Here is a 105,357-nt window from a genome sequence, read left to right as displayed (position 1 = left end):
GGGCGCCAACCAAGTCTATTCCCCAAACGGCAAACGGCCACGGGGCCGAGATCATCTTCAGCTCGAATGGAGGAGCTCGGGCAACTGCAGCGAATCGCTGGCACTTGTCGCACTTCTTCACGTACGAGATCGAGTCTTTGGACAGAGTCAGCCAGTAATACTCTTGCCTGAGAACCTTTAAGGCCAAGCTCTGCCCCCCGGTGTGGTCTCCGCAGAATCCTTCGTGAATTTCCTGCAGAATGGCCTTCGCTTCACTTGGACGAATGCACCGGAGGAGGGGTAGGGAGTGCCCACGTCGGTACAACACCCCATCGACTATCGTATATCTAGGAGCTTGATAAAGGACTCGCCGTGCGTCGTTACGTCCTTCATGCAGCTTGCCCTCGACGAGATATTCAAGAATGGGGGTCATCCAGGTCGGCCTGGCGTCGATCATCTCGACCCCCGCCCGATCTCCTTCTATACTTGGTTTTTCCAAGAATTCTATTAGCACCAACCCCAAGGTCTCCGTCTCTCCCGAGGTGGCGAGCTTGGCAAGAGCATCTGCATTAGCGTTCTGTTCCTGAGGTATCTGCTCGATCGATCCTCGCTCAAATGCGGATAGCTCGGCTTTTACCTTTGCCAAATAGGTGGCCATCTTGGGTCCCCGCGCCTGATATTCGCCCAGAACCTGGTTTACCACGAGCTGGGAGTCACTGAAGCACTGGACGAAGCTCGCCTCTAACTCCTTGGCTATCCTCAACCAGGCCAACAAAGCTTCGTACTCTGCCTCGTTATTAGACGCCTTGAACCCGAACCTTAGTGCCGAGTGGAATCTATGTCCCTCGGGGGATATCAGAATGATTCTGGCCCCGGAGCCGTTCTCGTTGGATGAACCATCCACAAAGATCCTCCACAACGAATGGGGCGAGACGACCTGGGGTGAGCCCTCTGCTGGATCCTCCTGGAATCCCGTGCACTCTGCCATGAAGTTGGCCAAGGCCTGACTTTTTATAGCAGTTCGGGGAGTGTAGAAAATCTCGAACTGACTGAGTTCGACCGCCCACTTTAACAAACATCCCGATGCCTCAGGTTTTTGCAAAACCTGCCTTAGAGGCTGATCGGTCATGACGTGTACTGAGTGAGACTGGAAGTATGGCCTGAGCTTTCGCGAGGCCGTGATTAGGCAGAACGCCAATTTTTCCATCAGTGGGTATCGTGATTCTGCCCCGAGAAGTCTCTTGCTGATGTAGTAGACTGGCTTCTGAACTTGGTCCTCTTCTCGTACCAGTACGGCGCTAGCCGCGTCCTCAGTGACAGCCAGGTAGAGGAAAAGAGACTCTCCTGCCCTGGGCTTGGATAGCACAAGCGGTTCAGCCAGATGTGCCTTCAGGTCGAGGAATGCGCTTTCGCATTCTACTGTCCATTCAAACTTCTTGTTTCCTCGGAGCAGGTTGTAAAAGGGAAAACACTTATCGGTTGACTTGGAAATGAATCGGTTGAGGGCTGCCACTCTCCCTGTTAGGCCTTGGACATCTTTTCGCGACCTGGGCGAAGGAAGCTCGAGCAGTGACCCGATCTTGTTGGGGTTTGCCTCGATCCCTCGGGTATTGACTATAAAACCTAGGAATTTCCCTGAAGCGACTCCAAAGGTGCATTTCTGGGGATTGAGCCTCATGCCATATTCTCGTAGTATCTTAAAACATTCTTCCAGGTTGGAAACATGGTCATCGGCAGTCTTTGACTTGACTAGCATGTCATCAACGTACACTTCCATGTTCTTTCCGATCTGGTCCGCGAACATTCTATTTACTAGCCTTTGGTAGGTAGCTCCGGCGTTCTTCAGACCGAACGGCATGACCTTGTAGCAATAGACATTAGTCGGGGTCATGAAGCTGGTGTGTTCCTGGTCCGCCGGATTCATCGCGATCTGATTGTAGCCTGAGTATGCGTCCATAAAGGACATGAGCTTGTGCCCCGCCGTGGCATCCACCAGCTGGTCAATCCTTGGCAAAGGAAAACAGTCCTTGGGGCAGGCTTTATTCAGATCGGAGAAATCGATGCAGGTCTGCCATTTCCCCTTGGGCTTTGGAACTAGCACGGGGTTGGCGACCCAGATTGGGAACTTGGCTTCACGGATAAAGCCACATTTTTTGAGCCGGGCTACTTCTTCTTCAAGGGCTTCAGCCCGGGTCGTTCCTAAACGTCTTTGCTTCTGAGACTTGGCAGGAATGCTTTTATCCAGATGAAGTGTGTGCATGATGACATTCGGGCTAATCCCTACCATGTCCTCGTGTGACCATGCGAATACGTCCAAGTTATTCTGCAGAAACGTAGTCAGCTCTGCCTTTCTCTTGCTACATAGGTTTTTTCCGAGCTTGACCATCTGTGATGGATTCTGTTTATCAATGTTTACTTCTTCGAGCTCCTCAATGGCCTGGAGCTCGGATCTGTCTTCGCCTATTCGGGGGTCGATATCCTCACTTAAGACGACTTTTTCCCCCTCGGCGCTCTGAGGTTTTTCAATCTCAGGATCCGCCAAGGGTTCCTGAGATTCCTCTTCGCCCTGAATGGCCATTGCCAGCTGCCCGGGTTTAGATTTTCCCTTCATGGAAATGCTGTAGCATTCCCTGGCAGCGAGCTGATCGCCCTGGATAGTGCAGATTCCTATTGAAGTAGGGAACTTCAAGGCGAGGTGGCGAATGGAAGTGACAGCTTCGAAAGCTATGAGTGTAGGTCGCCCCAAAATGGCGTTGTAGGCAGCGGAGCAGTCAATGACCACGAACTCGAGTAGATTGGAGATTGTCTGAGACTCTTCTCCAAGAGTGATCACCAGCTCGATCGTTCCTATCGCTGCTGATCCTTCTCCCGAAAAGCCATATAGCATCATGGAGGTTGCCTTTAGCTCGGCGACGGTCAAACCCATCTTCTCTAGGGTGGATCGGAATAGGAGGTTCACCGAGCTCCCGTTGTCTATTAGTACCCTCCTCACTCTCCGGTTGGCGAGCTGGACTGCTACAACCAGGGGATCATTGTGAGGGAACTGGACATGGCCTGCATCTTCCTCCGTAAAAATGATTGGTTGCCTCTCCAATCGCTGTTGCTTCGACTGACGCTGTTCTGGAACGAACTCCACTCCATTGTGAGCCTTTAGTTCATTCACGTATCTCTTCTGGGCGCCTCTGCTCGTGCCAGCCATGTGCAGACCTCCGGAGATGGTGGAGATTTCTCCTCCGACCACGGGAGGAGGGACATCCTGATCTACCCGAGACCCGGGCTGACTGGTTGGGACTTTTGGAGCAGGCCGACTCGCTGGAACCCAGTTCCATGAGTACTGAGCCAAGGGGCCGGCTCGGATGAGAGTCTCGATCTCGTCTTTTAGGTGCCTGCAATCGTCGGTATTGTGGCCGACGTCGTTATGAAAATGGCAAAATTTGGAAGTGTCTCTCTTTCCCTTGTGGTGCTTCAATGGCTCCGGCCTCTTCCAGGGGACCCGAGTAGAGTTGGCCAGGAAGATACTTTCCCTGGACTGGGTGAGCTCGGTATACGTCGTGAAAATGGGCTTAAACTTGTCTACAGATTTATTCTTCTTTTGGCCGTGCTGACTGCTTTTGCCATTCCCCTTTCTTTTGCCTCCATCGGGCTGGTTGTTCTGTGTGACGTCTGGGATCGCTGCCACGACCTCCGTCCCCACTCCAGCAGGTTGCTCGGGAACCTGGATGGTTCCCGCGGCTGAGGCTTCGGCTTCTTCCAAGTTTATCCATTCTTGGGCCCTATTAAGGAATTCGTTAACCGAGCTGACTCCCTACCTTTGTATATCCTTCCAAAAATTTCCTCCGACAAGGATTCCGGTTCTCATGGCCATGAGCTTGGAGCTATCATCTGTGTCCCTAGCTCGAGCAGCAACGTTCGCGAATCTGCTAAGGTAGGCCTTTAGCGTTTCACCGGGCTGCTGTCTCACGTTAGCTAGGGAGTCAGCCTGGACACGGGCAGCCTGGGAGGCTCGGAATGCCCTTTTGAAGTCAGCGGAGAAAGTCTTCCAGGAGCTGATAGACTGTCTTTTACTTTGCTTGAACCACTGCCTGGCAGGTCCAGTCAGTGTGGAAGGGAAGATTAAGCATCGCAGCTCCGGGCTAATGTTATGGGCCATCATCAGGGTGTTGAACATCCCTAAATGGTCCGATGGGTCCCCGTCCCCATTGAATTTTGACAAGTGAGGCATACGAAAACCAGATGGGTATGCCGTTGCTGCTATATTGGGCGCGAAGAGTTCCATCTCGTCTCCCGAATCATATTCGTTTTTTTCTTTTTCTGATAGGAGCTTCCTCATCTGCTCCTCCATCTGAGTCAGGCGTTCGAGGGTTTGGTCCTGATGTCCTTGGTTATTCTGGGGCTGTTCAACAGCTCCGGATCCATTGTACATATTAGGTGGGTTATTGCCCCTCCTATCTTGAGATAGGTTATTTGGGACATTCCCTCCGTTACGTACTTCGGACAGAACCCCCCCTGAACGAGCCTGGCCGCCACCTCCTGCTCGGTCCCCTCTATGAGAGTTAAGGTGATCCCGAAGGTCGCCTCCCTGGGTTGTTTGGTGACTTTGCGCCGAACTTAACCGCTAACGCAGGTCTCCCCCGGAGAGATCACTCCGGCGACTGCCGGTCCAGTGGCTTCTGCTGGATAGGCTTGGGGTCCGTCTTTGGTGGTGAGGACCTGAGCTTTCTCCCGGCGCCCTGCTACACTGGGAAGGTCCTGCTGATGGCGGGTTTCTCCTACTACTCCCATAGGCTGGGATGTCCCGGACAGGCCGAGGAGGAGATGGATATCTGATTGGAGAAGGAGGATGCCGGACTGGGGAGGCGATCCTAGTTCCGTCTGGACGGATCAAGTTTGGTGGGGGCCTTTCGGCCCTGCCAACCTGCTGGTCCCGTGACGGGCGATCTGGATGAGGTGCAGGACGGTCTTCGGGGATGGGTTGACGTCGCGGGCCCTCCCCGAATCTCCTTCGGGAATTTCCTCGAACTCCCCTGGGCGTCCTCGAGGATGGCTGGGAGCTAGGAGTTAACGTCCTGACCGAACGGTTGTATTGCTGTTGTCCGGTCCTAGGCATTTCCCCGAAGTTTGCCTCTCGATGGTGTGATGAAGGGGTGGAGTTGGCTGCTGGAAGTCTATCCGAACGGCTATGCTTGGACCGGCTACTCCGGTGAGACTTAGGAGCCTCACCTTGCCTTTCTCCAACTTTAACGTCGGTTGTGAGAGGGGGTAGTCGGGCTAGGATATCCTGGATTTGCTGGCTAGTTGTTGCTAACTGGCTCCTCAGCTGAGCGTTCTCCATCTCCACCGCAATATAATAACATGGGTTCGGATTAGGCGGCCGAGGCGCCGAACTACCAGTATCATCTTGGCCCGCCGGCTGCTTTCCTGGCCGCTGTTGGACTTCAGGAATTTGCTCATCGGGGATGGCAGTATGATGAGCCTCCTGCCCATCATGTTGTTCTGTCTCGGTACCATGCCTGGACCGAGTAGTCACCATAGTTGGATGTTTGCAGCAGCACTAATCGAACTTGCGCTCAATGAAAGCACCAAACTGTTGACGCGGTTCTTCGCCAACAGGTAATTAAGAGAGGAAGAGAAAGGGATTAGTGCTGGATGTAGAACCGTAACAGATATATGATCTTAGAGGATGAAAGAGGTGACTCAAGACACGTTTTTTAAGTGGTTCAAAGGTTAAAATCCTTCTACTCCACTAGTCAATATTATTGATATATTGAGTATTTAGTTACAAAGTATTCCTTACAAGAGGTTATTTTTTCCAACCCTTATCAACTCCCAGGATCTCCATATTTATAGGAGAAGGCACCTGGAAGTTGGTAAGAAGGTCATCCCGTGACCTTCTTACTTGTCATATCAATTCTGTGACATTCATGATTAATTCCTAAACCTGACACATAAGTGTGGTCAAATCGATAGGTAAGGAGATAATGGGCCGCACAGCCCAACCCAGCCGTGGGTGCCTGAACACGCACGTTCCTACTGCGTGTCCGAGAAGTCAGGGAGATATCGGACACGTGATGTCAGATATATGCACGTTTACCTTGCGTGTGTTGACTTTATAGAGGGTCATAGCCTCCATATTCAGCACGCACCACGAGCTGCATACTTGACTCGACCTTCGTCCTTCAGAGTCCTAGCTCCGGTCTTAGGCAACGGGGGCGAGCCCTTGGGGATTCCTCGAGCTAAGGATGCACGACCTCAAGACAGGAGCTCCGGTCTTGGGGAGGTCCATGGACTAATCATGATTAGTCCAAAGCTCGGTTTGCTAATCAGCCCGTGGGAAAATTAGGGCGTACACCTTGTTTTTCCCCTTCGAACTCATTTCAAAACCTCATTAAAACTCTCCCAAGAACACAAAACAAGGCCACCAACTATTACCACAACTTCTCCATCACACAAGCATCAAAACCTAAGCCTTACACCAATCAATACTTCATTAAATTCACCATTTACTGGTCAAAACTACAAACCTTAAAACCAGCACAAAACAGAGCAAGGCACTATAAAATGGAACTAGAACCTTACCTTAAGCTTGAATTAAAACCTCTTCAATGGTTGAACACTAGTCTAAGACCACAAGCTTCAATCTCCAAGCTTGAATCCCCAAACTTGCTTCAAAATTCAAAGGAAGGAGAAGAGAAATGGTGAGGATCGTAAGGAAGGAAACAAAGATCTTTTTCTACAGCCTTCAACTTATATATAGCCTAGGTCAAAAGACTAAAATACCCTCCATGCTTAAATCCTCACTTAACAATCCCCAAGGGCAAAACCGTCACTTTCCACCTATCTCGTTAATCATAATTAACGCTATCCAATTTCCGCTATTCTCAAATACCAATAAAAGTATATCCCATTACCATTTTATTCCCGGTAATGCTCTAATCATTAAACCACCCAAGACTCACCCCTAGCCCCGAGCTTATACTTGTTATGACCAAACCGATAGTTTGAATTCAAAGATCGTCTCATCCCAAATGGCTCGAACAAATCCACATTATAATGTGGCCTCAACAATAGGTCACCAACAGGCATACAAATATACAATTACGCCCTCAACGGGCCAAATTACCAAAATACCCCTGTGATGAAATGTGGACCCACATGTATGCATTTAACATCATATTATAATATAATTCACATAAACATGCATATAATAGTTTAATGGCATAATAAATAGTTATGGCCCTCCCGGCCTACTAATCCAACCATTAAACTGCATTAGGGATTTTGGGGCATTACATGATGTATACGGAGTTGTGTACTTGTTTTAGAGTCAATATTGTGCTTAAAACTGGCTGGGATTGAGTTTGGGATCGAATTGAGTAAGGTTGGCAAAACTGAAAATCGCAGAATTTATCCTCTATGAAGAGTCGGTAGACCGACCTATACACTTCGGTCAACCGACATAGCCTATTTCTGGGGCATGAAAAACTTCATGCAATAGTCGACCGACCCAGAGCAAACGATCAACCAACCCTTGTTGACTTTGTGGTTTTGGGTCCGATTTCAAGGGGTTTTGATGGATAACCTTAGGAGATCTAAAGCTAAGGTTCCTAGGACATAATTGAACATGTTTAAAGTGTTTTAAGATCCTAAGAAGCTCATGGTTATTGATCATGGGTCTTATCTTATTCGAAAGAACTAAACCTACATTGTAATGATTGTGACTTAGGGCTATCTAAGGACGCTTGAAGGAGGTCTCACTCAAGCTGGTATTTATATTATCTCTGGAATCCAGGTAAGAAAAAGGTTGCATCTGCACATAGAGTGGGCATTAGCCCATTATTTGAGATACGGTTATTACCGTAGCATTGAAATTGAACTTGGGCTATGTTCCCTTGTTACATACTTATTACTGTGTATATTTGTTGTGTAAAATTGATACGCAAGTGCACGTAATCGTAACAAGTAATAAAGAGTAAGTTAGATCGTTCTCACGAGAACTGTATATTAAGTACCAAAACTTAATTCCTATTTCTATTTGGCTAACGATAATTGAGTCTCAAGAATTAACTAAAATTATAAAACAAAAATCTGAAATTAATTTCAAAAACTGAAAATAAACAACGTTAAGAAAATTCAATGGATTAAAAACTAGGGCAATCAATTTCATCAACCATCCTCTTTAAGTCTTATTAACACAAATCTTACTATTCAATTCTTCTCTTGTGATAGCAGGTCAACAATAATAACTTATATTCGTACTACACTACTACAAAAAAGACATTTTAGGACTAGCATTGCGAGTCCTAAAAAAGATTTTAGGACTCGCGAGGCACGAGTCATCAATTTGAGAGCCTTAAAAACTGAGCGAGTCCTAAAAAAATGTTTTCAGGACTCGCATTGAGAGTCCTAAAAGAATGTTTTTAGGACTCGCAACGCAAGTCCTAAAAATTCCCGTTGAGTGCCTTTAAGTAAATTTTTAGGACTCGCAACACGAGTCCTAAAAAAAATCGCGTTGAGTGCCTTTAAGTAAATTTTTAGGACTCGCAATGCGAGTCCTAAAAGATCCCGTTGAGTGTCTTTAAATTAAGATTTTAGGACTCGCTTTGCATGCCCTTAAAAGTAAATTTTTTTTAAAAAAAATGCAGCTACAATTTTCATTTTGATTTAAAAAAATATATATCCATTTGAGAGTCCAAAATGTATTATATATGTTAGATTTCTAAAATTTTCATAAGAAAATACAACAAAAATAATTTTTTATTAATTACTAAAAAATATAATTTCAATATTTAGTCTACTCGGCTTACAAAATCATATTACATGATAGTTTATACTACAGTCAAATTCTATCATCACCAAATATTAAACAAGAAATGTATACAAAGTTAGTGAAATATATTTTTTATTCTAAAAACTTCAACTACCAATGTTGTCTAGTATTGCGCCAAAGAAATGCATCTCAATATAGACCTGCACATTATAAAAAAGTTCTTTAATTATTAGGTTCATCAAACTTTTCAAAATTTTGCTTGGAAACAATCAATCAATCCATTGCAAGCTGATAATTAATATTCGAATATTGTATTTATAAAAAAATATATCTTTAGAAAATAAGCACGTCCAAAAAATCAAGGAAATTTGGGATAAGAAATATGTTTCAAGATAGCTAGACACGCTTGTATTTGTTTACAAATTTCAACATTTTCTAATGATTAAATTTTAATCCTCATGCAACTAGATATAAGTTATTAAGAGAATACAAATTCATTTGAATTAAGACTGAAAAATGATTGTTTTAAACTTAAGATATAATGTACTAATCAAAATATCAATTACTTATATCCAATATAAAAGAAATTTAAGTGCAAAACGTTAAAAATAGATGTCTATCTGCATAATGTCTAGATTTAGTATTGGAGTTTGGAGAGATATTTAGTTACTCGCACATACTAATTAACCTATAGACAGTCCACATGCTATGAAGAAATAATTTCAAACCAACATTTAAATCCCAAAGAACTTTGAGTGTCACATCTCTAGAAAAAAAAATACTACAATTTCATAAAAACTAGTGTTGAAAGTCTTTACCAAAGACAAATTCTAGCTTTTGCCACACTAAGCTTTTTTTTATATCAAGCGACAAAACAAGACAGATTTCAGAGAAAGAATCCTAAACAAAAGCGGGGAGACGATTATACTAAACATTTATAGGGGAGCCATGAATAATAAGATGCAGATAGCCAGTCACCGAGTTCTTTCAACATAGAAACAAAAAGCAACTAATCACACTGAGACATTACTACATCGTAAGCCATATTCATCCGAAGCCTTTCATCAAGTATAACTCCAGCATCCGACCTCCTTAAAAGTTTATCCAAGCAACCACTGCAATTGAAATAAATAACGCTGTTCAGTGCATTAAAAAAATGAGAAAAGGGAGAGGCAACCAATTAATATGGACATCATGAAAGACAACATCAGACAATCTTATTACTTTTTTACGTACTCTGTAACTATGGAGAAGTTTGGTGGCTGAGTAATTGCACCAATAAAGCTAACAATATTTGGATGCTACAAACGTTTCATGATAGCAACCTACAGCCAAAGTACAATTTAGGAAAGTATCAACTAACAATAAAATACCAGAAAAATCTATTTCACTGGTCTTTGAAAAAGGATGAAGAAAGAATTCACCGTTGTTCATACTTTAATGACTTAATAGTTTTTGAAAGCCAAAAAAAGTGTAAAAATAATAATAAATAAATAACAAACCTCCTCTAGAAATTCTTTGAAGTGTTTTGCATGAAAATCTTGTTCCTTGAGAACTTTGCCAGCAACATCCTAAAGGTTATTAAAATATTTGGTTTCAGAAGCAAACAGAGACATTCCACTGAGATGATAGTGTTGGAAATGTGCCCTGAAAGCATATGTAGTAGACATTATTTTTTGAAATAAATAAATAAATTGAATTTGTTATGCATATATTTTATGGACTATATTATTCTATGATAATATTATGTAAATATCAGGAAAATTCCTAAGTTCATGTATGTAATCTCAAACACGTATTGGTACGAGAGGATTGTGTTTGAGATAAATGAACTTGAATATTTCGCAGTAAGATAAAGTTATGGAATCTTTAGATTAATTACTGCAAGTACGGTCCACTAGTATTATGAATACATGTGATCTAGATCCGGATCACTAGTGTGGTAGGACACTTTAGTGGAGGTGCTTTATATATTAGAGAATATATAGAACTGGACCAGATATGTTTATTAATACTTAGTTAAATACCGTTTCGAAGTATTAATTAAATATATCAACTGATGATCATATACAAATAGATCTTAATCCTGAGGTTACTATGAACTCCTGTTTATGTTATATGAGTTCTTTGATTCACTTGTTAGGGTCTGTCAGAATGATCAGGCTAAAAACTTTTGTTTTGGGAACTCATTAATATAGATGGCTGGGGACATAGTATACAGATATGGAATCTATACCTTCTCGCAAGAGATTGAATGATGGTTCTCTTAAGGGTTGACTTTTGGAACTGAAAGGTTATTGAGCTCAAATTCATAATTTAGTTATGAATTAACCTTCACTAGTAGAGTCAATGGTACTTAAGGAAACAAGACATAATTAAAAGGGTAAAATGGTAATTTTATTCCCGATTAATTATGAACCATTATTAGAGGGTCAAGTTGTATGCAATGATTAAATCAATGGACGCTTTATGATTATAAAGTACTCAGTAAATGAAATGTCTATAATTACAAGAGTGCAGTCTCATATTTATAGTGGAATAATCATGAGATTAATAAATTAAGATTATTTAATTAAAGAGTTTAATTAATAATCTCAAATTTATTGGAGCTTGGAATTATAGGTCCATAGGTCCCCATAGCGGCTCTATCAACACTGTTCAATGTAAGAGTTGATATGAAGGGAAAATAGTTTAAAGACATATTTAGGAAGAAATTTGTTCTTCAGGCCAAATATGCAATTATATGATAATAGTGATTAATTAATTAATTACAAATTAGTTGTAGTTAACAAAATTAATTAATATTTAATTATTATATATAATTTTCGAAATTATATTAAATAATTAAATTAATTTTTGAAATTTAATTAAATAATTAATTAATTGTAATTTTCAAAATTATGATTAATTAAATATTTATTTTCGAAAATTTTGGATTTAATTAATTGGTAGAATTAATTAAATATCTTTATTTGAGTGGGAGAAAATAATCTGATAAGTTCAAATTGGATTTGAATTTAAAAGATTAATATTTATTCAAATAATTAATTATATTTGATAATTAATTAAATAGATAATTAATTTGAATTCAAATTTGAATTAGTTATCAAGTTGTTAGAATTTATCTGACAAAGAAATTTGAATAAATAATTAAATAAAATTTGAAAAACCAATATCCCTAGAAATTAGGAAGCTACACGTTCACACACAGAACTGTGTGTGGCGTGTAAGGGCTGGCATTTTCAGGGATGAGATTTTCAATTTTATTTGTTTAATTAATTAATTAATGGATAATTCAAAATTTGGTTTTTGGATTTTTTCATTAATGGAATAATTAATTAATTAAAAATTAAATTGTAAAATGGTTATAGATTTAATTTTTAAATTTTGAATTTTTTCTGTTAAGTATGACTGATCAGAAAATTATTCAGATAAGTTAAGATAAGAAAAGAGAGTGAGACTACTCTGAAAAATTCGCTCTGTGAAAATAGAACGATAGTTTTCTCTCCCTGAAAATAAAGAACCCATTCTCAGGCCTATTCTCTTGATCTCATGTGTTGAGTACATCAAATAGAATCACAAATAAACTATCCTTCATTCTCTAAGTGCCCACACATTTCTTGAGGTGTAGAAAACGCTTTGGAAGATCTTGGTGTGAGTACGTGGAGCGGCTTGGATAGGAAGATCGTTCTAAATACGAGAAGATAGCAAGGACACTTGATAGGCTTCAAGAGGTATGATTTCTAACACTATCTTGCTTATGATTAATGTATGTATATTAATGGATCCGCATATTTAAAGGTAGTTTAAATATGTTACAAAATTTTTTGTTGTACACTGGGCCAACCCCACCACCTTTCCGCTGCGTATTAGGAAATTCGTTCCTAACAGATAGGCAAACAATGCATTTCAAAATGGTAGACACATTAAACATTTTCAGCTTTAAACCTGAATAGAAGTTTCCAGTTCTCATAACTATGGCAACTATATACTACAAGTAAAAGCTTAGCCAATGGCTGACCTGCTTGTTCACCTCTAGGATTGATTGCAAGTCTTGTAAAGTTTCTCTCTTTAACTACTTGTCTTATTGTTCATATCAAAAAACAACTTATTTGTATTTGTTTTACTAAAAGATGAATGGTCTACCCAATATTCAAGTTTAATAGAAAAGTAATAGAGCAACAATAGTAGAAATCATGACCAGACAACTACAAAAATCTCTTGCTTTTAAAAAGGCACCACTGTGCGTACTTTCGCAAAAATTGTTATATATGAGCTTGCGTTAACAAGGATTGTTTGACTAAGTCTGTAATTAAGCAACTTCCTACTTGCCTAACCAAAGGGTTTCATTTCAGAACGAAAATTTAGATTTGGAAAATTAAAAATAAGATCAAAATTGAAATATTCAAAGAAATCTAGGTTGCAGACATCAAATGTCGAATACAAATACAATGTAATCATTAATTCTAAACCCTACAACAATGAGCATATGACTTATTTTATATACATATATATATATATACTAAAGAAACCTATTTGTGTCACCAGCATCCCGGACCTATTAACTAAGAAATTAAATAAGAATTCAAAGGTTTGTAAAAGATGGACCCTATGACTATAATGACATTCAGAGCTAGAAGAGCTAGAGCTACAAATTTTCTTGAATTAGTACATATTGATGACATATGTGGTCTAACAAACATTCATGTGAGATGAAGATGCTAGAATTTTATCTCCTTCACGAACGATTGCTCAAGATGATTATGCATATCTAATAAACATAGGTATGAAGCTTTTAAAAGTTCAAGAGGTATCAAGCAAAAACCAAAAACTACTTAAGTAATTACATAAAGATGACTCTTTGATCATATCAAAGCAACAAATACCACTCGGATGAGTTTTAGCAACATTTAATAGAAATTAGGATTTTCTCCTATTATCTGCACATAACAAAGTAAAATTGTATAGCAGAAATGAGGAACATAGCTCTTTTAGACATGGTGAGGTCTATGATTTGACATTGATCATTTCATTTTGGGAATACGTGCTACAAACACAAGCACACTTTGTTCAATATCATACTCATCCTATCAAAATTGAAACTTGAAGACACCATATGAATTATGAAAAGTTTGTGTCATATAAGAATTGGGTGTTTGGCACTTATACTAAAAAGGAAAGTGAATAAGAGAGAAACTTGTTCAGAGGAATGCTTTAAATGACTTAAATTTTATGTTTTAGAAGGAATAAGAATACCAAAAAGAAAACAAGTTAGACATCAATTGACTAAACTAAAGTTAAAATCACAAATTTACAGTGGAATAAAACGACTACCTTTTATGGTTAAGAAAGAATAAGAACTTCCTAACCAACTAGACATAACAAAAAATACAAAGGTAAATGTATATCATGGATGAAAGGCAATGAAATAAAGATTAGTTACTGAGCCACGCCATTTAGCATGATAGACAGTTCCAAAAGAGCCTGAAAGAATTTGCAAGAGATTTACTTTTATATCATCTCATTAATATATATATATATATTTCAGAATAAAATGTACAACATTATAGGAATTGAAGTGGACAATTGCTAAACTCTGTTTCAAAGAAAAGTAATTACTTGACAGATTTAAATTTAGGATGGCAAAGTCCTAATATGTTTTGGAAACTTTTTATGCTTCAGAGAGAAATTAAACATAACTAATAAATGTTTGTTTAAAGAAGAAAAAAATAAAAATAGCTGCCGCCTCAATGCATGGTTTACAGGTGGTAAGATAAGCAGAAATAATTAGAAATTAAAAATTCTCATCTGTTATCTAAGAACGACAAGAACACTGATAACCCCACAGCTCAAACTACATGACTCCAGAAATTTTATCCAGTCCAATGTTGCCCAAGCAGCCACTGCCTTGAGACTTTCATGTTACTCTTCTCTAGTTCAGCCCAACTTTTCAAGTACATTTCTATAATTAAACTTTCTTCTCATGCACATAGTTCAAAGCATCTCCCCCTAGTGTTCTATACGCATAAGAAAGGAATTTCTTTATTTCTACATCGTGTCCTCACTCTAAACCTTATAATCTTTAGGAGGGTAGAAACTCTAGCAGATCCCACGAGGAATTGATCCTCAGATATGAACCTTCCAACGTAATCCATTTCCCAACAATAGGTGAATAATACTGAAATCAATAGAAACTCTTCATGCCCACCTCAAATTTTTCCCAAATGGCTAAAACATAATAATGATCACTGTCATATATATTTTTTTCTTCTTTCTCAGTGTTTTAACACGTTTAGTTACAGTTAAAGTTGAATATTTGCAAGGCAGGTTAGGACTTAGGACATAAATCAAAATATCTAAAACTCAACCATTATCAAATAAAACATAGAATATAAAATCATTTGTTTAAACGACGATTTAAGAGTTAAAACAATATTATATACCAACAATTTGCATAGCGACGGATATGAATAAAATGTGAAAAAAAGCATCATCTTTGGAAGTAGCAAACAGCAAAATAAAACAAACCAGTGGAGGAAAATAGAATAATATCCAGCTCTTTCCCTTCATTAATCATCTGAATAATATCCAAAACAAAACATTCATACCATTGTCAATAATCATCCTCACTACTAACGAAAGATGATAACATTTGACTAAAATTTTAGAATAAAGTAATATTCTAACACCAAATTCAAAATCCAAAACAGTAAGAACCAAAGGAGGACAAATAGAATATAATACCATAGCATTCCTCCTATCTACCCCAACAGAGAGAAAAAAATTTACCCAACACTTATGGACGCCCCACGCCTTACAGTCGATTGAGCCAATGATGTCGAGTCCCTCGCTTGCGCCTGCATCCACAATGCCGAGCCCAGCCACATTGTCGCGCCGCTACCTACACCGCCACCCACGACCCCTCCACGAGACCGAACCACCCAAGACCCCCGAGCCCCTATCGTATGCGCCGTTAGCCCATGACCGGTCCCCAAGCCCCCCACTGTTTGCCCAATACCCACGATCATTGGCCGTTCATCGTTCATCGTTCGTGTTTTTTCGCCGAGCGTGAGGGAGAGGGAGTTGAGAGAGTGAGTGTTGCGGCTGAGAAGTGAGAAAGAGAGAGAGATAGGGTTTAGGGGAAAAGGAAAAAACGTGGGTGGGTAGAATTTTTAGTTTTTATTTTAATTTTAAATACAAATTTTAATGATATTAAGAAAAAAATACAATAAAATATTAATGATATATTATTAATTTTTATTTTCTAATTATATTTAAAAACTATTAATTTATAATTTTTTTAAATAAAATTTAATTATATTATTCTTTATATGATAATTAATTTAATTTTGATATAAAAATTATTATAAATAAAAAGTTAATAATATTAAATGTTTAGAAAAAAAATCTAGAATTTAGGACACGCATCAGTTTTTAGGACTCGCAATGTGAGTCCTAAAAACATTCTTTTAGGACTCGCGTTGCGAGTCCTAAAAAGTCGAGGAGGTGTTTGTTTAAAAAAAACTCAAACTTTTAGGATACACATAATTTTTAGGACTAAAACAAATTTTTTAAGGACTCGCGTTGAAAAGTCCAGGAGCTGTTTTTAGGACTCGCATTTAGGTGAGTGTCCTAAAAATGTATCCTAAAAGAGTATTTTTGTAGTAGTGCTAGGATATATAAGTCTCAATCCTATGCAAATTTTCTACATCTCTATGATAAATAAACATAAGATAGGCATTAAGATTAACAACCTTAAAACTACACAGACCACACAGGTACTCTCGTCCTAATATGAAATCTATGTTTATTCAATTACAGCATATTCAATTCTCACTTCTCAGATTTCGAATCAAAATCATAAATTTCATGTCAATGGTGATCAATCATTCGCAAGCATTAGATTCAAATTGAATAAATCACAAGATAAAATTGAAATCATAAAACTTGTATTAATTTAAAATAAAAGTTCAGGAGAATCCATTAACACCCTAGAAAAATAGTTTAGTTCATGATCAAATTCATAATAACCATAGAAGAAATAAAAAGCATCCAAAAGAAGAAAACTGTGATGAATTCTTTGTTTCCACTTGCAATCCTCCACAATGTGCCTTCAGCCGTCTCCTAGGGTTAATCTCCTCCTTAAAATGTCATTAAGAAAGCTTTTATAATCCCTAATTAATTATGTGCGATAGGACAAAATTGCCCTTGAAAAATACCCTAAATTCGGCTTCCGTACGGACTGGCGCCGCGGCTCCATATGATAGAGCCGCAGCTCTAGTCCACTTTGCCATCCGGATTCCGTCTGTGGCTCTAATTCCAACTTTTCACCAAATCATCAATTTGACCCCCGGTTTCGCCTAGTTTCCATTCCTTAGCCCGTTTAACACCGTTTCTTCAAGAATTAAGCGTTTTTCCTCCAATTTCAAGCTATATCCTTCATAACCACACTTAATCCCGAAAACACAATAACCACCGGCATAATATCGCACAAAACCAAATAAAAGACTAAAATTGCATCTTAAAACACGCCATAAAAACATACCAAAACTAGTCCTAACAATATTGGTCATTAGAAGAGAGTTAACATTGTTTGAATGACATTGATTTATATTTATGCATTCTTCTTGCATTATGTTGTTTTTATTAATTTATCTGTATGATATGTGTTGTGATAATTGTTATGCCATGTTGAACTTTTCTTGCTTTGGCTCATGGTGCTCTATGTTGCAAGTAAGGGCAAAGGAAATCTAGATTAACCATGGGTGTGTACATGTTCGACCTGCTTGACCTACGAGGTCGAGTTATCTGAGGAACTTGAGTCAAACAGTCTAATTTTGTCGCTTAGGCCGAATACTTTTGGAATCAACTGTTATAACTTTATTTTGTTTTAAACTAAACGAGATCCATGTGTAACTTTTATACCTTTGATAAATGTGGTTTGATTCCTTTTATAAATTTTTCAGCATTTATTTACGATTTTATTTCTAAATGACACTTTGGGTCAAAACATTTTGCATAACAAGATGAGCAATATTTTAAGCACACTAGGTAATGGTCATGGATTATGAAGGTGTTACATTAATAATTATTGAGCTCAAATCTACAATTTGATTATAGATTAATTATTCGCTAGTGAATTAATGGTACTTAAGGATCAAGAGGTAATTAAAAGGGTAAAACAGTAATCTTGACCAGCTCTAATTAACGAAACAATAAATGGAGGACATAACTACATTTATGGATTATATCAATGGACTACAAGAGAAAACTCTATAAATACTTAGAGTGCAATTCCATATTTATAGTGGAGTAATCATGAAATTAATAAATAAGATTATTATATTAAAGAGTTTAATTAATAATCTGGTTTATTGGAGTTTCGTATTATAAGTCCATGGTCCCCATGTCACCTCTGTCCTACACTAGTACTGTCAAGCGTAAGGATGTCAAAAGAAAGATTTGTAGAGAGAATGACTTAATTGCAAAGGAATTAATTTTTTGGGGCAAGGAAATAATTATGTGATAGTTATGGGAAATTAATTAATTATTTAAATATATAGTTTTTATTTTGAAAAAAATTATGTTAAAATAAATATTAATCATGTTTCGATTAATATAGAGATATTAATAATTATCTTATTTATAATAGGATATTTATTTATTTATCTAAAACTAATATTTTAAGATAAAGTTAATTTTGAATTAACTGATATTTATTTTGGGATAAATATATTATCATAATATTAATTAAACAAACAAATGAGAAAATTAGGAAAATCCCTAATGTGGCTCACGACACACACACTGTACAGTCAGTGTGTGGGGCCACACAGGAACAAAAAATATCAATGGGATTTGAATTTTGAATTTCAAACTTATATGTTTATTTAATTATATATTTAATTTCTTTCAAATATGATTTAAATTAAATAGGTTATAACTGATCAGTTTTATTTTAAATGAAATAAAGATTAATTAAATTGGTTAATTATCTTTTCAAACTTGAAAGAAGCAATACTTTCAGATTAAGCGTTCATAAGTTGTTTTGATTGTCAAACTCTTTCTCAAGAAAGAAATGATAGAATTTCCTAAACATGAAATTCTAATCATAACATCCACTATCTTCTCAAACCTTTCTAGATCTCATGCGTTGAGTACATCTAGAGAGATCTAAATCAACATTTGAATTCTACATGCCCACACACGCCCTTGTGTGTTTGAGGATTGATCTAGAAGATCTAGGTGTGAGAGTTTTTAAAAAATGATAGGAAGATCGTTGATTTATACAAAAAGATTCAAGGATTCTTGATAGGCTTCAAGAGGTAATCTTTTATCTATTTGTATGTGATTGAATATATCTATATACGTATGATCCTGGATAGTATTAATAAATTTTTAAAAGATCCATTCTGCGACATATCCTGATTTATCATATTTAATACCAACATGAATATCTTTCACAACCTTCGTTGTTTGAGTCATTGTCCTTAAATCTCTCCATATTGTGCACCATTAAATTTCCACCGTCAAATGTTAAAGTGTTCTCTAATTGGGTCATTGCTTCTTCAAGTTCTAATTTATGTTATTCATGCTCATATAGTTGGTGTATTGTAGGGTCTTGGAATAATGGAGGATATTGGTGAGTCCAACCTTGCAGTGACTAATCCCAATGCCAATGGTAATCAAAATTTGTCATATCATTCAACAACTCCATTATAGTTTCATGGCCCCTTCTTAATAACGGTTCTCCAGTTACCTCTGCTCCATAATCTACCTAACTTCTTGTTCCATAATCCAACCAATTATAAAATAAGAATGTAAGACACCCCCTGAGAAATTGTGGTGACAACTCTCCACCAATTCATTAAATCTCCCCCAAGCGGAGTAAAATGGCTCCTTGTGTTGTTAGGAAAAACCCACGTGTAATCTTAATAAAGCATTTTTTTTTATTTACCTCGCAAGTCAAATGCAGATAAGAAACATATGTTAAATACAAAAAAAAACAACTTAAAATTGAACTAATTTTATTGATATTAATAAAAACAATCACCGACAACGGGGCCAAAAACTTGAGAAAGTTATATACTACGCAAGTGCACGTAATCGTAAATAAATAATAAAGTGATAAATAGAATGTCGAATCCACTGAGACTGATTATCAATTACCTAAAAATTCAATTCTAATTCTATTTGGTAGACGGATTTTTAACTTTTGAAAACTTAAGAAATAAATTAAAGAAACATAACAAGGAAATAAATAGTTATCTAATTCAACGGATGAAAACTAGGGGATTTAATTTCATCAACTTTCCAATCTGTTATTTCATATTCATATTTTATAACTTTTCTTCCTAAACTGATAGCAAATGTACTAAAGTGATTCCTATTATTTCTCAAGATAAAAGATCTCAACCTATATGTGAACTTTTCACATCTTTGTGATAAATTCTAACATATATCAGACATCAAGAACAAAAGCCCTAAATGCTACATAATCCATACAGGTACTCTCGTCCAATATGTAAATTATGATTATTTAACTATAGCATATTCATTTCTCACTTTTGAAATCTCAAATCAAAATCATAAATCATGTAAATGGTGATCAGGCACTTACAATCATCAAACACAAATTAAATAATTCAGAATAAAGATAAAGACTAAATCATAAAATCCTAATAGAAAATAATAGAAATTCAAGTGACTACATTAAAAACTCTAGAAAAGAAAATTAGTTCATAATCATTAAAGAAACCATAAACAATATATTAGAACTCGTAGAAAAGAATAGAAAAAGTAGTAGTCTCTAAAATAATGTAAAACATTCATTACAAAAAAATATCTTTCAATAGCGTTTCTAAAACGCTATCATTTAAAATAGATCATGTTAAATCTAACGCTATGTCATCCCATGTTATTAAAAGTCTCACCATAATAATAGCATTTTCAACATGTCACGAGGCCCTCTTATAGAAACGAATATTATAGCATTTTAAAAATATAATAGCTTGTTTACTAAGAAATTAAAATTTCAGGTGTTTAATTATTTTAAAAAAAATTGAAACTTTGAAGAGAAAATTATAATAAGTTGTCTAGTTCTTGAACCACTACTGTAAAATACATAAAAGTTGCAATTGAAACTTATTTTCTTAATTTTAATCAACCTTTTATATTCTCTTGGAGAAATTATTACTTTAGCCCCTACAATTTAAGCTCATTATTACCATGTTTAATTATGTATTTCTTAAAAAGATTAAAAATAATCCTCTATTATTTAAATAGTTCAACAATAATCCTCTATTTTTTAGTAAAAGTTTTCATTAAAAATGCATTAATATATATTTAAATAATTTATAAAATTAATTAAAAAAAATCATAAAAGTGAAAATAAATTAAATCCAAAATTAAAACAAATAAAAACTATACATTTTTTATTTTGTTTTGTGCATTAATATATTTACAACATTTTGTAAACACTTTATGAAATTGATTAATAAAATCTAAAATTTGAAATAAATAAAATCCAATTAAATTTTTTACAATTACTTATAATTATAACAAATTATAATATTTTGTAAACTATATTTATTTTAACTTTGGATTTTATTTATTTAATTTTAAGTTTTATTAATCAATTTTGTAGATTTTTATTGTATTTTGTTTTTTACTATATTATGTATGCATGTTAAGTGATTTTATATATAGGGAGTCGTTGTGTATGCTCTTTTTTTTTATGCACGGGTACGTTCTTTTTCTATTTTTGGTACATAAATTAGTTGCAACTCAAATATTTTCATATGGTGGTGTATATTGTAGTAGTTTAGGATAGCCTGGAAATTTTCAGAAAATTCAGAATAATTTAGAGTGCCGAAAATTCAGATTCAAATAGTCTTTTGCATGCGTGCGTGTATTTTTTATACACGTGGAAAATAAGCTGTTTGAAACTATATTTTCAGCATTCTAATTTATCTAGAATTTTCTGAAAATTTGCAGGATCTCCTAAATAACTTTATCTATATATACTTAAAAAGAAAAATTTGACTAAAAACAAGCTAAGACCATTTTTTACTATTAAAAATAACATTTTAACTTTTTTGGAACTTTCATACTTAAACTTCGAATTATCAAAACTTAGAGGCGAAAGTAGTAATTTTCCAATTTTTTTTCCATTCTCTCGAAAGTGGATGCATACTTGACTTTGTTTTAATTTTTATTTATTTATTTATTTATTGCTTGACTTGAATCAATAATTGTAGTTGGTCTTTTTTTTTTCTTTTTTTTTTTTAATGAATTTATATTTTTTTGGACCCTGTATTTTTTTCCATTATTTGTTTGGACTCTGTGTTTTGACAAATTACTTTTTGGACCCTATGTTTTATAAAATGGTTAAAATAGAACCCTAAACTCAATTTTGATGAAGAAAAAATTGAATATAACAACACAGTTTTTAAACAGAATGATTTTATTTTTGTTCTGAATTGTTAGTTTGGTAAATTATTTGTGATTTTAGTTGAGAAAATACTGACCAAAATCGGGTTTAAGGTTCTATTTTAACTATTTTACAAAACATAGGGTCCAAAAAGTAATTTATCAAAACACAGGATCCAAACAGAAAAAAAAATACATGGTCCAAAAAAGTATAAACTCTTTTTTAATTATCTTAGACTGGTTCAACTTTACACTTTCGTGATCATATTTTCATGGGGAAATTTCATAATTGAATTATGATAACATTTTCAATTTTCAATCGGTAGAAAATATTCAAGGTGTTTTTTCGTTACCAATCATCTTGGATAGTATATTATTTTGTTGATGATAATGACTTGGCGTGTATGTCATGTTATGTTGAACTTAATAGCCATTGTTATCGTTATTTCTTGTCCTTTAGCTTTTTAATTCGTTGTATTGGATTTTCAAAGCACATGTATTGACTTAGTCTATTTTTCTCATTTGAATTAAATTTTTGAGTTTACTTAAAAAAAAAAAAAAAGGTACGTTCAACTTCAATCTAAGGGATGAATGGTATGGGACGAAAATAAACCAAGATATGATACCTTAAATAAACCCCTATTCTAAACATGCTCATTATCCTAGATTCATCACATTTACACTAAACCAAGATGGGTAATTTTGTCCAATAATGTGTTTGGAGCATATATTTTTCCAACTTTAAGTGATGTTAGAATACTTTTTTAAATAAGGCATACTAAAAAGCATATAACCTCTAATTTACCCGTACTGCTTTTATTATCATTTAGTATTTTTGTAAAAGTGAACCATTAGATATAAGATAAAATCAATCCAATGGCTGAAACACTCAAACGATCGACATAGAAACTGTCTCTTGGCAAGTGGATAAAATCCTTTTACTATAATTCATGAAATAATAATTACTTTGTGCGAGCATGCCTTTTACTTCTTATGGTAGGAGCATTTCTATATGTTTGATGCGTGGAAAAATTATAATTTAAATTTTTTTATATGATAGTGTATATTATATTTATTTGAAATATTTTATCTATTTTTAAAACATTTTGAATAATTTACGATATTGAAAATAAATTTCAAAATAACTTGTTTTACGCGCGTAAAAAAACAAGATTCAAAACAACTTATTTCTTATTTTCATTAGTGTAAATTCTTTTCTAAAAAATTTGTGGGGATTCTAAATAACTATATTGTATACCGTCATATAAAAAAAATTAATTTTAATCTTTTTATATACCAAAAACACGAAAATAAGTTGTTTTTAAGCCTGTTTTATACGCGCGTGAAAAAAATTATTTTGAAGTTTATTTTGATACTATAAATTATTCAAAATTTCTTAAAAATTAGTAAGATATCTACAATAACTACAATATATGTACCATCATCTAAAAAAAATTGAGATGATAAGTCACAAGACTTTTCTCTCCCATTGACTTTAGAAGGAAGTATATATAAAAGATCGACCAACACATATTTTGGAATTTGAAAGCAACACACTTGACTGGTGAGCACTTGCAATAAAATCAATCCTTTTTTTCGAAGACATTAAAAAATTTCAAATATTATTAAAATGTTCTCTTTACATCTATAAATTATAATTCATTCTTTAAGTAAAAAAGTTTCCCATTGAGATGAACGAAAATGATTAAAAAATAATAATAGTAAAATAATATATATATTTACATATACTAATACAAATAACGTGTCATTTACATTTTCTTAGTTTTATTTATATAATTTATTAATTATTTTTATTAAATATATATTAATGTCATATAAATTTTAAACAAATATGTTATTTTAATTAAATAATTTATTTATTTTTGTTTAAGTTTAAGTTTGTTCTAATTTTTGAATTTGTGAGTGATAATATTATATGTGAATTTGAAATTTAAGTTTGTTGCTAGTTTTTTTTTTAAAAAGAAGTTTGTTGCTAATTGAAAATAAATTATATTATATATTTAATATGATATTATTATAATACTGAGTTTAAGTTTAATTAAATTTTATTTCAGTTATAAAACATATGATTTTATTATCTTTAAATAATTATCATTATAAAATATCTCAAAAATATCACATTTTAATTTGTTTAATTATTTATTTATTATTTTTAAATAATTATTATTGTAAAATATCTCAAAAATATCATTTTTTATTTTTTATTTATTTTATTTAAGTTTAGCAGTGTTTATAATTTACCGTTAAATATAAGAATATTCTGTTAAATATAAGAATATTCCGTTAAAGTTAACATTAAAAAAAACTGTTAAAACCAAGAATTTCTGTTATCTTTACACATTTTATATAGAAGATATATAAAAACAAAGTATGGTCTTTTTTGAAAGCTAGGTGTAAAATATTAAAGTGATATTTGGTGATATAATTTTAAAGATAACATAATTAATTAGCAAACCATTAAGATTGTTAGTAGAAAAAAAAACAATTAAAGCAGTTTGATGGCTCATGATATGAAATGAATGAGTTATGGATTAGTCAGACCATGTATTTTTGTATCATGTAATTACAATTTGTGAAGGCAGTTGGCTTGACTTATATATAATATTGACTTGATATGCAAATTCAAAACAAGATTAATCAAGAAAGTTTATAAGTACTAAGAATATTTTATAGCAAAAGTATTGAAAAAACTTATAAAATTTTAAACAAAATAAGGATATAAATATTGTCGATTGAAGAACACAACCCACTAATAACCTTAAAGTTTCACACTCAAACTAATATATCACTGGCAATTCCACTTGATTTTCATATATGCATGAACATTGGCCAAGAATGCTACCTTAATAATATGATAATCTACATTCATGATATATTATTCAAATTACACTTCAATGATTAGAAAATAAACTTGTTTATTCTTAATAGAAGATAAATGTTATTTTAGTTTTTTATATAGTTACATAACCATACTATTTATATACACATGACACCTATATATAAAATATTTGTAATATTTATTGTTATTCAATATGAATATATATTTGTATAAGTTAGATCAAATAAAAATATACATGTTTTCTTGTTAAATATAAATGATAATTTTTTTTAATAAAAATTAAGATTATATATTATTGTTATAATGATATTTTATAATATTTAAATTCATATTAATATAATTAATAAATATTTATTTTTAATTACTTTTAGAAGTATATTCAGTTAAATATTTAGAGTATTCTATTAAATTTAACAAAACAAACTGTTAAAATTAAGAATTTTCGTTGTTTACACCAGAGATATATATTTATTGAAACACATATTATATGTATATTAGATACAAGCAATGTGCATATTGCACGTTTGCTTAGTTTTATTTATAAAATTTATTAATTATTTTTATTAAAGTTATATTAATGTCATATAAATTTCAAATAAATATCATATTTTAATTAAATAATTTATTTATTTTTATTTAAGTTTATATTTGTTCTAGTTTTTGAATTTAGGAATGACAACAAGAGATTATGTTAAATGTAATATTAAATATTATACGTATATTTTAAATTTAAGTTTCTTGCTAGTTTAAAAAAAAAATTTGTTACATAAAATATCTAAAAAATATCATATTTTAATTTGTTTAATTATTTATTATTTTTAAATAATTATTATTGTAAAATATCTTAAAAATATCATATTTTAATTAATTTAATTATTTATTATTTAAAAATAATTATCATTATAAAATATCTAAAAATTATCCTTTTTTTTTTTTTATTTAAATTTTAAGTCTTTACAACCTATTACTAAATATAAGAATATTATGTTAAATATAAGAATATTCCATTAAAGTTAACATTAAAAAAAATAAAAAATCGTTAAAATCAAAAAAATTTGTTATCTACACATTTATTATATAGAATAGATATATAAATAAATATATTTTTAATGGGATATTGTAAGTGTTTAAAGTATTTATATGGATAGAAATTGTGCATTAATTATCGTATTAGAATGGGGTTCAACTTTGAACTTATTTCTTGATCATATTCCAATTTGAACATGTCAAGAATTGACGGGACATCGTAGATGTTGAGTGACTAATATTAATAGTTTTGGTACTTTCTGTGTGTTTGGCTAAGACCGCCATTGAGTTGTATGGTCAGTCAGCCTGGTTTATCTTGACTCAGAAGAAAGGATCCTTTTTTTCCATAAAATATGTAATAATCAAAATGAAATAATTAGTGTTTTCATTGTATTTTGACACAAGATATTAGTTGCACAACCATCATCTCATGTGTATATTTTTAAAAGAAGACCTATATTTTCTTTAAAAAAAAGTTTATACATTTTTGGACACGGTGTTTTTTCCCATTATCTGTTTGGACCCTGTATTTTGACAAATTACTTTTTGGACCCTATATTTTGTAAAATGGTTAAAATAGAACTCTAAATCCGATTTTGGTCAATGTTTTCTCAACTAAAATCACAAATAATTTACCAAACTAACAATTCAGAATAAAAATAAAATTATTCTGCTTAAAAATTGTGTTGTTATATTCAATTTTTCTTCATCAAAATTGAGTTTAGGGCTCTATTTTAACCATTTTACAAAACATAGGGTCCAAAAAATAATTTGTTAAAATACAGGATCCAAACAGATAATGGGAAAAAATATAGGGTCTAAAAAAGTATAAACCCTATGTTGAATTATAATTTATTATGTTATTTATTTGTAATAAAGTTTAGTGACTGATGAAAAAAGAAAAGAAAAAGAAAATAAAGTGGAGTGGAGTGGACATATATGACATTACATTGGAAATTTATTTACCACCTTATTTTAGAAAAAAAAATTAAAAAATAAAATAAAATGGAGTCTAGGCAATGTAGCCGAATTGAGACTATAATGGTTTTTTGTCTATATAAATAGAAGACCACAAAGTATCACTTCTTCATTCATCTGAAACAATAAAACATAAAGCCACTACTGTTTCTTATTATATGATGGGATTTTCAACGCTTTGCTTTGTTTGTAACATATTTATGTCTCTCTTTCTGAATTTATTATGTTTCTCTTTCTCCCAACCATTTTGTCACGAGAACGAAAGATCTTCGTTGTTGCAGTTTAAGGAAAGCTTTATTATTACAAAGTCAGCTTCTCAATATTCTGATCAGTTTTATTCACAGGTTACCTCATGGACACACAAAGGAGAAACAAGAAATTGTTGCATGTGGAGTGGTGTTGAGTGTGATGAGATGACTGGCCATGTGATAGGCCTTGACCTCGGCAGCAGCTTTCTCTATGGTTCAATTGACTCAAACAGCACCCTCTTCGACCTGCTTCACCTCCAGAGACTTGATCTTTGGGACAACCATTTCAACTACTCTCAAATACCTACTGCCATCAACCGACTTTCTATGCTCACCTATCTTGACCTATCATTTTCTTCGTTTATCGGCCAAATTCCCTCGGAACTTTCACAACTGTCCAAATTGTCCAATCTTGATTTGTCCACCAATCCATTGCAACTCAAGAAGCCTAATTTGGAAAGCTTGATTTCAAACTTCACACGCCTTGAGCGGCTTTGTCTCAACCATGTCGACATATCTTCAACAGTTCCTAAATCGTTGGCAAATTTTTCTTTCTTGACATGCCTACAATTGAGGGAATGCAAACTTAAAGGTGAATTCCCGGTCGATATTTTTCAGCTGCCCGACTTACAAATACTCAGCGTGCGGTTTAACAAAGATCTTAGTGGAAGATTGCCTCCAGTACTTAATCAGAACAATTCTCTCAAGTCATTGTGGTTGGCAGGCACTGGCTTCTCTGGGGAAATTCCTTTTGAAAAACTAGCTTCTTTGAGTGCGTTGGATGCTAGTAACTGCAACTTTTCGGGAGTGATTCCATCTAATCTCATACGTAAGTTGAACCAACTCATTTATCTAGACCTTTCTGAAAATAACTTTGTTGGAGAAATCCCTTCTTCCTTGGGAAATCTAACTCAACTCACCATGTTAAGTCTGTCATCAAATTACTTTAGTGGTCCAATTCCTTTGTCATTGTCGAAACTCATAAATTTGGAAACCCTTTACCTATACAATAATGATTTGAGAGACATTGTCGATTTTGACATGTTTGTTGGCCTAAAAAACCTTACTTTCCTAGATCTGCTACACAACTACAACCTCTCAGTGATAGTGGTTAATCCTGGTATAAATGAAACTTTTCCACAATTCAAGGAATTAGGATTGTCAAACTGTAATTTAAGAAACTTTCCTGTCTTTCTTAGGCATCAAAAAAGAATGGAGACACTATTTCTTGATGACAACCATATTGGTGGTCCCATACCAGAGTGGTTGTTCAACATTAGCAAAGAAACATTATCCCTCTTATCCTTAACTGAAAACTCTTTAATAGGGGAGCTTTCGCATAGAGTATGCAATTTTAGTTCTCTTAATTTTCTTGACATTTCTGATAATAAGTTGGTTGGTAAGCTTCCCCATTGTCTAGGTAACCTCAGTAAGTCAATATTGGTGTTAAAACTCCGCAGTAACTATTTCTCCGGCAACATTCCCAATTTTACAGAGGGAAACCAACTGAAGATAATTGATTTAGGTTATAATCTATTCAAAGGGAAGCTATCAAAATCACTTTCAAATTGTAAGATGCTTGTACACCTCAATGTGGAAAGCAATAAGCTCAGTGATGTTTTTCCCTATTGGTTGGGCATTCTTCCAGAGTTGGAAATTCTTGTGCTGCGAGCTAATGAACTCCATGGAGTAATTGGGGAGTCCATAAAAATCTTTTATTTTCCAAAGTTACGAATAATTGATATGTCTTACAACAACTTTAGTGGCAAACTACCATTGAAATATATCCAGAATTGGAAGGCCATGACAACTACAAACATTGAAGACTTTGGTTATATGAGTTCAACATTCAAAAACACAACCAACGATGGCTCTTCATGGAGTTTTTATTCCCAAGCTACAATAGCAATCAAAGGCATAAATATGTTCTATGAAAGAATCCAAAATATTATTGTTGTCATAAACCTCTCAAACAATAAATTTGATGGAGAAATTTCTCAAGTTGTTGGAAACTTGAAGAGGCTCTATTCTCTTGATTTATCTTGCAATCGTCTCAGTGGTGACATACCATCATCACTGGGAAATCTGGCAGAGCTCGAGTCCTTAGATCTTTCCCGAAATGAGCTTTCAGGGGAGATCCCTAGTGAATTGGCCCAACTATATTTCCTTCAATACTTTAATGTTTCATACAACCATCTCTCTGGGCCCATACCACAACAAAACCAATTGGCTAAATTTGAGAGAAGTTCCTACGAGGGGAACTTGGGATTATGTGGTATTCCACTGCCAGACTTGTGTGAAAACTCCAAGCCATTGGAACCACCACTTCTGTCATCTGAAGAAAATTCAAGCTCTCCTCTTCAATTTGGTTGGAAAGTTGTGGCCATAGGATATGGATGTGGATTCTTGATAGGATTGTTTATCGGGAAAGTTGTAATGGAGAAAAATCCTAACTGGTTTGTGATAATGTTTAATATAAGAAGTTGAAGCAAGAAACCAAAGGATTATGTGACTGCTCTGGGGTTGATATTCTTAGCTCCATTTTTATGTAAACCTACTTGTGTTGTTCTCTAGTTTATAATAAGCAAAGAAACATGTTGTGTTTGTGTCGGGTACTTGCTTGAGTGAAACAGTACTTTATGTATTGAATGATTATCTATCACAAAGTCAATTGTTCCACTAGCCTATGATCTATTCTTTAATTCGCAATAATTTTACATATTATTAAAATTATAAATTTGTTGTTAAGAAAATTAATATTAAATCTAAAAATTTCATTATATAAAATATCGGGAAAGGTTGCAGTAGGGTGCACACCCCTTAAATGGGTACGTAGAGGTGTTTTTATCCAAAAATAAATTCATGATGACGTTCATTATAGTTATAACGTACCTCTCTTGTAAATTTTCAAGAAATTCCGAATAATTTACAACTCCGAAAACAGAGTTCGAACAGCTTGTTACACGCGTGCTTGTTTTTTTAGACGAGTGGAAAAGTAATTGTTTGAAAAATATAAATTATTCAGAATTTCTTGAAAACTTGCAAGAATTGTGTTATAACTATAATGAACACCTTCATGAAAAAAAATTTGAATAAAAACACTCCTACATACCCATTTAAGGGGTGTGTTGTACCGGTAGGGAAAAAAGTAGCGAAATTTATATATATCACTAAAAGTTTAGAAAATTTTTATTTTTATTTTTACACGGAGTTTTTTTCTTTTTACTGTTCAAACTTTTTTTTTTCAATTATACTTCTTCCCTCTGCAAGATAAGAAGCCATTTTTCGGGAGAGGCGAGGGGTCTGGGCTTGTGAAGAGGGCTGGTCGGCTCGAGTGCTGGTGGAGTCGTGCCTGCGAGGGGTCAAATGCTGACTGAATCGTGCCTGGGAGTTGCATAAACAACGGCTTCGCTATCACTGGATTACCAGGAGAAAGGGTTTAGTCAACAAAAGTTTGGAGAAAGCAAAAATGGTTGTTGGTGTGTTTCAAGTACGCGAGCACCGATGAAGTGAAGACCAAGACTTGGAAAATGGCTTAGCTCATGTCAATTACATGAAGCCACGTCGTAATGAGACCAAACATATCACTTCATCTCTATTGTGGGTTCACCGTTTCATAACAATGACACCTAGAGTAATGATATGTCCAGCATGTGGTTGAGTATCATATTTCTAATATATGTTGGTTTTATTTGGTCAAAAATAGGTACATTTATTTATAATGGTTTATGTTTATTTATTTATATTTATATATAGGTCATGTGTTGATGTGATTTTAGTTTCTAGTATATTTTAGTTTTTAGTATATTTATAATGGTCTCAGCTTATATATACATATTATCTAAGTCTTTTTTTTTAGTTTTTAGTATATTTGTTATTAATTTAGGGAATTTAAGTTTTTTAAGAATACTTATAATTTTAGTTTATATTTAATAATGTTGGGTTGTTTTTTAGTAGTTTAGATTTATGTATAGTTGTTTTCAGATTGATTTTTAGTTGTTTTAAATTTATATATAGTTGTTATGTTGTTGTGTTGATGTCTAATTGTTGTTTAGTTGTTTCAAATATATTTTGATTTTTTTTAAAAAACATGTTAGTATTCAATGTTTGACTTTTAACTGTTGTTCAATTGTTGTTTTTTAGTTGTTTCATTGACACCATATTTTTGTAAATATAAAACTTAAAAAAAATGTATTTTTTAAAACTTAAGGTAATATTTTTGAAGAAAAAAAAAATCAGTAAAAAAGTAAAAGAACATAAAAAAAATATATTTTTTTTTATAAAAAAACCCCAAAAAGTACTACCCTTAGTAGACTTTCGCTAAAATATTAAACAAAAATACATATCTTAAAATTGTGATATTCTTTTCAATTAATATGAAATTAATTTAAATATGAAAATGAATTTTAAAAAATTGAAATTAACTTCCCCACATTAAGGAGTAGTTTCCTCTATTGTTTCATTTTTGTCGCTCTTTGATTATTATTTGATGTTAGTTTTAAATCATTACCACCCAATATCATGGTCTCATACAAAATGGTAACCAATACAAGTAACTAACTGTAACTAAGATAACAGACTTATAACCAAGAACACAACTAACTTCTAACTCATATATAAGAGTTCTCTGGCTAATAACTAGCAAAGCTGTACATGATTTATTTCTAACCATTTTTTTTATAGAAAAAACGTATGGATATGATAAATAAAATCATATAAGAATAGCTTTCTTTTCTTGTTTGCTAATAAATTCTAGAATACACTTTAACTCACCTAAATATATAGACATAGCTATAATGAAAACAAGAGAAAAGAATCAGAGATCACTAATGTAACTCTCACTAAAGATAAAAAAAAAAGTTTATTTAGAGGAAGAATCAATCCATGATATTGTTTCACTTGAGCTCTGTTGTGAACTCTGATCAAGCTTGTCTCGCAACCCGGTGAACCTGAATGGATCATCAAGAATACTTGAATCCATTACCAGTTCAGGGATGGTAGTTCGGCCTTCAAGCATGGTCACTACAGTTGACATGGTGGGGCGAAGTGAAGGTGATGGATTTGTGCACAATAGAGCTACCTTGATCATTCTTTTCGCCTCTTCTTTTTGGAATTTCGACCCCAACTTTGGATCCACCAGCTCCATTATATCTCCCTTTTGTTGTAAGAAAATAGCCTTCAACAAGCATATAAATAAGATTGCATCATTACCAAAATGCAGTAGAAAAAAAACAACAAAGTTAAGAAATTGATGATATCAAGTTGTGTGTTACCCAATCTAGAAGGCAAACAAAGTTTTCATTTGGACGATATCTCATGTTGTTTTTTCCAGCCACAATTTCCATAGCCATAACTCCAAAACTATACACATCTGCTTTATCAGTTAAGTAACCCCATAATGCATACTCTGGAGCAATATATCCTCTGCAATAAGAACAATTTATTAGTATCATTGCCATGATAGTTAATTAATCATTATGTTCTAGCTTAAAGAAAGTTGTAACTCACATAGTTCCAGCAACTCTGGTGCTGATGTGGGTGTTTTCCTCTTCATCATTTAGTTTGGCCAAACCGAAATCTGATATTTTTGGACTAAGGTCCTTGTCTAGTAGTATATTTGTGGCTTTGATGTCTCTGTGTACAATTTTAATTGCTGATTCCTCATGTAGGAAAGCCAGACCTCTTGCAATGCCTATGCATATTCTTTGCCTTGTATTCCAATCTACTTTCACTTGACCTTCTTCAGGACTAAATAAAATATGTGCAAGGCTATTGTTCTCCATGTACTCATAAACCAGCAATAGTTGCTTTCCTTCAATACAACATCCATGCAATTTGACAAGATTTGGATGTTGTAAAGCAGAAATCATGCCTATCTCGTTTATAAACTCACGATTTCCTTGCTTCGATTTGGATGAGAGTTGCTTAACTGCGATAATAGTTCCATCTAATAGCACACCCTGCAATAAAATTAAACATGACATGCATTCAATTGTGTACTTCATTCTATCTTGACATCAAGTTCATGATCATGAAAATTAATAAGTTTTAGATACCTTGTAGACTGATCCAAATCCTCCTTCTCCGATTTTGTTTGCAGCATCGAAGTTGTTAGTGGCAGCTTTAATTTGTTTAAACGTGAAGAAACCGGTTTTTAGATCTAATCCTCTTAGAACTGTACAAGCAATAACAATTTCATACATGTTACAGATAAAGTAACTAGGAAAGCAATGTGAGAAGAATAAGAAAGAATAAAATTAGAAACTAGAATGTGTTCAGATCAGTGATTATGTCAATATAACTAAGCCTGAGCTTGACAGAAGACTATTGGATTTTCTTTTCACTAAGTGGCATCTTCATAAATTCATATTTAAAATTCAGTTTTCTACCCTTAGAAAGTTGATGAAAGTATGATCTTTAATTACCTTCATCCCTTGATTCCTTCTTCCTAAAATAGCCTTTCCACCAAAGAATTCCTAAAACTATGAGAAGAAGGCAAAAAGCTGAAACAACTCCAATGATGATGAACTTTGTTGCTTTGCTCTTTTCTGGAGGTTTGGAATCTACCATAGAAAACATCAGTGGGATGATATTACTTTTAAAGCAGAAAAAATATTAAGAAAATCAATTTACTTTTGATTATGAACATGTTAGTTTCTTCCTGATATAAAATACTTACCAGACTCCACTGAGATAGCTGAAATTAGAGAACCATACATTCCTCTCTTTGGAACATTCCTCGTCCCTTTCCCCACCCATTGAAGGCGAATCTCCAGTGTCTTATGACTCACAACTGTCTTAACTACTTTGATAAATTCCTTATCAACTCCATTAGCTTCCTTCTCAATGTCAAAATCCTTCAACTCCAATTTTCCCTACAATAACTTAACTCAATCAAACACAAGTTCACAAGCTGCATTGATTCTTTTAGCAAAGTCAACAAAAATCATGACTACCTGAACATAAACATCAAATATTCGCCTTCCAACACCATAATAAGATCTGTTGTCTCTTAGTACTATCTCTGCAAAATGCAATTTCACAGTGTAATTTCCATTTACCAAGCATCGACCATAATAAGTTATTGAAAGAGGCGAGAGGCGCGCAGTTGTGTAGAGATCAGAATTGTTCATTCTCAGCACAGAGACATTTTCTGCTATGTAGTCCTTTGTGGTGCTCCAAATATCCCAGAAATCACCAGTGCTGCTAAATCCCCAAATAGCTCGGTTATGGACAAATTTTGCAGCGCCTCCCGAGTCCTGATCCCCTTCGTACGTGATGTCTCCAATGGTAGTTTGTTTTCCTCCACAATTAATATGAAATGAATAATGATCTACACATCAAATGACATTAGTTAATACCATACAAAACAATTGGTTTAGAGTTAATATAATGATTAGTTTTGAAGGACTTAATTACCTTCTGAACATTGAGTCAGGCACTTGCTCAGTATTCTATATTAATCATATTCAAAGAAAGCATTAGTATATCAGTATAATCATCATGTAACATAATGAACTTTTTGTTGCATTAGTTTTTTTGAAACTTACGAGTTGTTTTTCTGTCCAGATGAGCTCCTGGAGAGATTGCTGATGAAAAAACACAAGTGTATTTAGTTTGACATGATTGTGATCATGCAATGAATATAGTAATAAAAGAAAGAAAGAAAAAGAGAGATTCTTACAAAGTTTCTCGACAAGTAGATGGTTCAGATGTCTCAGAAAAGTTATTGTAAGAAAGATCTATTTGGCTGCATATATAGTAAGAAAAATCATCATTAAATAATTATTGTAAAGCCAAGGAAAGAAATACTTGAGGACATTATGTCTGAATCTGATCCAAAGAACTGTTAACCATAGAACATTATGTTTGTCCTTAAATCTCTAAATTCTATAAGCATGAATCTAAACATGTTTTCACATTGTTATGCCAGACAATTTCAGAGATTACTTACTAGCGACTATCTCTGAGTTTGATCCATTCTGGAATAGGTCCACTGAGTAAGTTACTTGTTAAATACCTATGCATAAGAACATGTCAGAAAGCAAGTAAAAAATCTAAAAATAAATCAGAATAAAAAGTCATGAAATTTTTTGAGGACTTGTAATAAGGTCTTGCATTACTTACATTGTGTCCAATGTCATTATATTTTCAAAATTCGGAAGTGGCCCTTCTAGTTTGTTGAAGCTAAGATCTCTGCAAAATATAAAGCTTGGATAGTCAGTTATGTCATGGCATGGAGCAAAGTTCAGTTGGTGTCTAAAGCATACTGAATTTGCTAAAGATAACTACAGAGAATAGAAGAATTACAAGACAGTTAGACTCGTCAAAGTGCGAATATATTCAGGAATGTTTCCTCTTAGATTACAGCTCCTCAGCATCCTGAAATTTCAAACAAGGTCCTATATGTTAAAATTTAAAATAATGGGTTGGTCTCAATCACTATAAAGCTTATAAGGTTTTCGGGTTTCAGGTTCATCGGGACGGGGTTTTGCGGGTTTCGGATGGAGAAAAATGGTACTGAAATCAATCCAAAAATTTTGGGTTTCGAGTTTTCGGGTTGGGTTCGGGTTGATCTGGGCCTGTTGGGTTTTGGGCCGAAAAGCCCAATTTTACAAAAATACAATTTTTTTTCAAAAATACCATTTTTTCAAAAAAATTCGGTTAGGTTCGGGTGTAACCCGAACCCGAAATTATTGATTTTTAAACCCGAACCTGACTTGACATATGTCGGGTTCGGATCGGATTAGGCCTGAAATGAACGGGTTTTCCGAAAATTCAGGTTCTCGGGGTTCGAGTCGGGCGGGTTTTCGGGTTATGCAGGTCAAATGTTCACCCCTACTATAACTCACAATTTATTCACAATTTATCAAGGCCTGTCATGTTTCTCAAGTCTGGAAAATCTGAGCTCTCCCCATTTAAGTCACTAATCCTTCTGCAAAGAGCAACAGCATGATAATTTTAAGGAAGCCTTGTCATCACAAATGAATTTAGTAATAACATGTCAAGATTTTAAGAAAGTAAATGCCAATGAAAGAGAGATCTTACAACTATGTTAAGTTGTTCAAATTAGATAGACTAGAAGGAATTGAGCCATTGAAACCACTTGCTTCCATCTCTCTGTTGACAGCAGAATGTAAAATCAATATATATTGCTCATAAATTTTGATAACCAAAGAGATCAGTAGCTCTTACAATTTCTGAAGTTGTTTCCAATTGCCAAACTCAGGCATCTTTCCAGTGAAGTTATTACTGCTAATCCTACTGCAATGAGAAAACATGAGTCAAGATTAAAGTGAAATAATCCCAACAAATCTTAGTTCATTTCAAATATGGAGTTATAGTACACTTTGACACTTACAGTTCAGTTAACATTGTGAGATTAGTGAGAGCTTGAGGGAACTGTCCAGTGAGATTGTTTGCATTAAGAGTCCTGCAGCCACACCATTTCAAGAATAAATTAATTAATATCATTTTACTAATCAAATGGTCACTTTGAAAAGACTAAGGATACTCACAACTTTTCCAAGTTCACCAATTTCCCAAGCTCAGAGGGAATAGTTCCAGAAAACAAGTTGCTCTCCAAGGCCCTGAATGCATAAGCAAATTGAACTTGAGATTTATCATAAACAAATCATAGCTAGGAAATTGAAAGAGAGAAAGTGTTCAGAACATACAATGATCTGAGAGTGGTTATGTTTCCTAAATAGGCAGGGATAGCTCCTGATACATTGTTCACACTAATGACCCTGCATCACATCAGTTCATGCCATCAATTACTACAAGCCTTTACACACCTTAATCTCGATTCTTATGTTTAAATGGAAACTTACAGCCGTTCCAACTTTGTTGAAGCCCATTCTCGCGGTATCGAACCACTGAGGAAGTTCCTGCCTAAGTTTCTACAAGGTAGAACAAAGACTGCTATTATTAGCATGTTGAAAGGTATAACTAGAATGGGAAATCAAAAGCTTTGACTTACACTTCCTTAAGATGAGGTAGTTTCCACAGTGATGATGGAAGCTCACCATCAAGATCCTGACCTGTAAAAGTACTGCATAACATAACATAGCACCAATAGAAAAATCCCATGTCAGAAATCTAATTTGCTGTTATGATTCAAGTATATATGTATATGTTGCCATGAACAAGGGAAAAGGGAGAAGATTACATGCTTTGGATATGGCAAGTATTATTAGCAGAGATGGAGCAATTGCAGATGATAACATTGCTGTACTGATCTGTGCGTGGGATATCAATAGTGGATTTGTTGCTACAAGGGTCACTGAAATTCCAATCTGTCTTGTTCAGTTGTCCAGCAATTTCTCTAATGGCTTCCACTGCATAATAACAACATACAATAATCAAGATTCTAACTTTCTTTCTCAGAGTTGTACAAAATAACAAAGAAAAGAAGCTGAGCTGAACCCTTTATTCATTCACCTTCATCCTGTGGAACAGCAGAAGTAGCCAAGAAGAACATGAACAGTAAGATAAGTACAGTGACTGTACGGACAGTATTTTCTGAAGCCATATTGTCAACTTGGAAAAGGGTGCATGAGAATATGGGAATGTGATATATATGTTAGGATGTTTTGATGATCAGTGGGCGCCGCGCCCGCCAAGATCTACTTCTCCGCAAAACCATGAAAAAAACTGTACAAAAGTATTCAAAGTTGAAACTCAATTTCTTCACTACTAGCTCATAATCATATACAAGTCTACGACTTTGTGAGCATCTTCAAAACTATGTTATCATAAACTGTATACATACATTTTGGTTTGTCCATGAGAATTATCTCACTGCAACTCGTCAAGATATTATGTTTGCAGCAAGTTTGCTTTCAAGGTTCATGAATAGTCCAAGTCAAAAGCATTTTGGTGTTGGAAAAAGAGTGTTTGAGATACATACAAGGAGCTATGAGGCAGGGAATCAGATTTGAGAGAAATACTGAAGTGAAATTAGAAGGCTATTGCGACAGTGATTGGGGAGGCTGTGTTGATGATATGAAAAGCACTTCAGGCTATGTTTTTTGACTTGGCTCAGGTGTATTTTCTTTGCTATCGAAGAAGCAACAATCAGTTGCTCAATCCTCAGCTGAAGCAGAGCATATATCAGCCTCAGCTGCAACCTCTCAAGTTATTTGGCTTAGAATAATTTTAAAAGATATTGGAGAAAAGCAAGAGGAAGCTACTGAGTTGTTCTATGACAACATATTTTGACTGAAAGCATTTCCATCAGCAAAGTTTCAACAACTAAGATCACCCCTTGGAGTTCAAGTCAAGAACAACACATTAAGGGGGAGAACATTAGTTAATGTGCTGCTGCCATTTATTTATTTGTTTTATTTATATTTTGAGTTTTGCAAAAACTTTTGGATGGCTAATATTTAAACAAATGTAGGGCTGAGATTAAAAGTTGAGATGAAGTGTATTGGGGAAGCTTTGTTGATATCTTTGTATAAAAAAATCAGTTGTGATCAAGAGAATAGAAGTTGAACGTTGCCCCTTTCTTTCCTCTGTTTTTCCTCTGCATTTCTCTTCCATTTTGCAGCTGAAAGTAGTGTGTTTAATAGCATAAAAAATCAGATTTCTTCTCTTATTTATTTGCTGAAACTACAGCCAACAGGCTCAACATAAGGTGAAGCATGTATGCGAAAAAAGAAAAAAAAAAAGACTTTAATTTAGACCATCAAGGAATGAGAAGTTAGCTGCAAGATATATAAACCAGTTGGACCAATTAAATGACACATTTACTTATTAGCACTCCAATCAGCCAAGAAAATCAAGAACCGACATGACAGTTTTAGTACTTCTTGCCACTTGTATATATGTTAGTACAGCTACAACTTCAACTGATTTTCCACAGTACAGCTAGAGACCGAACAAATCTGACTTTAAAAATCTAGTAACATAATGTGCTTGAGTTGAGTATTGTTGTAACTGTACAAATCTGACTCTACAAAAAGAACATTTGCTTTTGTTACAATCATTAGAGTAATTTCCTTTCAAGTTTTAACAAAATGGAGTTCAATAAATTTAAAAGAAAATATTGAATAGCGTAGGTGTAGCCCAATATACATTTAACATAATTTACAGTTGAAGTTTTTCTTTTTTTATCGTGGTTCAACCATTGATACAGTGACATTATTAACAGAGCATCTATTACCACTTTGTGTGGAAGGATCATAACTACCACTGCTGGCTTGAAAAGTAAAAATAGGTTGTTTGGGTTGAGGTTGATGAAATATTTGGTTACTTAACATGGAAGCTACTTGAGCCATGGAAGGTCTATCTGTGGCAAAGTCTTGAACGCATAGAAGCCCAATGTGTATGCATTTCAATGCCTCTGATTCATTATATGACTCGCCTAATGCTTCATCCACCAACTCTATTCCTCTGCCTTCACTCCATATCTGCCATGACTATGGAGACAACTGCCTTAATTACTTTGATAAACTCCTTTAGCTTCCTCTTTAATGTTGAAATCTGACAACTCCCATTTTCCCTATAATAACTTACTTAACTCAGTAAAACATAAGTTCACAAGCTGCATTAAGTAGCATAATGATTAAGCTACCTGAACATAAACATCAAATACTCGTCTTCCAACACTCTCATAAGATCTGTCGTTTCTAAATACTATCTCTGCAAAATGTAGTTTCACAGTGTAATTTCCATTTCTTAAGCAACGAGCAAAATAAGTTAGCGAAAGAGGCGAGATGCGTGCAGTTGTGTAGAGCTCAAAGTTGTTCATTCTTAATCTAGATACATTATTTACTATATATTCTCGCACTTCTTGATTAGTATTTCTGAAATGACCGATGTTGCTAAATCCCCAAGTGTTGGCTGAGTTATGGAACAAATTTGCAGGACCTCCAAATTCCTCATCCCCTTCATACTTTATGCCTCCAATGGTAGTTTCTTTTCCACCACAATTTATATGCAATGAATAATAATCTACACATCAAAGATCAAACAATGTTGGTTAAAAATATACAAAAAAAATGGTTTATAGTCAACACAATGAATGGTTTTTTTTACCTTTTGAACATGGAGCCAAGCACTTGCTAAGCCTTCTACATTAATCATATTCAAAGCAAGAATTAGTATAAAGTATAATCATGATCAAAACTTTTGTTATTCTTGTTTCAATTGTTTGTTAAAGCTTACGAGCTGTTTTCATGACCAGATGTGCTCTGAAAGTCATTGCTGATAAAAAAAAAAAAAGTTAAGACACAAATATATTCAATTGTGAAATGCTTATGGTTCAATTGAAAGAAATAAATGAAAGAATGAAAGAAAGAAAGAAAGGAACTCTTACAAATGATCTTGACAAGTTGATGGTTCAGATATTTCCGAAAAGTTATTGTAAGATATATCTATGTTCCTGAACACAGTAAGAAACTTCATTATTAGCTAAATATTTTTAAGTGACTTTTGTTTTTGTATTGGCAAAATTATCTTCTTTGTTACATCTTCTGTTAAAGAGTTGAAGAGTGAGCTTAGAGTTGGGGTTTGTAGGTCATCATTCTTCTTGGTAATTTTGGTCTGGTTTACACATTTTTGTAAAACATAGCATTGGTAACTTACATGGATGCATCTCCGGATATGTTCAACCACGCTGGAATAGGCCCACCGAGTAAGTTACTTGTTAAATATCTATTCAATGTGCAACACCATAGCATAAGAGAAGTTTAATTATAAAGAAAAGAGTAATAAAAAAAAAGGGACCAATGAAGTTTGAGTTACTTACATATAACTCAAAGGTAATATTTGAAAATTTGGAAGTAGCCCTTGTAGTTTATTAAAGCTAAGATCCCTGCAAAATAAAGATCTTAGATGTCTGTTAAATTCGCTAAAGATTAAGTGTTTAAATTCCAAGGAAATGCTATACAGGAATGGAAAATTTGACAAGAGAATAATCGAACAATTACAAGCCATTTAGCATTCTCAAATTAAGAATATATTAAGGGATATTTCCTCTTAAATTACAGCTCCTCATTGTCCTGCAATTTCAAACATGGTCAAATAATTTAAAAAATAATCAAATATTAGGTTGAGTTCCATCACAAAAGTTTATGTATGGAGCTTACAACTTAGAAAGGTCTGTCATTTTACTCAAGTCGGGAAAATCTGACGAGTTCTCCCCATTTAAGTCAGTTATTCTTCTGCAAAGACTGCCTCATCACAAAGATTGCATAGATCTAAAGGAGACAGAGAAAAGTAGACAATGAAAAAGAACTTACAATTCAAATAAGTTTGCCAAGGTAGAAATACTAGGAGGAATTGGCCCACTGAAACCACTTCCTAGCATATCTCTGTGGAGAGTAGCATGTAAAATCAATATAAATTGCTCATAAATATTTTGAAAACCAACAAAGAGATCAACAGTTCTTACAATATCTGAAGTTGTTTCCAATTGCCAAACTCAGGCTGTGAAGTAGTTACTACCGATCCCACTGCAATGGAAAACATGAGTCACCAAGATTAACGTGACGATTGTTGAACCAAAATATGTTGGTTCATTTGAGCTATGAAGTAAGTTATAGTACACACTGTCACTTACAGCGCCCATAACTTGGAGAGATTGGTGAGAGACAGAGGGAACTGTCCAGTGAGATTGTTTGCATTTAAACTCCTGCAGCCACACCATGTCAGTTATATAAGACTAAATTAGTTAATGTCATTTCTACTACTTTTTTACAAATATTCATGAAAACGTTAATTTCTTTGAAAAGATTAGGGAAGGGATTCTCACAGATATTCCAAGTTTACCAATTTCCCAATCTCATAGGGAATAGTTTCAGAAAACAAGTTGCTCTCCATGTTCCTGAATTTGCGAGTTTATTATAATTAGCTAATCACAGGAGTTTAAAAGAGAGAGATTAAATCGGTTAAGAAGGAGCATACAAAAATGTGAGTGGTTATGTTTCCTAATTCGGCAGGGATTGGCCCTGATAAATTGTTCACACTAATAGCCCTGCACGCCCACATTTGTTCAAACAATCAATTACTACAGCTTAATCTTGAATAATGGTATAGGGATAAATGGAAACTTACAGCGATTCCAACTTTGTTGAAGCCCATTCTGTAGGTATCGAACCACTGAGGAAGTTCCGATTTAGATTTCTGCAAGGGAGAAGAAAGACTGGTATTATAGTAAATAGAGTGTTGAAAAGTATTTGAATAAAAGGCTTTGTTTTGACATACACTGACTTAAGGTAAGGTAGCTTCCATAGTGATGATGGAAGGTTGCCATCCAGATTCTGTCCTGAAAAAGAACTGCACATTTAACAGATGTCAACAGAAAACTCCAATCCTGTCATGGTGATTATATATATGTAGCCGTGAGCTAGGAGGAGTTTACAGTCTTTGGATATGGCATTCATTATTAGCAGAGATGGAGCAATTGCACAAGACTTCATTTGTGTAATATTCATTAGAAGAGTATGTTGGTAGATTACAAGGATCATCGAAGTGCCCGTCGTCATGCTTGTTCAGTTGCTTAGCTATTTCTTTAAAAGCTTCCTGCAAATTTATTCCATAACTCAACCAACACTTGGGGATTTAGCAACACCGGTCATTTCAGAAATACTAATCAAGAAGTGCGAGAATATATAGTAAATAATGTATCTAGATTAAGAATGAACAACTTTGAGCTCTACACAACTGCACACATCTCGCCTCTTTCGCTAAATTATTTTGCTCGTTGCTTAAGAAATGGAATTACACTGTGAAACTACATTTTGCAGAGATAGTATTTAGAGACGACAGATCTTATGAGTGTTGGAAGACGAGTATTTGATGTTTATGTTCAGGTAGCTTAATCATTATGCTACTTAATGCAGCTTGTGAACTTGTGTTTTACTGAGTTAAGTACGTTATTATAGGGAAAACGGGAGTTGTCAGATTTCAACATTAAAGAGGAAGCTAAAGGAGTTTATCAAAGATTCCTCTCAATGCGTATTCTGGAGACATATAGCCGCTGCAATTGATTAAACACACCTCTAAATTAGATGCCAGATGCTATAACAACAATGTACATCAAATCAAATTAAAAGAAGGATGCTTACATTGTTCCTACCACCCTATAAGTATTTGCTAGATCTAAAGTGCCTTCAAAATTCCTTGCTAATCCAAAATCAGAAATTTTTGGAGTCATCTTCTCATCCAATAGAATATTACTGGCCTTCAAATCTCGATGTATCACCCTCAAACTGGAATCGCGATAGAGATACACAAGACCTCTCGCAATGCCATCAATAATGTTGAACCGTATGGCCCAATCAAGCTCTACCCTTCTTCTATAATCTATATAAGAAACCAAATCACACCACTAAAAGTTAATTAGTGACATTGTCCAACAAATATACTTCTAACTGAAAGATAAAAATGTGGATAAAGATGAGAGACTAACCGAAAATAAAAGTATCTAAGCTCTTGTTGAGCATGAACTCGTATATTAATAACTTCTCTTCATTTTCAATGCAGCAACCAATGAGCTTAACAAGATTTCTATGTTGCAGTTTGGAGATCAATATCATTTCATTCCTAAATTCTTCATCACCTTGTGATGAGCTGCTAGACAGTCTTTTCACTGCAACTTCCTTCCCATGTAGTTGTCCCTATAAATTTCCAAACATAGCTAACTAATTAGTTCATTCACTCACCCATTCACCTGCATTTCTCCATTATTAGTGTAGTGTATTAGATTCTATGTAAACTATTGAAAACCAAATGACCTTATAAACAGGACCAAATCCTCCTTGACCAAGTTTGTTTGTAATACTAAACTTGTTTGTGGCCATTAGTATGCTATCCAACTCAAAAAAATGAAGCTCGGGTTGATCGTCTCCTCTCTTCAAGTTAGTAGTTGTCCAAATCAAATCATTATTTGTTGCAGTTCCTGATGTCAAGTCAATAATACACATAATATTCAGCAATAAATACGACCAAAATATACAAAGTTTTAGGTCCCAGCATAACGAAGAACATCAACATCATGTACCATGAGATATGAAATGCTCAAAGCAGTAACAATCACAAATTGAAGCTTAGATAGATATTATTCTTACTTTTTCTCTTAGCTTTTCGTCTATGCAAACCAAAGGCTACAACAGCTAATAATGCTGCACCAGCAGAAACAGCTACAACAAGGCCGATAATGATTTTGGTCTTACTCAAATGTCCTTCCCCTGAATGAGAAGATACACAATAAACTATCATTACATATATGAGTCCATCAATCATTTTACATCATGACTTGATCATATATAAAATTATATTATTCACCTTGTAGTTCTGAATGTGCAAGGCGAAAAAACAGATCATCTCCACTAGATTCAAACTCTGTAATGTCAATAAGGGTGTCTGACCAAACCAAACAACCTATCCCACTGATAAACGAATAAGCTACACAAGAACAATTATTCAAACACAATTAACGACATGAATCAATGCTAAGAGCAGCTTCCATATACTCATATAAAGCAGGGACACAAACCTTTCCAATCTTGGCAAACTCATCCCTTGGCCCATTCTCACTAACATTATTACTACTTTTCTTTTGGCAAAGCAACTCAGTTTGCCTAACACACCCTCCACTCCAATTCCCTTTATTCCACTCTTCCACTGAATTTGGCTTAAACCCTTTTAAGCACTTACACATTGGAGACTCTGTGACTTTGCAAACCCCAAAAGGACCACAGATTCCGTAGTGGTCGCATTCGTTCTGACCCTGATAGTTAGCGTACCAGTAACCAGCCTTGTCTTTGAGCATGATCGAAACCATTCCGTCCGGCGAGAGCAACACCTTCGACAGAACCGAGTTGTTGAAGCCGTTGTTGAAAAACAGATACGTCGTTTCTTTTTCTACGTCTTCCACCAGATTGTACGGACTCTTATACGAAGACGCCATGTCCGGTATGCCTGTGAACTTGAGCTTATCCCAGGGTCCGCTTCTCGTGTAAATTGCGGATCCAAACCAAATGGCGGCTTCCGGTGGCGTCTTCTTTGCGATCCCGAAGGTGAAGTTTCCAGGCGACGGATCGTTTTCGGCTTTCCAAGAATTCTGTTTGTAGTTCTCCCCGGTTTTGAGATTGAAACCGAGGACGGAGTTGGGTAAGAAAGTGTCGCATGGGTGCTGGAAGCTCTGCCATAAATCTGCTCCTGAAGTGGAGTCTCTGAGGACGAAGTTTCCGTTGTCTAAGAGTATAGCCAGCGTAGTGTTGGAAGAGAAATCAACTTTGGTTGACCAAAGTACAGAGGAGTTTTGTGGGTTTCCATTAAGAAGCTCGAGATTTCCGTTGTTGCTGATTTGAAGAAGAGCCCAAGTGTCAGTGAGCGAGAGTGGTTCTTCTCGGTTGGCAACCCAGACAACCGAGTGAGGAGAAGAGTCTCCCTTGTACCAAATACCCAGGTATTGATTTGAAGAGTTGGTGGGATTGAAGAAGCCCCATTCGAAAACTTGGTTGGAGGAGACCAGAGTTTGTTTCAGAGAGAGTGGTTTTGAAGAAGTTAGATTAGAAACTGCAGAGGAACAGTATGTGGATGAAGATAAGAAAAGAAGAAAGAGACTAGTTAATAAAGATGCCATTTTTAACTATATTAGTTGTAGCACAAAGTAATCATCTATATATTATATATGATATTATTTTATTTGTATGATTAATGAATTCCAAACCAAACCACGTGTGAGACCATATTCTATTTTCTAATTATAAGAAAATACAAATATACATATTAATGATACCACCACTCAAAATATGCACTCAAATATTATAAATGGTGATGTAGTAATTTAATCTAGCTGAGACCTATTATTTTTAAAAACAATGACATATCATTGTGTATAATATTTAGATGCATACACGAAACAAATATTTCAGTCGTATATTCCCGACCAAAAAAATGAATATGGATAATTTTTGTTTTAATTTTTTGCTCTAAATAACACATATTACAGTAAATTTTAAAAAAAATTATGACAGTAAATATGAAGAGTTTACAGTTTTAGTTATTCTAGTTCACTATTGGTGTTAAAAAAATACAAACCTATTTTTAATATTATAAACTATTTAATTTTTTAAAAAAATTGTTGGTTGAATATCGTAACTACAATACCATGGAAATATATATATACTCAAGTATGTATTTTTAAAGACAACATTTGACTAAAAAGTTGAAATTAAAAATTAACAGCAGAATAAGTGACTTGTAGGGTTGAAATGAGAAAATTATTAGGGAATTTTTCAAAAATATGACTTTTATACTATTAATGTGCAAAAATATGGGAGTTGTATTTTTTTTAATTTGTATAAGAAATTTATTAAAGAAAAAATTAAAGTATGGAAAACACAATTAGTAGCTAACTAAAATATGGAAATGTCACATTTTTTTATCATAATTATGTTTTATTTGATTTTGAAGGTAATTTTTTTTTATTTTTTTCCATCATTTTTTTATTATTTTTTCTTTATTTTCCTTACTTGTTTTTTCTTCCATTTTTTCCTTTTTCTTTTTTTTTCTACCAATTTTTTCCTTCATCTTTTTTTCCTTCCATTTTTTTCATTTTTCACACATATGAGCTTTTTTTTCTTCTTCCATTTTTTTTCTAACAATTTTTTCATTCATATTTTTTTTTCTTTTCATTTTTCCATTATTTTTCTTCTTTTCATTCTTATTTATTCATCTTTTTTTTTTCATTTTTGTTCTTATTCTTTTCTCATTCTCATTCTCATTATTATTTATTTTTTCATTTTTTTCACACATATATTTTAACATTACATTATTATTCTATTATTTTTTTTTATTTATTAACTTTTATTATTGTAATTTTTTTTATAGTTTTTTCCACTATATGTAAAAAAAAAAAATCAAATCAATTTTTTCAGCATTTTCTTTTTATTGTAACACTCATAGGAATACCAAAATTTGGAAAGAAAACTAATAAAAATATGAAAACGTGAATGGGTAACTGGTTACCTTCACATTCTTTGTATGTATATTTTTTAGGGTAACTGGTTACTTTCACGTTCTGGTGTGTGTGTATTTATAGTTTCTTTATGGTAACTAGTTACTTATGTTACTAAAATCATAGTTACTTCTTCATCCTTTTTTAATTAAGTGTTCTTCCATTTTTTCCTTCAAATTTGATGTTTATTTTCATATTTAATATGAGTAACTCGTCACCCCTCTTAGGTAACTGGTTACCCCTCTTATGGCAGAAAGTTACTCATCTCAGGATAACTGGTTACCCCTCCTGGTGCATGTTATTTAACCTAGCTCTAGGATTTTTTTTAAGATCAATCAAGTAACTGGTTACCTTACCCAGGATTTGAAAAAAAAATGTACAATCTTAAAAAAAAACATGTTTATAATAAATAAATAATAATTTTAAAAACAATTCATATTACAAAAAAAAAAATTGCAAAACAACCAAAGAAAAATTTACTATAAAATTAGTCATATAAAAACAATATAAAAAAACAAATAACCTAAAAAAATAATAATCAAATTACAAACATACCCTTCCAAATTTGATTAAGAGTAAAACTATGGCATAAACCAACTTTTATACAAAAATATGGGAAAATAAACCCATAAAAGTGAAAAATCTTAAAAAAAGCCATAGATTAACTTTTTTTGAAAAAAAGCCGTATTTTTTCACACTCTATTAAAAATCTCATATAAAATGTAATTTCCTCTAATTATTATAGAGGATTGTGTTATACGTGTTGCATACGAGGATAATAGAGGTACCCTTATTACCCATTAAGTCACGTGATCAGTACCTATTGATCACGTGACTTAGCTAGCTAAATATTTTTTTTAGTAGTTGTAAATGTATATATTTCGATAAATTTTTAGAATATTTTGTTAAAATTAACAAAACAAACCGTTAAAATCAATAATTTTTGCTATCTACATACTTTTTATATAAAAGAGATATATAAAGAAACTCATGCATCATGTTAAGATTAATATTTGTTTTAAAAGCTTTTATTCAAGGTGTTGTATGGAAAAATTCTAATTTTCCAATCTTTGATCGGTAATGATGATTATTTAGTTTTTATAATATATAAATATATACTTACTTGAATAATTTACTTACTAAATGAGTTCTTTGTTTTTTATTTCTTTCCTTTAACAGTATTTATGGGGTGCGATTAACAAAGACACAAACGACTCCATGGATATTGGGTCAGTCAGTCCACTCAATCAAGGAAGAAACCCTGAAACTTTAGTCCTTCCACAGCCACAGAGGTGCAACCTAATAAAAGACTTATTATTAAAAAGCATTTTTTGTAGTAGCACTTCACTTTGATAAGGACTTATTAATAAGCATTTTATGTAGTAGCACTTCACTTTGATGTTGATGTCCACCACTCACTGACGCAAAACTATTGGAAAAATGTGGTCAAATACAAACAATAAAAAAGTTGAAAATAACATCATCGACACCTTCTCAACTCGGATTCCAGTCGAGAAGAACAAAAGATCTATAGTAGGACACATTCGAGAGATAAATAAGATACGATGGAAAAGTTCGGTATATCTTTCATTCATTGCCATCTTTTTTTCATGACTTGTAACCCTATTGTGATTTGACTCCAAACGCTAATTTTCATGACAAAAATAATACGCTAAAATAATTATCAAAAGTTGAGAAAATATAAAATATGTACTAAAAATATTATCCTAAACAATTTCAAAGAATTTATATTGTACTCATGATAATTTCTAGATGAAGTTGTTATATAGAAAAAAATTGGAGCCAAAGTTTAGTCTCTAAACAATGTGGAACTTACTATTTCACTTTTTCTTTTCTGAAAAATTGTATTCAAATCTCCTTAATAACAGACTGATCATTGGCTTTGATGGTGAACATGTCTTTAATGTGAGTTCTAATCCTTACAAAAGCAAAAATTGTGTGTGTGTGTGTTTTTTTTTAAATAATTGAATTACATTTATATAATGACTTTTTTCCAGCATGGAATATGTCGAAGAATATGGTGCAAGTAGGACATGTCATTGACAAGTACAAACAAAAAGGATTGCTAAGTAACCCGGATCTCTAGGGGTCAATGCACAAGATGATTGGGAATAAGGATTGTTATCCCCGTTTTTCCCCAAGTATAGAATTCACATTCTGAGTCCATGGGCCGCCCTGAAGGGACTTAGGGCCTAGATCAGGCCCAGTAGACGAAGACGGGACAAGATCTGGCGGCCCAAATCTTGGTAAAGCCCAAAGGGCATCCCGGAATAGAAGCCTGGACCATCGCGTTGGCATGTAGCATATTCCCAAACCCTTCCTACGGTGCTTCCTAGGATGCAATGAAGAGGTCGTGGTTCCCAAGTGTTATGAAAATTGTATACGCAAGTGCACGCAATCGTCAAACAAATAATAAAGTGATAAGTAAGATCGTCTCCACAGGGATTACAAGTCAAATTTGATGTAAAACCAATTATTTAATAATTTGGAATTTTAAGAAAATAAATAGATTGGATGTTGTGAACTAAAATAAAATGATTAAACTGGAATCAAGATTAAAATATTGCTACAAACGCTGGAAAATTAACTACAATAAAAAATATCTATGGAATGATAGACTTGAATAGCTAAATCCCCCCCTATGTTTTATCTGCCCAGTTGTTACAGCATTACTTCAGCAAAACGCACAGAGTTAACTAGAATTCCTTACAAGCCCATGAGATTTTTCCAAAACTCATGAAATAAGTTCTATCATCTAACCCAATATATTCCTATATTAAATCAGATTCAAGAGCATAATTTAAGCATCAATTCTCAAAGTTATGCAAGGTAGTAAAATATTCATATTCTACTTACTAAGAACAACCTAGAAAATGGGTGTTCTCTTGCATCATTCAAGTACCAACTACTAGATTTAACTTTTCCAGTATTAAATCCAGCTTAATAACCTGCCATTAATTTCCAAACAACAACAGTAAATAACCATGAAGCTCACTTGAATGAAAAATGACAATTTAGCTTAAGTAATGCATTCAAATTTAAAATACATGACAAAAGGGGTTTTTAACCATTCAAGTCTCAAAAGTTTAGCTCATAACTAAAGTAGCAAACATAAACCAAAATAGAAAATTAATATCCATGAGTGCTAGAATAGCTATGCAAAATAAGAAAATACAAAATAGAGAAGAAAGGAAGAAATGAGAACAAAGCCTAGATTGATGGTGTTGTAAGTTGGATCTTCTTGTCCTTATCTTCCTCATTCAATTCCTTGTGTTTCCTTCTTTTTCTTCTTCTTCTTCATTCTCTTTTTTTCTGCAACTTTTCTCTCACTGTCGCAGCCCCCTTTTTGTGTATCGTTATCTATGTGGTGGTGGCTGGTACTTAGTTGCCACCTCTCTAGGGTACAATTTTCATTTTACCCTAATTAGAAAGCCCACTTTCTTCTCTTTGGTCCACTAGTCCAATCCACACTGACCTAACTTTTAAGTGACTGCCACATAAGCGCTGAGTTAGATGAAGAAAAGCCTGTTGGTATTTTGTCCACGTCATTTCCCAGTACCCAGAAATGCTATAGCATTTTGTTCTCCAGCAATTCAGCAGCATTTCCAGCTTAGTGTTCTCTTTAGCCTCGGATTCCTTTCTTTCCCTTAGCGATTCAAAAATTCCTTTCCTAAACAACAAAACAAACAGAATTAATTAATTAATTACATTTAATACTAACAACTTAAAAGACTCCTAAATTAGTACACTAACTAGAAAAGAAAGATATAAACTAATCAAACTTACAAACAACATCACAGTCATTACTCTTTTCACTAAAAATCAAGGTCAAAGTTAATAAAAATAACTCTATACCATAGAGTTATCACCAAGTCCGAGATTAGACCGGGATGGCGGTGGATGAACCCGGGTCCTGGTAAACGAAGAGGGATGTTGGTAAACGAACCGGGACCCTGGTAAATGAAGAGGGATGTTGGTAAACGGACCTAGACCAGGTGACCAGGTTAGGCGTGATGAGGTGTCCCCGATACTGATATCACCCCAAGAAATGTGGAGTTATGTCCCCATAGCTAACCTGCAGAAGAGGTTACATCGGGAATGTACGTCGTCAGTTCAGAGTCGTACTGCCACTACTCTGACAGATCTTGCCCCCTGAATCTCCCTCGAAGCCCACGCGACCCAGACTGAAGCAACATTTTGTCGTTAATCTTATAGTGTGGTTACGCTTGGGTTGGCCCAATGGGCCCTAGTTAATGCATTTTATATATTAAAATGCACTTTATATTAAGCCTCCATCAAAGAGAAAATAATATTTATACCCTTAGTGGGCCTGGATTAATCCGGCCCAGGCCTAGTGCACTCACCTGCCTATAAATATATACAGTGGTGCGCTGGGAGGAGGGATCGAATTATTCTCTGAGAAGCATACACTCTACTCAAATTCAGAGAGCTCATTACTTAAGCTCCTAAAAACTATAATACAATTGACTCGTGTACTAAGGCTCTTTAATGCCCCAACCACGTAAAATTCATTGTGTGATAACCTTCCTTCATTACTTTCTAAGCTCTCTTATCTTTCATAATTCTAGTTTCCAAAAAACTCGGTAAACAAGAACAGAGTGATTGAAATCATGGTATATGAATCTTACTAAATTTTTGTTTGAATAAGTATACATGCATTTGCAGTCATAGAAAAAAGATATTCATTTAATCTACATTGGGGGCAAAGGAGTATGATCTGCTCTCTTTCTTTCTTTTCATTATAAATAGGTGTCTTTCTTTCCACTATTTGCAACCTTTTGGATCAAAATGATATATTTTTTTAAGTTATTTTGTACATTAGTCTAATTTTAATAATTTTTTGTAAAATGACCTCTCATAATTTAGAGAGCTAGTCGAAAATTTAGACAAATTAAGTACAAGTACCATTGTCAAGGAATATGGCCCAATAGCTATTGTAGGAGCATTGTTAAGCCCATTTCACTCATTTCTTTGATACTAAATATAATCTGTTGTTTTTTGGTTCGGAAGAAAGCTGGGTAAATTTTTCAAGTTTTCTTATTTTATTTATTGAGAAAATATTATAGGTCTGTATATTCTTTTTAATTATGGATGTCCCATTCTCTTTTTATTAAGTTTTGATGTGGTATTTTTTTTTTTGGCATTTTTTACTTACATACAACAAAATAAAAAATTTACTATAATAATATCTCATATCCCATTTACAAAATTATATACAATAATATATAACATTTACTATAAATAGCAGCAGTAAACTTGTTTTTCCTTTTGGGATTGTAGTTTAGGATTGTAAAAATTTGATATATTTAGCCGTTTAATGTGATCTCTTTCTCTCAAAAAAAAAATTATATTCTATTAATTTTTTATAGTTACATCAAAAATTAATTTTTGAAAAAAAAAGATAAAAATTCGTTACAAAGCAATATTTCACTAAAACAATTGTCAAATTTGATTTGGAACCATTTAAATGCATCAAATTGCATGAGTTTTATCAAAATTTCAACCAAAATGTTGAATTGTATAAATCATATAAGCATTAAATTTTATTTTTATCGAGGTTCAACCACTGATATAGTGGCAGAGCATCTGCTACCACTTTGTGTGGAAGGATCATAACTACTACTGCTGGCTTGAAAAGTAAAAATAGGTTGTTTGGGTTGAGGTTGATCAAATATTTGGTTACTTAACATGGAAGCTATTTGAGCCATGGAAGGTCGATCTGTGGCAAAGTCTTGAACGCACAGAAGCCCAATGTGTATGCATTTCAATGCCTCTGATTCATTATATGACTCGCCCAATGCTTCATCCACCAACTCTATTCCTCTGCCTTCACTCCATAGCTGCCATGACTGTTTCATTACATTAATGTCAGCCTCAATTTTCCACCACAACACACAAACATAATAACACAATTTGAGAGATTTCTTTTGTGAACTACTCACATATGCAATAAGGCCTTGGTATTGATCCTCATCCTTGAAGCTAGTATTCTTTTTCCCGCTTATTATCTCTAGTAGTAACACGCCATAGCTAAACACATCAGATTTTTCCGAAAAGATTCCTCTCAATGCGTACTCTGGAGACATATAGCCGCTGCAATTGATTAAACACACCACTAAATTAGATGTCAGATGCTATAACAACAATGTACTATCAAATCATCAAATTAAAAGAATGATGCTCACATTGTTCCTACCACCCTATGAGTATTTGCTAGATCTAACGTGCCTTCAAAAATCCTTGCTAATCCAAAATCAGAAATTTTTGGAGTCATCTTCTCATCCAATAGAATATTACTGGCCTTCAAATCTCGATGGATCACCCTTAAACTGGAATCGCGATGGAGATACACAAGACCTCTCGCAATGCCATCAATAATGTTGAATCGTACGGCCCAATCAAGCTCTACCCTTCTTCTATCATCTATATAAGAAACCAAATCAAACCACTAAAAGTTAATTAGTGACATTGTTCAACAAATATACTTCTAACAAATTAAGGATACAAGTGTGCATAAAGATGAGAAACTAACCGAAAATAAAAGTATCCAAGCTCTTGTTGAGCATGAACTCGTATATTAACAACTTCTCTTCATTTTCAATGCAGCAACCAATGAGCTTAACAAGATTTCTATGTTGAAGTTTGGAGATCAATATCATTTCATTTCTAAATTCTTCATCGCCTTGTGATGAGCTGCTAGACAGTCTTTTCACTGCAACTTCCTTCCCATGTAGTTGTCCCTGCAAATTCCCAAACATTACTAACTTTAATCACTTCATTCAAGTATTCACCAGCATTTCTTTCTTATTGCAATGCATATTAGACTCTCTTTTCTCTTGAAAACCAAATGACCTTATAAACAGGACCAAACCCTCCTTGACCAAGCTTGTTTGTAATGCCGAACTTGTTTGTGGCTATTAGAACACTATCCAACTCAAAAAAATGAAGCTCAGGTTGATCATCTCCTCTCTTCAAGTTAGTACTTGTCCAAATCAACTCATTATTTGTTGCAGTAGTGGCTGATTTCAAACCAATAATACACATCATATTAAGGAATAAATATGACCAAAAAATAGTATAAAGATTTGATGTTTTTTTTACCTTTTCTCTTAGCTTTTCGTCTATGCAAACAGAAGGTTACAACAGCTAATAATGCTGCACCAGCAGAAACCGCTACAACAAGGCCAATGATGATTTTGGTCTTACTCGAATGCCCTCCTTCACCTGAACGAGAAGATATCACAAGAGATGAGTCTATCAACCATTTTACATCTCACTTGATCATGTACAACGTTTATATTATTCACCTAGTAGTTCTGAATGTGCAAGGCGAAAAAACAGATCATCTCCACTAGATTCAAACTCTGTAATGTCAACAAGTGTGTCTGACCACACCAAACACCCTATTCCACTGATAAAAGAATAAGCTATACAAGAACAATTATTCAAACACAATGTATGGCATGCATCAACACTTGGAGCAGCTTCCATATACTCATAGAAATCAGGAACACAAACCTGTCCAATCTTGGCAAACTCATCCTTCTTCTGCCCATTATTCTCACTAACATTATTGTTACTTTTCTTGTGACAAAGCAGCTCAGTTTGCCTAACACACCCTCCACTCCAATTCCCTTTGTTCCACTCTTCCACTGATTTTGGCTCAAACCCTTTTAAGCACTTACACATTGGAGAATCTGTGATCTTGCAGACCCCAAAAGGGCCACAGATGCCGTACTGGTCGCATTCGTTCTGACCCTGATAGTTAGCGTACCAGTAACCAGCCTTGTCTTTGAGCATGATCGAAACCATTCCGTCCGGCGAGAGCAACACCTTCGACAGAACCGAGTTGTTGAAGCCATTGTTGAAGTAGAGATACGTCGTCCCTTCTTCTACGTCTTCAACCAGATTGTATGGACTCTTGTACGAAGAAGCCATGTCAGGTACGCCGGTGAACTTGAGCTTGTCCCAAGGTCCGCTTCTCGCGTAAATGGCGGATCCAATCCAAACCACGGCTTCCGGCGGCTTCTTCTTCGCGATCCCGAACGTGAAATCTCCCGGAGAAGGGTCGTTTTCGGCTTTCCACGAATTGATTTTGTAGTTGTCTCCGGTTTTGAGATTGAAACCGAGAACGGAGCTGGGTAAGAAAGTGTCGCATGGGTGCTGGAAGCTCTGCCATAAATCTGCTCCTGAAGTGGAGTCTCTGAGGACGAAGTTTCCGTTGTCTAAGAGTATAGCCAGCGTAGAGTTGGAAGAGAGGTCAACTTTGGTTGACCAAAGTACAGAGGAGTTTTGTGGGGTTCCATTAAGAAGCTCGAGATTTCCATTACTGCTGATTTGAAGAAGAGCCCAAGTGTCAGTGAGCGAGAGTGGATCTTCACGGTTGGCAACCCAGACAACCGAGTGAGGAGAAGAGTCTCCCTTATACCAAATACCCAGATATTGCTTTGATGAGTTGGTGGGATTGAAGAACCCCAATTCGAAAACTTGGTTGGAGGAGATCAGAGTTTGTTTCAGAGAGAGTGGTTTTGAAGAAGTTAGATTAGAAACTGCAGAGCAACAATATGTGGATGAAGATAAGAAAAGAAGAAAGAGAGTTAAAGGTGCCATTTTTAACAATATTATTATAAACTGCTCTCTCTGCATAGACAAAGTCATCATCATCAGCATGTATTATACATAAATATAAATATATATATTGATGATATTGTTTTTGGTTTTTTGAGCAGATCACTCTGAACAAAGATAACACAAAAACCAGAAGGCTTTTCTTTCTGGCTTGGTGGAAACTAGTTTAGATTAATTGTATTATTAAAATGAATCTTCATAATGATATCAAGCGATGACAGCCAACCCAAATGGAAAAAACAAAATTTTCTTGCCAACCAACCAGCAGTGCCCACTGCCCACTATTATAGACCCTTTTCAACGTTCAATTCATTTATTTGTTTGTTTATTTATTTATGAATACTAACTTCTTAGCTAGCTAGCTAGCTACACAAGTCGACACTTTGTTGAAATCCATGTTAGACTTTTTAGTCCTGAACCAATGATTCGTTTTGATAATCAGAAATATGGACTAGACTATATATACATACATATTCATAGGTGGATCGCATTTAAAGTAAAATCTAAATCTGAATCTGACTTGACACATTTAAAGGCTACCTAATGGCAGAGCAAATTTTAGTGGAAGGTTTTTTGTACTTTGGAATGTCTGAATGAAAAGTGCCATAAATGCTGTAAAGTGCCATAAATGCTGTACATGCACATATATATATATATATATGTTGCATTAATGTTCTAGCTAACTCTATATTATATGGACTTTATTATATCCTGACAAAACATTTGACCTATAGCTGCAACTTGAAGTATAATACAAATTCAGAAAAGATAGTCCACAGTTGAAAGTGAAAACCACTAGAGAGTTTCACATTCATGGTAAATAAACAGCAGGAACATATAAAATTAAGTTTAGTGGGTTTAATAGTTTCTCAACCTTAAGAGATAATGTAATTAACAAAAGTGGTTGAAAAAGAAGATGAGCAAAAAGTTGGCTATAAAGCAAGTGGTAGAAAAGATTTGACATTTGTGTATATACTTTTATTTTGTTTATCCTTAGAAAGTCAATGAATTTTGCCAAAACAAGCAAGTGTGAAAATGTTTGTGTGCTGAGGATATGTATACAAAACAAGAAGAACTCTTTTTTGCTTTTGCTTTTACCTCATGTCATCATGACATGTCCTGTGGAAAGAAGACTGATAGAAGATTAGACAAAATATAAAAATAGAAAACTTATTTTGACCATGTTCAGAATTAATTGAGGTTGTAAGAGGATCAGTTGATCTTACATAAAATGGCACGTGCACCTCCCAAGCCACTAACTAATTTAACTGTCAAGATTCTTGACTTTCAAGTCAAGCCACCAGCTGTAAAACAAAGCAAGATTGTTGTCATTGTGTGAGTCTACTCTTGAGTGATCTTGTGAAGTTAACTTATATTTGTTTACTTACCAAAGTTTAATTCTTGTGACTGATTCAAAATAAAACATAACAATGACAAATTAATAAAACATACATATGTACTATTCAAAAACATGAATATAGATAAATCAACTATAAATATAATTGTGGTATTGTAATTTTCACTTATTACCTTAAAATCGCACTAAAAACTACGTTACGTTTTTTTGATAGTTGTATTTGTTATTTTAGAAGATTTATCTGTTACAACATAGCTAAAGCATTTCTAGTATTGTCAAAAGTTTTAAAACTAAACTCATAAGCTTCAGAATAACGTTTTATCATTTTGAGTTTTGGGATTTAGGGAAACATTTTGAGAGAACTTGTAAGGTTTGTGAGAGAACTTTGATTCTTGGAGTTGTTTTTTTCTTCAAGAACTTACATGTAAAAGTTTTTTATGCTCTAAACACAAGTGTTTCACCATTGTTGATCATAGGCTATATAACAAAGAATTTGTCATAATGGAACCTCATTTATGGAAAAACTGGATTAGGCTAATACATTATCAACTGAACTAGTATAAATTCTGGTTGTCTTTTTCTTTTTACGAGTTTGAATATTGGTAGTTTTGAGTTTTGTGTTTAGTATTTACAACAATAACCATTTGAAGTGGGAAGAGAGTCTATATTACAATACAAAACAATGACTCTCAATCTAACCAACCAATACCATGCACAACAACAACATGAGTACGTACTGGAAAAACTGGGCAAGTGCACTCACATCAACCATCTCAAACAACTTCAAGCCTTCCTCACCACCACCGCCCATTCCCAATCTCATTTCTATGCTTTCAAGCTCCTCCGCTTCGCCGCCATCGCTCTCGCCGACCTCTCCTACGCTCGCTCCATCTTCGACACTCTCCACTCTCCAAATGTTTACCTTTTCTCTGCCATTATCACTGCTTACGCCTCCCACTGCCGCCCCCATTCTGCTTTTGATTTGTTCCGCCTCATGCTCCGTCGGGGAACCCCTGCGCCCAATCACTTTATCTATCCCCAAGTCTTGAAAAGTTGTCCCGACGCCGCAGGTTTGGTTCACACCCACATTCTCAAATCCGGTTTTGGGAGAAACCCAGTTGTGCAGACCGCCCTGATCGACTCCTACTCGAGGAGATGTTCGCTGGATGTTAAGGATGCAAGACAGGTGTTCGATGAAATGCCTGAGAGAGACAGAAATGTTGTTTCTTGGACGGCTATGGTTTCTGGCTACACTAGACTTGGTGACATTGACAATGCTCTACTACTGTTTGAAAAGATGCCTATTCCTATTCGAGACGTGCCCTCCTGGAATGCTTTAATTGCAGGGTGCACACAGAATGGTTTCTTTCAGCAGGCCATTTCTCTGTTCAAAAGAATGATCTTTATCTTGGGAGAGGGAAGGGATCATCATCTTACTAGGCTGAAGCCCAACCACGTTACTGTTGCTTCTGTTCTTTCAGCTTGTGGACACAGCGGCATGCTCCGGCTTGGAAAATGGATTCATGGTTATGTTTATCGAAACGGGCTCTTACCAGATTCAATTCTCTCCAATGCGCTTGTTGACATGTACGGGAAATGTGGCAACTTGAAAGAGGCAAGAAAGATTTTTGACATGACCTCACCAAAATGCTTGACTTCTTGGAATTCCATGATCAACTGCTATGCTCTCCATGGTGAAAGCAAGAGTTCAATCAGTGTTTTTGAGGAGATGATACAATTAAAAGATCATGATGTGCCACCTACACCTAATGAGATCACTTTCATTGGCTTATTTAATGCTTGCACTCATGGAGGATTGGTTGAAGAAGGTGTTGCTTATTTCGATATGATGACCAATGTTTATGAGATCAAGCCTAAAATTGAACACTACGGCTGTTTGATAGACCTTCTTGGTCGAGCAGGACGATTCGACGAAGCCATGGAGGTTGTGAGGGGAATGGAGATGGAAGCTGATGAAGTTGTGTGGGGTTCTTTGCTGAATGGATGCAGAATTTATGGCCGTACAGATCTAGCACAAATTGCTGTGCAAAAGCTCATAGAGATTGCTCCACATAATGGTGGTTATGTTAGTATGCTAGCCAACATATATGGAGAATTGGGGAAATGGGATGAGGTTCGAAAGGTTAGGAGGATGTTGAAGGTTCAGAATGCCTATAAAACCCCAGGTTGCAGTTGGATCGAAGTCGATGAACAGGTTTTTCAGTTCTATTCTTCTGATACAGCTCATCCTAAAATAGAAGAAGTTTATAGCATCTTGGAAAGTCTAACTGGATTTTTAAGTTTGAAGTCGAGTTAGACTAGCCATATCTATCTTTCTCGTAAGAACAAAGTCATATATATTCTTTGTAGTTTATTTTATTGACAAAAAGTTAAGAAAATCTCTACCCTCTACTTCCATTTCCTGCTACATTGTTTAAAAAAATGATAGATGATTACATGTTGGACCAACGACAAGAGAAGATGTTCACGCACCCCAAAAATATTTAGCATCAGTCTAATCGTGTTATCAAAGTTTATTTTCCCTTAAACTCGTGCGTAATACATTATACATGTATATACACTATAAGAAACATGATTTTTAATAAATAAACCTTTACCTTAGAAGAGAGGAGAGCGTTGGTAAAGGATTCGTTCCTTCTTGTGAAGGTAAAGTCTTTTGTTATGATACATTCATTATTTCTTTTCTGTCGTTGGAATATATTTAATAAGTGTTAAACTGTATTTTATGGAGAAAGTTATTATTGGTAAAATAGACATTGATAACTTGAAAAGATTCTCAGATCTTTCCTTTCCTTGAAGTTGTTCAGAAATCCAACGCATTTGGCTCCTTGCTCGGTACATGAATCTCTCTCTCTCTCTCTCTCTCATTATTCAAATGTTTGATCTCGTTCTTGAGTTTTTCTTTTTTGAGCTTGTCATTGCTTTTGTTTTTATTTTGATTTTGGTGTTGAGGTAACATTGTTCTTATTTGATCAGAAACTGTTAAGGATTTCCACCTGAGTTGCTAGTTGACATAATCCAACGAGTAGAAGCCAGGAAGGAGAATGCAGTGCACCATGGGCATGCATTTAAACCCAATTTCTTTGATACAAGGAAGGAGGAGTCGCCCCAACTCCAGCAGAATTCACAAATTTCCCCATTGTCAGTTTCAAATGGGAAAAACTCTTGTTGAGTTGAGCTCCACTGGCTTCGCAGACTCTATCTATGGACTCAGCCCACTGCACAAGAGTTCCTCTTATTTTGAAAAATGAAGCTCAGAGATGGCACCAGCAGCAGCTGCTATGACCATTACATACTGGTCATTTACAAATTAAACTGTAAATATACAACTTTTGAAACTAAGCACTTTAGGCTTTTGCTCTTGATCGAGAGCAAAAGAATCTTAGTTGGTCTGGCACTAGCTAGTTTATATTTGTCTGTTTCCGATATGAAGGTGTCGTGTAAGTTTACAATTTATTTGTTTATTTGCACTAGATAGCCTCGGCGTTGTTTTCACTTATAAACTATATATGTATGTAACATTACTTCCACCAATTCTAAGCTTCAATTTACACACCCTCTACAGAGCTCTACCCCATTTTCTTTCTTTCTTTCTCTTTGGTTAAAATGACAACAGCAACTGGTACAATTACCCGATGTCTAGTATTATGTATCTTTCTCAGGTTATTAAAAACTGATCTTGAAAGACAATTTTGCAATAGATAGCATATTATTCTTATAATATAAGAAGCAAAAGCGAGATAAGAACCAAATGATCTTTCAACCAGTTATTGTTTTAGCTGGGAATGCTTCATGCACTCAGCATTGTTATTGTAAGATTTTATTATATACAAACTACATGAAGCTTAGATTACATGATCTGCAGATGAGTCTTGGTCAGTTACATGATTAGAACTCTTCGCCTATGTTTTTCTCCCCACATTTGTAGCGGCAACCATGGCGCCGAGGCTTTTCCGGATTATCTGGGTCTGAGTCACTTGATTCCATGAAGAGACCTCTGAGGCATCGTCGTCTGACATTGGGCTCATGAGTGAGCTTCTCAGCAGGGGTTACTGTAAACTCAGCTTTGCGGGTTTGGATGGACTCTGATTTACCAATTGACTTGACCTCCTCAGTAGTGTTTTGAGAGTAGGCCAGTTGAACACCTGGATTCCTTTCTTCTATTGAAGCATGGAAGACAATGGAGTTGTTGACACTCTGTACATTGCTGTTAACATAAGCTTTTGGTGAAGGAGCTTCTCTTTTCATTTGGTCAATGTGCCTCCCTCCTCTTGAGCTTGCTTCTCCATCAGTGGCGGTTTCAGTTTCAGGGCTCTCATATGGATTAGCCTTATAACCCCGATGAATGTGAACTGACGCTTCTTTTTTGGCTGGTTCGGAGTTCATGTGCATTGTGGCTCCTCTATTTTCACCGGTTAAGGTAATGACACTGACTGACTTTTCATCCACTTGGGATCCAGTGGTAAGCTTTTGAACAAGCTTAGAAATGTCGTCTCTGATCTCTTTCTGTAGAGGAGCTTCTTCCTTTGTGGTCAAAACTTCCTTAGTGGAAGTTTTGATATGTTTTGCAACATAACTGGCGGTTCCTATAGTCTCATTTGTGTCAGAAGTTTCTTGCTTTTGCTGCCTTTTTGGTGCTACAACATGTTCACTGATTGTTTTTTGGATTGGTTCTTCATAAACTGCCTTAGCTGACCTTTCTCCTTTTGGAAGTTCAACTGCTTTTTTCAATCGTTCAAGTTTCTCTAATTCGGGTAATGGCTTCAAATTTGACTTTTGGGATGGGGCAACTACCTCGGCAGCTTCTGTAGAAAGTGGCCTCGCTGCTACCATAGGCATTGGAACTTCTTCATGCTCCTTTGCAACTGCAACATCTTGAGGGGTCTTTATCATTTCAGTATCAGATGTGATTTTGTCTTTTGATTCAGGCTCTCGTTGTTCCAGCTTAGATGTTGCTTCTTTCTCTGATTCTTGCTCATGAGCAGACAATTGAGCCTGAGTTTTGACTTGCGATTTATCATGTGAAGATGGAGATTGAGACACAGTGCCAACCTTTGGTTTTTGCTGAGTAGCTTTGCCAGTTGGAGAAGAAACTTCCAAATTAGCTATACGTGCATGCTGAGATGTCGGAGATTGAGATTGAGACGCATTTCCCAACTTTGGTTGAGACTGAGAAGTTGCACGAGATTGGGAAGGAGAAACAACGCTTCCCTTTGACTTGGTGTCTCTTTGTGAAGGTGATGACGACACAGAGGTTGTGCTACTTTGAGTCCTTGTTTGAGGTGGTGACACAGGCTTGGAACTGACTTGAGATTTACTTATTACAAGAGATGGAAATGGTGGTTTAGTTGTAGCAATCTCATTAGATGGTGAAGAAGTTGATTGGGGAGTAGCTTTTGAGGCCTCAATTGTTTCGAGAGATGGTGATTGAGGTTTAACAGTTGTATTTGCTGAAGGAGTTGAAGAAGTTGGTTGGGAAATGGCTTTTGGGGACTCAGCAGTGGATTGAGTTTTACCAATTGTGGCAGGTTGTGTTACTTTTGGAGATTTGGTTGCTGAGCTTGATGGTGATGGTGGCTTTACAGCTGCATTTGCAGCCGATGGTGAAGTTGATTGGGAAGTGGTTTTTGTGGACTCAGTGACTAGACGAGATGGTTTTTCTTTGGGAGACTCATTGGGACGAGATGGTGTTTGGAGTTTGGAAATTGGAGATGATGGTGTTTCTTTTCGGGATTCGACTAAAGGAGTTGGTGTTTCTTTTGGGGAACCAATGGCTGCAGGTGAAGATGTTTGAGTTTTGCCTATTGGGGCAGAAGATGTTTGGGTTTTGGCAGTTGGGACAGATGGTGTTTCTTTTGGCAACTCAGTGGTTGTTTGAGATGGTGTTTGAGTTTTGCCTATTGGGGCAGAAGATGTTTGGGTTTTGGAAGTTGGGACAGATGGCGTTTCTTTTGGCAACACAGTGGCTGTTTGAGATGGTATTTGAGGTTTGGCTACTGAGGCAGAAGATGTTTCTTTTGGAGATTCAGTGGCTGCACGAGATGGTGTTTGAAGTTCAGCAGTTGGGATAGATGATGTTGGAGGTTTGGCAGTTGAGACAGATGATGTCTCTTTTGGGGACTCAGTGACTGCGTAGTATGGTGATGGAGATGATGACTGAGCTTCAGCTTTGGGAGGAGGTTGAGGCTGGGAAGCAGCGGGCTGAGTGGGAGCTCTCCCAGCAGGTCTAAACACAGGTCGCGAAACAGGAACAGATGCTGTTGGTTGGGACGGGGCTCGTGAAGCTTCTGATGTGGGACGCGAGCGTTGTGTTTGTTGCCCAACAGGGCGTTGAGGGGCTAACCAAGGGAGTCGAAAGCGGAATGGCTGTCTTTGATCTGCCATAGATGATGATATGTGATGTTATTGTTTTGTATAGAAGTGGCTGATTTTTTTTGTCACATTTGATATTTTGATTCGTGTGTGCAAGTATATATATCCATGCACGAAAAAAGTGATACTTTAGAAACTTGTGACTTTTATTCTATACCTTTCTTTGTTTTCTCTTTCAAGTATTCTTTTTAGGGACAAAGACATTGGATTCTTTTAAGACAGATTTTACTTCATTTATGAGACATACTTGATGCTCTCCATCTTCACTTTTCTAACACTTTTCAACTATAATATATATATAGGTTAATTCAACCCAAATGGAAAAGAGCTTAATTCAACCTTTTAATTCATTTATTTATTATAGATTAATGTACCACGTGATCATTGCTCAATGAGGCTAAGTTATAGGCCAACTCTTTTATTTGATTTATTAATTCCATTCATATTTCTTGCATGGTGAGACCTTCTATTCCCTTCTCCCAAAGCATGCAAATGCTAGCTTGCTGTGCAGATACAAGCAAAGTGGTTGAAAAGATATGTTTATATATATATATGTCTCTGTCAAGTGAATATACTGCTGCACATTAATCCTATATATTTTTTTCAGTCACAAATTGAGACTTGATGATATATATACTTAGAAAGTCCATGAATCTTGTCCAAAAGTATTAAAAAGTTTCATATATTACAGCAATCCGGTAACTATAAAATTATAACATTTACAGGTTACCTATTCAGTCTTATCTTCCTGACAACTTTTTATTGATCTCAAGTCAACAAGAACAGCTAAAACATACCTCTAAACCACCACTGTCTGCAACATCAAAATCCCTTGAACCACCCACACCCACACCAGCATCAGTTTCAGGCACTCACCATTGACTTTCAATCAAATTCACCCTTGTGGATTGTGGATCTAAGAAAAAGGGGGTAAAGTTACAGTCCAAAATAAAAGTAGCACATTGTTTAAATATCTCAATTCAATACATTTCCTTATAAAAGAGTCCACAACAATCTTTTGTTTTCAGAATTAATAACAAAAACAACATTAAAATTCAGTAAAGTGGTCCCAATGAAAATCCCAAGTAGATCCATTGATTCAAAGAAATAGTACTTTACATATATTATAATTATAAAATAGATGTATAGAAATAATATTTTCATAGAGTTGCGTAAAATTGGTAATAGTTGGGGAAGAAAAAAAAGTATTAACCCTAAAAGTATGTACAATGAACTAAACAATTTGAAGTGTATTAAAATTGCATTGCATGCATTTAAGATTAATGTTGTTGATTGAGTTAAATACATGCTGCATAAACTAGAAGTGCCTTATTGGACAAACTATACTTAAATTGAGAGGAGGCCATAATCACTATCAGCCATTTTATTCAAAAGAACCAGTTTGCAAACAAACCGGTCAAATGGACTTGTTAAGATCCTTTCCAAGTATAAACAGTTAACATACAGTTGCTAGAACTTCTATTGCACCATTCCATCTCTGATCAACTCTTCCAACCCTCTTCGCAGCCTCTCAGCAGCCACTCTGCAGTCCTCTTCCACCAAGCCTCCAAATGATATCCTTAGGCTACCGGAGCAACCACACGCACTTCCAGGGATGGTCACCACCCCGTGGCGGTGAGCAAGCCAGCGAACCACTTCGAAGTCGTTGACATAAGTTTCTGGAAGCTTTGCCCACAAGTATATTGCACCTTCACCTCCTTTGACAGCATCTTGTCCTAGTGGAGAAAGGGCTTCGGATAAGATTTCTCTGTTCTTGACAAGGGATTTCACTCGTTCGGTTACCCATTCAGGTCCCATTTCAAGTGAGTAGAGAGCAAGGTATTGTGAAAATATTGATGCACAAATGGGAATGTTGTCTTGAACTTTTAGGAGTTGAGCTGAAAAGCCTTCTACATCTGATGGGTATGCTATCTGCATGTATACAAGTAAAAACTAGATTAGCAACTAAAAATGTTGAGATTAAATTGAAGGATGTAATTCTTTTTACTAACAGCAATTAGTTGAAAAACACATGAAAGATAAGTGTTGTTTCTTACATATCCAACTCTCCATCCCATCATTCCATAAGCTTTTGAGAATGAAAAAATGTTGACTATGTGATCTCCCTCTACACATGTGTGTTTTAAATCATCATACATAAAATACCTGTAAAAGCAATTTGTAAAACTCACAATAGATCTCTCATAAAATATTGAATTTAATGCCAGCAGTAATATGCTTAATTCAAAGGTAATCAGAATGATCAACACTTTGATCACTTTGCCAATGGGTTCTCATCTCTCAATTAGTATGTTTCGAACTAAATTTTACCAACATGAGAACCCAATAGCTTTTTTTTTTTAAATAAAAACATGATATGTTGGATATAAGAAAAAGTTGGGAACTTACTCATATGTATTATCCACAACAAGCCAACATCCGGCTTTTTTACAGATGTCTGCAATTCTCTGTTCAAGGCAATAAGAAAATAATCAGAAAAAAACAAACAAACAAACAAAAATAAGTGGTTAGAATTATAAAAGTTCTCTCTTATTAATAGTATGGAAGTTCATAGCTACGTGGGAGAGAGAAAAACAAGACCTTGAGAAGGGGATCAGGGATATATGTTCCTGAGGGATTCCCAGGATTCACAACTGTAACAAGCTTTGGCACTGGTTTAGTTTCCAACAATGTTTTCTCTAACCAATCTGAAAATCAACAGAGTAAAGATTCATATTCTAAACAATGATAGAATACAAACCAAAAAAACTAGAAAAATCCAAGTTTCTCACCAGCATCTGGATAAAGTGTCTTTGGGTCACCAGGACCGACCAGTATATTGGTGACACCGGTCATCTGAAACGACATGTAAGCATTGAAGTAGTATGGTGCAAACATAACTACACAATCCCCAGCATCACACAATGTAAGAACCAGGTTCACAAATGCCTGCAAAGAAAATGTCACAAGTTACACCGCATTTCTACAAGTGGTTGTCATGTTGAATTACTATCAAAATAGGTTCACATTTTATCTCAGATCAACCACGCAATTCATTCATTGATCATTTTTTTAAAGCAGACATGATCAACAGCAGAAGACCAACACATTCACGTATGGCTTCTGAAATACAGTGTAAGATGCTAAAATTAAAGCCTGATATCCCTCACTGAAACCATTCTAGTAAAATGAAACGTGAAAAAAGAGATGTGATGTTCTATGTACAAATCCAGAAATGCATTCCAAGTCACCTGATTTGCACCAGCAGTAACCATCACTGAAGATTTGTATAACTTATTTTCTTTACGCAACTGCAAGACAAGAAGGGAAAAAAATTAATTAGCTAACAGATAATTATTGAGAAGTAAAAACTTCCCATTTGCTCTGCTGCTAAATTTATTAAATAAGAAAACTTATTCGCAGATGCCAAGGTTACTCGGTATACACAATAATTAAGCTGTAAGAGAAAGAAAGTTTGGCTCGTATCTGCCATTTGATACAAAAGGATGTCTCAAATTTGTTGTTACCCTCTCAGATGACTGATTCTCTCTCACACCATGACCAAAAAATCTGTCTTAACAAAACAAACATCCAGAACTTTGAGGGAAGACCTTTTACTAATGTGGTAATCACTGATTACTGAATTTTCTTTCCCCTTAACTTGTATAAAATTCAAAGCCTTCCTTTAGTTACTCCTTCCAAGAAACCAAAACTCAAATAATGGTTCCTAACTCTTCCCATAATTAGTTAACCCTCAAATCTAGTACCCTGAAACCCCAAAACAGCTGGTATCAAGAACATCCTAAGAACCTTTTTTTTTATTATTTTTTCCTGAATATCACCCCAAAACCCCCAACCCATCAGCAGTAGAAAAATCATACTCTGATGCGAATAATGATTGCTGAACTGAAATTATCCTTTTTTTTTTGTTTAATTTGGGCCTTGTTACATAAATATTGATTGTAGACTGCACCTAATCTGGGTTGCTTCTCACAGCAACCCACAAAAACTAAAGTAACAGATCTTGAAAGTAATTCAATAAGACTGTCATAGTCCCCAAACAAATAGAATAATTATCAAAATAGTACTCTCATATAAAACAGTTATGTGAGAAATCTCAGTACTTCAATGTAATAACACTATTTAAAGGTAGATCATAATTGTTGGAAACACTGCAGCTTAATAAAAGATATACCTTTTCAATCAGTGCTGCCCTGAGTTCAGGAACTCCTTCATCAGCACCGTACCTGCTAATTGCAGGCTCCCACAGCAGCTCTTTAACCTTGTGTAGTGCCTCTTTAGGTGGTTGCCAGTGAACAACTCCCTGGAACACATTTTAACCAAAAGAATCAAAGGTCACTACCAAATACATCATTACAGTTAAACACAAGCCATGAAAACAAATTCTAATCAAATCAATTATAAGATCCAAGCCAAATTTACAGTCTGGGGGCATCATAAACTTAAGCTCTCCCTAAAATTTGTCACATAGATCAAGGTCACATATTTTCGTATAAAATTGCATCCACATAGATCAAATTCATATTTTTTCCTATCATGGTCCTTTATTCTTAGAATATCCAACATGGTTCAATCACTCAAAAAGCAAATTAGGCATCTGAAACCAGTGAAGATCTTATGTTTTATAAGAGATGTTAAATAAAGTACGGATAGAAAATGTCAAAGAGCTTCTCAATATTCAAAATTTCCATTCCCAATACCGAATAAGGCCCTCGAAGCACAAATCCAAGGGTAGCAACAGGAAAGTAAAAAAAACAATCACACTCCAACCCCAAGACCAACAATAAAAAATTACACATTGGAAAACTAAAAAAAGGTCATGGAATCCTTCTCATTTCTCAACAATCCATAGTTCTAGCAAAAAATTTAAAACCAATTTATAACTAATAAGTAAGACTTTGGAATAGGGAAAAGCACGCATACCTGAGCCAAGGACATGCAATTTTTGACTCCTCGGACCAATTCTTGAATCTGCACAAACAACCCCCATCATCATCACCACCACCTCGATAAATATTTCAGCAAATGATTAAAACCATGGAAATTGAAGAAACAAAATGGGGAAAATTCGAGGGAAAACGAAACCCGGTTGAGGTTGAGGTTTCGGGCTGCATACCTGAACCATTACCGGCATCTCGGTCTCCACAGCCCTTGTTGCAAGCATTCCGTGCGAACCCATCTCGGCCTCCTCGCTCCAATCCAAACCAAACCCAAGTCAACAGAGAAATTGAACTTGTAGACTTAGTTCCCCAATTCTGTCTGATCCACCAACCCACGTTCTCAATGCTTCAACAAATAATTATTTATACATAAAAATCACTTTTTTTCACCTAACCAGAAGCCCCCAAAACACGTAGATAAAACAAAAAAGAGGATGGCTTTTATGCCATGAGTTACACCATCATGTGAAGCAATTGGCAACTTAGCACGCTCTTTCCGAGAAGAGGTCCCATAATTGACATTAAATTATCCAAAAGAAGAGAAACTAAAACAGTCCAAAAAAAAACAACATCCGCGTTCACCGCTATAGTCAAACAATGGAGCTCGAATTTTCAAAGGAATCAACAAACGAAACCCTAAGACATCAGACGCTAGTTCAAAAGAGGGAGAAAGACGAAGAAAAGTAGTTGTTGATCTGAGCAATCGCACCGACGAAGCCGAAGATCTACTTCTCTCTCTCTCTCTCTCTCTCTAGCAGTGAAGTGCAGAGAGAAGAGTTTATCTGTCTAAGTTGCGTGATGGAGAAGACAAGTAGAGGAAGCTTAACGGCGACGTTTAAGCTTTTCAGGGAAGAAGGAAGTGAATTTACTAAACTGCCCTTGGGAGTGATTATGTGGTGGTTGGCCTAATATTTCTTTTAAAGAAATTTCCATAGGCATTAGACACCTAAAAAAACTTCTATAATTGGAAACTATATGATTGATTACATTACATTATCCTAAAATAGTGGATTTTTTTTTATATAAAATAACTAAATTCTTACATATGATTTATTTATTTATTTTGTTGGTTTTAAGTAATACAATGAAAGATTTTATACATTTCAAAATAAATGGGATTTATTGTGTTTAAAAAAAATGGATGTTTGATGTAGATGTCCCACTACCACTAATTAAAATTATGATTATTTAAATATGAATAAATAAACAACTATTATTATGAGTGCAGCTTTTAAATGTTTATAATAATATTTGATAGTTTTAATTAAAAAAAAAACAAGTAGCGTGTATACTTTTTTGGACGTTGTATTTTATCTCATTATTTGTTTGGACCTGTATTTTGATAAATTATTTTTTGGACCTTGTATTTTGTAAAATGTTTTAAATAAAACTCTAAATCCGATTTTGGTCAAAATATTCTCAACTGAAATCACAAATAATTCACCAAACTAACAATTTATAATAAAAATAAAATCATTCTGTTTAAAACTTGTGCTATTATATTTAATTTTTTTCATCAAAATTGAGTTTATAAGTCTATTTGAACTATTTTACAAAATATAAGGTCTAAAAGTGAATTTTTTAAAATACAGAGTCCAAACAAATAATCAGAAAAAAATACAGGATCTAAAAAAGTATAAACTTAAAAAAGAAAAAAAATCTATGTCCTCAATTTATTGTCTCTTCTATATCCTATCAATTATTTTAAGACACCTCATTAATGTATTTATTATATATTTAAATTGATTTATAATTTTTTCTCTTTCCAATTATACTAATACTATAAATAAATAAAGTGTCTTAAAATAATTAGTGGGACACAGAGGACACAGGAAATTAGATTTTTTTTTTTCCCTGTTAGAAGGACTTTTTATTTATAAAAGTGAATTTTGAGCCTATAAGATAACTAAGTCCCATGCACGTACGTACGTACGTACTAGGTCTAGGTAGAATTTGAAATAAAGCCAAAAGCCCACTTAACACAGGCTAAAGCCCAATAGAGATCCACGCTGGGCCTGGGAGTGAGTCCAAAGGCTCTTTTAGCCCAAAGATCCAACACAACATGCACAAGGGCCCGAATAGGATTCTCTTCCAAAGGTGTGTAGGAAATGAATTAAAGTAAAGGATGAGAGGCTCACAACCTCAAACATAAAATACAAGTAACAACAACTTTACACAAAACACAAAGCATAAAATAAAAGTAAATAGCCACAAAGTGGAGAGATGATAGGAATCACTATGAATAAGTCCAAAATGGAATTGACTAGATACCATCTATTGAAATATCTCATACATATAGATCTACCATCATCTTTTTTATTATCAATCAATTAGTAAGAACCCCAATTTTCTGAAAATTCGAATGGATCGGGTGAAATCGGATCTGATCCGACCATGTATCGGATTGGGTTCAGATTTCATAATTTGTATATGTTTGGGTTCCGGACTTAATATTCTAAAAAAAGAAATAATTAATTTTTAAATATACCTCAAATCTAAACTTAATTGTACTCATACTCTCTTTCAAGCTCGGCATTCGATGGTCCAACAGCTCTCGGGACATGGCCTTGGGGAGACGTCTGTAGCTCTCGGGGCATGGTTTCGGAGAGACGTTCGTGTCCTTTAACTTAGGGGAGTCATCCTTATTTGAGAGATCAACCCCCCGAGGACTAATCCTCGGGGCATGGCCTCATCTAAAGGAGTGCACATCCCGGCCACATGTCCTACTCGGACTGTCATGCATCCTACTCAGATTGCGCATGTGTCCTTGGATGAAAACATAAATAAAATAAAAATTCTAATCATCAGAGTGTCTTTCTTGCAGGTACACCCAAACAATTTGAGGATCATCTAAACCATCTGCACTATTAGAGAAAGATCGAAAAATCATAATTTGATACCAAGTATCTCCCGAAAGAGAAAGATCAAATTTGTTGCATCAACACGAAAATATTTTGTTTTCAGCTGAAAACCACATCCAATTTAATTATGTCCTATTATTTTTTTTTATTTCATTTATGAGTATTATAATTATATATCATTATTATTTGTGCACCTCACAATCTCACATGAATTGACACCATTGTGTGAAATTGACTACACCTTAAAAGAGGACCCTAACTATTCAGATAACTTATATATATATATATATAGATATAGATATTTAATTAGTAATAAACAAGTTTGAAATCTTTTTTTATTATCAATCAATTAATAATAATACCATGACAGCCCTAATAAGACTTTGTTGATCAGTATCAATTATAACTGCATATCCCTATTGTCCTATCTAGCCATGAAAATTGACACAAGAGGTAATTATACTAATTAATTAAGTACTAGTCCTATATTAATATTGTTTTCTTATGAAGAAATTAAAATTGGATATTTTCCTCTCCTTCAAATAATAATTGAGAGTATATATAATTACATTATTGAGGCGGCCAGAATATAGAACTCCTAATTAATTAACTATCCCCAGTACTCCCCCAGAATTAATAAATAAATAAATGTATAATTCAAAGAAAATAAATATACAAAAAAAAAACAAAAAAACTCAAAAAATAGTAGAATTAATTTATGGTGGTTCGGTTCAATCAAGCTTACATCCACTTTGAGTGTAATTTCTATTACTTTTGATAAAAATTTGGTTCACTTTATTTATAGGTTTATATGATCATTGGTGAACTTTATAATTTTTTAGCCATTGAAGTGGTTGTTACATAATTATTCATTTAGCAACTCATTCCCTCTCAATGTAAAATGTATGCAAGTAGAATTATTAACAAGTAATATGCTTGTAATAGGTTAACCATTCTTTATATATAGAGAATTGTTAAGGAACACTATTGGTGTTCATCACCACAGAGAGAGGTAGTATATTGTTATTGGTTTAATCTAATATCGGATCTCACACATTTGAATTTAGTAAATATTATAGGATATCGCTAACCAATCATAAAGTGTCACCTCATATATTATTAGACCCCTTAAAATATTAAATAGCAACACTTATATATATAAGATAATTTTTCTATAGGGGTTTCACTTTAAGCCCGACCAGTGGGGCTCTCGATGTTCTCGACCCGTAAACAGTTTTCGGCGCAATTTTTTTATGACTGTGTATATTGTAGCTATTTAGAGCATCCTGCAAATTTTTACAAAATTCTGAATAGTTTACAGTACCAAAAACTAAGTTCAAACATGTTATTGCAGACTAATTTCTTTTATGCGCGTGGAAAGCAACATGTGTGAACCTAGTTTTTGGTACTATAAATTATTCGGAATTTTATGAAAATTTGCAGGATGCTCTAAATAACTACAATATACACGGTCATAAAAAAATTGTATCAAAAACTATTCACGAGTCGAGAATACTGAGAGCATCACCAATAGAGTTTAAAGAAAAACCCTATAAAAAAAATTCCCAATATATGTGTGGAGGTAATAATAAGACAGAGATTTCTAAAAAGCACCTTATACATAAATATATTATCTTATTTATTATTTCAATATTCGAAGATATTTTATTTTCTTGTATATTTGCACTAGATGCCCATCAAATCCAATTATTTCATATTGTTTTTTTGTTCTCCAAATAGAGTCGTCGGTGTCCCTTTCGCGTATTTATGAGAGCAATGGATGGATAAGCAAATGAAAGGGCACATGGTTATGATGATATATATATATATATATATAAATATATATATATCATTATTTGTGCACCTCATATGATGCATCACACACCTGTGATATTGTGTGATATTGACTACACTTTAACTCACGGCCTCTAAATTGAGGTATAGATATTTAGAAATGTTGTTGGATTTTAGGTGTAAGAATATCACCATATCAGTTTTCACTCCATATTGGATTACATACTAATATCCATATTGAGAGATCTTCCTTCATTATAGTTACCTCTAAATAAAGACATTGTTGAGTATTCTTACATATGGATACTAGTGCTCTTCCACTAGTCTTATCTACCAGCATTGACACAAGACAAGTGATGATAAAGTTTTTCCACTTTTTAGACTTTGTGTTTCGGTTTATTATACCTGATTTTGTGTTTTAAAAAATTATTTTTTGGATCTTGTATTTTCTAAAATAGTTCAAATAAATCTCTAAATCCGATTTTGGTCAAAAAAATTTTAACTAAAATCACAAATAATTCATCAAACTAACAACTCAAAACAAAAATACAGTCATTCTGGCTAAGAACTATATAGTTATATTAAAAAAAAAATTCATCAAAATCAGGTTTACGATAATATTTTACAAAACACAAGGTCTAAAAAATCATTTATCAAAAACACAGAATTCAAACAAATAACAAAACAAAACCCATGATTTCAAAATGTATAAACCCTTCTTAAGCTGTGTGCCCAACAAGATTGGATAATTTGCTCTATTATTGGATGGTCTCATCTCCTTTATTTGGTGTCACAAAATAATTGAGAGGCTACTCTATTATCATATCTTGACCCCACCAAACATCCCCACATATATAATTATACCACTCCCTAAACAACACAATAACAAGGGTGAGGAGGCAACATTATTACCATTGCTTCCAATGGACGCCTTCTCCTCCTCCTTTGTCTCCAGCACCACTGCATTTTCCAACCAAAACTACATTCCTAGTAATCTAAGTACCCTCAGCTACTCCACTAAGCCCAATCATGTCATCACCTCCGTTAGAATCGAAGACAAGCCTCCTTCTTCTTCCACCACCACCATTAACAAGCCTACTACTTCACCACAACCACCACCAACAAGGCCTAGTTCTTCTTCTTCCTCGGTAGCAGTACGACCGCCGAAGCAGCAGCAGCAGCCTCGCTCACCCCCCACGCTCCCCGGTGCAATCTTCAATGCTTTTGACGACATCATCAACACCTTCGTAGACCCGCCGCTGCGCCCTTCCGTCGACCCCAAACTAGTCCTCTCCACCAACTTTGCTCCCGTCCTCGACGAGCTTCCTCCCACCAAGTGCCACATCGAATACGGCACGCTTCCAACCTGCCTAGACGGCGCCTACATTCGCAACGGACCCAACCCTCAGTTCCTCCCGCGTGGTCCTTACCATCTCTTCGATGGCGACGGAATGCTCCATTGCCTGCGCATCTCTCAGTCAGGCCAATCCGCCACTCTCAGCAGCAGATACGTTAACACCTACAAATACGACATCGAGCGCCGAGCGGGACATCCTCTCATCCCCAACGTCTTCTCGGGATTCAACGGTCTCACCGCTGCGGCCACACGCGGCGCTCTCTCCGCTGCTCGAATCTTCACCGGCCAATTCAATCCCGCCAATGGAATCGGCCTCGCCAATACCAGTTTGGCCTTCTTCGCCGATCGCCTCTATGCGCTTGGCGAGTCTGACCTCCCTTATGAGGTGAGGGTCACAACCGAAGGAGACATCCAAACCGTTGGGCGCCGGGATTTTGACGGTAAGCTCAACATGAGCATGACCGCACACCCGAAGATTGATCCGGACACGGGCGAGACCTTCGCCTTTCGTTACGGACCCATTCCGCCGTTCCTAACCTACTTCCGGTTCGACCAGAGAGGCGAAAAGCAGCCGGACGTGCCCATATTTTCCATGACCAGTCCGTCATTCCTCCACGACTTTGCAATCACCAAGAAGTACGCGATATTCACCGAAATACAGCTCGGGATGAACCCAATGGACATGATTGTAGGAGGAGGATCTCCGGTGGGTGCGAACCCGTCGAAGGTGTCGAGAGTGGGAGTGATCCCTCGGTACGCGAAGGACGAGTCAGAGATGAAGTGGTTCGAGGTGCCTGGCTTTAACCTCATGCACGCCGTGAACGCGTGGGACGAAGAAGATGCGGTGGTGATGGTGGCGCCCAACATACTCTCGATAGAGCACACTTTGGAGAGACTTGATCTGGTTCATGCGCTCGTGGAGAAGGTGAGGATCGACCTGAAGACCGGGGTGGTGTCGAGGCAGCCATTGTCGGCCATGAATCTAGACTTCGGAGTCATAAACCCGGCCTTCGTGGCGAAGAAGAACAAGTACGTGTACGCGGCGGTTGGTGATCCGATGCCCAAGATCTCCGGAGTGGTGAAGCTGGACGTGTCGAGAGGAGAGGCCGAGGTGGGCAGGAGGATGTATGGGCCAGGCTGCTACGGCGGAGAGCCGTTCTTTGTGGCGAAAGAGGATTGCTCGGCGGAAGAGGACGAGGGTTATTTGGTGACGTACTTGCATGATGAGAAGTCGGGAGAGTCGAGATTTGTTGTGATGGATGCCAAATCGCCGGAGCTGGAGATTGTGGCGTCGGTGAAGCTTCCGGCCAGAGTTCCTTATGGTTTCCACGGAATATTTGTTAAGGAAAGTGACCTTCGAAAGCATTCGTGATTAGATCGATCATCATCTTCGTTGATATATATACTATACATTAAAATTAAGATATTGTACAAATAGTATACAAACTAATAAAATTATTCAAATACTTCTTTGTTTCTTTTGATATGTTTTATGGGTACTTCTATATTTACCCACGTTTTTTTTCCATTTCTAGATAAACTCGTAACAAATATTGAAATATATTTAATTTACACATCTTTCAAACTTTATATGATTGGGAGGGTTTGTCGGGAGAATTTTTACTCCTTTAATATTATAATTGGGTTAAAAAAAGTGAACTGATAACTTGCCTAAATAAAAAAATAAATAAATTTAAATCGTGCAATAGTTTGGAGGTCAACCCGCCTAGCCTAAACTAAAGTGGTAGTGTAATCTTTTTTTTAAGATTACATTTTTGCAGTTTTCTTTTTTCCTTTAAATACTATTACTAATAGTGTGAAATTTATCTTTTCAAGCTTAAAATAATATTTTAAATTTATAATAAAAAATAAAACAAAACTATATATTACATTAATATATTTAAATGTATTAAAAATAGTAAGTTCTTAATTCGGCAGGTTGTTAGGACTAGTTTTGGTATGTTTTTATGGCGTGTTTTAAGATGAAATTTTAATCTTTTATTTGGTTTTGTGCGATATTATGCCGGTGTTTATTGTGTTTTCAAAATTAAGTGTGGTTATGGAGGAAATAGCTTGAAATTGGAGGAAAAGTGCTTAATTTTTTAAGAAACGGTGTTAAACGGGCTAAGGAATGTAAACTAGGCGAAACCGGGGGTTAAATTGATGATTTGGTGAAAAGTTGTAATTAGAGCCGCGGCTCTATGGTGTAGAGTCGCGGCCCTATGAGTTACAGAGAAGGAAAAAACAAATCTGTCAGCATTAGAGCTGAGGCTCTATTAAAATCTGAATTAGAGCTGCGGCTCTATCAAGTAGAGCTGCGGCGCTACATGAAGTCAGAGAGGAAATCCGGGTTGCGAAATGCACTAGAGCTGCGGCTCTATCAAGTGGAGCCGCGGCGCCAGTCCGTACGGAAGCCGAAGTTAGGGCATTTTTCAAGGGCAATTTTGTCATTTCGCACGTAATTAATTAGGGATTATAAAAGCTTTCTTAATGACGTTTTTAGAGGGGATTAACCTAAGGAGACAGCTGAAGGCACATGATAGAGGATTGCGAGCGGATTTGAAGAATTCATCACAGTTTTTCTTCTTTTCTACTTTGATTTTCTGTATTTTGGATGTCTTTTATTTCTTCTGTGGTTATTATGGATTTGATCATGAACTAAACTAATTTTCTATGGTGTTAATGGATTCTCCTGAACCTTTATTTTAAATTAATGCAAGTTTTATGATTTCAATTTTATCTTGTGATTTATTCAATTCAAACATAATGCTTGTGAATGATTGATCACTATTAACATGAAATATATGGTTTTGATTCGAAATCTGAAAAGTGAGAATTGAATATGCTGTAATTGAATAAACATAGATTTCATATTAGGACGAGAGTACCTGTGTGGTCTGTGTAGTTTTAGGGTTGTTAATCTTAATGCCTATCTTATGTTTATTTATCACAGAGATGTAGAAAATTTGCATAAGATTGAGACTTATATATCCTAGTACGAATATAAGTTATTATTGTTGACTTGCTATCACAAGAGAAGAATTGAATAGTAAGATTTGTGTTAAGGAAAATTAAAGAGGATGGTTGATGAAATTAATTGCCCTAGTTTTTAATCCATTGAATTTTCGTAACGTTATTTATTTTCAGTTATTGAAGTTAATTTTAGATTTTTGTTTTACAATTTTAGTAAATTCTTGTGACTCAATTATTGTTAGCCAAATAGAAATAGGAATTAAGTTTGGGTACTTAGTATACAGTCCTCGTGGGAACGATCTCACTTACTCTTTATTACTTGTTACGATTACGTGCACTTGCGTATCGATTTTACACAACACAGGTCGGGTTATATTGGACGATTTAAATTTTTGTCGGTTTATTCGGATTACGTTTTTTTTTTCAATTTTTTTGGATTGGTTTAGGCAGATTATTCGGGTTGGACGGGTTGTAAAAATTTCTGCACAGAGCTTCTTTCTAGTTAGCAACAATTATATATATTTTTAATTTATTTGTCCTTTATAATTTCAAAAAAATATTTCATAAGGATCAAATTTATTAATAAAATCACATCTAATTTTCATATTTGAAAAAAATTATAATATGTCCAAAGAATTTCTTTATAATGGTATATTAGTTAATGTATATAAATATATGTTACTTTTTTAATATTTAAAGAAGACATTTATGTCCATTTATCATCAAAAGAAGTACATTCGTTTGCTTTATATTCCTATGAATTGTCCAATTTAAAAAAAAAAACCTGAAATATACCAAATTATACAAAACTACAAAACTACAAAAATATAGATAACAGTTTTATAAATTACACATAACACTATACATTTAAAAAAAATGAAAAATACATAATTATACAGAAATTACAAAAATATAAATAACAATTTATAACAATTGTGTTATTGCTTGTTACAATTTTTTATTTAGTATAAATATTGTTTATAAAATTGTAACATGTAGTTACAAACTTGTAAACTTTGCTTAATTAAAAAAATTGTATTGTTACAAATTAGTTTACAAAAATAAAATAAAAGTAACTCTGTTTTTACTATTATACCTTCTGTATTTTTGTAATTTTTACTTTTAGTAATTTTTTTTTTAAATTTGTTCCTTTTGGTAACAATAAAAGTTATTAAAAAAATAAAAATCTGTTGTCGGCCCTACTTACATTATTAGATGGGCCAGCAAGACTCGGCCCATTTCCGCCCTTGGTTCAAAAAGTAGGCCGGGCCCCAAGTGTTCATTTTGTGGTAGATAAATGGATTATGAATTGAAGCTCTGAGTTTTGGTTGGTTCACTTTTTTTTTGATATATTGGGGAATTTTTTGAAATGTCTTCACCTTAAGTTCTATCGGTAGTGTTCTCAACCCGTGAACAGTTTTCGGCACGATTTTTTTTATGATTATGTATATTGTAGCTATTTAGAGCATTTTGTAAATTTTTAGAACATTCTGAATAGTAATAGTTTACAGTACCAAAAACTAAGTTCAAACATGTTGCACACGTGACTAATTTTTTTTATGCGCGTGGAAAACAACATGTTTAAACCTAACTTTCGGTACTGTAAACTATTCAGAATTTTCTGAAAATTTGCCGAATGCTCTAAGTAGCTACAATATACACGGTCATAAAAAAAAATTACACCGAAAACTATTCACTGGTCGAGAAAGCCAGGCTTAAAGTGAAGGAATGTAAAAGAATTATCAAATATATATATATATAAATATGTATTATCTCCTTCTACACGACACGAGTGGTTGTCACTTGTCCTGAGTTTGAATCCACGTGACTGGTGGTCATTGGCCTACTATCCTCCATTGTTGTTGGTTTGGTTGATTCTTTAGCTGCTACAGCCGTACAAGTAAAAGAAAAGAAGATTACTCTTCCTCTCAACTTATGATCAAACACAGTTTGTAGCTATCATTCTTGGCTTTTGTATCAATCAGGTTCAGTAGTACTAGATTTCTTACAGCTTTATTATCATTATGTATTCATATTTTGTTGGTTCTAATAATAATAATTTGCAGATAGAGGAGGAGATGAGCAGCATAAACATAACAAGTCCCCACTGTAGATGTAATAGTAGTAGTGGTAGTAATCATGGGCTGTGGAAGTACTTGGACATAAAAGGGTCTTTGTTAGTTCATTCATATTCATATTCATATAATAAGAATGTCTCATTTGCCACCACTTCCACATCCAATAATAATAATAGGCTTATCTTTTCTACTCGAGCTGCCTTGGATAATACAATCTCCCCAGATGAGGATGACTCATCAGAAGATGATGATGATGATGATGAAGAATCTGCAGATTCCACCAAACCCAACTCAGAAAAACTTAACTATGGCACCCAGGTAGGCACTGGAAATGGGCTACTAATAAATTAATGGAAGAGCCTGCTAATGAATGGTTAATTGGGTTTTTGCAGGAATCAAGTAGCAAAAGTATCAGAGACAATCTTGAAAGAATAGTTGGAAAAGATGATTCAGCCTTTAGTGGGTTAGACTTGGCCACTCTTATTAGAAACAAGTACGGAAAGTCTTATGATGTTCAACTCATAAAGAAGGTATAAGAACATGTTTATGTATGCACTTCAGCACTCGAGTTGGACAGTGTTTAATGCCCCCAAATTAATTAATGTAGGAGTTCATGGGAAGAAATCTGCTTGCTATGAATGTCATGTGGAAGTACATGGAGCAGGTATGTTTAAACTTTTATTAGTGAGAATTTTCTAGGCTTTTCACTACAACTTTTAACAGTTGATTGTATATATATATATGCATACATATATGTGCATATATTAGAGATCGTTTCCACTGACTGAAGAAGAGTATATATTGAGGCTTGACGATGTGGCAAATAACTTGAAGTGTTGGGGAGCTGTGTCACATATCAGAAACAGCCTCCAAAACTCCAAGGAAAGGCCTCGTATAGGAAAGGTGAGTTTTTTTCTTTCAAAGTATAGAATTTCAAGTATGTATTTTTAGCACAAAATAAAAAATAAAAAAAAGTTGAAATAATGACATGTTTGAATTATGCATGAATGCAGGCAGTCAGCATTTTTATAGACATGGACGAATCTGGAGGCCGTGCAAATGAATGGATCTACAAGTGAACAATGGAAGAACTTCATCTTCAAATTTGATTACAAATACCATTTTTTTTCTTTTTTCAAATAAGATACATACCAACATTTCATATGGTTCTCTTGTATGACTAAAAACTGATGATCAAATCATTCGTTTTCAAATAGGAGAGTACTGTTGGAGCAAAATAGAGCATTAGTAATCTAATCAGGCAATCTGAATACAAAAGGGTTTTGCCATATTCTTTCTTCTGTCAAAAGTCAAAACTATACATATGAAGGAGAGCCTGAGCTGGATATGCCGAGCAACACTTCATCAAAAGCAGCTAGCTTTGCTGTTCTATTATATCAAAGCTGCCAATCTATGGTGTCAATTCCCATCTTCTCCAGCAGTTGGTTAGTGCGAGAAAAATGCCTGTTCAAGTCATTTAAAAAGCAAAGCAAATATTACAATCACTTTACGTTATTGGTTGGCTTGGCTGCCAATGCAAGTTACCAATCATGTATCAACTACTAGCTGCTCTAACACGCAACAAAGGTTTTTTTTTTTTTTTTCCTTTTCTTCACAAGAGGCTAAACAAAACAAGGAACAGAACAGAGATTATTTGATGCACATACTAGGGGAATTTACTCTAAATAATAAAATTAGAAATTAGTATCCTTTACAAGCAACACCATTTTAATTTATATATATATGTTATTTTCTAGTGATACTCACTTGCAACCAAAGAAGCCTCTGTTTGCAGACAAACCAGAAGGGTGTGCTGCTTTCAGAATGTGATGCTTAGACTCATCAATTAACCTGTGTACAAATTACACAATAAACTCAAAAAAATAGAAAACCATATAATCCTTCTAAACTCGATACAGCAAGATAATGAACTTGTATACATCAATGATAGGAGTATGAAAAATTATTTTCTTTCTGCTCCAGTTGCTCTACCATTGGGGTATGCCTTGGAATTTTCCCCTAGGTAAGCCCATTTTAAAAGTAAATAAAAAATTACTTAGGACAAACATTGGGCAAACTATAAAATATGATCTCTAGGTGCTCATCCGTTCTATATGTTTTCAAGCCCGGATAAGGTATCAATGCATATATAGAGCAAAATACAAGTACCTGCGTTTCTCTTGAGCAGAGTTTCCCCAAAGAAGAAAGACAACTCCTTCCTTTTTTTGTGAGACTGTTTTAATAACAGCATCAGTAAATTGCTCCCACCCTTTCTTTGCATGCGAGTTAGCCTGATGATTCCTTACTGCAAAGGAAAATTAGTAGCAATTTTACATGGGAAAAGGAATATTAAAAAAAAAAACTCGGAGACATGCTTAAGGGGAAAATTACAAGAAATGAAAAAGAAACAAATAATACTAGAGATAGCTAGCTCCTAAACCAAAAACAATGTTAGCATAATATCTTTCCCATGACTGACAATAGAGTAAACACCAAGAAAACATTAAATATGGAGCAAAGATCATATCTTCACAAGCATTACAACCCTGTTGATACCAGGAGAAGGAAAAAGATATATATTATAGTTCTACTAAAGCATATGGGATTTTTCAACAACCAGAAATCATCTCAGACAAAATCGGTGAAGCTTTATCTTCTTTCTCTTTTCCCATTTATGTTTTGTTTTATGAAAAAAGTCAAAAGATAATACTAAACATGGATAAGAGAGACACATAGTACATAGTCATATGCTAAATAAGCTTGAACCAAAGATATCGATCATAATTTGAATAGTAAATTACTTGCTGAATAATGTCTTACCAGTGAGAACAGCATTGAGTAAAAGCACACCCTGCAATGGAAATTATGAGAAACATTCATCAAGTATAGGGGCATAATGATAATATGAAGCTACTTTGTTTATTCAAAAGATTAAAAAAAAACCTGAACAGCCCATTTTTCAAGATTTCCATGAGAAGGAATAGAACAGCCCAGATCCTGCTTAAGCTCCTTAAAAATGTTGTTGAGACTGGAAGGTATCTTAACCCCTTCCGGGACTGAGAAAGAAAGACCCATGGCTTGACCGGGGCCATGATACGGATCCTGAAACACAAGCTCCAATATTGGCATTGACGATGAAGAATCAATCCATAGGTAATGAATGTGGGCACGTACCTGGCCGAGGATAACAGCCTTGAGAGTGTCAAAAGGGGTGGAATTCAGAGCATTGAAGATCAAATGCGGAGGTGGATATATGGGTACAGTGGCGGCGCGTGTCTCGGCTTGGAGATAGTTGGAAAGGGTGGTGGCATAGGGCTTGTGGAGTTCACCAGGGAGAGCTTCCAGCCACGACTTCTCAACCAAAAGCTCCTCCAAGTCCAATGGGAGCTTACCAGAAGCTTCTTTCACTCTCTCGGAACACACTTTGAGGTTGCGTTTGGCATTGGCCACCAGTTTTTGAAACTCCATGCGCGACTTCTGTTCGGCGGAGAGGACGTCGGAATCCCCATCGGAGCCCGATGAGGAAGCCCTTAAGCGCTTTGGTGGTGGGTGTGACTCTGGTTGTGGGTGTGGAGAGAGGAAATCCCTTAGGGTTTTGGGTCTCAAAGCCATTGACTTTCTTCCTTTCTTTCTTTGCTCCGATTTGGCGGGAAGTAATATTAGTGCATTACATTGTAAAGGAGTCTCATTTCAAGATGGTATTTTTAAGAAAAAATATAATTTTTAGGGATATTTTAGAAATCAAAGTTCAAACTTTTTTCAACTATTGTTACAATTTCATCAATTTTTACCTCTTATTAACTTAATAATACTGATCTTTTTTTCTAATTGACTGATTTCAGTCCAATCTTAATAATAATAATGTGGTGTGAAAAAGTTAAGTCTTTTGGTCAAGGAAGAAGACTTGGGTAGTATTATTAATTAAAGTTGACTCATAATATATCATCTTCAAACATTAGTTATGACATTACTCAATCAAACAAGAGGATTATCTATAAAGGAAAGTCATCCTCAGTCCTCAGCTCTCACACAAAAACTACACCTTTCCCAATACCCAGTAGCAGTAGTAATAATAGCAATAGTACAACTCATGTGGAAGGAACTTTTCACAAGCTCAACCCGTTCAAAAAAACCGGATTCAGCCCCAGTTCTACCATCATCATCATCATCATCATCATCCACATTATATAATATATATATATATATGAATCCCAATACTATACACAGCAACCAATCCTCTTTCCAATACTACCAAAAAGATATTCTTAGGAAAACCACTACTAGTGTACCCCATTGCAAAGGCTATAAATTCCATCTAGCTCTAGTGTTGCAGTTCCATTTTGGTATATTATGGGAGCTGAGGGATCAATGTTGTTGCCTGCTCCTGCTCCTGCTGTCATGGGGTGAATTCTCTTAGTGTTGCTCTCACATCCTTGTCCTTGCACCAACAGCAGACTCTCTAGCTGCCCACATGAGGCTGCTATAAGCCCTGAGAACAAAGCAGAAGGCTTTCCTGGTCTTGACTTGAACTCAGGGTGGAACTGAACCCCAACGTAGTATGGATGGTTCCGAAGCTCAACAATCTGCCATGACATGTCCACACCAATATCATCAAACTCATTATGAAGAACATCACCAAAAGACTCAATATATATATATATATATATTAGTGCATGAAAGTTCCTACCTCCATTCGTCGACCTGTTATATCCTTCCCTGTAAAGCACAGGCCAGCCTTTTCAAGACGTCCAACCATTTCAGGATTAACCTGCAATACAACACAACACAACACAATTCAATCCACTCCTTCTCTGTCTCAACCATAAAACTTTAAATGCTGCCTGCTTTGCTTTGCTGCATACCTCATATCTGTGGCGGTGTCTCTCGTCAATGAAGCTTTTATTCCCATATCTAAGTAAGGACCACAGAATTAATACAAGGCATTATTAGTCTTGTCATTATGGAGACAATCTCATTTTTTAATCTTAACCTTTGGGATGTATAGACTTACAGTTTGGCTGATTTGCAGTCCATGACTTGAAAATATGTTCTTCTTGATCCAAGTCGCATGGTGCCGCCCATGTGTGTTTTTGAGCCCTGCTTATTATGAACAAGTGAAGAGATCAGATATGCTTATGGAGTAAAGAGCAGAGCAGAGTAGACATTTCGGTACTAAAAGAAAAAGTTTCAAGTGTAGACCTCAGGCATAAATATGACACATGGATTCTTGGTGCAAGGCTCAAACTCAGTGCTGTTAGCATCTTGTAGACCAAGAACAGACCGTGCAAACTCGACCACCGCGGTCTGCATTCCTAGGCAAATTCCAAGGTAGGGAATTCTGTTATCTCGCGCATACTTTGCTGCAAGAATTTTCCCCTGCACTCCTCTGTCACCAAACCCCCCTGGGACAAGAACACCATCTGCGCCCTGAAGATACAGGCATAGTTAGCTTAACTACCCGGATCAGAAAAAGGCTGACAAACTTAGATATGAAGCAAAACCAAGGCAAAGAAAACACAGACCTTTAATAACTTCCAGGCAGCCTTATAAGCATCAGGATTCTGCTTATGATGAACGTGATTGTGTGTCAGGTTACAAAGCCAATAAGAACATTATTATAATAATGTGAACAACATGAGAAGTGAAATTTTATAGCAACCTCTTTAGCCGTTGCATCCTCTAAGTCAGAGGCTGGAACCCAGTCCACAAAAAGCTTCTTATGTAGGCTAACAGATGCATGCAAAAGAGCCTAAAGAAAGCAAAGCATCATGGGTTTAAACTCTAAAAAACATTATAATACTAATGTACAAGCATGTATTGAAAAGTGGTTGGTGTGCACCTTTAGTACAGAGAGGTAAGAATCTGATAGGCCTGTATACTTCCCAACCATGGCAATACGAACCTGCAGTAAACAAAATGATATATATATATATATTTAATTTCTTTGGTGAAAAATAGATAGAAAATTATAATTGACTTGCAAGATGAGATGAGAAGAGACATACCGGCTCATGCAGCACATCAGCAGTTTCAGCTCTGGAAGTCCATTCCTCCAAATCAGGCTCCCTGGCTATGCTGCAAGTTATTCAAACATATTTTTGTGTGATTTTGGTGCTAACTACCATAAAATGAACCAAAAAGATGGTTAAGAACTTATCCAACAAACCTTTGAAGGTTAAGAACTTGGAAGATGGCTTCATGAGCCTTCTGATCCTAATAGATGAGTAGAAGAAAATAAACCATCATTTGCACTTGCACATGGTAGTTGTAGTTGCAGTTAATTAATGGTACATAGCAGAAATTAGAAAGATTGAAAAGAAACCACTAACCCTTAGGAGCAGAGGAATATGCCAAATGTTGGAAACGTCATAAAGAGTAATGATGTTATCTTTCTGTAATAGAATACAAGAAAAACACATTAGAAAGAAGATTCTATGTGTCTAATATTCCAATTAATTTGCATAGCTCCTTTTTTCTGTTGACTTACTGGGACATGGCAAAACTGAGATAGCTTCACCTTCACGTTCTCTTCAAGTGCCTGTAAAGTAAGGAACCTTTAGCCAACATGACAAAGCGAATATCTAGCTGAGATTTCATGCTCCATGAGAGAAAAGGAAAGAGAGAAAGAGAGAGGGAAACCGTTGTGCTTCGACAAGCCAGGAGATGTGGTGTCAAACCAAGGCATCTCAGCCCTCGTACGCTGTGTTGAGTAGGCTTTGTTTTCTGAAGAAAAAACAAGCATAGCGTTACACCAGTGACCAACCTCACATAATTTGTATGAAGACAGAACAAGAAGATTACCTGTTCACCAACGACATTCAAGACAGGCACAAGGCTGACATGAATCAAGCAAAAATTTCCAGGTCCTGAAAGGCATATCATGTTATAAAATGAGGAGAAAGATCACAGTCAGAATAGTTATGATATAAAGTCGAAAAGTTTATGCTGATTCTCACCAACACGGTATGAAAATTGGCCTAATGCCTCAATGAATGGCATGGACTCAATGTCTCCTATAGTTCCACCCAGTTCTATGACACAGACATCAGCTGGACCTGGCTTTCCATCCACTGGAATTTGTGCTGCTTTCTCTATCCAATCTTGGATCGCATCTGTGATGTGAGGAACAACCTAAGTAACACCACCAAATACATGTCAAAAACAAAAACTTGGCTGTGTGTGAAAAGAAAAAAAAAAGAGTGATCTAGAAGGGAAAAAGAAACCTGGACAGTTTTTCCCAGATAGTCTCCCTTTCTTTCCCTGTCAATAACTGACTGCAACAACAAACAAGTAAATTTGATTTAATTAGTAACAAACCATTGAGTTGACATAAAAGTGCATGAAAAGTGCAAGTTAAGGCACTACTACTTGCCTGGTAAATCTTTCCAGTTGTGATGTTATTGTCACGGGTGAGCTTGATATCTAAGAAACGTTCGTAGTTTCCAAGGTCTAAGTCCACCTGAGCAAAATCAAAACCCCATCATCATGTTTCATACTAGTAAATTAGTACTAGTTAGGAGGAGGAGGAGGAAAACATGAACTTATTTTTCATTTTTTTGTTTTGTTTTGTTTTGTTTTGTTTGGTATTTTGTGGTGTACCTACCTCACCCCCATCATCTAACACAAACACTTCTCCATGCTCAAAAGGGGACATGGTTCCGGCATCGGTGTTCAAGTAAGGATCTGAAAACAAAATCAAAAACAAAACCAAAAACTCATTCATATTCTCATCTTAGTATCCATTATCTTTTAAGATTTTTCCAAAGAAGAAAAAGAGACCAATTTTGATGGAAGTGACTCGAAGTCCACAGGCCTTGAGGAGGAGACCAATGCTGCTAGCAGTGACTCCTTTGCCAAGACCGCTCACCACTCCACCCGTCACCAAAACATACTTCATTTTTCTATTTCTGACAAAAACCAAAACAAGTAAACCCATCATCAGCCTCAGCCTCAGCCATTTCCAACACACAAATTACAATATATATTCATTCATTCTTTGTTAGTATTAGTAAAACAACCACCTTGTATTGTATATGGTGTGAATGAGAACCGAAGAAGAAGAAGAAGAAGAAGAAAAGGGGTTGAACTTGAAAGTCAGTCAAGTCAGAGCAAAGAAAGATTATATGAAATAATGAGAATGGAATGGATTTAAAGGAAACGAAAGAGAAAATGAAACAACAACAACAACAACAGTAAATGGAATATATCAAATATGCCTATGGACTTTGTGTTTGCATTTATGCTATGAGATTCCTAAAGGATTGGCGGCTTTTTATATCCAAAAAAAAAAAGTATCAATATTTACACAGTGACTGAGTCTCCACCAATACCTCTCACATCCAATTTTTTTTTTTTTTTTATATACATATATATACCCAAAAGAAATATTTCTTTCTTTCTTTTTTTTCTTTGTTTGATTTCTTTTTATTTTTGAGGGTCCCAATCAAAGAAAAGAAAAGAAAAAGTGAAAATGTAAGAAAGAGAGAGAGAGAGAGAGAGGGGCCCTGGCCTGGCCTGGCCTGACCTTAAGTTTTCTCTCCACTAGACAATAGACACACCACACCATTGACACCAGTAAGCAGTCATGACTGACCACTGATATCTGTTGCTCCAGACTCAAAGGCTCCACCATTTCCTATGCTCACACTTACTCTAACATTCATTCATTCACACACACACAAATTAAATATACTCCCAATATTATTAAAAATATATATATATTAAATAAAACTTTACATGAAAATACTAAATTAATGTCTTTTGTGTGTGATAATTAAGTAGGTGTCCTAACAAACAATTTCATTCCTCTAAATATTAATTACATTATCCTTATCGAGTGTTGCTATTTGTCCTCTTAAGGTGTCCAACAACACACGATGTGACACTCTAGCAATACCTTATAATACTTATTAAATTCAAATAGGCGAGACTTGATATTTGATTGCACCAATAGCAATATGCCTCATCCTTGTGGTGTTAGGCATCAGTGGGACCCCTTAGCATTTCTCTATCCTTTTGTCTGCAACTCATCATATATGTTGCAACCCAATGAAGAGATTTCTTTCATCGAACAAAGCTTATCATCGAGTGTTGCTATTTGGCCTCTTAAGGTATCCAACAACACATGATGTGACACCAATCAAATGTGTGAGACACGATATTTTATTGCATCAATAACTGTATGTCACTTCTTTGTGGTGTTGAGCACCAGTGGTACCCCTTAGCATTTCTCGATCCTTACCACTTATATTAAATTTCTTTTTTTTTGTCTACAACTGATCATGTATGTTGCAACCCAACGAAGATATTTCTTTTATCGAACAAAGCTTGTCGTCTAGCCTAAAAGCATGTTAAGTCATTGCATAAATCACAATTTATAAAATTCAACCATGAGAAAGAGATAAATAAATAAATAAAAGAGTAGTCTTATTTGACGGCCATGCTTATTGTCATCTCTATTTTATTGTTTGGATTATTCGAATGGCATGGAGATGGAATGAGAAAAAGTAGAGAGGAAACTAAAGAAGTAGATGTAGTATATATATTAATTAATTATTATTAGATAGTAATTTAGTATGAAGGAAAGTATATTCCAATTATATATGCATATGAACTCAAAGAAAGAAAAAGAAAAAAAAAAGTGTAAACACTTTCCGAAAGGGCAGATTTTGGAGTCAAAAATCATTATCAAATTCAAAGTGAAAGCATTATAATAAATAAATAAATATATAATACGCCAACAAACACTTTCTTTTTCTTTTTCTTTTTGTTCTTTTTATTTTTTTTAAAAATTGATTAATCTTTGGAGGCAGAACCCTTTTTAATTGTATCTGAAGAAAACCACCAAACGACCAAACCACTTACACTTCAACAAATAACACAACAAACCATTCAATTCATTTTCTCTACTTATCCTTCTTTTTTATTTATATATTATTATTATTATTATTGTTATTATTATTATTATTATCAAAGACAAATATATGCATTTAAAGTAGCCAGGGTAGTGGGGTTCATTTCAAGCATATTATATATACTTTTTCCTAATTAATTTTTTTTTTTACCTTAAAGAAATAAAGATGATTAATTATACAATAATAACACTTTATTAAAAGTTCTCTCGATATGTATATTAAAGTCAAAATTAGTTAGCAAAATAAAAAGAGAGCTTGGGTGCAAAGTAATATATACAAATCTATATATATATTTATTATATGTTTGGATAACGAAAAAACAAGGATCCATCCAAATGAATCTTCGATTTTGTTCGATTCTCTACAATTAATAATTATATTAAATAATAATGTTTTGTGGATATATATATAGATATATATATATATACATTTGATATGTGAAAAAAAAGCCACTTGTTTTGGAGTGGTCGACCTTATAATATATAAAATATCCACATTCACATTTGATGTGTTCATATATATATATATATAAGAGATAGATAGATAGATAAAAAGTGATCAAAATATATAACTCTTCCTTTTTACCTTTATTATATATGTTACCGTCCACCTTATTAGATAATCATAATATAATTATTTGTATATATATATATAGCTATTACGTACAAAATCTTCATTAACTAATAACTAACTAAGATACTTTTAATTATTATACTTTAGCTAGTAGATATTGAATAAATATATAATGATATCATGTGTGATATGATGATCACGTATAATGGTATGGTTTTGGCAGTTGTAGTGTATAAATATATATATAAAATAATGAAAATTAATTAGGATAAAATAAGTGGAAAGAGGGACACGTCAGAGGGACATGTATCCACGTATTATGTGTTAAAAATGGGGAAAAGGACATTACGACCTGACACGTCATTCCTGCATGTCACCACGTGTATACCCCCAACTCCAACCCATTACAACTCTTCTTCTATTCTTACTTACTTAATTGAACCAGACTACCTTTACACCATGTTTGGTAGAATCCCTTGTTTGGCGGAAAGACAAGAGATTCAAGAAAAAGACAAACAAAATATCTAAAATATATGCTATATAATATATATTATTATTTTCTTAAAAACGGAACAAATATTTGTACTACAAATGATAAAGTGTTGTTATTTGATACATTAATGTGTTCAACATTGCATGAGGTGGCACTTTATGGTTGGTTAGCAATATTCTATAATATTTATTGAAGAGTTTATATCTTTTTGGACCTTGTGTTTTGTCTCATTACCTGTTTGGACCCTATGTTTTGTAAAATTGTTAAAATAGAACCCTAAACCCGATTTTGGTCAATGTTTTCTCAACTAAAATCACAAATAATTTACCAAACTAACAATTCAGAACAAAAATAAAATTATTCTGCTTAAAAACTGTGTTGTTATATTCAATTTTTTCTTCATCAAAATTGAATTTAGGGTTCTATTTTAACTATTTTACAAAACATAGGGTCCAAAAAGTAATTTGTCAAAACACAGGGTCAAAAAAAGTATAAGCCATTTATTAAATTCAAATATCTAGAACCCCATATTAAATTATACCAACAGCAGTACGTCACCTCCTTGTGTGCTCAATAGCAATTCTCTAAAAGATAACATGATCATTTGAATAATATTTAATCTTCTATCCATTCTTTTGGCTTTTTATCTCCATTACGTACCAATTAACATCTCCATCATTCTTACCAAACATTTGTCTTAAATTCCCCAACCCTAGCTACCTATATAATACGCATTTTTCATGTTTGTTAACACATAATTCATTTTCCATATATATATAATATTATTTTCAATTTTTTTTAGTTTGAACTAAGAATCCACAACTTAAACATATTAAATGAGTAGGTGGACGTATTAAAAATAAACATTAAAAAAAAGAGTAGTGCCTCTAAAAGCATCAGCAACGCTGGTACCAATACAACGTTGCCTTATATTCATGTATAAGTTCCAAAGTCAACAATAATACCAAATATTCAACTTTATTTTTTGGCAACGTTGCTTGGTTTTTTTTTCTTTTTTTAGTTAAGTTTGTACTAATTAAATAAAATATAATATTTGACATTTCTCCCAAAATTGGTAGTATTACATGTATTGGAGATGCTCTAAGGTATATCTCAGTGCTCAACTAGTATATAAAAAAAATAGCTCAAATTTTATAAATATATATATATAGAAATTAATTATTTAAAAATAATAATAAAATATATTTAATTTTTTTTCTTTTTTAAAACAAATAATATATTTTAAAAAATCATGAAATTTTACTTCAAAAGTATAATAATATATTTTAGAAAATATTTTAAAATATAAAATTCATTTAAATTAAATAAAATATTACTAATTACAGTCTTAAATAAGAAAAATGTGCTCAATAAGATATTTTGTATTTTTTTTTTGTAAAATGCAAGAATTACTAATTAAAAGCACATATATATAGAGATGTGTAAAGGAAAATCTAAACAAAACACAATATATATATATATATATACAACTTGTGTGTGTATAAACCTTAAGAAGTAAAGGATGTCAACTTCTTTGGGATGGCCTTCCAAGAAGATTAAATATATTTTTAAAAATTCAACTAAACACTTTTTAAATTTTTTTTTATAAATATATAAGTAGAAGTCAAATCCCAAATTAATAAAGAAATAATCAAATTCGACTATATATGTTAATAAAATAAAACACGACCTTATTATTTATGAGGTTTTAGGTGAAAAATAATCTGGTTTGTTATATGAGTTTATATATAGGTAGTCTTGAATCCTAAATAATATGTAATTAATTTGGTTTTTTTAAGTGATTGAATAATTGGTGGGTCCAAGATCAAGATGTGTATAACATGAACTAACTATATTATTTATTTTTGGGATTTTGCTTTTTAATCTTGATAAGATTTTCACAAATCTTGACTTGACTGACTTATTAAGCCTTGGAATATATCTTTTTTGCAGGTACCACCAAAAAGTTTTGTGATCTAAATTATTGACAATAATATACAAATTAAGTTACTGGTCCTAGTCCTCCTAATATTATACTATACTTTTCAAAACTATTCAATTTAATTTGGTCATCTTTTAATTTGTTTCCTTCCCAAAAGGCAATATACTTTTCTAGTTCTAGGTAGTAGGTTTTTTTTTTCTACCGAATACTAGTTCGTTATATTTTAAAGTATCTAACACTTCCCGTCATAATAATTAGTGATTAGTACAAATCTAATATCAAATCTCACCTGAAAATTTGAATTTTTGAATTTGGATCTAATAGTAAATCATTGCACCAATTATCATATCTTACATTATATATTTATGTGTGTTGGATATCATATGCTACAACAATATATCTTGTTATCCTCATCTTCAATGGAGATCTATATATACACTATATATATAGGAGGATTCTATGGTAGGGGTTTCGAGCTTCATCGATAGATCTGTTTTGTATTTTCGACTCGTGAATAATTTTCAGCGTGAATTTTTTTTATGATCGAGTATACTGTAGTTATTTAGAGCAATTGTGAATAATTTACAAAGCCGAAAACTTGGTTAAAACATGTTATTTTCCACGCACATAAAAAAAAATAGTCCCTCATGCAACAACCTATTTTTAAACTAGTTTTCGGTATTATAAATTATTCGAAATTTTCTGGAAATTTAAAGAATGCTCTAAATAACTACAATATACACGATCATAAAAATATCGCACAAAAAATTATTCACGAGTTAATAGCACAAAAAAACTCTACCGATAAGGCTTTTTTCGAAACAAATTTCCTATAAAATATAATTTGATTATATTAATGTTAATGTATGTGTGTTTAAAAAGATGTACTGAGAAATGTATGTATTATCGATCGATGAAAGTTGTGTTTGTGTTCAAAGTAAAGAAAAGAAGAAAGAAAGAAAAATTGTCGTTTTCCCCAAGAGGCCGCTGATGACGGTCAAGTCGACCACAAGAAAAGAAGAAAAAAAAAATCAAGTCAATTCAACTTTAAAAATGAATTTATGAATTTTCTTTTATTTATTTATTTAAAATTTGAAAAAAATAATAAAAGGACGAGGTCACGGTTATTGTCGGTTATGGCAGTTTGCCACGTTAGGGACACGTGCTATGTGATCTTGTTTCCGTTAGGTGGGGCCCAATACGACCATCACCACCACCACCACCTCCCATGTCTGACGGTTGACCGCTCATTCGTACGGCGGCTACCTGGCCCTACCCCTCCCCTTTGCCGACAACCAAACCAAGTCCTCTTTTCTAAACTATATTATCTTCTTTTTTTTTCTTCTTCTCTCTCTCGAGCTCCACACTTCATTCACACGTGTCCATTTTCAATTTCTAATAACACTTCATTATTTTGCTTTGGTTTTCAATATCATAATAATATACGTACTTATTACTCTATTTTTAATAATATTTAGTAGTGATTTTTAAATTTAAGATTATATATATTCAGTACTTTAGGTATATATGAACTAAAAATATATCTAATTTGTACTATTAGTGTTGTCTAGGAATTCTGATAGTGTTGTCTAGGAATTCCGACGAAAGTCTTTCTCTTTCGTCTGTAATTTTGAGTTAAATATTGAATGAAGTTAAATCACGAATTAAAGAACAAAGAATTCAAAGAATGATTCCGAAGAAAAGAAAAAAAGAAAGAAATGAAAGAACAAAAGTGGTACGGATTCACAAAATTACGTGGATAGGAACTAAAAAAAAAAAGAGATATCGAAGCTTTGTACTTAAATTTGATTAATATGACTAAATTATCTTTAATTGTATCAGTTTTAAACTCAAATTTAATTACATATAATTTATGCCAGTTTGGTCGTATTAATAAAATTTTACTGTTCAAATTTGAGTTCAGGATACTAAATATATACAATTTTAAATTATAAAGTACTAGATGAGAATTATTGAAAATATAAAATTAATACAAAATCTGTATTTCGATAAAACTCAGGATACCAAATAATTATATAACCTAACACATAATCCTACTTGTTGATTATGATGAGAATCTGATCGAATAGCTAATAATGAAAAATTATATATTTGAAAAATATTTTGATCAAAATCGATTCTAGGGTACTATTTTTATCCATTTTATAAACACACATAGTTCGAATTATCATTTAACAAAATACAAAAATCGATTGCATATTCAGAAAAAATATAAGAACTAAACAATATATTTTCTTTTTATTAATTAGCTAGTTAAATAATAAACAATATATATAGGACAATTCTTCTATAGGGGCTTCACTTTAAGCCTTACCGGTGGGACTCTTAGTATTCTCGATCCGTGAACAGTTTTCGGCACGATTTTTTTTTACTGTAAATTTTGAATAGTTTACAGTACAAAAAACTGGGTTCAAACATGTTGTTTCCATGTACATAAAAAAATTAGTCACACGTGCAACAATATGTTTGAACTTAGTTTTCGGTATTGTAAACTAGGAATTTTCTGAAAATCTGCAGGATGCTCTAGATGGCTATAATATACACGGTCATAAAAAAAATCATACTGAAAATTATTTACAGGTCCAAAAATACTAAGAGTTCCACCGATAAAGCTTAAAATAAAACCCCGAAAGAGAATTGTCCTCTCTATATATAAAGTTAGAATATATATACCAAACAATATTCGGAAATCTATGGTTTAGTTTGTTTGTATATAACTTTTCAAAATTTTCCAAAGTAATAAAAAAAAAAGGAGAGAGAGAATAGAATGAAGAGGGTGATGTGACCAAACAGTAAAATAAATTAATAAGTAAGAAAGTTGCATGTGCGCATGCGCATGTGATGAGTAGGGTAATTCAAACCATATATATATTATATGCATGTGGGTGCATATGCACTTTTTATACTTTTTTTATTTTTTATTTTTTATTTTTATTATACTTTTTATGAGTTATGACCCTAAAATAACGCCACACATTTCAATTTAATTCAATTCAAATTCAAATTCACATATGATGAAAATTCTTCACACGTGACCTCCCCATTCCCACCACACACACTTAATTAGTATAATTTGTCTCCTTTTTCTTTGTTTTATTATAAATTAATGCAATAAAATTAACACACCATGTAACTATGTTTTTTTTTTTGACAAAAGATGTAAATGTGTTTGGTAGCTAGGGAAGACATAAAAGAGAGGTAGAACCACTTGTTTGGCAAATCGGAGAAATCGCCACATAGGAGGCTTTTTCTCCGAATTTATAAAAATCAATTCTTCTAATTTTTTTTTGAAGGAGATCGAGCTACTTTCTTTCTAATTCTTCTATTTTTGGTGCTCGGCGCTTAGAACCATACTAATATTAGAGTGTTTTATATCGAATAGAGATGTGAGAATGTATTAGGATTGGTTGAAATGCAAAGCAGAAGTGGTATTACATGCGTACGAGCCTTTTGGTGTTTCCCCCCAAGTAGGGTTGTGTAAAAAATCTAAAAAACTAAATAAATCGTTCAAACCGATTGCCTGAACACCGAAAAAACTGAAACTGATGGGAACCAAAAACTGCTGAAACTGTCTTGGCGAAAACCGACATTAAATCGATCGGTTTATAAGTTAGTCGCAAACCGACCGTACAAACCGAAACCGACCGAATATGCTTAGGTTCCAAATTTGTGGATATAACATTGTAACCATGTGTTTGGATTTTCAAATCATAAAGTTAAAATCTTTAAGTTAACAAATTAAATGAATCAATTTCATATTAAAAAAAAAAGCTAAAAAAATGGATTCCAATAATCTACATCTTTTAAAATTAAATTTCCTTAAAAATTATTTAAAAAATTAAAAAAAATCAAGTTCAGTTTGGGAGTTTTGACCGATCGAGCCGCGGTCTAAATCGGTCGGATTTTTTTGGTGTTGTAAGTAGGTCGGTCGGTTTTTTTATCGTACCAATCCGAACTGAAAACCGAAATCTGAATTTTAGAATAGAAAAAAATCGCCAAAACCAACTGATGTTCAGCCCTACTCCCAAGTTTGAAATTTTTCTCAAGTGGTGTTGTGCAAAGTTCTCATTCTCATCAAAGTTTGAATTTTTTAAGTTTGCACTTGATTTTTTTCTTGATTTTCTACACTGTAAATTTCATTTGGAATCTATCTTGATAGATAATGTAAGTTACTATTCCCCCCACAATATAAACTTATTTATAATAATATATATTAAACCCTACAATTTCTTACCATTACCTCTATATCCATACTATGTAATATCTTTCTCCTACTAATAAAACAAAAGGAGCAACAAATGATTAATAATTAAAAAGGTTAAGAAGACAACACCCTTAATTTTTGGGATTATATAATATAAATAGCATTTGGTTCTGCCACACACTGCCCAATCATTTAATATATCCCTATATATATATATACTCTTTATAATGCCCATGATTTAAGGGCTCCCTTTCTCAACAATTCAATAGTCATATCTAATATTTTTCTCGACTTAAATTATGATCAGCATGTACATGCATGTGTACCAGAGCCACTAAGTGTACCATTCAATATGGTGTTAGACTGTAACTATATATATATATATATAATTTTTCTAGGGCTTCACTTTAACTGTTTTACTGGTAGAGCTCTTAGTGTTCTCGATTTGTAAACAGTTTTCGGAGTGATTTTTTTTATGACTGTGTATATTGTAACTATTTAGAGCATCCTGCAAATTTTACAAATTTTTAAAAATTTCAAATAATTTATAGTACCGAAAACTAGGTTCAAACATGTTGTTTTCCACGCGCATAAAAAAAATTAGTCACGTGTGCAACAACATGTTTGAACATAGTTTTCGATACTGTAAACGTTTTAGAATTTTCTGAAAATTTACAAGATGCTCTAAATAGCTACAATATGCACGGTCATAAAAAAAATTACACCGAAAATTATTCACGGATCAAAAACATTGAGAGCTTTACCGATAGAGCTTACAAAGAAAGAATTCTCCATATACGACAATTTTTCTAAAAGAAAATTCTCCAATATAATATATATTACTTATTCAAAATGAATATATGACTCAGTACAATTATTAAAAAAAAATGAATATTTGACTTATAATTTTAAAAGTTGAAATGCAAATATGTGATGATAAGATGATTACACACAATATATGATATCTGACAACGAAACACGTGTATTGTTTGTTAGTAAATTAATTTCACATTAATTATATTATAGCTATAGCTATAACTAGCTAGTGCTATATACTAGCTAGTCAGTTTTGATTTGTTAATGACGAAATGTATACAAGAAAAAAAAAGGTCTATTTTGAGAGTTTTTTTCTTTAAAATATAGTATTATTAGATATAATAATATATGAAGAAAGATTATTAATTAGAGAAGTTAATTGGTGTATAAAATTAAATGGTCAAAGAAGAAAAAGAAAAGAGTAGGTAGGACTGCACAGAGGTGAGGTGAGTTGGTTCATGCATTGTCAGCAACGACGCACCTACCTACCTTCACAAACCTATTTATATTTATACTATTGAAAATTAGGTTCAAAAAATTGATTTTCTATCCCATACAAAATTTAGTCATCCTTACATTTTGAACCTAATTTTATTTATGGTAAATTATTTAGAATTTTTTCTAAATTTGTATGATGCTCTAAATTTTATAAGGAAGTGAAAAAATTATTTTTCACTCTCTTACAAAATTTAGTCATTCTTACATTTTCAACATAATTTCTATATAGTAAATTATTTAAAATTTTATGTAAATTTATAGAATGCTCTAAAAAATTACAAAATAATAATAATAATATGTGTACCCAAAATATGAACTCAAACATTACACATGGTGACGTGCCACTGCTTTTTAAAACAATAAATCTCAGTTTTAATAAATGTGATTAATTAGGCCAAACTATCACATCATTGTATATAATGTTTTGGTGTATATTTTGGGTGCACATATCATTAGGAGTGCACACAGGTCGGGTTTTCGAGTTTTGAGTGCATCAGGTTCGGGTTTTGCGGATTTCGAGTGGAGAAAAGTGGTACCGAATCCAATCTGAAATTTTCGGGCTTTGTGGTGATTTCGAGTTTTGGGTGGCATTGGTAAAAAAAATAGGCTTTGGGGCGAAAATGGACATTGGTAAAAAAATTTCAAAAATACTATTTTTTTGACACTTTTTTTATTTTTTTTTACTTTTTACATATTTTTTTAACTTTATTGTTAGTTTGGTAATGTTATTTTTTACAAATTAGGCATTAGTAATTTTTTTTAATTATGTTCAGGTTCGGGTTACACCCGAACTCATGTGTCATTAATTTCAAAATTTGAACCCGATCCAAATCATATCGGGTTCGAACCAAATTTCACCCAAATTCGACGGATTATGAAAAAAAAATCTAATTTTTGGGTTGCGGGTCAGACGGAATTGCAGGCTTTTCGAATCAAATATTCATTCCTACATATCATTACTTAAAAAAATGAAGCTGAAAATTATTCAGTGAGAAATACAGAATAGAGATCCCACTAGTAAGACTTTTTTGAATCCCCTGTAACAAAATCTCCCTATATTTATATTTATATATATATGTGGTCGACGATGCCCTAGTTACGTCCTTTCTTTTTCTTTCTTTTTTTTCATTCATTATTTTAATAATAATAATAATATGTATGTATGTATTTATAATGTTTTTTTGTACGTGTGTTAATAATGTGTTGGCTTATAATAATTTCATTTTATTAGCAAAGCTTGAAACAAGTCTGCAACCGACGTTAAATATTATTTGTGTTTGCTTTACTTATTGTTTTAATTTATAAATAAATGAAATATGATTAGTGATAACAACATTAACAATCCGACTAAGCTAACCTAACCTAACCTTGTCTCCCTTAAAAAAAAAAAAAAAACTAACCTTGTATTGTACAAATAAAAAGAAAAAAAGAAAAAGAGGAAAGAAGAAAACTGAAAGAGAGCGTGAAATGAGACTCTCTAACTACCATACCTAACCTTATCTCACTACAACTACAGTTTAAGATGAATCACAATGATGTTAACTTTTCCAATTTATAATAATAATAAATAATAATACATCACATGTTCATGTGGGGGACCAACTATGACTTCTTCTTCTTCTTCTTTCCACCTCTCTTTCATTCTATTCTCATTAATTATGTATATTACACATTTACCCCTCCTTCCCTCTAGGGGTATTTTAGTCTTTTACACATTTCTAACTAACTACTAACTACCTTTATCTATATATTTATAAATATTACCCACTTTTATTTATAACCAACTATATATATATGCAAAACAATTTTTCTTCATGAACTTCACTTTAAGTTCTATAGGTGGAGTTCTCAGTGTTTTTGATCCGTGAACAGTTTTTGGCGCGATTTTTTTTTATAACTGTGTATATTGTAGCTATTTAGAACATCCTGCAAATTTTCATAAAATTCCGAGTAGTTTACAGTACCGAAAACTAGGTTCAAACATGTTGATTTTCACGCGCATAAAAAAAATTAATCACGTGTGCAACAACATGTTTGAATTTAGTTTTCGGTACTGTAAACTATTCCTAATTTTCTGAAAATTTGTAGGATGCTCTAAATAGCTACAATATACAAGATCATAAAAAAAATCACGCCAAAAACTGTTCACGGGTCAAGAACACTGAGAGCCCCACCGATAGAGCTTAAAGTGAAGTCCTTATAAGAATATTTATATATATATATATATATATAAATATTTATAGGACAATTCTTCTATAGGGGCTTCACTTTAAGCCCTACCAGTAGGGCTCTCAGTGTTTCTCGACTCGTGAATAGTTTTTTGCGGGAATTTTTTTTATAACCGTGTATATTGTAGCTATTTAGAGCATCCTGCAAATTTTCAGAAAATTCCGAATAGTTTACAGTATCGAAAACTAGGTTCAAACATATATATTCTTCTGCATGAATATTTCTATATACTAGATACAAGCATCGTGCACATTGGTTTTGTTTTATTTATACAATTTATTAATTATTTTTTATTAAATTTATATTATTGTCATATAAATTTTAAATAAATAAATAATATTATATATAAAATAATAACATAAATATATTAAATGAAAAATTAAACCAAAATGAAATTTACAATTTTGTTTAAATATATATAATATGATAACATTTTGAAACATAAATGATATTTTTAAAAAAAAAATTAAGACTGATTATAATATAAATTTAAATATTATAAAATATTATTATAATAATATTTAAAGTTATATTGATATAAGTATTAAATATTTAGTCTTGTATTAAATATTATTATAGTAATAATATTTGAATTCATATTAATATAATTAGTAAAAGAATTGAATTATATATTATTATCATAATAGTATTTTATAATATTTAAATTTATATTAATATATTTATTAAATATCTAGTCTTGTTTGATAATTTTTTTAATAAAAATTAAGATTATATATTATATATTATTATTATTATTATATTTACATTTATATTGGTATAAGTATTAAATATTTAGTATTGTATTAAATATTATTATAATGATAATATTTGAATTCATATTGTACGTCCTAAAATTCAGCACGAGCCTCCTAGACAGCTCGGGACAGCTGGCTAACCAGGAACTGAAGATGATTCACAATCTCGTGTTTCCTTAGCAAGGACAACATGATTCTCCAGGTAAAAAGCACGAGTTGATGAATACAGAGTCACATGACAAGCTGACGCTACGCTCAGCTCAGGGTACGCTAGAGATCTGCCATTTCCAGAGATCTTTATAAACCTAGATACGTTATATAAACGTGCGAGATTAGACATCACATATCAATTTATCCCTGAATTCTCGGATATGTAACATAAACATGCATGGTCAGATATCACATGGCTGATTATGCGAGACGACCCATGATCAGTTTTACCTAATGATTAGACCATATCTTAATATAAATTGTAATATTCATCATTAGTGCAAGACAGGTCACATGAGGGATTTAGATTCACGTGATGGTCCCAACGCTTACCCATGACTTGTTTTTCTATAAATGCCAAGGTCTTGGGTAGGGTAAGGGGTTGGGTTTTTTCTCTGTAATGCAAATACTCTGTCAAAATATAGAGAGATATATAGTAATAATACAGACTTGTAGACTAGGGGGATTTTAGCCTCCGAACCACGTAAAAAAGAACGAATGTTCTTGATATTTCGTTTCTAGCATTTCTAAGTGTCATTTTCCTTATTACAGTTAATCATTATGCACTAATTTATCACAGCTTTATACATAATTCACTGTTGACGAAAAACCGCGTCAACACATATTAATATAATTAGTAAAAAAAATAAGATTATATATTACTATCATAATAATATTTTATAACATTTGAAGTTATATTAACATAGTTATTAAATATCAAATATCTAGTCTTCTATTATATATTATTATAATAATTATATTTTATAACATTTGAATTTAAATTTATATTAATATAATTATTATATATGTAGTCTTATATCAAATATTATTATAATAATAATATTTTATAATATTTAAATTTATATTAATATTAATATAATTGATAAATATCTATTTTTAAGTTAGTTTTAAAGGTACTGTAATGCCCCGGATTCCCTATTATGGTTAATGGCTGGATTAGTAGGCCGGGAGGGCCATAACTGTTTAATTATGCCATTAAATGTGTTTACGCATGTTTATGAGAATTATATTATAATAGAATGTTAAATGCATGCATGAGAGTCCACATTTGGTTACAGGGGTATTATGGTAATTTGGCCCGTTGAGGGTATAATTGTATATTTGTATGTGCGATAATGATATATTGTGAGACCACATTATAATGTGGATTGGTTCGAATATTCCGACATGAGACGATCGTTAAACATGATTTATCGGTTTGGTCATAACAGGTTTGAGCTCGGGGCTCGGGGTGAGTCTCGGGATGATATTAAAGGTTATAACGTTACCGGGGATTTTAGGGTAACGGGTTATGAAATATTGGTGTTTGAGGATATTGAGATTAGCGGGAATTGGGAAGCGTTAATTATAATTAACGGGTTAAGCTAGAAGTACCAATTTTACCCCTAGAGTAGTTTGAAAGGCTTTAGATGTCACAAGGGCATTTTGGTCTTTTTAGGGGAGGATATATATAAGGTTTAGTGGCTGAAGGCTGTGGAATAAAACAGAGAAAAATAGAGTTTTGCCTCCTCCATTCCTGTACATCACCCTCTTCATTGCTTCTTTGAGGTTTTGGAGCTCTAGTTGTGGATTCAAGCTAAAGGAACTTAGGGCTGGGTTGGAGACTTGGTTTTGCTTGTGTGGGAAGTTCAAAACAGGTTCTAAGGTAAGCTTTGACCATTGAATTCAAATTAAGCTCTGTTTTCGTTCTGGTTTTTAACTCATGGATTTTGATGTGGGGAGTGAGGATTAAAGGGAGTTTTTGGTGTTAGATGATTGGGTTTTGGTGAGGAGGTGTTATAGGTAAGGTTTGGGGGTTCAATTGCATGTTTGAGGGAGGTATTATGGGGGTTTAAAGGTCTGGTTTGAGAGGGAATTGCACAGGGAGAAAAACTGGTTCGTGTGGCCGACTTAGCCATTCTGGGCTGGGCACCGCGGCGCAGCAGGGGAGCGCCGCGGCCCTTGGCGTTTGGCAGGTAGGGAGCCTCTTTGTCTGGAGGCGCGCCGCGGCGCAAAAGCAGGGAGGGCCGCGGCCCTTAGAGCCAATTTTGCTAAAATAAGGTTTTTAGCTTGGGGATTCAAACCATAGGCCTCGGGGTTGGACCTAGTACCCGGTTGGGTAGTATTTGATGTCTCGGGGGCTGGGATTTGGTTTGGGAACCCTTGGTTATCATTCTTATTGATGAATCCTATATTTTGGTTATGACCAGGTGACCGTCGAGGAATTTAAAGGTTGATCGTTCTCAGGGGTCGTTCATATTATAATACTCACTCGAACCAGAGGTAAGAAAACAGTGTATGAATACAGTTGCACCCTGTATAGGTACATGACATGCATGGTTTGATATTAAGGCGTGTTGATTGATATATGTGGACGTGGATTGCATATTAAATGCTATTGAATGCCGATTACCTGCTTGAAGCACTGACTAGTCAGGGACCGACTCTAAAGTCGAGAATCATGCATTGAATGGCTCTAAAGCATTAATGCCAGTCCGACCCTAGGGTCGAGGAACTTATAAGCGATTGCCTGGTCTACGACCAGATGACTATAGCCAAGGTATATGACCCCGGTGACTGTTTGTCACAAGGCTAAGGGACGTTGTCCATAGTTTCGACTCTAGAGTCGTGAGGAAGGTTATGTTGGTGACCAATCACCATGCACTTGTCCTGATCAAGTTTATGAAAGAATCACCTATCAGTTAAGCCCTGGTGACCCTATCGTCACATGGCTAGAGGGAGCGATGCTCATTACTGTGACTTTTGGCTATTGTCACCTACTTGTTGGACTGATAGTCCTGAATGGTTATTATGAACGTTGTTGATATTATATCATGTCTTGCTATGTTTTCTTGCTGGGCCTTGGCTCATGGGTGCTTTGTGGTGCAGGTAAAGGAAAGGAAAAGCTTGGCCAGCTTTGAGGGAGTGCTTGGGCGATGTGATGTACATACAGGGCCGCTTGACTGCCACGGTCAAGGAGTTCTCAGAGGGACTAGGGGTTTACCCTATTTTTGCCGCTTAGGCCGGCGGAGTTTGTATATTTGGAACTGTAGCAACTCTTTTGTAACTTGAACTACTTGTAAACATTTTAAAAGGCTCATGAGCAGTTTATTTACTTAACAAAAATGTACCATTTCCTTTTTATTGGTTTTTCACCTTAACCTGTTAATGGTACCTAGATCACGTTTTTAACCAAAGGACTCGGGTAGCGAGTCAAATTTCCGGTTCACCGTTCACCGTAACTGTTCTGGGATAACCAGGGCGTTACAGGTACATTCTGTTAAATATTTTGAATATACTGTAAAGGTAACAAATAAACCGTTAAAACTAAGAATTTCCATTATCTACACACTTATTATATAGAAGAAATATTATAATAATATTTTATAACATATTATATTAATATAATTATTAGTATATAATCTTGTATTATATATTATTATATTGATATAATTAATAAATATTTATTTTTAATTAGTTTTAGAAAATTTATTTTGTTAAATATTTATAATATTCCGTTAAAGTTAACAAAGGAAACAGTTAAAATAAAAAAATTTCACTATCTACACACTTTTTATATAGAAAAAATATGCCCTTCTATTCCTTAATGAAGATATCATGCATATATTTCATAACAAAAAATAAGATGATCGAGTGGCTCTGAAATACTACTTTTAGGATTTGGATAAACGCGTATATATATAGGGGAATTTTCTTATAGGGGCTTCACTTTAAGCCCTATCGGTAGGGCTATCAGTGTTTACAACCCGTGAACAGTTTTCGGTGCGATTTTTTTTTATGATAGTGTATATTATAACTACTTAGAGCATTATGGAAATTTTCAGAAAATTCTGAATAGTTTACAGTACCGAAAACTAAGTTCAAACATGTTGTTGCACGCGTGACTAATTTTTTTTATATGCGTGGAAAATATATTTAAACCTAGTTTTCGGTACTGTAAACTATTCAAAATTTTCTGAAAATTTGCAGGATG

The 105,357-nt window shown here is 34.2% G+C and overlaps 11 protein-coding genes and 1 pseudogene across 14 annotated transcripts; 4 read left to right on the top strand and 8 right to left on the bottom strand.

Moving 5' to 3' along the window:
• The first annotated feature begins 27,427 nt into the window (after window positions 1-27,427).
• On the top strand, window positions 27,428-29,776 carry LOC133802025 (receptor-like protein Cf-9 homolog). Its single transcript, XM_062240256.1, has one exon. The coding sequence runs from the start codon at window positions 27,428-27,430 to the stop codon at window positions 29,774-29,776; it is 2,349 nt and encodes a 782-aa protein (XP_062096240.1).
• A 2,210-nt stretch (window positions 29,777-31,986) lies between these two features.
• LOC133801485 (probable leucine-rich repeat receptor-like serine/threonine-protein kinase At3g14840) lies at window positions 31,987-38,034 on the bottom strand (annotated as a pseudogene).
• A 1,289-nt stretch (window positions 38,035-39,323) lies between these two features.
• Window positions 39,324-42,768, bottom strand: LOC133801497 (probable leucine-rich repeat receptor-like serine/threonine-protein kinase At3g14840). Of its 2 annotated transcripts, XM_062239718.1 has the most exons (15): window positions 42,503-42,768; window positions 42,353-42,421; window positions 42,203-42,272; window positions 42,051-42,122; window positions 41,859-41,930; window positions 41,691-41,751; window positions 41,539-41,610; window positions 41,386-41,460; window positions 41,046-41,111; window positions 40,883-40,951; window positions 40,614-40,679; window positions 40,463-40,501; window positions 40,334-40,368; window positions 39,870-40,249; window positions 39,324-39,797 (listed from the first exon to the last, which is right to left on the bottom strand). In XM_062239718.1, the coding sequence occupies exons 5-15, from the start codon at window positions 41,920-41,922 to the stop codon at window positions 39,732-39,734; spliced, it is 993 nt and encodes a 330-aa protein (XP_062095702.1). In that variant the 5' UTR covers window positions 41,923-41,930; window positions 42,051-42,122; window positions 42,203-42,272; window positions 42,353-42,421; window positions 42,503-42,768; the 3' UTR covers window positions 39,324-39,731. The 2 variants fall into 2 exon arrangements, with proteins under 2 accessions (XP_062095702.1, XP_062095703.1); XM_062239719.1 differs by lacking the exons at window positions 41,691-41,751; window positions 41,859-41,930; window positions 42,051-42,122; ... (1 more) ...; window positions 42,353-42,421; window positions 42,503-42,768 and having other exon boundaries at window positions 41,046-41,298; window positions 41,539-41,602.
• A 140-nt stretch (window positions 42,769-42,908) lies between these two features.
• LOC133802024 (G-type lectin S-receptor-like serine/threonine-protein kinase At1g61490) lies at window positions 42,909-45,891 on the bottom strand. Its single transcript, XM_062240254.1, has 7 exons — window positions 44,753-45,891; window positions 44,585-44,704; window positions 44,368-44,487; window positions 44,035-44,198; window positions 43,710-43,917; window positions 43,366-43,603; window positions 42,909-43,277 (listed from the first exon to the last, which is right to left on the bottom strand). The coding sequence occupies exons 1-7, from the start codon at window positions 45,885-45,887 to the stop codon at window positions 43,223-43,225; spliced, it is 2,040 nt and encodes a 679-aa protein (XP_062096238.1). The 5' UTR covers window positions 45,888-45,891; the 3' UTR covers window positions 42,909-43,222.
• A 6,924-nt stretch (window positions 45,892-52,815) lies between these two features.
• On the bottom strand, window positions 52,816-56,099 carry LOC133801492 (G-type lectin S-receptor-like serine/threonine-protein kinase At1g61490). 2 transcript variants are annotated; one of them, XM_062239712.1, is made up of 7 exons: window positions 54,614-56,079; window positions 54,408-54,530; window positions 54,159-54,325; window positions 53,839-54,046; window positions 53,492-53,729; window positions 53,249-53,399; window positions 52,816-53,155 (listed from the first exon to the last, which is right to left on the bottom strand). In XM_062239712.1, exons 1-7 carry the CDS (start codon window positions 55,974-55,976, stop codon window positions 52,856-52,858), a joined length of 2,550 nt encoding a protein of 849 aa, XP_062095696.1. In that variant the 5' UTR covers window positions 55,977-56,079; the 3' UTR covers window positions 52,816-52,855. The 2 variants fall into 2 exon arrangements, 1 of the variants encoding a protein (XP_062095696.1); XR_009876877.1 differs by having other exon boundaries at window positions 52,832-53,155; window positions 53,249-53,421; window positions 54,614-56,099.
• Window positions 56,100-57,844: 1,745 nt separating this feature from the next.
• On the top strand, window positions 57,845-59,703 carry LOC133802663 (pentatricopeptide repeat-containing protein At1g33350). The gene has a single exon (XM_062241014.1). The coding sequence runs from the start codon at window positions 57,974-57,976 to the stop codon at window positions 59,606-59,608; it is 1,635 nt and encodes a 544-aa protein (XP_062096998.1). The 5' UTR covers window positions 57,845-57,973; the 3' UTR covers window positions 59,609-59,703.
• A 1,347-nt stretch (window positions 59,704-61,050) lies between these two features.
• Window positions 61,051-63,696, bottom strand: LOC133802023 (uncharacterized). Its single transcript, XM_062240253.1, has one exon. It carries the CDS (start codon window positions 63,694-63,696, stop codon window positions 61,201-61,203), a length of 2,496 nt encoding a protein of 831 aa, XP_062096237.1. The 3' UTR covers window positions 61,051-61,200.
• A 560-nt stretch (window positions 63,697-64,256) lies between these two features.
• LOC133802664 (aromatic aminotransferase ISS1-like) lies at window positions 64,257-69,442 on the bottom strand. Of its 2 annotated transcripts, XM_062241016.1 has the most exons (10): window positions 68,822-69,442; window positions 68,629-68,676; window positions 67,880-68,008; window positions 66,936-66,995; window positions 66,477-66,633; window positions 66,286-66,392; window positions 66,094-66,152; window positions 65,742-65,850; window positions 65,150-65,616; window positions 64,257-64,600 (listed from the first exon to the last, which is right to left on the bottom strand). In XM_062241016.1, the coding sequence occupies exons 1-9, from the start codon at window positions 68,882-68,884 to the stop codon at window positions 65,164-65,166; spliced, it is 1,185 nt and encodes a 394-aa protein (XP_062097000.1). In that variant the 5' UTR covers window positions 68,885-69,442; the 3' UTR covers window positions 64,257-64,600; window positions 65,150-65,163. The 2 variants fall into 2 exon arrangements, with proteins under 2 accessions (XP_062097000.1, XP_062096999.1); XM_062241015.1 differs by lacking the exon at window positions 64,257-64,600 and having other exon boundaries at window positions 64,934-65,616.
• Window positions 69,443-74,175: 4,733 nt separating this feature from the next.
• On the top strand, window positions 74,176-76,135 carry LOC133802583 (probable carotenoid cleavage dioxygenase 4, chloroplastic). Its single transcript, XM_062240924.1, has one exon. It carries the CDS (start codon window positions 74,224-74,226, stop codon window positions 76,027-76,029), a length of 1,806 nt encoding a protein of 601 aa, XP_062096908.1. The 5' UTR covers window positions 74,176-74,223; the 3' UTR covers window positions 76,030-76,135.
• Window positions 76,136-79,411: 3,276 nt separating this feature from the next.
• LOC133802193 (ATP-dependent DNA helicase CHL1) lies at window positions 79,412-80,946 on the top strand. The gene is made up of 6 exons (XM_062240471.1): window positions 79,412-79,615; window positions 79,697-80,026; window positions 80,101-80,238; window positions 80,316-80,372; window positions 80,477-80,611; window positions 80,722-80,946. The coding sequence occupies exons 2-6, from the start codon at window positions 79,709-79,711 to the stop codon at window positions 80,785-80,787; spliced, it is 714 nt and encodes a 237-aa protein (XP_062096455.1). The 5' UTR covers window positions 79,412-79,615; window positions 79,697-79,708; the 3' UTR covers window positions 80,788-80,946.
• Window positions 80,779-83,497, bottom strand: LOC133802191 (uracil-DNA glycosylase, mitochondrial). The gene is made up of 6 exons (XM_062240470.1): window positions 82,883-83,497; window positions 82,652-82,810; window positions 82,529-82,559; window positions 81,878-82,013; window positions 81,476-81,559; window positions 80,779-81,172 (listed from the first exon to the last, which is right to left on the bottom strand). The coding sequence occupies exons 1-6, from the start codon at window positions 83,318-83,320 to the stop codon at window positions 81,106-81,108; spliced, it is 915 nt and encodes a 304-aa protein (XP_062096454.1). The 5' UTR covers window positions 83,321-83,497; the 3' UTR covers window positions 80,779-81,105.
• Window positions 83,498-83,733: 236 nt separating this feature from the next.
• LOC133802190 (uncharacterized) lies at window positions 83,734-87,970 on the bottom strand. The gene is made up of 20 exons (XM_062240469.1): window positions 87,730-87,970; window positions 87,488-87,615; window positions 87,312-87,391; window positions 87,077-87,167; window positions 86,932-86,978; window positions 86,665-86,839; window positions 86,510-86,574; window positions 86,348-86,431; window positions 86,196-86,246; window positions 86,038-86,100; window positions 85,875-85,921; window positions 85,714-85,783; window positions 85,548-85,610; window positions 85,368-85,457; window positions 85,231-85,269; window positions 84,908-85,135; window positions 84,720-84,805; window positions 84,571-84,619; window positions 84,396-84,476; window positions 83,734-84,291 (listed from the first exon to the last, which is right to left on the bottom strand). The coding sequence occupies exons 2-20, from the start codon at window positions 87,603-87,605 to the stop codon at window positions 83,989-83,991; spliced, it is 1,830 nt and encodes a 609-aa protein (XP_062096453.1). The 5' UTR covers window positions 87,606-87,615; window positions 87,730-87,970; the 3' UTR covers window positions 83,734-83,988.
• Between the last annotated feature and the right edge of the window lie 17,387 nt (window positions 87,971-105,357).

Source organism: Humulus lupulus, chromosome 9 (genome assembly GCF_963169125.1).
Source record: "Humulus lupulus chromosome 9, drHumLupu1.1, whole genome shotgun sequence".
Lineage (NCBI taxonomy): Eukaryota > Viridiplantae > Streptophyta > Magnoliopsida > Rosales > Cannabaceae > Humulus > Humulus lupulus.
This window is presented reverse-complemented; position numbering and strand designations above follow the sequence as displayed.

Bases quoted from the DNA above. Each gene is read 5' to 3' on its own strand.
- LOC133802193 (XM_062240471.1), top strand. From the start codon at position 79,709: ATGAGCAGCATAAACATAACAAGTCCCCACTGTAGATGTAATAGTAGT. The intron at 80,027-80,100 runs GTAGGCACTGGA...GGGTTTTTGCAG, and splicing joins AACTTAACTATGGCACCCAG to GAATCAAGTAGCAAAAGTAT. The intron at 80,239-80,315 runs GTATAAGAACAT...TAATTAATGTAG, and splicing joins ATGTTCAACTCATAAAGAAG to GAGTTCATGGGAAGAAATCT.
- LOC133802583 (XM_062240924.1), top strand. From the start codon at position 74,224: ATGGACGCCTTCTCCTCCTCCTTTGTCTCCAGCACCACTGCATTTTCC.
- LOC133802663 (XM_062241014.1), top strand. From the start codon at position 57,974: ATGACTCTCAATCTAACCAACCAATACCATGCACAACAACAACATGAG.
- LOC133802664 (XM_062241016.1), bottom strand. From the start codon at position 68,884: ATGGGTTCGCACGGAATGCTTGCAACAAGGGCTGTGGAGACCGAGATG. The intron at 68,677-68,821 runs GTATGCAGCCCG...TTGTTTGTGCAG, and splicing joins AGATGCCGGTAATGGTTCAG to ATTCAAGAATTGGTCCGAGG. The intron at 66,996-67,879 runs GTATATCTTTTA...CTTGTCTTGCAG, and splicing joins GGGCAGCACTGATTGAAAAG to TTGCGTAAAGAAAATAAGTT.
- LOC133802025 (XM_062240256.1), top strand. From the start codon at position 27,428: ATGTGGAGTGGTGTTGAGTGTGATGAGATGACTGGCCATGTGATAGGC.
- LOC133801492 (XM_062239712.1), bottom strand. From the start codon at position 55,976: ATGCTGATGATGATGACTTTGTCTATGCAGAGAGAGCAGTTTATAATA. The intron at 53,730-53,838 runs GTTAGTTTCTCA...TTTCTTATATAG, and splicing joins CTTGGATACTTTTATTTTCG to ATGATAGAAGAAGGGTAGAG. The intron at 53,156-53,248 runs GTGAGTAGTTCA...GTAATGAAACAG, and splicing joins ACCAAGGCCTTATTGCATAT to TCATGGCAGCTATGGAGTGA.
- LOC133802190 (XM_062240469.1), bottom strand. From the start codon at position 87,605: ATGAAGTATGTTTTGGTGACGGGTGGAGTGGTGAGCGGTCTTGGCAAA. The intron at 87,168-87,311 runs GTAGGTACACCA...GATTTTGCTCAG, and splicing joins TGTTAGATGATGGGGGTGAG to GTGGACTTAGACCTTGGAAA. The intron at 85,784-85,874 runs GTTTGTTGGATA...AATAACTTGCAG, and splicing joins CAAGTTCTTAACCTTCAAAG to CATAGCCAGGGAGCCTGATT.
- LOC133802024 (XM_062240254.1), bottom strand. From the start codon at position 45,887: ATGGCATCTTTATTAACTAGTCTCTTTCTTCTTTTCTTATCTTCATCC. The intron at 44,705-44,752 runs GCATTGATTCAT...GTTCTTGTGTAG, and splicing joins GTATATGGAAGCTGCTCTTA to CTTATTCGTTTATCAGTGGG. The intron at 43,278-43,365 runs GTAAGCATCCTT...AATCAATTGCAG, and splicing joins TATAGGGTGGTAGGAACAAT to CGGCTATATGTCTCCAGAAT.
- LOC133802023 (XM_062240253.1), bottom strand. From the start codon at position 63,696: ATGGCAGATCAAAGACAGCCATTCCGCTTTCGACTCCCTTGGTTAGCC.
- LOC133801497 (XM_062239718.1), bottom strand. From the start codon at position 41,922: ATGCAAACAATCTCACTGGACAGTTCCCTCTGTCTCTCACCAATCTCT. The intron at 41,752-41,858 runs GTAAGTGACAGT...TTTCCATTGCAG, and splicing joins CTCTCCAAGTTATGGGCGCT to TGGGATCGGTAGTAACTACT. The intron at 40,952-41,045 runs GTAAGTAACTCA...CACATTGAATAG, and splicing joins ATATTACCTTTGAGTTATAT to ATATTTAACAAGTAACTTAC.
- LOC133802191 (XM_062240470.1), bottom strand. From the start codon at position 83,320: ATGGCTTTGAGACCCAAAACCCTAAGGGATTTCCTCTCTCCACACCCA. The intron at 82,560-82,651 runs GTTTTTTTTTAA...TTTCCATTGCAG, and splicing joins TTGAAAAATGGGCTGTTCAG to GGTGTGCTTTTACTCAATGC. The intron at 82,014-82,528 runs GTAAGACATTAT...TTTCCTTTGCAG, and splicing joins ACTCAATGCTGTTCTCACTG to TAAGGAATCATCAGGCTAAC.